At 40.9% G+C, this 114,372-nt stretch overlaps 2 protein-coding genes and 1 long non-coding RNA gene across 7 annotated transcripts; all 3 read right to left on the bottom strand.

Annotated features, from left to right (window-relative positions):
• Positions 1 to 36,202: 36,202 nt before the first annotated feature.
• Positions 36,203 to 89,574, bottom strand: plcg2 (phospholipase C, gamma 2). Of its 2 annotated transcripts, none has more exons than XM_030426119.1 (33): positions 89,386 to 89,574; positions 78,118 to 78,309; positions 75,761 to 75,910; positions 74,866 to 74,959; positions 74,711 to 74,758; positions 73,312 to 73,396; positions 73,027 to 73,107; positions 72,887 to 72,930; positions 72,703 to 72,775; positions 71,636 to 71,737; positions 71,227 to 71,345; positions 70,589 to 70,674; positions 70,333 to 70,450; positions 69,883 to 70,051; positions 69,683 to 69,778; positions 68,384 to 68,470; positions 67,521 to 67,690; positions 66,671 to 66,871; positions 65,097 to 65,219; positions 64,831 to 65,011; positions 64,135 to 64,203; positions 63,925 to 64,034; positions 63,645 to 63,741; positions 63,478 to 63,550; positions 44,254 to 44,426; positions 44,000 to 44,102; positions 40,245 to 40,448; positions 39,602 to 39,741; positions 39,028 to 39,136; positions 38,740 to 38,907; positions 38,029 to 38,117; positions 37,758 to 37,924; positions 36,203 to 37,662 (listed from the first exon to the last, which is right to left on the bottom strand). In XM_030426119.1, the coding sequence occupies exons 2-33, from the start codon at positions 78,299 to 78,301 to the stop codon at positions 37,620 to 37,622; spliced, it is 3,756 nt and encodes a 1,251-aa protein (XP_030281979.1). In that variant the 5' UTR covers positions 78,302 to 78,309; positions 89,386 to 89,574; the 3' UTR covers positions 36,203 to 37,619. The 2 variants fall into 2 exon arrangements, with proteins under 2 accessions (XP_030281979.1, XP_030281980.1); XM_030426120.1 differs by lacking the exon at positions 89,386 to 89,574 and adding an exon at positions 88,001 to 88,021.
• A 1,690-nt stretch (positions 89,575 to 91,264) lies between these two features.
• meak7 (MTOR associated protein, eak-7 homolog) lies at positions 91,265 to 107,093 on the bottom strand. Of its 4 annotated transcripts, none has more exons than XM_030426696.1 (9): positions 106,983 to 107,093; positions 105,704 to 105,910; positions 102,005 to 102,268; positions 101,685 to 101,829; positions 101,388 to 101,599; positions 97,512 to 97,698; positions 95,837 to 95,955; positions 93,805 to 93,984; positions 91,265 to 93,014 (listed from the first exon to the last, which is right to left on the bottom strand). In XM_030426696.1, exons 2-9 carry the CDS (start codon positions 105,872 to 105,874, stop codon positions 92,895 to 92,897), a joined length of 1,398 nt encoding a protein of 465 aa, XP_030282556.1. In that variant the 5' UTR covers positions 105,875 to 105,910; positions 106,983 to 107,093; the 3' UTR covers positions 91,265 to 92,894. The 4 variants fall into 4 exon arrangements, with proteins under 4 accessions (XP_030282556.1, XP_030282558.1, XP_030282557.1 ...); XM_030426698.1 differs by having other exon boundaries at positions 93,805 to 93,919; XM_030426697.1 differs by lacking the exon at positions 106,983 to 107,093 and adding an exon at positions 106,807 to 106,966.
• Positions 107,094 to 107,104: 11 nt separating this feature from the next.
• On the bottom strand, positions 107,105 to 111,002 carry LOC115587081 (uncharacterized). The gene is made up of 3 exons (XR_003984959.1): positions 110,893 to 111,002; positions 108,060 to 108,064; positions 107,105 to 107,198 (listed from the first exon to the last, which is right to left on the bottom strand). It is a non-coding gene; the product is annotated as an uncharacterized LOC115587081 (long non-coding RNA).
• Between the last annotated feature and the right edge of the window lie 3,370 nt (positions 111,003 to 114,372).

Below are 114,372 nucleotides of genomic sequence, written 5' to 3'. Positions count from 1 at the left end.
CAACCCACCCTGGCACGTCATGTCACACAACCACACGCTGGCATGTCACGTCACACAGCCACACCCTGGGATGTCACGTCACAACACCACACCCTGGCATGTCATGTCACACAACCACACTCTGGCATGTCATGTCACACCACTACACTCTGCCATGTCACGTAACACCATCACACTCTGGCATGAGACGTCACACCACCACATTCTGACATGTCACCTCACACAACCACACCCTGGGATGTCACGTGACACAACCACACCCTGGCACGTCACGTCACACAACCACACGCTGGCATGTCACGTCACACAACCACATCCTGGCATGTCACTTGACAAAACCACACCCTGGGATGTCACGTGACACAACCACACCCTGGCACGTCATGTCACACAACCACACCCTGGCATGTCACGTCACACAACCACACCCTGGGATGTCACGTCACACCACCACACTCTGGGTCACACCACCACACTCTGCCATGTCACGTAACACCAGCACACTCTGGCATGTGACGTCACACCACCACATTCTGACATGTCACCTCACACAACCACACCCTGGGATGTCACGTGACACAACCACACCCTGGCATGTCATGTGACACCAGCACACTCTGGCATGTGACGTCACACCACCACACTCTGGCATGTCACGTCATACCACCACATTCTGACATGTCACCTCACACTACCACACCCTGGGATGTCACGTGACACAACCACACCCTGGCATGTCACGTGACACCAGCACACTCTGGCATGTGACGTCACAACACCACACCCTGGCATGTCACGTCACACAACCACACCCTGGGATGTCATGTCACAACACCACACACTGGCATGTCATGTCACACAACCACACCCTGGCATGTCACGTCACACAGCCACACCCTGGCATGTCACGTCACACAACCACACCCTGGTATGTCACATCACACAACCACACCCTGGGATGTCACGTCACACCACCACACTCTGGATCACACCACCACACTCTGGCATGTCACGCCACACCACCACACTCTGCCATGTCACGGAACACCACCACACTGTGGGTCACACCACCACAGTCTGTCATGTCACGTTACACCACCACACTCTGGCATGTCATGTCACACAACCACACTCTTGCATGTCACGTCACACCACCACACTCTGGCATGTCACATCACACCACCACACTCTGGCATGTCATGTCACACAACCACATCCTGGCATATCACGTCACACAACCACACCTTGGCATGTCACGTCACACCACCACACTCTGCCATGTTACGGCACTCTGGCATTCCACGTTACACCAGCACACCCTGGCATGTCACACCACATTTCCACGCTCTGCCATGTCACTTTACACCAGCACACTCTGGCATGTCACGTCACACCACCACCCTGCCATGTTACGTCACACAACCACGTCCTGGCATGTCACGTCACACCACCACACTCAGGCATGTCACGTTACACCAGCACAATCTGGCGTTTCACGTCACCACACTCTGGGTCACACCACCAAACTCTGCAATGTCACGTCACAACTCCACACCCTGGCATGTCACGTCACACAACCACACCCTGGCATGTCACGTCACACCACCACACTCTGGGTCAGACCACCACACTCTGGCATGTCACGCCACACCAATACGCTATGCCATGTCACTTCACACCACCACACTCTGGCATGTCTTTTCACACCAGCACACTCTGGCATGTCATGCCACACCACCACACTCTGCCATGTCACGGAACACCACCACAATCTGTCATGTCACGTAACACCAGCACACTCTAGCATGTCACGTCACACCACCACACTCTGGCATGTCACATCACACCACCACACTCTGGCATGTCATGTCACACAACCACATCCTGGCATATCACGTCACACAACCACACCCTGGCATGTCACGTCACACCACCACACTCTGCCATGTTACGGCACTCTGGCATTCCACGTTACACCAGCACACCCTGGCATGTCACACCACATTTCCACGCTCTGCCATGTCACTTTACACCAGCACACTCTGGCATGTCACGTCACACCACCACCCTGCCATGTTACGTCACATAACCACGTCCTGGCATGTCACGTCACACCACCACACTCAGGCATGTCACGTTACACCAGCACAATCTGGCGTTTCACGTCACCACACTCTGGGTCACACCACCAAACTCTGCAATGTCACGTCACAACTCCACACCCTGGCATGTCACGTCACACAACCACACCCTGGCATGTCACGTCACACCACCACACTCTGGGTCAGACCACCACACTCTGGCATGTCACGCCACACCAATACGCTATGCCATGTCACTTCACACCACCACACTCTGGCATGTCTTTTCACACCAGCACACTCTGGCATGTCATGCCACACCACCACACTCTGCCATGTCACGGAACACCACCACAATCTGTCATGTCACGTAACACCAGCACACTCTGGCATGTCACATCACACCACCACACTCTGCCATGTCACGGAACCACACCACAATCTGCCATGTCACGTCACACCACCCCACTTTGCCATGTCACGTCACACCACCCCCACTCTGTTGTGTCACGCCACACCACCACACTCTGCCATGTCACATCACACCACCACACTCTGGCATGTCACGCCACACCACTACACTCTGCCATGTCACGTAACACCACCACTCTCTGCCATGTCATGTTACACCACCCCACTTTGCCATGTCATGTTACAACAGCAAACTCTGGCATGTCACACCACACCACCACACTCTGCGATGTCACGTCACACCAGTACACTCTGGCATTTAACGTCACACCACCACGCTCTGCCATGTCACACCACACCACCACGTTCTGCCAGGTCACGCCACACCACCACACTTTGCCATGTCACATCACACTAGCACACTCTGGCATGTCACGTTACACCACCACACGCTGGCATGTCACGTCACACCACCACACTCTGCCATGTCACGTTACCCTACCACACTCTGGCATGTCACACCACACCACCACACGCTGGCATGTCACGTCACACCACCACACTCTGCCATGTCACGTTACCCCACCACACTCTGGCATGTCACACCACAGCACCACACTCTGCCATGTCACGTCACACCACCACACTCAGGCATGTCACGTTATACCAGCACAATCTGGCGTTTCACGTCACCACACTCTGGGTCACACCACCAAACTCTGCAATGTCACGTCACAACTCCACACCCTGGCATGTCACGCCACACCACTACACTCTGCCATGTCACGTAACACCACCACTCTTTGCCATGTCACGTTACACCACCCCACTTTGCCATGTCATGTTACAACAGCAAACTCTGGCATGTCACACCACACCACCACACTCTGCGATGTCACGTCACACCAGTACACTCTGGCATTTAACGTCACACCACCACGCTCTGCCATGTCACACCACACCACCACGTTCTGCCAGGTCACGCCACACCACCACACTCTGCCATGTCACATCACACTAGCACACTCTGGCATGTCACGTTACACCACCACAATCTGGCATGTCACGTCACACCACCACACTCTGCCATGTCACGTCACACCACCACACTCTGCAATGTCACGTCACACCACCACACTCTGCCATGCTACGTCACACAACCACATCCTGGCATGTCACGTCACACCACCACACTCAGGCATGTCACGTTATACCAGCACAATCTGGCGTTTCACGTCACCACACTCTGGGTCACACCACCAAACTCTGCAATGTCACGTCACAACTCCACACCCTGGCATGTCACGTCACACAATCACACCCTGGCATGTCACGTCACACCACCACACTCTGGGTAACACCACCCCACTCTGTCATGTCACGCCACACCACCACACTCTGCCATATCACGTAACAGCAGCACACTCTGGCATGTCACGTCACACCACCACAATCTGACATGTCACCTCACACAACCACACTCAGGCTTGTCACATTGTGATGTGACATGCCACCCTCTGGCATGTCAGGTCACACAACCACACTCTGCAATGTCAAATCACACCAGCATACTCTGGCATGTCACATCACACCACCAAACTCTATAATGTCACGTCACACGGCCACACTCTGCCATGTCATATCACACCACCACACTCGGCAATGTCAAATCACACCACCACACTCTGGCATGTCACGTCACACCACCACACTCTGGCATGTCACGTCACAGCACCACACTCTGCCATGTCACTTCACACCACCACTTTCTGTCATGTTACATCACACCACCACACTCTGTCATGTCACGTCACACCACCCCACTCTGGCATGTCACGTCACACCACCAAACTCTGTAATGTCACGTCACACCACCATACTTTGGCCTCTCATTTTTGAGGATTTCAGAGTGACAGGAGCATCTTCTTGCCCCTGACAACACGCTAAGCTGCATTTCACTTAAAAGTGATTTTTCAAAGGAATTTCCATGCAGGGTGTGAACACGTTGAGTCACTATAGTGTTGCAAACGTGTTCCCAGTTGTTCCACCATTCATTTCATTCAGAAGCCTTTCCTCTTGATTTCCAGGCTTTCAGGGTAACGTGAGCCTGTTTTCGCCCTTTATTTAAGCAACGCTTCACTGAAAAATGCTTTCTCAAGTGAGATTCTGTCCAAAAAGCACCAACTTTACCTAATCATGATATTGCAAGCACGTTTTCAGCTGTTCTGATGTTTGTTTGAGTTACCAGTCTTTCCCCTCATTGTTGAGGCTTTCATAGTGACAGGAGCGTTTTTCGGCCCTTGACAACAAACTAAGCGGTACTTCACTCAAAAGTGATTTTTCAAAGGAATTTCCATGCAGGGCGTAAACATTTTGAGTCTCTATAGTGTTGCAAACGTGTTCCCATTTTTTCTGCTATTCGTTTCACTCAGAAGCCTTTCCTCTCAATTTCCAGGCTTTCAGGGTGACAAGAGCCTGGTCTCGCCGTTTAAGACGAATTAAGTAATATTTCACTGAAAAATGCTTTCAATTATAGTATTGAAACATGGTTTCAGCTGTTCTATCATTCGTTTTAGTCTGAAGTATTTTCTAGCCATATTGAGCTTTTCAGAGCGTAAGAAGCTTGTTTTTGCCCTCATAATAGACTAAGCTTTATTTTAGTCAGAAATGCTTTCTGAAGTGGAATTGTGCTCAAAGTGTGTGAACTTTACCTAATTATAGTATTGAAACATGGTTTCGGCTGTTTTATCATTAGTTTTAGTCTGAAGTATTTTCTAGCCATATTGAGCTTTTCAGAGCACTAGAAGCTTGTTTTTGCCCGTTATAGTTGACTAAGCTTTATTTCAGTCAGAAATGCCTTCTCAAGACATATTGAGCTTTTCAAAGCGCAAGAAGCTTCTTTTGCCCTCATGATGGACTAAGCTGTATTTCAGTCAGAAATGCTTTCTCAAGTGAAATTGTACTCAAAGTGTGTGAACTTTACCTAATTATAGTATTGAAACATGGTTTCAGCTGTTTTATCATTCGTTTTAGTCAGGAGAATTTTCTGGCCATATTGAGCTTTTCAACGCGCAAGAAGCTTCTTTTGCCCTCATGATGGACTAAGCTGTATTTCAGTCAGAAATGCTTTCTCAAGTGAAATTGTACTCAAAGTGTGTGAACTTTACCTAATTATAGTATTGAAACATGGTTTCAGCTGTTTTATCATTCGTTTTAGTCAGGAGAATTTTCTGGCCATATTGAGCTTTTCAACGCGCAAGAAGCTTCTTTTGCCCTCATAATAGACTAAGCTGTATTTCAGTCAGAAATGTTTTCTCAAGTGAAATTGTATTCAAAGTGTGTGAACTTTTTTTGTCATTAACTTTTTATTAAATTTCTTATATGTCAAAACGTCATATCAAAGACTTCAGCACAAACAGATCAACCATATTAAACAAAAATACACAGAATAAAAACAAAAAATGCATATACATTTAAATGTACATATAGACATAATTCCAGCCCACAATCAACACAGCACATAACCCAGCACTAAACACTGTGTCCACAAAAAGAGTATAATAATATACATATATGAATCGTCCTCCCCTCAGATGTTGTAGGCACCTATTCCCCTCTTATATGATTCAGAAAATGACCTCAGACCTGGTAAAATTTACCTTTGTTCTCATTCAACCTTGCTATCATCAATTCATAGGCAGCATTATCCGTCATCAACTTGACCCAGTCGGTATATTCTGGTCGGGTTTGACTCTTCCATTGGCGAAGAATGATTCTAGCTGCAGTGATGAAGCCTGTCAATGCCAAACCGAATTCTGCTTTTGATATTCCCGGTGGTGACCTTGACCTGTCTCCCAGTAGACAGAGTTGGGGGGATTCTGGTAGAGCTTTCCCAAGCCATTCACCCAGTTTTCCAATAACCTCCTTCCAGAAAGGAAAAACCAAAGAGCACTCCCACAGTGAGTGTAAGAGGGTATCTGCCTGTGCATTACACTTCCAACACAGGTTGTTCTGTATCAAGCCCATTTTGTGGAGCCTTACTGGCGTATAATAATACATGTGAATAATTATATAGTGTGAAATTGCCTCGGACGTCTCCAGGTCTCCAATTTTGTTCAGGTTCCCCTCAAGCCAGGACTTCCAAAGGAAAGGTTTCCTGTCTATTCTTATAGATGGATTATTCCAGATAGAGGCATATTCTTGTCTGTATTGGGATATCCTGAGCATCTTACGTAACTTTACCCATACTACTCTGGAATGGTACAGGATTGGATTACTCTCACTGCAGCATTTTGTGACAGGGTTTCAATTGGTTTGATTGGGGCTGTGATTTCCTTTTCCATTTGTTTCCATTCCAGGTGTGAGCCATAGCTGCCCCAATGTTTGGCTAACTTCACCATTTCAAATGCTATATTATAAAGTTTCACATTGGGTAAGGCTAGGCCTCCTTTTCTTCTCAATCCATAAAGTTTTTGCATGGCAATTCTAGGTTTCTTTCCATTCCATAGATAGCCTTAATTATCTGATTATACTGCTTAAAGATCCCAGCAGTAATTGTCACAGGTACCCACATTGATATGTAATTAAACTTAGGGGCAACTACCATTTTAATTGTATTGATTTTTCCCATAAGTGTAAGATTTATTGATTTCCATCTGTCTAGGTCATTCCTTATTTTCTGAAGTAGCGGAGTCATATTTAGATGCACAATATTACTCATGTCAGCTGTCAGTCTAATAACGAGATACTTCATCCCTGATGATATCCATTTAAATCGGAGTGCGCTAACCGCTGCTGGGTGACATCCCCTGGACACCGGCATAACCTCTGACTTGTGCCAATTGATTTTATAGCCAGATATTTGTGAAAACTTTTCAATTGTGTCTAAAAGAATAGGGGCTGATGAGTTCGGGTCCACAGAAAGCCAAAGGATCTCATCCGTGTACAGAAACAATTTATGTTCTTTTCCTCCTTCCTTCAGTCCTGTAATTCCTGCCTTTGCCCTCATTGCATTTGCCAGATGTTCGAGGAATAAAATAAACAATAAAGGTGATAACAGATCTCCTTGCTTCTTTCCCCGTGAGAGTTGAAAAAAGGGGGACATTTGTCCATTGGTAAGGACTGATGCTCTCGGTGTTGTAAAGCTCAGTTTAACCCAGTTGACAAATCCCGACCCAAAACCAAAAGCTTCAAAGACATGTATTCAAAAAAACCCACTCAAGGCTATCAAATGCCTTCTCCACATCAAGGGAGAAGGCTGCTACTGGGGTGTTTTCTTGACGGCTCTTCCACATAAGATGGAGCAGCCGTCTGTGATTGTCTGAGGATGACCTTCCCTTCACAAATCCTACCTGGTCTTCTTGAATAATGTCTGGTAAAATATTCACCAGTCTCATTGCCAGGACTTTAGTGAACACTTTACAATCCATATTGATTAAACTAACTGGTCGAAAGCTACCTGGATCCAATGGATCCTTGTCTTTTTTGAGGATCAGTGACATCAAAGCCTCATTAAATGTATTTGGGAGCTGCCCCTGTGACAACGACTCTGAGTAAACTGCAGTCAAAACAGGTGCCAGCATGTCTATATGTTTTTTTTGTAATACTCCACCGGCAAGCCGTCCAGTCCTGTTGACTTTCCAGGTTTCATGCATCTGATGGCTGCTTTAACCTCTGATTCTGAAATAGGGGTGTCCAGCTCTCCCACTTGATATGAGGTTATCTTGTTAAGTTTGATTTTAGAAAAAAATGTATTCAGTTTGTCTTTATCAAATCTATCTCTTAAGTATAGAGTTTTGAATAAAAGTTTTGAAACACTAGATTAATTTCCTTTATACTAGTGACCACTTCTTCCTAAACATTTTTAATACCAGGGATCACATAGCTGGTCTCTCTTTGATTAATTGTCTGGCCAATAGCTTGCCTGATTTTTAACCATTTTCATAAAAATGTGTCTTCAATCTGAACAGAGCGTATTCAGCCCTTTTATTATAAATCTCATTTAAATCAAATTTCAGACTGCACACTTGTTTAAGTAATGAATAACTGTAACTATTTGCGGACTGCTTTTCTTTCTCTTTTAGTTGGGATTCCGCTTTCTTCAATTTTTCAATGCTTTCCCTTTTCTTTTTACAAGAGTATGCTATTATCTTACCCCTTAAAAGCTTTTGATGCCTCCCAGACTCTGCCCAATTTCTGTATAGAATAGAATAGAATAGAATTACTTTAATGATCCCAGACTGGGAAATTATTTTGTTACAGCAGTAGTGGGTCAGCAAATAAAACACTTAAAACACATAAATAGAATCCAATATATACATAGTCTATATATACAGTGCACAGTGTGCTATAAACAATAAACAATAATAATATATACAACAAAACAAAATATGCAAAATATACTATAACAATAATAATATATACAACAAAACAGTAGAGAGACCAGAGTTCTCAGTCAGGCAGAGGTTAGAGAGTTATTATATAAAGTGATGGATTGTGACAGGAAAGATTTCCTGTATCTGTTGCTTCGACAGCGAAGCTGAAGCAGCCTTCCGGAGAAGGTGCTCCGCTGTCTGACCAGTGTGAGTTGGAGAGGGTGGAGAGGATTATCCATGATGGATAACAGTTTTTTCAGAGTCCTCCTCTCCACCACAGCCTCCAGAGTGTCCTGTTTGCAGCCAATCACAGAGCCAGCCTTCCTGATCAGTTTGTTGAGTCTGTTGGTGTCGCTGGCTCCGATGCTGCTCCCCCAACAAACCACAGCAAAGAAAAGTACGCTGGCCACCACAGACTGATAAAAGATCTCCAACATCTTGCTGCACACGTTGAAGGATCTCAGCTTCCTCAGGAAGTAAAGTCTGCTCATCCCATTCTTGTAAACAGCTTCAGTGTTAGATCTCCAGTCCAGTCTGTGGTTGATGGTAACACCCAGGTACTTGTAATCCTCCACCGCCTCCACATCCTTTCCCAGAATGCACAGAGGTTGGAAAGCCGTCTTCCTCTTCTTCCTGAAATCTATCACCATCTCTCTGGTCTTGCTGATGTTCAGCCGCAGGTGATTCTGTCCAGTCCACTCCACAAAGTTGTCTACCAGTGCCCTGTACTCCTCCTCCTGTCCCTCACTTATACACCCAACAACAGCCGAGTCGTCAGAATACGCTTGCAGGTGACACGACCCGGTGTTGTACTGAAAGTCAGTGGTGTATAAGGTGAACAGGAAAGGAGACAGTACAGTCCCCTGTGGAGCTCCTGTATCACTAACCACCGCATCAGACAGAACACTGCCCATACGGACAAACTGTGGCCTGCCTGTCAGGTAGTCAGTAATCCAGGAGATCATTGTGTCATCTACACCCATCACCCGCAGCTTCTCCCCCAGTAGCAGTGGCTGAATGGTGTTAAAAGCACTAGAGAAATCAAGAATGTGATTCTCACAGTACCTCCTCCACCATCCAGGTGCGAATGGGCTCGTTGCAGCAGGTAGATGACAGCGTCATCAACTCCCAAGTGGGGCTGGTAAGCAAATTGCAGAGGGTCTAGCAGGGCTCTCACCTGCGGCCTCAGGTTGGCCAAAACCAGTCTCTCCAGCACCTTCATGACATAAGATGTGAGGGCCACTGGTCGATAGTCATTGAGGTCTGATGGTGTCGACTTCTTTGGAACAGGAACCAGGCAGGAAGTCTTCCAAAGCACCGGTATTCTCTCCTGACCCAGGCTCAGGTTGTAGAGGTGTTGTAGGACAGGAGACAGCTGGCTGGCACATGTCTTCAGGATCCTGGGGCTGATACCGTCAGGGCCTGCAGCCTTCTGCTGGGGGAGTCTCTCCAGCTGTCTCCTAACCTGGCCTGCAGTCACAGTCATGCGGGGGAGGCTGCTGGTGTCTTCAGTGGAGGACAAGGAGGTGGAGGAGGAGGTGAAGGTGGAGGAGAAGGAGGTAGAGGAGGAGGAGGTGGAGGAGGAAGAGGTGGAGGAGGAGGAGAGGTGCTGCACAGGAGAGCTCACAGCAGGGGAGTGAGGGGGGAGGGGAGGAAGCATTTGGGGCAGTGAGGGTGTGTGGGGATCTGGAGGTGTCATGGAGACGACAGAAGGCTGTGAGCTGAACCTATTGAAGAATCTGTTCAGCTCGTTTGCCCTCTCCAGGCTGCCCGATGACTGTCTGCCGATCACCTTACACCCAGTGATCTGCTTCATACCAGTCCACACATCCCTCACATTGTTCTGCTGGAGTTTGGCCTACAGCTTCCTCCTGTAGGCGTCTTTACAGGTCCTCAGCATATCCCTGAGTTCATGCTGCACTCTCCTCAGTTCTTCCCTGTCTCCAGACCTGAACGCCCTCTTCTTCTTGTTAAGAAGGGCTTTCAGGTCATTGGTGATCCACGGCTTATTATTAGGGAAGCAGCGTACAGTCCGGGTTGGCATGGTGGTGTGTTCACAGAACCTGATGTATTCTGTGATGCAGTCGATCATGCTGTCCAGATCCTCTCCATGTTGCTCAACAAGTGCATCCCAGTCTGTCGACTCAAAGCAGTCCTGTAGTGCGTCAGCAGCCTCCTGAGTCCACCTCCTCACGCTCCTAGTGTGGACAGGCTGCCGCTGAACAAGGGGAATATACTTAGGGGTCAGCAGAACCAGGTTGTGGTCAGATCTTCCAAGAGGGGGGAGGGCTGTGGGACTGTATGCATCCTTAGCATTTGCATACAACAGATCCAGTGTGTTACAGTCTCTGGTGGGGCAGTCAACATACTGGTGAAATGTTGGAAGGGTTTTATCCAGTGAGACATGATTAAAATCCCCAGTGATGACAATAAATGCGTTAGGATGCTGCGTCTGTATCTGGGCAACAGCGGAGTGGATGACGTCACAGGCCAGCGCTGCATCAGCTGAAGGAGGAACGTACACACCGATAATGATGGCGGATGTGAGCTCCCGGGGCAAATAATAAGGCCTCATCCCCACAGTCAACAGTTCAATGTCCGGGGTACAGAGACGTTTCTTCACGTGAACATGTCCGGGATTACACCACCTCTCACTCACGTACAGTGCAATCCCTCCTCCTTTTTTCTTTCCGCTGCTTGCTACGTCCCTGTCTGCCCGAACAGTGCTGAAGCCGGGAATCGCCACGCTGTGGTCCGGGATGTTTGAGTGAAGCCATGTCTCCATGAAACACAACACACTGCATTCACGATATACCCTCTGAGCCTTTATCAGCGCGGCGAGCTCGTCCGTCTTGTTCCCCAGAGACCTCACGTTTCCCATGACGATCGCCGGTACAGCCGGTCTGTGTCTCCTCCTCTTCACCCTCCGTTTCACTCCGGCTCTGCAGCCACGGCGTCTCCTCCGCAGTTCCTTCAGGACCTCAGGCCTGGCTCCGGGCAGCAGTGCAGGTTCACACAGCGCAATCAGCTGGTCGCATGTGTAAACAATGCGCTCAGTGATGCGCTCCTGACCCTCCGTTGCTAGGGCTAGCAAAAACATCTCAAAAACATAACAAAAAGTGCCGTAAAAGTTCAAAAAGAAAAAAAAAGAAAGGTGTTCGTCCTCTCCCAGTCTCCGGAGAAGAGCCGCCAAAAGTTCAGCGAAAACCAGAACACAAACACAACACAAATACAACAAAAACTACGAAAAAAACGTAAAAACCCACGGGAGCTGCTGTTACAGACTGCCACCTAGTACGGCGCCATAGCAACCTCTATGGATCCAACATTAATTTCGAAGAAGCTTTTGAGGTCATGAGACAGTACCCCATCAAATGCTGGATCTTGATATAGAGATGTATTGAGTCTCCACCTATTTCTTTTAAGAGAATCCATTTCTGCTGCTAAACAGAGTTCCACTGTCGCATGGTCTGTGAAAGCAGTAACGCCAATCCTGCATCCCATAATAGATTCAACCATACTTTTAGGAATTAGAAAATAATCCCATTTTGAGTGGGATTTATGTTTATGAGAGTAAAAAGTGTACTCCTTTTCTCTCGGATTAGTTAATCTCCATATGTCCACTAACCCTTGTTCTTTCATAAGTAAATGTAGTGCCTGTCTGTTCTTCGGCATAGTCTTACTATAGATTGTTACATTGTCCTAGATTTGATTGAAGTCTCCTCCCATCACTGTATGCCCATCAACAATGCCCCCTAACAATTTATTCACTTTGTGGAAAAAAATTGCATCCTCCACATTGGGGGCATATATATTGCATAGATTTAACTTCATCCCATTAACTATGGCCTCCACCCATATGAGTCTACCATCCTCATCTTTATGTTGTTTTAATAATACAAAATTCCGTTTCTTATGCACCAAAATTGCTACCCCACGCTTCTTACTATTGAATAAGCTATGGAATATCTGCCCAACCCAACCTCTTTGAAGTTTAACCTCTGAGTCAACCAGTTGGGTCTCCTGGATATATGCCACATCAGTCTGTTGAGATCTTAGATAGCTTAAACATTTCCTCCTTTTTACCGGGTCTTTTATTCCGTTGATATTCCAAGAAAGTATTCTAACATACTTAGCCATTTACCTTATTTTGTGTTTTACCTATAGGTGCCCTAGCTGGTGGGAGACAGGTGAGACTACCAAAATCATAAGAGTGTTTTTGTGCTGTCAGACTCAAACCCATAATAATTACCCTTCCTGTCCGGTCGCTTGAACACATTCTTAACTGAGTATCACAACAAAATGGATGAATAATAAATAATAAAAATAAATAAATAAACCTGTGGTAAGCCTCCAAGTCAGAGCTATCAGTCTATAATCATTAGCCCTCAAGTAATTGTGTCCATATATAGTTCAAACAAAAGTCAACCACCTAAATCACTGGGTTGTATTTGGGATTGCATATTTTGCCCACCTTTTTACATTGCCGCTGCTAGATCACTCTGGCTCCGCTTCTCTCGTGATAAGCTCCATGGCTTTATGGTGGTCCTCGAAGCTCACCTTGCGACCTTTCCATGAAAAGTGTATCACTAGCCCTTTTTAGATAGAAAAGGCGGCTCATTTGCTCCAAGGTAAGGACGGCAATGTGCTGGCCTGTCTTTCTAAAACTGAAGCGTAATATTCCTCCTTTTACTGAAGTCGTCTCTGAGGTAGGCGTAAACATGTGATGTGACGTGAAGCTCGAAGTTGGGCTGTGAACAGTGACATAGAATTTGTCTTCAAAATAAGAGCTTTACATTGCACCCCATTGGAGTTTAGAACTGGGTTCTTAGCGGGGGGCTTTTAATTTGAAAGTAGCGACCGTCCTTAGCTTTCCGACACAACATCAAGCTAACACAACAAAACAGCTACTCAAAACAGTTGCTCATCTTAATGTCCACGGATGAAGTGATGGACTGACTGCTGTGATCAGCTGTTTCTTCGTTTCAAAACTCCCTGGCTGTGGGTCGCACAACAGTGCAGGTCATTGACACCTTCGCCCACCTCACACAGAGGCCAGCACATTTCCTCCTCATTTTTAGATAGCAGGCGAGGCGGAAATAAGTGTACCCTCCAAAGCGGAAAATTTGTGGACCACAACAGACCCCCAATTTGCCGCCCTCTGTCTAAAACCATGGACCGAGCCATCAAAAGGACGGGCAAAGTGGCGGCTTGGTGCTCTGTCTAAAAACGGCTACTGCTGGGTAGGCCAGTGTGAAGCGCACATCCTGCTCATGAAGCTTCTTCCTGACGTTGGATAACTTTCGTCTCTTTTCCATTACCTCTTTGGTCATGTCAGGGAAGAATGAAATGTTGTCGCCTTGCCACTTCATCTCTCTCTTCTCCCGGTGTCTCTCCCTCGCCGCGTTCAGCACTCAGTCCCGCTCTAGATAACTGTGGAAGTGCATAATGATGGGTCTTGGTGGTTGGCCCTCATTGGGTATCAGTGCTGGGGAGCGGTGCACTCGCTGGAGCTCGTTTTCAGCCAGGTGTATCCCCAGTACCTCGGAGATGATTCGTCTCAAATATTCCCACAGTGCCCCACTCTCCAGTTTCTCCTTGAGCCCGACCAGGCGCAGGTTGAGACGCCTGTCTCTATGAGCCGCATCTTGCACAGCTCTCTGCAGGTCTTCATGTTGTTTGGCTCGCTCTTTGATTTCTTTAGACAGCTGCGCGTTCTCGGTCTCCAAGTCCATGATTTGCGAGTCAGCCTGGTCAAGCCTCTCATAGATAGCAGCAGGGACGTGCACATGATTATAGAGGGGCAGGGGCTCAAAGTCAGAAAGGGGCAGTACGTGTTTTTTTCTGGCCTTAATAACACAATATGTAGATCAGCGATCCTCAATGGGCCTCCTGTTTGTGACCCCCGAACTTTTATTCCTTCACCATGTGTTTTGGTTGGGTCAGCACGTGTGCACCGGGACTTGTCTCCATACCAACGATACAGAGACAGCTGGGTCACTCACCGCTGCAAGCGCAACTTTTAACTTTCACTTTACCTTTCGGAGCAGTTCTCGTGTTCACATTTTGCCGGTGGTAAAAGATTGTAAATGGCGTGTTTCCAAGTAAACTGCCATTACAAAGTGGACAATAGTGTTGTGACGTTCACGAACAAACCGATTCTATTGAACGGCTCGTTAACATGAACGATGGGAACGGTGTCGCAGCTGGGAACCGTTCTTTTTTTTTTCTTTTTTTTATTTATCTATTTTTTTATATCACTGTGTGCTCCTCCTGTGCTCCTCCCCTGAGTGGGACAGAGAAGTTACATGGGGAGGAGCGCAGCCCAGCTGCACGGTGCTAATTAAATATGCAAATGTAGCATGATGCCGCCTGAGTTGTGCACGCTGCCTTTGCGTAAAAAACAAAACAAAAAAAAAACAGAAATACGTGACTGCCCCTGCCTCGGAGAGCAGAGCAGCTGCAGCGGTCTTAATTAGGAGGAGGACAGTCACTGTCGTGTGTCGTGACGTCGTCGTTTGGACAAAATGAGCCAAAGGAAACGGAGCAGCATTTTGATGCACTTTTCTCTTGTGGAAGACAGTAATGCAAAATGCAATATTTGTCATAAAAATATTTCTTTTAATTCCGGTTCAACAAATAATTTGCATAGACACTTCAAAACACAACACCCAACAGTAAAAGTGGCAGAGGTGAGAAGAGAGCCAACTGACTCAGGCAACAGTGACAATGAAGTCTCCAGTGACACTGAAAATGCGAGTGCTTCCACATCAGGTAGTGCTTTGTTTTTTAATGTTTATTTGTAAGTGTTAAGGTCACAGTGTTGCATGAATAACAAGTCATGGTAGCTTTACACACATACAAACACTTTGTACAAAGGGTAAATCCAAAATAGTGATGTCACTGTCAAAGCAGAGTGATATGGCGCAACCTTGTGGAATATTTACAGTGAATCCAGATCAGACTTAAAATTTGGTCCACGCATGGCAAATGAGGTTATAATCAATATTTCAGAATAATTCAAACTCAGATATTGGTGGGATATCTTATTTTGTATTATTTTGTTACAAATCTCACCCCATCATACCTCCCAGTGATTATTTCCAAGATAAAATGAGTTACCACTAGGCTGGCTTCTTAAAACTCAGTCAAATGAGCCAGTTTTTTGAACGGCTCTTTGAAAGGAACGGTTCAACAAGATCCGGCTCCCCTCAAAGAGCCATAAATCCCATCTCTAGTGGACAGTGAAAATCTGCGACTCAGAGAAACAGGGATTTAAAATTTGCATTCATTTTCCCTCTGACCAGGACAAGCCCTACGTATCTGACAGTGCAGCGGTAACAAAGGCCAGACGTAGTTTAACTAGTTCTACTCTGTCTCATCATGTATTTTCAAACACTCAAACATTGTAACGGACGGGGAGTTTCTCCCGGCAAACACCCTTTCACTCACAGTGCCAAAATGTTTATCATCCTTGTTAAAACTCAACACCATTTAATCAAAGAACAAATGACGTGAATTAACCTACAACCATCTTACATATCATCTTATTCACACAGAATACACACATTCACGAACCATAATTACACCAACACCAACAGAATACCCAAGAGTCATTGCGCCACAGTCAACAAGGGGCGTTACAATATGCCAGGAGAAGCGTGATGAAGATTTCCAATTTGAAACGGCATTATTGTTAGGGCTGAGGTTTGGACTAAAAATGCAGGAGACTGAAGGCGAGACCGAGTTCAAAGTTTTTAATTCTTTAGGCAAAAACACAAAATCCTACTCAAAAAACTAAGGGACCGAGGCAGGAGGAAGGCTGGCCACGGCGTCGAGGGAGCAGGTGAAAAAACAGGCGAGGCACACACAGGATGGGAATGGAATCATCTGGCAAGCTGGTGCAGTCATGACCTGGTTTAAGTGGAGGTAGGGTGATTGCTGTGATGCAAGACAGGTGTGTCTCATCTGGGTCTGGGAGACCAGCCACGCCTCCTGTCACAGCCTGAAACAGAAAACAAAGGGGAGGGGGAAAGCAGAGGAGCAACACAAACCTAGACCATCACAATTATGAGATGAAGCATAGGAATTTTGAAGAGACATTTCCTCAAAATTCAGCGATAAGCACAACACAAATAAATGCACTGAAATCGTCATATCAAGCTGCAGGCAGGATGCTTGTCACATCTATGTCACAATGAAATAAAATAATGTATGACTGAAGTGATGGACACAATGTTTGAAGGCAAACAAAAAGAGGAAATATTCAACTATGTATTTTAATTTATGTTAAAATGGAAATTACATTTTATTTTAGTTTGTATTTTGTTGTTTAGAATGAAAAGGACATTTTGTTTTGAATATTACAGTATTATTGCGGGTGGCCTGACCGATCTCAATACATGGACCTTTGAGTCATTGAAAAAAATCTTTGTGGCCCTTTAAGATTTGTATTTGAGTACCCCTGATGTAGATTAATTAATGTTAAATAAACAAAGTACTTATAGAAAGCTGACTACTTAGCTGTGTATCCTGTGTAGCCATGAGTGATATGCAATTGCCATTTCTCTTGTGTCAACAAATTATTTTCAACATGAGCTTATTCACATTATCATAATACTGAGGTTTGGAATACATGCAATTCAGCTGCAATTCTTAAAAAACAATAAAACACTGGTTTATTATTAGGCTATTTATTGGAGGCCAAGTGCAAACTAGAAATACAGGCTACACATCTAATAATGAGACAAAACCAAGAAATGACTACTGTGACTGTTAGTATGAAGAGCATGTTTACAACAGCAAAGTCACAATAAACTCAATATCTGGAAGAAGTTTAAGATTTGTGGCAGATAAACAGCTGACACAGACAGCTGTCAGATTATTCTAAAAGGGGCAGTGTGTAACGATTTAAGTAATTTATTAACTCAAATCAACACCTTTGTTCATAAGTAAGTCCTCATTGGTGTACAATTACCTCTGCCAACAATCTGACTTATCCTCCTGAGCGAAGAATTACCTATCTGAATATACATAGCACGGGCAAGTTCTATGGAGGCCGCCATGTCTTTCCGGTTTAAAAAAAACTATGGACTGCTGAGAGGGACACATTGCGCTACGTGGTACTACGTAGTAAGGCTAAGCACGTTTTCGCTCGGAGCCAGCTTGACTGCGGAACTGAGAGGGAGCTCAGCGAAAGCACTCGTCACTGCCCCAGAAAATTTGAAAGCCTGCGATTTTTGTTTTATAAATGGAAGACCACACTTATCTGCCTTCGTAAATCTTCAATTCTTGCGAGATCGTCTCTTGAAGCTGCTGGCCATCTTTGTAGTCGTGAACACGGTTGTGCCAGTTGTGACTCCTCTACTTCTCCTTCTCCTCTCCCTCGTCCTCGCCGATCCACTGCCTCTCTGTCCTCTCCCTCTCCCTCTCCCTGTCACTACCGTTGCATCTACTGATTATGATGATGATGCTCTCTGAAAATGCAGGGACATGGAAAAAAAACGAGTAACGAATGCATCACTACTAATTCACACATCATTTCATTTCATCATTTCATTGTGAGATCCTAATGTTGTTTTTGTTTGTTTGTTTTGTTTTGTTTTGGGTTTTTTTTTAGTTATAACCTCTAGTTTTATAGCCTTAATATCTAAATACATCTTTACCTCATTGAATCAGTAGAAATACTCGATGCTGTTGGGAAAGAGTCCATATTTTAAAAATGAGTTTGTTGTCCGTCAGGGCCACCGTAGCTTCCGGAACATCTCCAACCAAGGGAGTAGGTTTGATTTTGAGATTGGTGGGGACACAAAAGTGCTCCAAGGCAGCACTCCTGAAAGTTGACGTTTTTTTACATAAGTAATTGTAATTTCACGTCATGCAGATGTTATAGGTTAAAGCAACTAATGAAAGACAAGGAGACAACTTCGAAGAGTTTTAAAGCCACATGGGTGAAGCATTGCTATTTAGATCATCATCACACTAACATTTGTCACAGTGCTGAATCTCATGACTAATATATCCATCATAAATTTTCTCCAGCCTCTCTTCCTTATCTGCTCCAGCCTCTTCTTCTCTACCTCCTCCTGCCTCTTTTCCTCTACCTTCTCTGGCCTCTCCTCCATCTCCTCCTCTGCTGTCTGTCACCTTACAAAAATATGTTGATGCATGACTGTTACGTCCTCTTCCACCTCTGGGTGGTGTAGTTCTCCCTGTTTGTATTCTTTTGGCTGCTTGAGTTCTCTGCCTCTCCCTAATGTGTTTCAGGTGTGACTACTAATCATGGGGTGGAGCCTCTACCTATAAGAGCAGGTCTTCCTGCAGTGTTCGGGCTCTCTCATTCCAGCGGGGTCTCCATGCCAATTGTTGCGCGAGCTAAAACGGTAAATCCAGGTAGGGAACCCACCGAAGACTAGAGAGAGGGTGAGTTTTTTTTTGTTTTTGTTTTGGTAGGGGTTGGGTTGTAATTGCAAAACATCCAGTCATCCGGTGCTCACTAGATGTTGCTTTAGTTGTAGTTTTGTGCACTGCGAGTGCAGTGTTGTAACAGGTTGATCTGAATTAGATTAGGCTTTGGGCTGCTGTGATTTTGTGGGTTGTACCCATATTTGTTAGTCTAAATCGTAGATTCTCCTGTTAAGTGTTGTGGGGTGGTTAAAGGGCCTTTTTGAGAGAGCTGTGGTCATTTTGGGGGATTTAATGGCCACTCGTTAGTGTTTTGTATTGGTTGCAGCCAGTCTAGTTTGTTTGTTTGTTTGTTGATTGTCACCATGACATCGGTGGCAGAAGATTTCATTGAAAATCCATCTGTGGAGGCATTCCATAGCCTCACGAAGGATCAGCTGTTAGAGGTGGCAACTGCGTTTGACATTGAGCTTAGTAGCTCGGAAAAACGGTTGAAACATACAGTTAAGTCAATAATACTTCCTTTTCTTGTTGAAAAGGGTAAGTTGCCACCTGTAGATATGAAAGAAGCTATCCGGCTGAAAGAGCTTTCTATCCGAGAGAAGGAACTTGACAACGAAAGAGAGAGGTTGCGCTTAAAGGGTGATGAAAATCAGCTTGAGTTGAGACGTCTAGAGATTAAGGCAAGAGAAGATAATCTCGATTTGGCTCAATCTGGATCGTTTGATATAACAAAGAACATCTGACTCGTACCACCATTTGTTGAGAAGGATGTAGAAAAGTATTTTCCGCACTTTGAGAAGGTGGCATTGACTCTTAAGTGGCCTAGAGATGTATGGCCGCTGTTGCTTCAGTCTGTTTTAACTGGCCGTGCTCAGGAGGTGTATGCAGCACTGTCCGTAGAACAAAGTGCAGACTACAACAAAGTTAAGGCATCTATTCTCCGCTGCTATGAGCTTGTTCCAGAGGCGTACCGGCAGCGCTTTAGGCGCTATAGAAAAACTGAGCGTCAAACCTATATGGAGTTTGCACGTGAGAAAGAAGCGCTTTTTGATCGCTGGTGCTCTGCGAAGGAGGTGAATAGTCAGGCGAAGATGCGTGAATTAATGTTGATAGAAGAGTTCAAGAATTGTATACCTATGACTGTGTCGACCTATCTTAATGAACGTCAGGTTAACACCTTGCATGAAGCTGCAGTCTTGGCAGATGAGTTTGCCTTGACCCATCGTGTTTTTTTTAAAGATAGGCACAAGTCTGACTCTTACCAGTCTAGTTATATCGAGAAGTCAAGTAATTCTTCCAGTAATTCTGAGCCAATCTGTTATTACTGTAAAAAGCCCGGGCACATTGTGGCAGAATGTCCTGTGTTGAAGAAGAAACAGGCTGCTAAGGCCGTAGGTTTGATTAAAGCGACTCCACAGCCATCGTCCATTGTTGCATTTCCTAATGATTCCAAGTCTGGGTATGAGCCTTTCCTCAGTGACGGTTTCGTGGCTTTGCCTGGTGGTGAACATCTCGTCCCAGTGCGCATTTTGCGCGATACTGGTGCTGCGTTGTCATTGCTGTTGGAAGGGGTTCTACCAGTGTCTGAAGAGTCAAAGACTGGCACCAGTGTTCTTGTTCGTGGCTTTGAGATGGGCTCAACTGTGGTTCCTCTCCATCGAATTGAGTTGAAGTCCAATGTGGTTACTGGTAGCGTTGCTGTTGGTATTCGCAAATCTTTGCCAATTCCAGATGTAACTTTTATTCTTGGGAACGACATTGGTGGGGGAAATGTGTGGAAAAATGATGTTGAAGTGTTGCCTCATGTTGCTGTTCCAGACAAGCCTTTAGTCCATCAGTGCGCACAGCAACACCCTGATGTTTTCCCTGCCTGCGCGGTTACGCGTGCTATGGCAACGCGTTCCAGCTCCTCTGAGGGGAAAGAGCGCTCCTCTTCTCTTGTTGATTTGGATTCTTCTGATTCTTTCTGTGATTTGTCTGATTCATTTCTTGTTGCCCTTGATGATTTTAAGAAGACACCCAAGTGCTCTACCAGTGCTTCTTGTACTGGATCTGAGAGATCTAGTAAAGTGAGTAGCGAGACTGTGCGCCTGTCTCGTGAGAAGCTAATTAATGCTCAAAAAGTTGATGTGTCCCTTGTTTCATTGTTTCAGCTTGCCTCATCAGACGTTGATTTGGACAAGGAGCCGCAGTGCTTCTTTTTCCAAGATGGCATCTTGATGAGGAAGTGGAGACCTTATAATGTTCCAGACCAGTGTAACTCTTTAGAGCAGATTGTCATGCCATCTGGGTATAGAGATGAGATATTGAGTGTGGCTCATGATGGTTTGGCCGGTCACTTGGGTATTTCTAAAACACTCAATCGCATTAGTCAGCATTTTTTCTGGCCAGGCGTTAAGCAGGATGTGGTTCGTTTCTGTAAGACATGTCATGTTTGTCAGCTTACTGGCAAGCCCAACCAGACAATTCCTCCTGCTCCCCTATTCCCAATTCCAGTCATAGGCCAGCCCTTTGATCACGTCATTGCCGATATTGTTGGTCCGCTTGTGCGCTCAAAGGGGGGTTATCAATATCTGCTGAAGATGATGTGTGCTGCTACCCGTTTCCCAGAGGCTGTGCCTCTGAGGACAATTTCAGCCAGGGTGGTGCTGAGAGAGCTACTCAAATTCTTTTCCCTGTTTGGTCTGCCTAAGATTGTCCAGACTGACCGTGGGTCGAACTTCCTATCTCGTGTGTTCACCTGCGTGCTGAAAGAGCTTCGTATACAGCACAACGTGTCCAGCGCCTATCATCCTGAAAGCCAGGGTGCCCTGGAGCGTTATCACCAAACGCTGAAAAGCATGTTGCGTGCATATTGCTTGGAGTCTGGTAAAGCTTGGGTAGATGCTGTTCCCTGGTTACTGTTTGCTTGTCGAGAGGTGACACAGGAGTCACTTGGGTTTAGTCCCGCTGATCTTGTTTTTGCACACACTCTGCGAGGTCCTTTGGCCATCTTGAAGGATCAGTTTTTAAGTGACTCTCCTGCAAAGGACATTCTAAGTTATGTTTCGGATTTCCGCTCTCGTCTGCACCGGGCTCATGACCTGGCTCGAGAGAATCTTGAGCGAGCCCAAGGTAAAATGAAGGCGTGGTATGACCGTAAAGCTGTTGTTCGCCACTTTAAAGTGGGTGATCGAGTTCTTGTGCTTCTTCCCATTCTTGGATCTGCTTTGCAAGCTCGATATAGTGGTCCATACGAGATAAAGCACAAGGTTTCTGATCGCGACTACGTGATTGCCACTCCTGACCGGCGCCAGCAGAGGCGCCTGTGTCATGTTAACATGCTTAAGCCGTATTTTGAACGAGGCTCAACTTCTGACTGTTCAGATGCATCTCTGGCTGTGCCGGATCCGTCACTGTCCACCGATGGTGTGGTGCTGTTGTCCGCTCTAGTGGAGGAGAATGATGAGGTTGAGAGTAGCCCGTCTCGCGCTGTAATTGAGGGGCGTCTTAACAACACGGAGATGCTCTCCGTTTTAGTAGATCATCTTCCTCACCTTTCCATCTCTGAGAGGGCTGATGTCCTGAAAGTGGTTAACCAATTTCCCGAACTTTTTGGTGATGTGCCACGACAGACTCAGGTTATCGAGCATGACATTGATGTTGGTGATTCAGTCCCAATTAAACAACACCCATACCGTGTTAATCCAGCGAAGCGGGCCGTGTTAAAGAAAGAAGTTGAGTACATGCTATTGAACAACATTGCTGAGCCCAGCATGAGTGCATGGAGTTCACCATGTATCCTTGTTGGGAAGTCCGATGGTACCTTCCGTTTCTGCACTGATTACAGGCGTGTTAATGCAGTAACTAAACCTGACTGTTATCCATTGCCTAGGCTGGATGATTGCATTGACCGTGTGGGATCAGCTGTTTATGTGAGCAAGTTTGACTTGCTAAAAGGTTACTGGCAAATACCGCTTACGAGTAGGGCTAAGGAGATCTCTGCATTTGTTACACCAGATGACTTTCTTTCCTATCGTGTCATGGCCTTTGGAATGCGAAATGCTCCTGCGACATTTCAGCGGTTAATAAATACCGTACTGTCAGGTATGCCAGGTTGTGATGCCTACTTGGATGATGTGGTTCTTTGGAGTGCGTCATGGCCAATGCATATTGATCAAATTCGCCAGCTATTTCAACGTTTTGCCTCTGCCAACCTTACCATCAACTTGGCGAAATGCGAATTTGGTAAAGCGACAGTAACATATTTAGGCCGAGTCGTGGGAGGGGGTCAGGTGCGTCCACTGGATGCAAAAGTGTCTGCAATTTGCAACTTTCCTGCCCCTGCTGATCGCAAAGAGCTCCGGAGATTCTTGGGTATGGTGGGCTACTATCGGGGATTTTGTGAAAACTTTTCCTCTGTAGTGGCACCACTGACAGACTTGCTAAGCCCAAAAGTAATGTATCAGTGGACTGAGCAGTGCCAAAAGGCTTTTGAAAACATCAAGACACTGTTGATTTCTGCCCCTGTGTTGGCTGCACCAGAATTCACAAAACCTTTCTCCCTGGCGGTTGACGCTAGCGATCAGGGTGCAGGCGCCGTCCTTATGCAAGATGGTGCTGAAAATGTCCATCACCCCGTCTGCTACTTCTCTAAGAAGTTTAACCATCACCAGCGGCGGTATTCCACCATTGAAAAGGAGACGCTTGCACTTGTCCTGGCAGTCCAACATTTCGAGGTTTATTTGGGGGCTTTAGATAAAACCGTTGTGTACAGTGATCATGACCCTCTGAAATTTCTGTGCCGCATGAGAAACGCTAACCAGCGTCTGATGCGGTGGAGCTTGATCTTGCAGCCCTTTAACATCGAGATCAAGCATGTGCGCGGTACTGATAACGTCATTGCAGACGCTCTGTCAAGGGTACCTTAGTCCCTGTTCTCATTTCTACGGTTAGAATTAAACGTATGTCGTGGTGGGTTTTTTTGTTTTTCATTTGTTCTTTTTGTGAGTGTTTGCTTGACTGTGGAAGTTTTGATGTCTATGTTTTGAGTATGAATGCATGTATTTGGTCTGTGTATGGTGTGTGTGTGTGTGTGTTGAAATTGCTACAGCACTGCTGTATTATTTTGCTTTGTGAAATGGTGCTCTGCTCATCCCAGCAATGGATGTGTGGGCTAAATGTACTGTCTTGTTGTATGTAATTATGGAGACTATAGTCACCATTTTGGTGTAGAGGTGTTACGTCCTCTTCCACCTCTGGGTGGTGTAGTTCTCCCTGTTTGTATTCTTTTGGCTGCTTGAGTTCTCTGCCTCTCCCTAATGTGTTTCAGGTGTGACTACTAATCATGGGGTGGAGCCTCTACCTATAAGAGCAGGTCTTCCTGCAGTGTTCGGGCTCTCTCATTCCAGCGGGGCCTCCATGCCAATTGTTGCGCCTGCCATTTTCCTGCTTTTGTTATGTTTTTCACATTCTTGATTTCCTTTAAATTCCCTGTTTAATATCATCTTTTTGTAAATAAATTCCCTAGATACGTTCTCCTGTTGACTTTGGTCATTGTTGTGTTGCAGTCAGGGTACCTGGTTGTAACAATGACATATGAACAGATACATTAGGGACACAATGATCATAGAGCTTGATGGTACAGTTATTGCCTGAGCAAAAAGGATTTTATTAAATATTAATATAACTTAATATTAACTAATTATATCTTATAATTATAAAATCACATGATCATCTAGAATGTGAGGTTTTATTTTATTTCCACCACAAAGTTTCTTCATTTGTGTTTTCAAACCGTTGCTCACTTCTACACAAATACATGAAAATAAGAATTAAAAATAACTTTAAAAAATCTCTTTGGCATTAAATATTCTCTTTTATTCAATATCTGTATTGTTGAGCCTCTACCTATACACCCTTGAAGTAACTTACACTTTGACTCCTAAAGAAGTCTCTTATATCCAGTTTTCTTTTCTTTGACATTCTTCAAATCCTATACAGCACACACGCACACGTAAACGCACGCAAACAGACACAAACACAAATGTAAATGACACCACTGATATTAAAATCCAGGAAGAACAAATGCCAAACATGGTGACAACTTACATGGTTAGATATGTTTCTTCAATGTATCCATATACTATCCCTTCCTCATGATGCCACCCATCTTGTGAAGTGCTCCAGTCCTCCTGTAGCAAGTTACCCCCACAACATAATGCTGCCACACCCTGCTTCATGGTTGGAATGGTGTTCTTCAGCTTGATCTCTGTGGTAAGACACAATTTTATTTGCAATATCTACCCCATTCTCTATTTGCTGTCTGCGCTAAGTTGACTTACTCATGCCTTTACCTTGCAGGTCTCAATGCTCCAGATGTCTCATTGCTGCTAAATGAGCTGATGCCAATAAATTCATTGTTTAAAAATGTCTTGCCTTACACTGCTTGAAGAGTTCACCCAATGTGACATTTACAGATGGTTTGGATTAGTTTTGGTTTTTCATATACCAAGTGTCTTAGTATTGTGAATTATCATTTGGTAAATTGCATGTGTTACTGAAAACAAAGGGGCTCAGTTTGTGTTCATTGGTCAGTTCACAGTAGTTAGCCCCATGCTTCATATCCGAAGCTAAACCAGTATCACCTTGACGGCAACGGTGCATTTCAGTCTAGTGATAATGGTCATATCAACACTCTAAAATATCAGAACTAGATGGAATTGAATGAGCATTAGCTGAAGATAAACCAATATTGTCTTAGTCTGCCTGTCAATGGTGCGTTCTTGTAGGCTTGGGCGATAAACCGAAAATTTACCTATACCGAAATTTACGACGATAACCGACGTCATTTTGGCCATGTCGGTATATTCGGTGTCATAGGCATAACATCCACTAGGGACAGGGGACATGTTAGGTCCACTTGATTAATCTACCCCAGTGTATACCGATGTGCTTATTTTACATTAATTTGATGGCAAACTCCGTCCACTGATGCAACACCAGCTATGCCAGGTTAGTAGTCAAGTGAACCCACCCTGCTGTGAGTAGGGGACAGTTTGTGTAATGATGCTGCGTACAAAGGCTGCAACAGGCCACTGTCTTCGGCCGGCCGGTCCATTGATCAAACATTTGTGTTTTGTTTTTTATTCACTCAAAATAATGACTGTATTTCCAGCTAGAAAACGCGCATCTCTCTCCTCCCTCCATTGTTGTTTGCATTTGTGTGTCTGCGTGGTCTGGCACGTGAGTGTCCTCATGCTGGAAAACGTGACTTCTTGCGTACGTGACGTCACTCCCCGAGACGCAAGAAGAAAGCAAAAACATATATTTTTTACTAAGGAAAATGACAAAACTAGTAACGCGTTACCGGCATCACTGATTGTGTAGCTTAAGTGCAACATGGAGCATGAAGATGTAAAGAAAACAATAAAAACAGTAGAATTAACTTAAGTTTGGAGGAAAGTCGGAGGTGTGGACCCATTTTAAACAAGTCGTGGGCCGTGATAATAACATTTGTCGGCTTTGTCGAGTGCATTAAGTGCGGCACTTGTTGCATTATTCATTAAGATTTCTGTAGTTCAAACAACTCGCAATTGTAGTCGAGAACGTCAGTTATAACAGCCCACGTATTAAACAGTTGTCGGGTTTAAATCGGTCTTGGGCTCATAATTACATTCAATGTGTCAGGCCGGGCTCGGACACAACGTGCACGGGCTCGGGTCGGGCTTGATTATAAGCTCTACTCGGGTCCAGCCGCGAAGGAAGACGGTTAGCTCACCTCCCAGAACATGGCACTGAATCGCTGGAAACTGATTTAGTGACTGTCATCAAATTACTTAGCACAAATATATTAATACAAAATAATTGCAGTTCTTTCAATATCTTCCATGACATGTGACTAAGTGACTCCAGCAGCAGATTGTATTAGTAAACTGGATGAATGAGACACAGCTATGCTTATTGTACTTTAGTGCTTCCTCTATTTTATATGAATATTAATATGCAGAAATCTTGATTTTTTTTCTCAATAGCTTCCATGTCATGTGACCCTCTGACTTCTGAAACAGATTCTGTGTCTATCAAAAATATATAATGATAAAGAAAATAGTGGTAAAAAAAGTTCTCTAATGCTCAAGAGGTTAACATATTATTAAGCAGCAATGTCAACTTCTCTACTATTTTGTCTCATGTCTTAGATTCTGATTCTGAAGTCCTCAAAATGTTTATTTATTTACATCCAACCTCTTCCACCACCTGCAGTACAACCACATGATTCAATTCGAAGAAATAAAAAAAGCGAGAAGCGAGAAGCTTAGAATTTGTTTATAAGGGACTGTATATTTTATACTTTTAAACTTGTTAAAAGTAATCTGTGCTTTTCAGCTGTTCAATCGTGTGCCTATCAGTTGTTCTTAACTACTAAATAAAAAATATAAATCTTAACGACAATGTAGTTTTACAGTCCTTTAAAGTGGCATTTCTGTAAATACACAGGATTTTTTTTTCCTTTTTTTTAGGTGTGGGGGGGAGTGTTACTTATCGTTCATTTATCGTTATCGAGGTGAGTTGCTCAATATATCGTGATATTGATTTGAGGCCATATCGCCCAGCCCTACGTTCTTGTTCGTTTATGGACCTGCTGGCCTCAGTGTCTGTATTCTGCTGGGTAACCCAGTTTACAAAGGTCTACTGATATATGCTACGTTGATATGTAACACATTTTCTGGAAAATTCCACGTCATCACAAACAGATGTTGCTTCAGAGGAAAGGAAGTTTCCTTTCTCAATACATATTTACTCATTCCTCTCTCTTCTCAATGAAGAAACAAACCACCATTTATATGCTAAACATGCAAAACACCAGGGTCATAAATCCACTATCAAGATCCTGCTTACACATATTGAGAACACACAAAAAACTATTTTTCCACATTGCACGCATTATTCAATTCAAAATTGAGTAAATAATGAAACTCAATATATGGAGAAATGGTAAATCCATGTGAAATACATAAATAAATTTACACTATCTATATTGACATGTAGGCAACAGGGGGTGTATAAATATGGTGCTGTATTTGCGGCCAGATGGGGCACCACTCCAAAGTCTAACTGATCAGAAAAGGGGTGAATCAAAAAGGATTACACCCCACACAGAAATTGTTTCACCACATTTAAATAAATTTTCTCTGTTCTTTTTAGACCTACAGGTTGGCCTGTGGGGCCATTATACAGCAGGATGGGAAGCAAACGCTCATTTGAGGTGTAAGGAGGACCCCTGGTGGATAAAGCATTTTTTTTTGTAGTGAAAAAAATGTATAGAATTGCATGCATACACTTTTGTTACATAAACATTTTATTGCATAATTTAGTAAGCAATCATAATCATGTAATTAACAATATATATCAGAGATTGTGGGATTGACATATTAAGCAGTAAACTTTTTGTAGATTTTTGCTAAAAGGGTGAATTTGGTTGTAATTACAGCCCCTACACTCGGTGTGGATTAAAAAGAATCTTCCTTGATGTAAAGGCCCAATCACTGATTGGCTCCCATCCAGCCACCTGTCTATTAAACAACACTTAAACAAGTGCATTTAGTACGTTTTTGTTTTCCATATGTTGAAATTACTCAATCAGTATTCAACCAGCTGTGGTGATTGGTCAAGTGAGTTTTAAAGGTATTTTGTAACTCTGTGTCTAATTGCACATATTGTTTGCATAGCTTTTTACTAGTCTCTCCATTTCCCTTGAGGTTCTGCTGCTCTGCAACTTCTTGGTCCCTTTACAGGTAAGTATTTGTGTGGGTCGGATTGTTCTGTTTTTGTCAAAACCATAAAGGGTGTTATTTTCCAGGTTTAGGAATAGGGTCCATGGTAAGGACTGGTTTTTAGGCATCAAGTGGGTTCAGATTATGTCTCAGGCAGGTTGAGAAAAAAATTGTGGCAGAGTAGGGAGATGGGTCATGTCGTGATCTGAATTACTTTTGGGTAGTGAAGTGACCTCAAGTTGTCTTTGAGGCTGTGATGGAGCTATTTTGGATAGTTGACTGTGGATAGGTTTAGGCTAAGGCGTCCAGGTTAGATGTAGATATTCCGATTCAGTTCAGGCATCATTCAGGTTAGGCGTCAAAGGAAGAGGGTTAAATAACCAGACGAGGCTCAGACATCTAGGTCAGGTTTGGGGATCTCTCAGTTTAGTTGCAGACATCAACGGCTAGGCTCAGGCATCCAAGAGGTTAGGGTTAGTGTTGAGTAACCAGGTTAGGTGTAGACAACCAAATTAGGTGTAGACTTAAATGCTTTTGTAGAGGTTGCAGTAGGGTTAAGCATCAGGGTTAGGTTTATATATTCAGAGTGGGTTTTGGCATCATCCATATTGGGTGTGGATGTAGAGCTCAAGGGTTAGATGGATGTTGGGGTTAGGGTGGGAGAGGTGGCTGGGCCAACTGGAGGCCTTTGTGTAATAAGAGTGGTTTTTTTTATTAGCAATGTTCACGTGTCACAAACCACCAAATTCTGTAATGCAAGTTCTTTTTTATATAAGGGTGAGCAGTACTCAATAACCCCAACACAATATTGCACAGAAAAGTTTTTAAAGTTTTTTAATTGGTTAGGGCAACTTTCTTTCTTTAAAATAGGGGTATCTTCTTTTAAAATCAGAATTAAGAACAATGTTAAAATTCAACGGTCCAAGAGCTCATGACCATGCTCCAGTCTTTGTCCTCCTGCAGTGTTGGTGCCACTTCTTCTGCCATGCCGGTTAGCCACTGCGAGCCATCCTTCACTCTGTTAAGCCTGAAGATCTCACTGCTGCTTGTGCTGCTCCCATCCTTCGTCTGACCTCCACCTCAGCTGCATCACTCCCAGCGACATCCATGCACCTGGGATACAGGGGATGGCCAGCAGTCTCACCACAAACACAAACATAGTTTTTTAGGGTTGTTTTGCAAGTCACCTTCAGCATGATTACAGGAACCCAGGCAGGACATGGGCCTCCAGATCTCGGACCTCCCGGGCCACCTTGCACACAAGGGCAGTGTAGGGTACCAGGGGCGAAAACATTTTGGAAATTGGCTCCTTAAATCAGTTATGATTACTTTGATTGCTCTACTGTTAAATGGATAATTGTGTCCGATCGGGCGGGAGTATGTCCCTTAATTTTGGCAGCTCTCATTACCCATCTAGTTTACATAGTTCATAAATTTAATTATCACTTTGCTGGTTCTTGGCACTGATTGCAGACTGGAGGTTTCATTTTTCAGTGACTCTGCCTATTTGTATGCTCTCTCAATCATCAGCAATCTGGGAAAGTTATCTGCACCAAGTACCTCTTGCTGCGACTTCTCAGTTCTTCACTTCTGTGCAGCTTTTATAGTAAAGAACAGGGCCCCTCCTCAAGTAGTGCAGCAGAACTTCCTCATTCCTTCACCAACATTCACCCTGCCTTCTTTGTAAAGAAGATGCCATTTCCTCCACATGGTGGTGTGATTGATCCAGAAGCCACTCTGTTGAGCTAACAACTGGGACATGAATACGAATGGCTGCAGAAGGTCACAGCGATTGAGGGCATGGGAGGAGAACGTCACTTGGTCAGCCCACCATGCATCAATGAAGAGAAGCCCACCATTTGAAGTGAGCATTACATCTCTGTTACCTCTCCTTTGAGATCAGGCTCACTCAGTTGCCACAGTTAGGCATGTGATGGGCAAGATCAAGGGTATGGTGACTTTCCTGAATCCAGGTCAGGTACCTATCATTGCTGCTGATCAGCTAATTTATGCAGTAATAAAACAGATTCAGTGGCATTGGCCGGAAAAGTATGGTGAAGACAAGTTTGTTATTTTTGTAATTCTATCTTCTATCTATTCTATTTATCATGTTTGGAGGCCTACATTGAAATGGCTGCACTTCAGTCCATTGGCAGTCTTCTCCGGGAGTCTTCTCTAGTGGCTTCAAGCATCACTGGGACAAGTCAGGCGCATCAGATAACAGCATGCAGTCTATATAAGCTTCTTCAGACAGCTTACACTGATTACTGCAGTGAAACAGCTGGAAGCTCCCAGGAAATGTCCAGCTTCGAAACTAGTTGTGATATTCGCAAACGGCAGAGTCCCCAGTTTCAGTTCTGGCATCTGGTATTGTCAATGGAACGAGTGATCCTGCTACTGATCCGATCCTTCAGGGAAGCCAACTTCATCCTGTACTGTCATTCATTGGCTGAGCTGATACCATACTTCTTTGCAAACAACAATGTGAACTACGAACCATGGCTTCCAATCCACCTTAGAGATATGCTGACCCTGGAAGAGAAACATCCTCAGGTGGCCCAGGAGTTCTGTAGTGGGAAATTTGTTGTTCATAAATCGTGTTGTGAGTTCTCAGCAATGGCCATCGACCAGGCTCATGACAGGGGAGCAACTGGCACATCACTGATGATCCATCAACACTGAGAAGATGGATGTAGCTGGCCCTGAAGTCAGCCACTTAGTAGCACAGTATAAGGCAGCATCCGAAGCCAAAGAGACATGTTAACATGCCAGCCACCATGAACAGACTCAGCAAGCTCAAAGAGTGTTCCTTGGGAAAGTCAAAAAAATCTCCAATGTCATGACAGATATAGGAAATCCCTTCCAGGAAGACAGTCGGGACTGTTGTCACTGGACATGAAAGACAATGCTCACACCAGAGCAGCCGAAGAGTTCTTGAAGAAAATTGAAGTAGATGATGTATCCACCTTCTACGCACTGATCAAGAAAAAGCGAATAGATTTTTCTCCGCCAGAAACTAGTCTTTACTGACTCTTCGAAGGAAAAGGTCATGAAGAACGACTTCCAACTCTTCCCTAAATTGTTCATCTCATGTCAGAACAGAGAATATGATCTCAACAATTTTTTTCGCCATGAGAACCATCCATTCCCTGCTGCCTTGAATGAAGGTGGAAAGCTCCATACCTGTCAGAAAAAGCGGGCCCCATGGTTTATCTAATCTAGTGTTGTCACGATACCAAAATTATGACTTTGGTACGATACCTGCCTAAAATATCTCGATACCGATACTGAAACGATACCACGGCAGCAGGGCCGTTTCTGTCTTTTTGGGGGCCCTATGCAAGATGCTGTTTGGGGGCCCCTATTTTGTCAAACTACGATGGATAGATTCCTAACCCTTTTGGGTGATCCAAAAAGATGCAATAATCTAATACATTTTAAGAGGAAAACAGGCTAGAGTCGTGAAAACCTCTCTCAAATTAAAATCAAACAACTTAAGTTGACCCACACTAGTAAGTTGAACTGATAGAAAATGATAATACAAGGTAAACAATAGGGATCCTTGATAGGTCAATAAATGAAACTGATGGAGTGTTCCTCAATTTTATTTTATTTTAAGATGACATTAAACATATAACATACATACACCCAAAACTAAAGTTAAAGTTGTATAGAAAATAAAATAGGCCATTACTTAGAAAAGAAAATTACAATGAGCCAGCATCCATATAGATAGATATGCAAACAATAAAAACAAAAAAACTAACAAGAATAATGCTGGTAGTAAGGAACCTTTCAAATGTAACACAAGCCCTTCAGGACCAACACAATAAACAAGCATACAATAAAAATGCAACAAATGAAAACAAACCAACAATAAAAACAATACTTTAAAGGAACAATACAGAACTATATAACACAATCACACCACTTTGTGATGATTATCAGTATCATCTGAGTCTTGTGTTTTAAGCAGATCTACCCTAAGCCCCACCTCAAAATTTCTGCTTCCTTGCCAGCATATGAGAGCTGCTTGCCAATCTCTGGTGCTGAAGGTGGCAGTGCTGCTTCCTGTTCTGCGGCTCCAAAATACTTGCTCCTGCAAAGACGAAACTCCTCAGGTTACCAAGCAAAACAGATCCTAAGCAAATATTCATACTATATAATTGAGTTATGTTACACTAATGGAGAAATTCATAAACTGTTTTTATTTTAAACCTTGCAATATACAGCACAGTGTCCCTTTAAAGCATGCAAAGCAGTTTCAAAGAGTTATAAAACAAAGATAAATGACTGATGAGCTTTATGTGATATTGAAGGAATATCTTAGTTTATATTTCACAGAGTATTACAAAGTGAACTACTTGCTTAACTGATGATTTGGTCTTAACTTATATTCTGTGGGCAGAACTAACGGTCCTTATAGTATAGTTCACTTTAAATGAACTTTAATTTGTGTTATTATGATTATTTTGAATAAAACAAAGTAATACATCAAAAACATAACTAAACTGTAGGAATGTAGGCAAATGTGTTAAATTATATTGTCACAATAAATATTTTAATAAATGTGGAAAAGAAAGACGCAACTAGCTCAGTAGAGTAACAATGATCCCCTCAGAGCAATAATTTACTGCCACAATAGTCCATAATAATCTACAGTAGGCCTCATATGCATTGGGGTTGTTTAGCACACTTCACATTAGAGAACTACAAACTGAGGAAACACTAAAATTGATAAATTAATCATAAAAACAATCCTAAAGTAATGTTATGTGACAAATATTGAAGAGCAGAGGAGGTCTATGACCGACCAGCAGCTCCACTGGATGAGGATACAGCAGACATGACAGATATCTGCCTAACACACACACCCTCCCTCACAAATGTAATGCCAACGAACTGGACCTGCTGTGATTCACCAAAACGGGTTTCACCGCAGTCAATCAGTGTTATGGCCTTCACATGTGAGATACATTTTATTTTAGGCCTCTCCTTAAGCAAACACTTAAGCGAGCAAAAAAAATCGGCATTTTAGCTAGCCCCTCCAACCCACATAATGAAAAAAAAAACCTTACCTTTATCCAGCGAGCGTTTTTCTTCATCTAGTTTCTTTTTTCTCCGCCAGATGAATACGCTAGTTTGGACGCCATGCCGTGAATGACCTGAACTTACGGCTCGGTGCAATTCCCCGCCCCTCCTAGTTTAGTAGTACTGGTCGTCATAGCAACACGGCGTGGTAGACACGAGATCTGACCAATCAGCAGGCCAGGTGTCAGGTCCTTTTCACATCTTTTCCTTCGGGTCATTCCTCAGGTATTGCAGCTGACCTTGCAACTTGACGGGGCCCCCTAGTGGCGCGGCCCCGGGCCCTATGCACCCCCATAGTCCGCTTATAGCAAAAAACAGCTCTGCACGGCAGAAAACTAGAACATCATCAAAAGTAATGGAATAAAATATCAGATGACAGAATGTGGAAATTAAAATGATTTATTTCTTTTTATTAATTAAAACACTTCAAAAGTCAAAATAAAAAATATATTTTTGTAAAAGCTGCTGAGCTTTATAGCTTCTGTATCCAGGAAGACAAGTGTCTCCTTGTTTTGGTCATTTGTCTTGTTTGCTCTCAGAGATGATTAAATAACCTGATTGTCCACTAAAAGCTCAGTGGTTGTAGTAGAAAAGATTTTACAGCACATTAACTACAATTTTAGTCAAAATATTCAAATAATGAACATAAATGACATTAACTGTAAGTCTGGCAATTCATAAAATAAGATAATACTTTATTCGTCACACAAAGGGGAAATTTGCAATTTTGATTAAGTTCAAACCCTGGATTATTAGCCTGCAAACTCCATAGTGCACTAAAGTACAAGACAAATTAGCCAGACCTGGTGGAGGTCTGTGCTCTAATCAGACCATTTTCTAATAATATAAATTACAATATATATTTTAAATTATTGACAAAAATGTACATGCTATGATTATATTACTAGTACTGGTTGAGTTAATATAGATAATTTATAAGTGGTGTTGTGGATCAGCATACTTGTGAACACCAGCGCATGTTCTGGTAAAGTTCATGTTACCAGTGTGAACGTTGCGTTTGCATACAGAGATGTGTGGAACCACATCGGACTGTTAAACAGTTAGCTTTACCCCTGATGGTGAAAAAAGTTCGTTGACTTACATCCAGGGGACATTTACGTTATGTTATCTATCGCTAACCTGCAACTCTTTTAACTCTTTGAACAAGTCCGCATGTCTGTTAGCTGAAAGTGGCATGAGTGCTCCTGCCGACCGTCCTAGGCTTGTTGAAAAAGCAGACGCACGGAGCGAAATCAGGAAATATTTCGCTTACATTGCCGACAGTAAGGGCAAGCCCACGGACATCACAACGCCCTTCTGTAAACGATGATTTAAATCCATAATGACCAAGGGAGCCAAGACGTCTGTCACCGTGAAACCACGCCCACTCTGTCTGCAGGCAGTGAGGAAGCAGAGAGAAGCTGCACGCTGTCGCAGAGTTCATAAAGTACCGATACTAATAAAACGTGAAAAAGTATTGTTTTTAACAGCTGGGTACCGCGGTACCTTTCTAGTATCGGTTTACCGTGCAACACTAATCTAATCCTTGCTCCTGCTTTTGTTTTATGTATCAAATTCTGTTGACTCGGGAATTTCCCGCCACAAGGCTAAACATGTGCCCACCCACGCCAACATCCCTCTGAGCCCCCTCCTCACAAGGGATACCTTTAAACTCCCTTTGCAGGTGTTTGGCCTTGAAACTAGCTGTACTCCCTTATCTACTGTACTACAGCTGGGCAGCCTTGGACTCCTGTTGCAGTGCTGCAGCTTGATCTCTCTGTCTCCCCTTTGACACACTCCACTGCCCTACTGACTGCAATTCTCTGAAAACAATAAAGGTGCTTTAAAAGTAACACAAGTGTGGTATACAGCATTTGATTACCTGATCCTTCTCTTGTATCTTTGGTAACATTTTTACACTTTTTAAGTGAATCAACTGATGAGTACACATTCAATCAGCTGGTGCAGAATAATACATATTTCAACCATTCATTATAATTTCTTCACTTTCTTCAATTTCTTTTTAACAACAAAGCAATTATTATTAAGCCATAACTACTTACTATGGTTACATTATCCCACACTATACAGTTCACCAAGCATACTTTATTGACTCAAATTATCAGAAGGTCACAGAGGAATTACAGGAAAGCTACATCACTGGCTTCAAATTAATTACATGAAATGCTCTCATTACATTCTATTCAGTCGCTTGTTCTCATTTATTTGACTTCCTTTTTTAAATGTACGCTATGTAGTTTGGAGAAGACATTTTAATCAGAAGAAAATAATCAGCATTGACTGATTTTTGTATGTTTGTTGCATAAACAGACTAAATCAAATAACAGACCTTAACAAACCACACAATTTCGTCATGGTTCACTTTGTTTATATTGGTGGACCCTGCCAATTTTCTAGCTGGGGACCCTAAATTCCTCTGAGAGCAGATTGTTTAGTTATGAGTTCATACTAGTACCTAGCAGAGTTTGAATTTCTCCCCCAAAACTGCATAGTGCCCCTTTAAGATATAACACATTACCAAAAAGAGAAAACATTGTCAAAATACACAACAAAAAACTTTTATTTCATCAGACTCAAATATCCACCTGTATGCCACGGTCCATATCAGCCCTATATCAGCTGTTTTACATTTTTCAGTATTAAAATTAGAAGAAGAAAAAAAAGCGTTCCTTAGAAGAAAAACAGTATTAAACTGCAGTGAACGGATTACTTCAGTTAGTCAACACAAATAAATATCCTGTTTAGTTTGATTACAGACTAAATGCAGAATTGTTGAGCACTTCATCACTGGCTGTCTGTGAGAAGAAAATGTTACAACCTCACATTCAATCTGTCATAAAGAGCTTACACAATTAACCCCCCCTCCTGCCTTAACCAGTTCGGTTTAAATTAATGGCTTCCTACATTTTCCAGAAGACTTTTAGAGAAAAAAGCTCTAAATATCATCAACATATCTCAATAATCTTATATCTGAGAACACAAGTTTCTTACGTTAATAAATATACAATTATTTTGAAAAACTCTTGAAAGGGCTCAATGGAACTTATGTTTTGTGCTTGGAGCTTGTCTTTAGTTTATGTAAGTGGACTACATTTCTAAACTAATGTTAACTACTGTTGCTCCCTGTTAGCGAGAAAGACAGAGGCATTGCGACAAGGTACTCAAAAGCATGCATCAAGTCACAGCCTTTGGACTGTTGAAAAATCCCACACAAGTCCTTCAAAAAGAAAATCCACAGTCCAGCAGCATTAAACAACTTCAGCAAATTGTCCATGCGCTTGTATTGGCAACTGAGAGGGATGGGAAAGGTCTCTTTTTTCACGTCACAATACAGTCCACTCATACATGGGCAATAAAAAGTAATTAGTACATGTAAATTGCAACAAATCATTACATAGAGCCCCTTTGACTGGAAAGATTGGAAATCCTTGAGTAAGCAAGTAGGCAGGAAGAACGTGGACAGGCAAGGTTCTGCTGAGTCCTCAGGAGTAGAACTTACTGTTGTTTATCTTCTTTTCTTTTGTCCTGGGGTACACAAAAAAGACAGAAGGGAATAATTAGAGACCTTACATATTGCATGTTATCTAACCACACGCTGTTGCTGTGAGTTGGAGGCTAACCTGTGTTTCTCACTGGTGCTGAACTCTCTCTCGAGGTGGTTGTGTTGGCGAGGGAGGGTGGAGCGCTGAATGTTGGTGTGTGTGTCGTACAGGAAAGGTTCACTGCTGAGCTCAGACTGCTTTTTCTTCAGCTGGCTGGAGGATGAGTACAGCTCCTCCTCTGCTTTCTAAATGACAAGAGTCATGTGATTACTACCACAGACTATCTACATACTGATGTCAAACTGCAGATAGACGTAAATCAACAGTGATGTGTGCCGTGTTTTCTCACCCCTGCTTGCAGTATACTGATGTGGACCAGCAGAGAGGCTAACTCTAAGTTTTCACTGTAGCCGTTCTTTAGGGGAACTGAGCGGTAACCTGTTAATGATAAAAGAAACATTCAACTGTGAACAAAAACAATAAATTCTCTGACAAACCAGCACCAGTGCCTCAAGGTTTGCCATTGCAGTAATTCAGTGGGTTAATGTCACAACAATGCTAATTAAACAAGCCACAGTAGTTGTATTTCTCTTTCAAGCAGACATATTACTTAATTTTGTAACAGAACTTCTATAACATTAAAAGTCAGCCTGATGTTCACTGTGATGGATCTGCTAGTTCAAGCAAGGTTTTTCAAGCTGATTGTTGTGAAACTAGTAAGAGAAATTAAAAACAAATTCATAACACTATTTCTATCTTGGGACAACGATACTATGTATACATAATGCAGTGTATTCATAGTAATTCACATTTCCTGAATAAAAGTATTCACACCCTGTATCAAATGAAGTAAGGGACCTTTGACATTTCTGCGAACTCTTTACTACAAAGAATCTGAACCACCTCATGATAAAGAAAAGGTAAGGTTAAACTGAAAAGTAATAAAGTCAGTATAGCATACACAAATGCTATACTTATGAGTAAAGTAAAACTCTTGCTTAATAATGATTTTGACAAGAGCTTCATATGAGCTGTGCAGTAGAGATGTGTGCGTTCACACCTGAGCGGATGCCTTTAACAGGAAATGTGGCTTGGGCCAGGAAGTTGGGGTCTGAGAACATGTCCTCCTCATTGACCACAAATCGCAAGAAGGTGAGTTCAGGCTCGTACACACTGAAGACTATAGGCTCTGCTGGGGCTTTCCACAGCGGGTTCAGACCATTATCTCCTGCAGCAGGTACATGATCACAAACAATGTCTTACTTCTCAATCATTTCTCCGTCACCCCTCTTTCCATCACATATATTTAACTTTCATCCTCCCCACCTCCCACATCCCCTTTCCTTACGGTAGACGACAGTTTTGAACTTCTCTTCTGTGTGTCCACACAATTCGATCTCCACGAATGGACTGGCAATGCTGCGGCCAGGCTTAGGAAGGTGTCGTGCAGCAATGACCTGCAGACGACAAATACAATTGCTGTTATAAACTTTTTTCCTGAACAACATGCTAATTTGATTGCCATAGCTCTATATCTTATGGCTAGTGTATGGTCAAGAAATCTGGCTGTAAAGCCACTTAGCACAATCAACCCCTCTGCGAAACCTGCTCGAGCAACAAAAGGTGACAATTTGCTGAGGATGAACACACCATTTAACAACCACCATTGCTAATGAAAATCTATCTGAAGAGACTCTTCTAAAGGTTATAGCAACTGGTGACCAACTGAAACGCACTGTTACCTTGAGTAACAGAGATTTCTGTGGGTTTGAACACTGTTGGAAACATTTGTACTAATCTACTTACACAACTCAACAAATATATAACACAGGTCTGGTCGATTTTGGACATTTTAGTGCAGAAATCATATTAAATCTTATATACTATCTTTAAATGTGTGTAAGTTGTATGTGCATACATACCCGAATCTTAATGTTGTACTTGACCTTCTTCTTCTCCTGCTGAGGGTCAAAGCTATCATATCGCATTAGCTCCGGTTGCAGCACATAACCTGTACATCCATTCAGACTGAAGAGGGCGCTGTTCAACTGGGTGTATTTATCTGGGTAAACACACACACATTGTAGAAATTTAAGTGAAACTTATTTCGTAAGACGGAATGATAGGCATAAAGACTGTTTTCGATAACTGCTCTCTCTCCTCTCTGTCTCGCCCTACATCAATTAGTGACAAGCAGCCTGAAGATAGTCCTGACTTAAAACATGTACGTGGCACCTAAGCAAGACATTTAGACATTGGTGAAGGAATGTGAAATGCATGCTCTCATCCAGGACAGACAGTTAACACACATGAGATCAAGAAAATACAAGTTGCGGTCTCACAACAGGTAATGAAATAACGTCTGCATTTTCCTAGTAAGGTTAGCGCAGGGAAGCCAGTGTGACCAAGTCAAAGAACGCAGTGTAGAGGTTACATATGGGGATAATGTGACCGATTCCCAATAAACGGAAATGGATGGACAGACATAAGTATACTGAGTGGGCCACCAAAATGTTTCACTACAGTTGTACTTTCTGAGAGCTCAGCCCAGATAAACTACTGTACCTGCAGTCTGGTAGTTGAGAGCCACCATGTGACAGCCAACCGCCCATAATGGGTAAGGGTCGTAGTTGGAGGACTCCACACGCTGGCCTTTTGGGTAAATTCGACTCAGGGCTTTGCGGTTGTACTGCAGGAAGTCTTTAGTGCGGCTCTTCCCTGGAATCTTGTTCTCCACAAAGGAGCGGACCTCTTTGTAGCTGTAGCTGTCTGGAGAGAAAGAGCAGAACAGCTGATCAGCTGATAACGTTTTCAGGCCTATCAGTTACCAAAAGATGAATAAATTGAACTGAAGCTGTGGTTACTTTGTGGTTACATTGAATATCTGTAGCTTAACACATGGTCAACTGATGACTAGCTGGTGATGTTATACTTCACTTTCCTTGCTTGCTAATGTGATGTAGCTTAGGGAGATGCTTGGTCAGTGGGTCAAGCATGCTGTCAGTGATAACAATGTGCCAGGTAGTTGTTAGCTGATGTAATCCTGCATGCTGATATCTGATAATGTTATGAACAAAAGCAGCTACAGATGGTAGTTTGGGGAAACTGAAACACTATTGAGCCTTCCCTGTCATGGGTGCACCTCAACAAAACAACAGGTATTGTGAGGGTTCCAGCTAATGATCCTCTAGACTTGCCAGCAAGTTCACACTCGCGCACAAATTAATATTGGAACCATGTTCTTTCCTTTGGTAACAATTGTTCCAGAGAAACGATTCATGCATTGCTAATTAGTGGGTATTTGGAAGGCTATCGTATTAGGGGTGGTAGTGGCTTGACTACTGACCAGTCTATGCTATTCAGGTAAAGTTGTTGATCAAGCTAGTGGTGTCAGTAGTTTAGCCTAAGTAAATACAATGTACATATAGATAGAAGGGATGGAAGAGCCAGTAATTGGTAAGCATAGACAATTGTTTTTTTGGAAAAAAGACAATAGTTCAGTTGTTCAGCTGTTCTAATGATATGGTAGAAAAAACTTGTGTATATATTATAATATTGCAATTCATTGCAAATTAGAAGTTGATATTTCAGAGTTGGTACTCTTGACTTCTAATATGAATGCATCAGAGTTCATTTGTTCAGGAAAACTTGGAAGCCCACAGCAAATGGTTCACAAGCAACTTCTGCAATTGATTAAACAAATTATCACAATAAAAAAGTAGGCTCATACCACAAGACCTTTGTCAAGCACATATCAAATGTATAGAAAAATGTATAGAAATAAAATGTTAACTACAAAGTCGTTGCAGGATGTTTCATAACACAAAAGCTACATTATGTGAAAGTGATGACAATGTTTAATATGTGTGTGCCATACTGCTGTGATGTTGTGTGTTTAAATCAGTGAAGTCAGGCCTGTTGAATCTCAGTTTCTGCTTACACTTCTGAGTTGAATGACCCTTTCCGCACTACTTCTCACTGTTGGGGGTCAGGTATTTTTGCAAGTTCCGAGTACAATAGAATGCAGCTCTTAACAACAACACTAAAAATCAGAATCACCCCCCCCAAAAATGTTGTGGTGTGAATGACAGTATGTGAAACAGTATGTGCATTTCCAAATCTAGACTGGTGTAACACAGGAAGCTGTCTAGTTTATAGGTCTTTCCCTTTGATCACATCCTGTTTGTTGAGTTGTGGTTTAAGAACAGTGAAGGCAGAGTCAAGGGGCGTCAGTTAAAAAATTTAATTGTAGGAGGTGCAGCTCTACAATGCATGACAGAGGCATTTATATGAAGTAATTAATACAAAAATGCAAACAGCAGTTTGTATACATTTTCATATGTTATTACGAATCTTTTATCCCTTCTCTTAAATAACGTATTGAACCCTTGCACTGAACCAACAAATTAAATACATTTGTGGTTTATTTCTTGTCAAACCCCTGTACCCTGTGCTCATATTTTCTTCAGATTTCCCAACATAATGCAAACAGGTATACATATGTGTGCACATTAGTTTGAGACCCCCACATTTGTTAGTGCTATGCAGCTCTCAATTTCAATTAAAACTTGAAACAAAAGACTAGAACATTTCATTTGTGTTAAACAAACTTCATCGGGCTTGTTTAAGTCATATTTGTCAGATCGATCTCAGTTTGTACAAGTTAAGAATTACTCCTCATTGCATTCCAAAGTTAGTCAAAGCATTCCACAAGGTTCTGTATATGGACAAATACTATTTACTTTATATATGCTTCCTTTGTGAATATCACTAGAAAACACTCCATGGAGGACATAAAGACCTGAAAGACCTGTAATAATGATGCAGCTACTCTCAACGTGATTACTCTAGCCCCCTTAACATATCTTAACATAACATGAAGCTAATTTTCTTCTTCGTCTGTAACATTGCAAAAATTCAGGAGTATCCTGTTTGGACAAGGTGCAGAAAAATGAATACACCCTTTTATTACTTCAAGGCTGGATTATTGTCATTCCCTTTTATCAGGCTGCCCCAATAAATCTCTAGGGACTCTCCAACCCATCTAGAATGCTGCTGTGCATGTACTGACAGGAACTAATATAAGAGTACATATTTTTCCCATAGTGGCCTCTCTGTACTGGCTTCCTGTAAAATCCAGAATAGAATTTAAAATCATTCTCTGCACATACAAAACTCTTCATGGCCAGGTACCACCATATCTTAAAGAGCTCATAGTACCCTATTACCTCACTAGAACACTGCACTTCCAGGATGCAGGGTTATTTGTGCTTCCTCCAAAGTCTCCAAATGTAGAATGTGAGACAGAGCCTTCAGCTATCAAGCGCCCCTCCTTTAGAACCATCTTCCAGTCTAGGTTGGGGAGGCAGACAATCTATCTACTTAAGAGTAGACTTAAAACTTTCTGTGATAAAGCCTATAGTTAGGGCATGTACAGACCCTTAGCAATGCTGCTACAGGCTTTGAGACTGCCTGTGAAGTCTACTCCATATTACAGACATTATTACAAATATTAATCAAGATGCTGCAACTGCATTTCCAAATTTTGTACAGCTTAAAAGCCTTTTTAACATATTTCAATGGGCTGTTTAGGTAAAAAGATAACTAACAGCGCACCCAGTGTGGTTTGGCATGGGAGGGCACACCAATCCCCCTCCGTCTTGTTGTTCAGCACACTACAAGGATCATGAAAATTTCAGTCAGTGTCGCTAACACGTTATTATATCCTAACTTTATATTTAGTGGTTGTCCAGTGTTAATGGGTTCACAATGTGTTTTTCTTACGGTTGATTTGTAAAAACAGCCAGCTGCAGAGCTGTCTTGGAGTTCTAAGGGCTGTCTTGTGGATTTACGCTTTTCCAGGTGCTGTATTTTGCTTGATTGTTAGATATTCATACATTATTTGTACTAATTCCAATGTAACTATTCTAATTGTACTAAATCTAAATATTCTTTCATAACAGGTGGTTAGAGGATCTGTGGTTGAACAACAAATCTTAAATTCAGATTATGAACTGAGATATATGTTCAAAGATAAAACCAAGTTAAGCAATGATTTATAATCTAATTTAACAAATTAAAGCATTATCATTAATCGTACTGAAAGAATACTACACTGAATGGAACATATATGATTCTAGAGAAAGGCTAAGCCAGACTGCTTTAAAACATATTAAGAGTACAGACTGCTGTGTGTGATGTTCAAGCATATTTCTACTTTGAAGCGCTGGTAAAGTTTGTCCCTTAAGCCCTTGTCATACTATTGTGCTGCTTGTGTTCAAAGGTCAGTGTGTTCATAATCTGCATTTGCATTTGTTTACCAAAGCGGTCCTTCTCCTTGCTGCGGGGCTGACAGTAGACGACCAGGTCAGACATCTCCATGGCAACCTCTGCTTTCTTCTCTACTTCCTCCTGCTGTCTGATCTGAGATTGTACAGAAAAACAGCCACTTCTTGTTTGCAAAATGATGCTGACAGACCACCGGTAAAACACTCCTTTGTGATGATACAGTTTTGACTGCTGTGGTTAGCTCTTACACCAATACATCTGTTATGATATGCATTTAGATACTAACCTCTTGTTCCCTGTTATACTGCTTGCTCATCTCTCTCTGAGTAATGTCCCATCCCACCTGGTACCATTCAAATAACTCCACCAGAGAGTCTGCTGCCAGATCAAACTGCAGACTGTCCTGCTCCATGTCCTGCAGGGTCAATACATGGGGCTTCCCATTTTTTCCATTCTTCACTAGAGACAGGGAGGATGGAAAAGAGACACAGTCAGGGAAAAGGGTGCACAATTTCAGTATTTTTTAGGCAAGGCATTTAAATTCCATTCGATATTCAAATTCCATTCTAAAGGTCTGATTTAGTTGCTTGACCTTGACAGATTGAACCATTTGAATCCATATTTAGGATATCAGCATGTGCAGTGCACTTAAGGCAAATACCCAATTCTTCAGTGTGGGAATACTATTGCATTTAAACCAAAAATAATAGAATTAAGGAAAGTTGAGACGCAAATATATGTTTTTGTGTGTGAGTCTCTATTTCCCCAAATCTCAGAAAAGAAGATACTGTTGCCCACTCGTCAGTAAGGAAAATCACTATTGGCTGTCCTAAAAGTCGCTAAATGACATCATCACCTAATTTGAATAATTGGCCATGTGCATGTAATTGTAATGGCCATCTGGCTTTGCCGATTTGCAGTCTGGACAGGAAGGGGTGAACATCTCCTGCTCTGACAGCAGCTGTGAGGGACCTCTGTGAGGACTGGGCAGCCCGTGAGTGCTTTGGGGTGGGGAGGGGCACACGGCAGCACCCGCTGCTCCTTGAGAAGAGTAAGAATGATGCATGCTTTAAAGTCAGAGTCTCCAAAAGTTTCCAATAACACCAGAGAAAGTCGCTAGATATGTCCCTAGTAGCTTTTTTGAAAACGAGTTGCTAGACTTCCGGTTGAGCGGCCATGCAGGTAGCAGCCTAACTTAACAGCTCCCCCCGGCTAATTTCTAAAGCCCCGGTAACTTGGCCAAAATTTCTTTCAAGTCTAATAAAGTTATAGTAGGGGCCCATATTATGCCTAAGATATAACAAAAGAAGTCAACCCTCGGCAAAGAGTCCAGAGAGAGCCCCTCGACCGACAAATCTCCGGTGGATGGGAGCAGAGCTAGCTTGTGCCAGCTAGCTACAGAGAGCCGGTCAGCGGAGGAGGACATGGCGAACTTGGATGTGATTCTTCAAGAATTGAGAGATTTCCGCCGAGAAAACGGTGAGAAACTGAGAGAAATTAAGGAAGACATAAAAAAGACAAATATCAGGATTGACGAGGCCAAGGAAAGAATTGCGGAGGCGAAGGAGAGAGTGCAAGACGTGGAGGTCGCGGTGTTGGAGCTACTAAATGTGCAGACCCGCCTGGAAATGAAGCTAACGGACCAGGAGGGTCGATCCAGATGGAACAACATCAGGATCCACGGTGTTTGTGAAGGTGCTGAGGAAAACTCACCCTCTGTGATCTCTTTTGTTGAGAAGTTACTGATCGAAAACCTGGATCTTCAGCCCTCCTCGGACCTGCAAATAGAAAGAGCCCACCGGGCACTGGGTCCCCGACCACCGAAAGACGAGCCGCCAAGATCGTTCGTGGTCAAAGTTTCGAGTCACCGGATTAAAGAGGACATCGTGAAGACAGCCTGGCAGAAACAAGGTTTTGTTTTTCAGGAAAGAGGAGTGAACTTAGACCATGACCATGCCCCAGAAATTCTTAAAAAACGCAAGGAGTATGCAGAGGCCAAAACGGTGCTGAGGGAGAAAAAAATACGATTCCAGGCGCCTTTCCCAGCGAAGCTGAGGGTCTTCTTTCAAGACGAAACCCGAATCTACAACTCGGCGGAGGAGGCAACCAAAGATCTGGCAGCAAGGGGCTTACCCATAAAGGTGTTCAAGCCTCCGGAGACTTGGGCAGAGAGGATTAAGCGGCTGACCTGGCGCACATCTTCCCGGGGGAACGAGACGGGGACACCTGCACAGCGCACAGGTTACAAGGAGAAGCTGGACGCTTTTAGGAGAAATTAAACGGATTTGACTGAGAAACAGGAGCAGAAACAGGCATTTCTGTGTTCAACTTAGGGACAAGTTTGTGTTGCTGAAAGGCAAGGGGACTGAATAACCTGTTGGTGAGATCAAACGTTAGATATAACATTATACTCTGTAAAACAACCGGACCTCTGTTCATCAATAAGGTGTTTATTGACATGTCTTGTGCTCATATCACCTCCTGTCCAGTCTATATTACCTAGACAGGCTTACTAGTAGTTCTGACAGACATGTAACGGGGGGCTATAACTACCATGTACCACCGCTTACTACTCATAGAGGGCCTTCTACCCATAGTGGGAGAGAAAGTCTATCCCTCTGAGCCGTCAAGTCACCACGGCTCCAACAGGGTCGCAAACAGGACCCCAGTTCAGGGAGTCATTTCTGTGTTATTTTTTTCAACACTGTGTTCCACGTTCCAGTGTTTTCATTTAGTTTTTGGTTTCTTTACATGTCTGTGTAGCAACAGGGGCAAGGTTACCTTGGTGACAGGACGAGAGATAACATATGAAAGTACAATGGCAACAGGCTTGGTTAAGGTATTATCACATAATGTGAATGGCATTCTCAATCCCATTAAGAGGAGTAAAATGTTGAGCAAAAGGAAAAGGGAATGGGTGGGAATTGTTTTCCTTCAAGAAACACACCTCTTTGAGCCAGACCACGCTAAACTCAAGAAAAGGGGGTTCAATCAAATCTTTTCAGCCTCATATAAGCTTCAGCCGAGAAGAGGGGTGTCAGTTTTGATAGCAGAGGGTCTTAATTTTGAAGCCCAGTTTGAAATTAAAGACAAGGAGGGAAGGTATATTATGGTGGGGGGAAGATTTGAGGGGAATTAAGTCACCTTTTTGAATGTCTATGCACCACCTGGAGCAAACTGGTCATTTTTCAGGACCATTTTTGATTTAATGTTAACTAAAGCCCAGGGCCTAACGATTTGTAGAGGAGATCTAAATGTCAGACTGAACCCCAAAATGGACTCATCTGGGGGGTCCAGTCCCCAGAGCAGCTCACTTAGCAGGAAAATCAACAGTGTGTTGCAGGACTCAGGTATAGTTGATGTGTGGAGGGAGCTCCACCCCTCATTAAAAGATTTCACTTATTTTTCCTCACCCCATTCCACATATTCTCGAATTGATTATTTTCTAATGTTCCATAAGGATTTACATATGGTCAAATCATGCAGTATAGGAATTATGGACATATCAGATCATTGCCCATTTCAGATGGAAATTGAATTAAATTTTAAAAGGAGGATTTCATTATGGAGGCTAAACACCTCTATATTGAATGGGAAGATGAAGGATGAGATAAAGGAGGAAATAGGAAAGTATCTGAATGAAAACGATAATGGTGAGGTCACTCCTCTTTTCCTGTGGGATGTTTGCAAAGCAGTGCTACGAGGGAAAATTATTGCTAAAACAGCCGCATTGAAAAAAGAAAAAAACAAGGATCTAATTAATCTAGAAGTAAAATTAAAAAGGTTACAAAGGGAACACAAGACAAGTCTGGACCCAAATCTTGCCAAAGAAATGTAACAGGTTAAAACTCAATTAAACAATATCCAATCAAAAGACTTACTCAAAAACTTGCTGTTTGTGAAACAGAGACATTATGAGGTGGGTAGTAAATCATCAAAATTATTGGCCTATAGTCTAAAGAAGCAGCAAGCTGAGGGGACCATTTATAAGATTAGAGACCCCCAGGACAATGGAATAAAATATGATTTGGACGACATTAGCAGGAGTTTTGAGATGTTTTACAAAAATGTGTACACTCAGCCAAAATTAGACAATGATGATCAAGCAACATCTATGCTTGGCGGGCTGAACCTCCCAAAAGTGTCTGATACCCAAAATGATGCCCTAAATGCAGCCATTACTAGTGAAGAATTGAATAAGGCAATCTCTGGGCTTAAGACCAACAAAAGCCCGGGACCAGATGGGTACACAGCTGAGTGGCATAAGGTACTCAGAGAACCTTTAACACCTCTGCTGCTGAGGACATTTAATTGGGTGCTGCAGGGGGGGGGGAGACGCCCCCCTCCTGGCGGGAAGCGGTTGTAACAGTTATCCCCAAGCAGGGAGGAGATGGGCAGGAATGTTCCAATTACAGACCTGTGAGTCTACTAAACCAGGATTATAAGCTAAAAGACTGGAGCTGATTCTGCCTGAGATAATACACCAAAACCAAACTGGCTTCATAAGGTAATGACAAACGCAAGATAATATCAGACGGAGTTTACACATAATTCATAAGATAAATCAGGAGCAAATTGAAGCAGTTATAATGGGGTTAGATGCAGAAAAAGCTTTTGACTCTATAAATTGGTCATTTCTGTATAAAACCCTGCATAAGTTTCAATTCCATGACAATTTCCTACGGACAATCCAGGTGCTTTATAACAAACCGACAGTGAGAATAAAAATAAATGGCTCCCTTTCAGGGTCCTTCGAATTGGAGCGCGGTTGCCGCCAGGGGTGCCCCATCAGTCCCATCCTGTTTGCACTCTTTATAGAGCCTCTGGGTCAACTGATTAGGCAAAATGATCAAATACATGGAGTTCCACTGGCGGGTGACCACAGGATAGCATTGTTTGCGGACGACGTCCTGATCTACCTGACGCGTCCGGCCCATTCTCTTCCTGCTCTGATGAAAACGCTCACAGATTTTGGATCAGTATCAGGGTACAAATTGAACCCTCATAAATCTCAGCTCTTAACTTTGAATTATACAACCAGTTAGCAATTTAGAGACAATTATGCTATTAGGGAGGTTGATAGTATGAAATATCTGGGAGTGTGGCTACCAAAGGACCTAACGAGATTAGCCTCAGAAAACTATGATCCACTGCTTTCCAACATTAGACAAGACCTGGACAGGTGGAATCTGTTGCCCTTCCTGGGACTGATCCAGCGTGTTGAAATAGTTAAAATTAATGTTCTCCCAAGGGTTCTGTATTTATTTCAGTCACTGCCAGTGGAGATCTCGGATAAGAAATTTGCAGAATGGGACAAGTGGATTTCGAGATTCCTGTGGCATGGCAAGAAACCAAGAGTCAGATATAAAACCCTCCAGGTGCCGAGGGACAAAGGGGGCTTGGCCCTCCCTTGCTTAAAAACATATTACCAAGCAACTCAGATTAAACCCTTAATAAATATATGCAACCCAGATTACTCAGCAATATGGAAGTCGATTGAATGCAAATATCCAACTACGGTTCCCCTGCAGGCTATTATTGGAGATAGCAACTTGAAACACCACCTGGGGGACAAACCCAACCCATGGTTAAATCTCTCACTCGCAACCTGGTTTAAAGTAGCTAAATCCTTTGGGTCCAAGGAGCCTTACTCGCTTATCTGCTGGGTAGCCCATGACACAGATTTTACTCCAAATAGGCTGGATGCAAACTTTAGGTCATGGCAGGAGAGGGGCCTTAACATTTATATGGATTTCTTTGTGAAATCCTCGCTTAAAAGCTTCCAAATGCTGAGGGAACAACATGACTTTGTTAAAAAGGAGATTTCTTTAGATTCTTACAGCTGCGACATCATATTGATAGCATATTTAGTAAAGATGACCTGGGAAAATTAGGATCTGGGAAGGGCATAGTAGGAGTTTTTATTTCAGCATACAGAACCGAGTCGGGTCTCAAAACTATCTCTTAGTTTTACAAGGGCCTTCAAGAACTAAGTGGGGTAAACACATCCTACATTAAGAAAAAATGGGAAAGTGAGGGAAACTTCGTATTAACAGAGGAATGGGAAAACTTGCATCAAAAGCAATGGAAATGAACTAACTCACTGTCTTGGAGAGAGTTTAATTGGAAAAATATGATCAGATATTTTATAACACCGGTTCAACAGTCCAGGCTGAGGCTGACAGCATGCTGGAGAGGTTGTGGGGTTCAGAAAGCAAATCATTATCATGTGTTTTGGGACTGCATTGGGATTGCCCACTACTGGGAGACAGTCAGAGATAGTATGGAAAAGGTTCTGAAAGTTAAGATTGACTCCTGCTTCCAGGTCTTGTACTTAGGCATGATGCCACAACAGATTCTCGGCTTCTCCAATGCTTACTTGTTCAGAGTAATGTTGGTCGTTAGTAAAAAAGCCATCACCAAAAAATGGCTAAGCCAAGGTTCACCCACTTTAACTGACTGTGATGCATGATATTTTTGTAATGGAAAAATTAACATTTTTTTGGGACTCAAGACAGACATATTTGATAAACGCTGGAAAGGATGGATTGATTTTATTAACCCATATAGAGCAAACATCACATAAAAGAGTCATTAGTACTGTAACTCCACCTGGCTCTCCACTACACAGACTCTTTGTTTTTTGGATTTGTTCTGTGTTGTGTTCTGTTAGTTTTTTGTCTTTGTCTCTAATGTCTTCTATGATTTAAAAACAAAAGTGTACTGCACAAGCATGTCCTGCTGACATTTATTTCTTCAATAAAAATGAAATATTAAAAAAAAGGAAACGAGTCGTTAGAGGGGGCTGCAATGCTGCGCCGTGCCGGACTCAAAACGCAGCCTTTAGTGGTTGCCGGATGTTGGATGATGGAGCAAAACTGTACCAGAGCCAGAGCGCAATAGACATGCATCCAGTGGAATCTCAGAGTTGGACATGCTGACTCTCATGGTGGCCACCTGACACTTGACTGCAAACAAGCCAGCTTCCTTTCCAACCCTTGAATAAACTTTTCCTTTCCATTTCAATATGCTCCATTTCCCAGCAAATGGAGCTTACCATGAGGTATCTATATTTGAAAATGGGAACCACTAAACTTGCCTGCCTCCTCCAGAGAGTTTGTGTTGGTTGGGTTCAGTAGCTCCTCAAGCACAGGCTTATTCAAAACACAGGCCTGCCAATGGTTTGATGCTATTCAACTGACCAAATGCAGTAGCAGTGTCAAGAAATACAGCAACGTGACAGCAAAAGGCAGTAAAGAAGTACATATTTTTTCAGACAAGGCAATTCCGCTTTAAAGAAGAAGCAAGCTTTAAAGGAGCTAGCAGAGATTTTCAGGAGAAAAAAGGAGCAGCAACATAAGACAACTTTGGATCTTCTGGAACGGCAAACAAGGCCAAAAGTCATTCAAACCTCTATACCTTCTCAAGGCAATAATCAAACATCAAAGATCTGTACAGTTTGCTGCTATGACAAAATTAGATATCAACGTTCCTTGTACAAATCCAAACTTTTCAGTTACTGCCACAAAGAGAAATTTCAAACCATTTATAAAACCTTTGAGCATTGAGTGGAAGCAAAAACAGTAAAGGGGACTGTTTGTATAATCTTGAGCGGTTAATTAGGGGGACAGCCAAGGAATCTTGTACGCAGCCTTCATTTGACTCCGGAGAGAGGTTATGATGTTGCCAAGCATCTGCCTGAGGAGCATTTTGGAAATGAATTAAAGGTAACAGTGGTCTACATGGAAAAGATCACTGGATGCCTGGATGGCCAAGTGTTAGGTCTGAGAACTTTGAAGGACTCAAAGCCTCACTTATGTGAAAGTTCCAATGCATTGGAGGAACTAAAATACTTGGAAAAACTAAACACGTCAGCAAATATTAAAAGCTGTCTGTTTCATATAAAACCAGAGATAAAATTTAGTAAACGTATGTGATTTATTGGACAGAGACAATCAATGAGCTTGTTTCACTGACATTATCAAGTTAAACGGGCAAAAGTTCAGAATTGCTTCGGATCCCTGGGTCATAATAAAGCAATAAGAAGCTGCATTATTAATGGCCTGGAAATCCCTGGATTTTCATGCAAGCACTTCTATGAGCATCCCAATCTGTTTCCCCAGAAAGAGATGCCTGTGTCAACAACATTATCAGCGGATGAGCTGGCTAAGTGGCCGTACTTCAGAGGTATTCAGATTCCTTGTATAAGAGCTGGGTTAGGGCTGTTAATTGGCACCAATGCCTCCAAGTTGATGGAATCTTGGGAGGTGATTAACAGTCATGGAGGCATGGACTATATACTGTCAAAACCTTGCTGAGCTGGGTGATTAATGGCCCATTACAAGGAAACAATGACAAGCAGAGTAGGAATGGCTATCCTCCAGTGACTGTCAACGAGACTATGGTCGACAGGATGGAGGAATTGCTAACCAACCAATACAACCATGACTTCAATGAGAGAGCCTTTAAAGACCAAGAAGAGATGTCAGGAGATGAAAGTAACGCTCTGTTCAGCTTCAAGAAGGGCACTATAAAATTAAACTGCATTTCAGAAAAGAAAAACGTCCTCATTCAAAATGATCTTTGCGTTGCAAAGCAATGTATTCATGGTCTGAGAAAGAAACTTCACAAGGATGTAACTTTATGTTGGTCAACACACAAACTTTTCCAAGGAAAGGAACGTAACGAGTTGTGTTTGACTGTGGAGCAGATTTCAAAGGAGTCTTACCTAACAGTCAACTTCTGCAAGGCCCAAACCTGACCAGCTCATTGGTAGGAATCCTTATGCTGTTCAGACAAAACTCTGTGGTAATAAAGGCTGGTGTACAAGCTATTTACCACTAAGTCAAGGTGACAGAGGAACATGTGGACTTCTTAAGATTCTTGTGATGGCCTGAAGGTAACTTGGAGCAGGATTTTTTAGAGCACCGCATGAATAAATGTCTATTTATTTGGGTCAGTACTTCACCCAGCTTTGCTCTTAGGAAGACTGCTATTTCAACATGCATGACCTCCTGAAGAGGACGCCGTTATCATACTTAAGAATCTCATAGCTGTTTACAACAGAGGAGGTTTAAATTTTCCAAAATGGATTAGTAATAGTCAGAAAGTTCTGTAAAGCATTGCAGAAGAACACAAATAAAAAAACCAAGCTGAAAAGTTAAGCAAGCAGACCCACACCAAACGCAGCATATTGTCAGTAATCAATTCTGTCTATGACCAGTGGAGATTTATAGCACCTCTCATACTCCCTGCTAAATTGTTGTTGCATGAGTTATGCAGGAGGAGGTGTGGTTGGGATGACCTGATACCTCAGACTTTCCAGCAGAAGTGGAACAAGTGGCTGACAGATCTTGAAAAAGTTGCAGAATTGAAGGTGTGTCCAATTAAAGGGGTTTGGAAGAATCACAAATGCCAAATTGCATCACTTCTCCGATGTTAGCGAGAATGGATATGTTATGGTTACCTATCTCAGAATGCAGAACATAAACTAAATGATTCATGTTGCTTTTTTATTTTGAAAAGCCAGAGTGGCTCCACTGAAGCCTGTTGCCATACCTCGTCTAGATCTCTCAGCTGCTGTTACTGTTAGATTTGACAACATTTTTCAATCAGAGCTATAGCTTCCACTGAAGTTATCAAACTTTTGGACTGATGGCACATCAGTTCTGGAGTACATTAAAAATGAGGACAAAAGGTTACACACCTTTGTTTCAAACAGAGTAACTACTGTAAGTGATAACTCAGATATTTCAGAATGAACCCCTGACCAGTCTTCTGCTGCTCCTGTCAGGGTCACTCTTCCTCCATTGATTATACTACACTATGGTGACGCAAGTGTTAGGAATTAAGAATTCAAGAGTAACTGACAGTTAGCTGGCCACACCCAGTTGATTTCAGTCACCCAGTGGGTGATAGGGGTCACACATAAAATAACTGCTTGTTTATCAAATCATATAGGTGTGGCCACGACCCCCCATCCTGGGAAAAACAAAAGTTGACTCTGCAGCATATCACTGTAAACAAAACTAGCAGTGTTAGCAGGAACAATGTTGCTTCAGGAATTTGTGTAATTGTGTCCTCCAAAGTTGATATTCTATTTTCACCCTAGCAGGCTTGAATCTTTAGATGAGTTCAAAAGACTGGCTCATCACTAGTGTTGTTTTTGGCAGCCATTTTAGATTTAGTCTTAGTCTTTTGGACTAAAATTCTTTTTAATTTTAGTCAAATTTTAGTAATTTCTATATACGTTAGTTTTAGTCCAGTTCTAGACGACGAAAACTCAAACAGGTTTTAGTCTAGTTTTAGTTAAAAAAAAAAACAAAAGAAGAAGTATAGTCTCAAATTGATTTAGGTCAATAAGTATATAAGATCTACAAGCTCACAATGTGTTGCAATGTGTTGAACTTGTAGATCTGCTATTTTCACTACTTATGTGTGACACTCCCCAGCAAACGTTTTGACGTCTATTTCATGCCTAATCAACGTCGGTCAGGCAGGTTGATTCGACGTCTACCATAGGTGCTGAAATGAAAGTTTTTCTGATGTCATTTTCGTGACCAACGTCATTTTGACCGCTCTTAGACGGCATCAATTTATGTTGTTTCAACGTTGTTTAGACGACATATCAACGGCTCACAGAGCAGGCTACTTCAATCTATGTCATTATTAAGTTGTATAGACGACTTTTCAACTTCTCTACATGACATCTATTCACGCATAATTGACGTCGATCAGGCAGGTTGATTCGACGTCTACCAGAGGTGCTGAAATGAAAGTTTTTCTGACGCCGTTCTCATGACCGAGGTCATTTCAACAGGTAATAGACGGCATCATTTTATGTTGTTTCAACGTTGTTTAGACGACATATCAACTTCTGTCGTTTCAAAGTCAAATAGACGACATTTCAACCTTTGTCAAAACACACATGTAATGTATTGCATTTAAAAAGATAGTAAATAAACTCACCTGTGATTAAGTTTAAAATACCCGAGTGATGTTCACCCATACTGTAAAATGCAAGTAGTACATGGACTAATCTTAAAAAAGACAGCATTCAGGACCAGATATATGTAACGAGTAATCTATATATTGAATACTTTAATAAAAAATGAACATGTTTAATGTAACAGATGTTTTATTGAATTAAAGTCCAGTGGGGGTACGGTGTACATTTTAGGACATCCTCAAGATCAGGCTTCAGCGTCAGACCTCAGATGAAAAGGTATAAGTTCTCAGGAAAAGCTCTGTCACACTTGCACCAAACAGCCACATGAAAAATAGTCATCAGACCAAAAGGCCTAAGAAAAAAAACTTGTCACACTGAACTGCCTCAGGATAAAAAATGTCACACTGAATGCATCAGTAACTGAGCTGTTACACTGAATGGCATTAGGAAAAAAACTATCACATTGAACGGCATCAGGAAAAAAAATTGTCAGACTGAACAGCATCAGAAACTAAGTTGTCACACTTCACGGCATCAGGAATAAATTGTCAGACTGATAATGGAAAAAAAAAATGTCACACTGAACGGCATCAGCACAAAAGTTCTCACACTGAATGGCATCACACTGAACGGCATCACACCGAACGGCATCACACTGAACGGTATCAGGACAAAAGTTCTCACACTGAACGGCATCACACTTGAACGGTATCAGGACAAAAGTTCTCACACTGAACAGCATCACACTGAACGGCATCAGGACAAAAGTCGTCACACTGAACGGTATCAGGAAAATCTGTTTCATACAGAGGTCGCATAAGTACGATGGCCGACAAGGGCAAACGTGCAGTAACGGCAAAACGTTGCAAATACATAAACGATGCAGAACCAAAGACACACAAAACACATGCAATACAAAATGCTGCAAACAACAAAATGCTGCAAACAAAGAAACGATGCAGAACCAAAACGACACAAACCCCAAAACACATGCAATAGAGAAGTGCTGCATATTGAGTTAACAAAACGGAAGTGTCAACACAACAGAAGTATTAATCTTTTTGAACTGTTATTGTTATATTATTTTAAAAGAATACAACCAAATATTTAAACCACGTAGCTTTTTATGTTGCCTCTCTAAAAGTTTTACTCCACTCTCGTCAGGTACAATGTACAGACTGTAACGCCTGCCAATGTAATAATGTCCACAAATGTAATACATTTTCCACAGACGTAATAGCCGCTCCCTACTACAAATGTAACACGCTATTTCCCACAAATGTAATAACTATTACGTTCGCAGGGATTTTTTACGTTTGTTGGGAAGTGAAAATCTTTATTGTAATAACTACCCACAAATGTAATAATACAATGACTGTGGTTGTTGTTTGTTTGTTACACCTACTAATACTGACCGTGGGTGCAAAATTCCAGCTGCTGACTCTCCGCTCCACTATCAAACAACGGACCCCCCCACTCTTTTTTGTTTTTAAATTTATATGTGCAAAGAACTTTTTAATTTTGAATAGTTACTTATATATATATAAATTACACAAAAGACAAAGAAAATATATATTTGACCTATTTTGGCCATAAGCGGTCGTATTGACCGCTTATTACATTATATGTATTATATGGCCTGGTTGGCACCATGCGCAAACATAAACGGGAGCTCCCCCTCCGTGAAACAGCAAGCGGAGCTGTTCGGTGCTGAAGTGATGTGACTCTGTGTACCAGGGAAAGCCGAGGAAGAATGTCTGCATCTTGAGCACCGTGCACACAGGTGTGGGCACCTTTAGTGGGGCGAAGGCAAAACCAGAGTCTGTGATGTACTATAACAACACCAATACTGTGTGGACGTCCCGGACCAGATGCAAGGGCGTACTCCGTCAAAGGCGGTACGGAAGATGGCCAGTGGCGATCTTCTATAACATCCTCGACCTGGCTGGGATCAATGCCCGCATCTTATTCAAGGAGCACCAGCAGCAGGAGAGCCCGGAGGAAAGTCCTGCAGCAGCTGGCAGAGGAGCTGAGGTCAGAATATATGGAGGGGAAAGTGGCAGTCGGCACAAGGTGGGCAGCAGCAGAAGCAACCACCGCAGCAGCAGACGCGGACACGGAGGCAGTGCCGGTCTGAAAGAGCTGCAAACGGAACCAAACGTCGGACACTTGAAATGCCACAAGCCCGTGTGTGGTGACTGTGAGGAGAGCGGAGGTAATCTGCAGACTGTGACCAGTGATCACAATGGCTCTTTTTTGTTTAAGATCAGCTCCCTTCAAGCTTTTTCTATTATTATTATTATTATTTTAAGTGTTAAAATAAAATGTTTCATAATCAAATAAGTTATTTTTAATTGTTAATTTTCTTGTTCTGAGTTTTCTCTATTAAAATCTTGTGTAAATATATGCAATAATTAAGGTTTACTATGTGCATGATATGAATATTGATAAATGTATAATTAAGCATGTTAAAATGTACATATTGGTGTTATTTTCGTTTTTTTAAAAAATATCATGACACAATGAATGCATTCGTCACTCAGTTGGGTATTTACATGAGAGATTATAGAGTTTAATATCTGGCGGTCACAATGACCGCTTATGGCCGTTCTAGTAATGTTGGAATTCAGGCCCTTCTAGTGTTAACAAGAAGCATTTTGCTTATGCAAAAAAAAAAATAATAATAATCTGTTTACACTAGATATATTATATTGGGTTTTGTGTCGTTTTTGTTCTGCATCGCTTCTTTGTTTGCAGCATTTTGTTGTTGCGGCATTTTGTTGTTTGCAGCATTTTGTTGTTGCATGTGTTTTGTGTGTCTTTGGTTCTGCATCGTTTATGTATTTGCAACGTTTGGCCGTTACTGCGCGTTTGCCCTTGTTGGCCACCGTACTTATGCAACCTCTGTATGAAACTGATTTTCCAGATACCGTTCAGTGTGAGGACTTTTGTCCTGATACCGTTCAGTGTGATGCCGTTCAGTGTGATGCCTTCAGTGTGAGAACTTTTGTGCTGATGCCATTCAGTGTGACATTTTTTTTTTCCATGATCAGTCTGACAATTTATTCCTGATGCCGTTCAGTCTGACAATTTTTATCCTGAGGCAGTTCAGTGTGATAAGTTTTTTTTCTTAGGCCTTTTGGTCCGATGACTATTTTTTATGTGGCTGTTTGGTGCAAGTGTGACAGAGCTTTTCCTGAGACCTTATACCTTTTCATCTGAGGTCTGACGCTGAAGCCTGAACCTGAGGATGTCCTAAAATGTACACCATATGGGGGTCTGCCCCTTGCCCCCGCTCCTTGCTGGGGCATGTTTCAGTTGGGTCTGGATAATACTTTCTATTTCTGTGTCCGTGGCCTTCACGTTCCATCTCTTCACAGCAGCTGGAGAGAGAGCATAAGAAAAAATTAAACATTTTTACAGAGCGCCTATTCAGATGTTAAATTCACTTTATAGATGGCAGGAACACTTTTTTTGGGAATTGAAAGTGTAATGAAAGAACCACTTCTTAGAGCCACACAGTAGCCTGAATCTGATGGCTCCTAATAAAGCCAGTGGGCATTAACAGTCTGTGCTATTGTGGCCCATGCTGAGCCCAGGATAGCCACATGCAAATGAACCCCATTCAGTAATTTGAGTTATATCAATCTTGACAAAAATTCTGCACCTTATGAAATATCAAGTGTTGTCAATCTTTCAGTATTTGTAGTTTGACATTTTTAAATTGGTAAATTCCTTTGATTTACCTGTGTTTCAAATGACACATCAAATTAAATTATATTAACAGTTGTATTGGTGCGTGTGTGTGTGTGTTATAGCTAATCCTGATGGTGGTGCTGTTTAGGGTGTAAAGTCTTTGGGTTTTCGCAGGGCTTGGTCATTTGACCTGAAATTATTTTTGTCTTCAGTGTGTAGGGCTCTGCGTGCTCTGTGGTGATGTTTTCCACCTGTCAGAAGTTCCTGGTGCTTGTGACTGATGCAGTGCTAAACCAGGAGAGACGAGACTGGGCACAGAACACAACAGAAGGGGACATAAAGACACAGAGGGGTGTACTGCGAAGTTAGTTAGCGAGCTATGTTGAGTCTAAAGCCAGGCTTCCCTGTACTACAAAGGTTGCTCTCTTTTAACTCCGCTACATCACCATGGTAACTGATGTTTAGCTCAGTTGTTCAGATGTTCAGAGTTTCATCCTAAAATCATGTATAAACGCGACGCTGTTTCACAATTTAAGTCATTTACAGCTGGTGTCACCTTTACTTTGAAAGTTCAGTGGAGCTGGATCACAACCAGCATTTGTACGGAGGAAGAGATCGCCGGATTCACTGGTGTTTACTTTCAGAGCGTCTCCGCCTACAAATGTTCAGCTGTTGAGCCGAGCGTCAGGTCGTTATACATTAGGCTATATATATTCTTTACTTTTATATACAGTCTCTGGAGACCACTTAAAGAAGTTGTGCGGTCATAGCAGGACAGATCTCTCTATAAAAGCAAGAAATCTGTGTGTGTGTCTGTCTGTGTGTGTGTGCCTCAAATATCTCTGCAGATCATGATCAGACTGACCTGAGATTTTCAACATGGCTGCTGCGTGGTTCAAGGGTGTGCAACGTCGGATTTGTTTGGACTACAATGATACCGTTAATAAATTATTTTATAAATGATTTATCAATTCCGCTAGCATTGTCAACCATAGCCACCATAGTCATGTGTGCACCAGAGCCAATCACTGCACACCATAGCCACGTGCACACCAGACCCGATCACTGCAGAGCCAGAAACAAGCGGATTTATACCTGCAGGGGCGCGAGCTGGACCGGGATTTTGCCGGCGGTTCGGTCCCATTCTGTGCATCTAAACTGACTGTTGTAGATTAATGAGACTAAACGAGTCCTTTTGGGTCTGAGGAAATCCGGATATGCAAGGACAACAAACTGGAATCGGAATCTGTGGATGTTCGTGTGTAGCTAGCTGCTAGCCCACCCCCAATCCCCACCTCCTGAGTCAACGGAAGCGCCGGCGCATTCAAAACCGGATTTACGGTAAATAATGTCCGCCACACTTTTTCGTGAACATTGCCGTCACGTTTGCTTTGTGTCTGGTACAGGAAGAAACGGTAAAAATGGGCTTTTGTCACGAAAGTGTCCTCAAGCAGGAAGCGTTTGCAAGCAAAAAAACACGTTTCTATTGGTGGAAACAAGCACTACACCAACCAATCACAAAATTATATGGCAAACCAAGTGATTTGGTTGCTGAGGGACAGGGGAAGGTGTGGTGATGGCGGTGAAAAGAGTGACAGCAGCAGCGACGGTGAGAGAGACAGCAAGTTTTGAGAGTTGAGAGATATGTGACATTTAGTGTGTTTGAAGCGTATAGTTAGTGTGTTACATAGTTTTTGGTGTAGTGTGTTTAGTGTGTAGTGTAGTCGTGTTGTGAGTCAAAACAATGAGGAGATGGCTCAATGTAGAGGAGGCAGTGCCTGAGCCTAAGGCATTGCCTGCATTTAAATGTAAATAGTTACATATAACTTTGTAAATTTCAAACACTTATACACAAATTTAGCAGACAACAATTTATATTTGCATTATAAGTAATAAAAATGGTTCGTTAAACATATTCGTGGTTTTCACAGTAAAAAATCTAACTTTTTCCTACTCGGATTTGATGTTTTTTTTGTGATTTTAGGTCCATTGTGTTAAGACAGTACGTTAAAATGAAACAATAACTGTACAGTCACACATGTGAGGTTGTGCTGAAAGTAATGACACCATGCAAGGCAAGGTAAATAGTTTTAAAGGTGAAATATAATGGCAATATCAAAAACAGTCAAAAACGGCCAACGGAATTTCGCAACAAACCTAAATATCCCTGACGTCCCACTTTGAAACACAGCCTCATTTGGCCATCCATGAAAAAGCTACTTAACCTCCCACTTTTCTATAGGAATACATACTTCCTACGGGCAATGCACTAGTAGTTAATGATTTAACTTTGATGTGGCCAAGAATAAACTATTTTCAGTGTTGCGCTTGTTATATGACCGTGTTGCTCAAATGCAAATATTTTAAATGTCTATGCTATTTTTAACAGTTAAAAGGTCTTTGTTGTCTTTGTACAGAGACATACCTGTTCATGCACTTTGTAGTGCAATCCCTGAGGTTTTTGCCACCGACTCTGGACAACAAGGTTATAACTTATCTGTAATGACAGAACACGAATGCTTTACCTGAGACAATACTAGTGTGGTCCAAAAAACATAACAAAAATCTAATAAAATTAAACTGATATTTAAAATGATAGAGTAATGGGCCTCTGAAGTCAATACAAATGTAAAAATTGTAGTACGCCTAAAATAAAAAATGTGTTTCAGGATGAATAATTGCTTGCGACTTCATCTGAGCATGTCAATGACATTATGGGGATGTAGCCCCACTATCAGTGAACACTTGTTTCAAATTTGAAGAAGATGGCACAAAGTATGACCATTCTACAGTCTTTAGTCCATGTAAAGATCTAGCCGAGCTCCATTTGGAGACACTTGGAGGTACTTCTCTGTCATTGACAGGTGGCTGTGTGTGTGTAGATAGAGCTACACTGACATACAAAGATCCTCTATGGTCAGGATGGTTGTAAAGTATCATAATCCATATGTCATTTGAAAGCTTGAAGCCTCCTCTAGAACATGGAGTTGACCAATCTAAGCTATTCATTACAGTCTAGAAAGAGGTAAGAAATGAATGAAAAACTATGTTTTAATCACAAAGAGCAGAACCTCCCGCTTGCAGCGATGCCCTACATGCTAATGTTGTGAGCTTGCACGGAACGTTAGAGGACATTTAAAGTGTTTTGGCATATGTAGACACCAATTGGGGTATGCTCGGGCTGTACAGGTTAACTATGACATTATCAGGCTCAGTAGTGTTTAATGATCTTAAAGTTTGTCATACTGGTGAAAGAGGTCATAGCCATGTATGTTGCTTATGAGAAAAGTAATGCAGTGATAGGCTTTTTTCATGGCAGCCATTTTGATGTTTCTAAGGAGGGTATCCTGCTGTATCGATGCTAAACCGAGCGTTGCATCGATGCTAGGCTCGGTTTAGCATCAATGCAACGCTCGGTTTGGCGTCTGTTCCCGTACAAGTTACGTGATTACACAGACCCTATACTTATCGTAAGCAGTTCAATGAATTTAATGTTTTGTAAAACACGTTTTAGAGGGTTAAGGGACTGAAAACAGTATGAGGCCTAGTCGGTTTCATTTTAAATTAGAGTACTTTTCGTAACTCACCTTTCACACAATTCTGTCTCTCAGCCTCTCCTCCTCGTCAACTGCCACTGCAAAGTTCTTCTTGCGCATGCGTTGGAAACCGCTAGGTGCGCTAACTACGCGAGGAAAAATAGTTCCTAGATGGATGCTAGAATCATGCTAGAAAACATTTCAGCCCACATTGCCAATATACATGATAATACATTGTTTTCTTTAATTCACAAACATATTTCCATCATTTCAAATAGTCTTTAACATTCGCGTGCGTTGATATGTCATCTAAACAACGTAGAAACAACGTAAATTGATGCCGTCTAAGAGCTGTGGAAATGATATTGGTCATTTCAGCCTCTCAGATAGATGTCAAATCAACCTGCCTGCCCGACGTCAATCAGACATGAAATAAACATCCTGACATGACTGGACAATGACTGAATATCTTCATCTCGACACAGCAGTATAGAGGAAATAATTCTTGACAGTGTTTTTTCAGTTAAATATGTTTTCTTTGAGATCATATTCCCCTAATGTTATCATGTCGAAAAAAAGTCTAATTAAAGTCACAACGTGATGCAACGTTGATTAAATGTCTTCAACTAGACGCAGGTCAAGAAAATGTTTTCTGGCAGTATTTATTCAGTTAAACCGCTCTAAAATGCATATTTTTTTAGGTCATATTAGCCCTGATATTATTTTATCATGTTGAAAAACAGTCTAATTAAAGTCATGACGTGACGCAACGTCGATTGGACGTCATCATCTATACGCAGGTTGAGAAAATGTTTTCTGGGTCTTGTATGATGAAGTAGGGCATCAATTCATGAAAAAAACAGTTGAAATATGTTGGAAAAAAAGTTGAAAAGTTGAAATATGGAGATCAAAGTTTTCTGTCCAACAGCACTCTCCAATACTTATGGATTATATTTAAAATACGTCCATATATCTGGGGGTAGGCGTAACCATGTGACGTGACGTTGGGCAGTGAACAGTGACAACAAATTTGTCTTCAAAATAAGAGCTTTACATTGCACCCCATTGGAGTTTAGAACTGGGTTCTTAGCGGGGGGCTTTTAATTTGAAAGTAGTGACCGTTCCTAGCTTACGGCTACAACAACAAGAGGACAATGAAGACAGCAGAGATGTCATGCATTTTGAACGTCTGACAGACCACCCACTAACATTTACGTCCATTCTCGTCTTGTCAACGAAAACTCACACACGTCTCGTCATGTTTTAGTCATCAAAGAGCCATGTTTATCTCGTCACCGTCTCATTATCGTCATGAAAAAAGTAAACTCACAGTTTTGGATGTTGCACTTGGAGATGTCCACAACACCTTTACAAAGTTCACCCAATGGGTTGTCTTCCATTTCCTGTTTTAAAACATATACACACAGGGATTACTTCCAGTCAATCTCTATGCTGATAAACCTGCAGATAAACTGTGACCTCAACTATAATCTTCACCTGGTCTTTAGTCTCGGGTTTTGTGTTGTTTGACACTTCCTCTACATAGTTAGATGGGAAGAACAGCTGTACTTTCCCACCATGGTCACCTTTCCACCTGTCGTAAGAAGGCAGAACAATGAACTGTCCTGTTTGTTCTTTGATGAGCATACATGAGGCAGTGTCATAAAGTGAATAATCCCTAAGATTTTGCAAAGACTCATTACCCATCCTCAATATAGTCTGTTGTTTCCTGTGTGTGTGTGTGTGTGTGTGTGTGTGTGTGTGTGTGTGGACTAACCACCCATCGTTCTCCTTTGATACATTGTGTATCCAAGCTCCTTTACTGAAGCTGAGCTCATCTGGCCTTTTAGCTTGGTAGCTATATATAGCCCTAACTGTACTTTGAGGCTGAAGGAGACAGAAACAATCATGAATGCACTTCATCATAGAAAGCTTGAATGAAACAACAGTCAAACAAAGCTGAAACAGTATTGTTGTGCATACACACCAGTGAGGGTTCAATCTCATTGGGTTCCACATATGTCTTCACCTCATACAGAGAGGCACAGCCCTTCCCCTGTGAACACAATCCACTGTTTGGTACCAGTCAGAGCAAACAACGTTATTGTTATTCAGTTTAAAAAACATGTAATACTGATATTTGCCTTTAATGTCCAAGTGCAGGACTAAAACACTCAGCAAAATAAAAGATTAGATTAAAATAAAATGTATAAAATAAAAATTCAGTTTCTTTCAATTGGAAACTATTTAAAATCTGGTGATTGACTAACTTTTAATCTAGTGGCCCTTAGAAGTTGACAGCTTTCGCCGAGAGAGAAATGTTTATTAATTGGATTATGGTGTTCAGCCATTCAAACCTCCCTTCGTTACTTTTCCTTTAGAGCCATCACAAGACCAAAATTTCTGCTTGTGCAATACTGATTTATGAACAAATACCTAAACAATGTCTGACATTCCCATAATTTCTTGTCTCCACAAGACTGCTTAGGATATCTTAGATAAATGGTGAAATGTATTCAGCTTTACAATTTGTCGATTACTTTCATTTGTTCTGACTATTGGTTAATAAAACATGTACATTCAAATGTTTTAGGTCTCATTTTCTCATTTACTTAAAATTACTATATGCTGCTACTTTGACAGAACTTTTTCTGGCTTTTGTATATATCCTACAGTAACTCACCATGCTGAAGCGGTCCACCAGCTCCGGGGTGACTGGGTAACGGAGCTTGATCTTGCGATATAGCGGCTTCTTCCTGAAGTAGTTGACCAGCTCCACCAGGCTCTCAAACTCTGTTGTGGTGCCCAGCAGGTACATGTTGCCTTCCTTCTGGATCCGGCAGTGTTTCACCTTACCATCACCTCTGGAAGACAGCCGAACTTGATAAATACAAAAAATTATAAACATGAAACAGGAGAAGAGAAATAAAGCTGTAGTTGTGAGTGAACCTGAATGTGATGGCGAAGGAGTCTGGTTCTCCTTCTCTCTGTCGGATGAGGAAGGCTCCATCTCTGGGAATCCTCAGCAGGTAATCCTCTGCCTGACCTCTGCTCAGGTTACTGTAGAACCACCTGCACAACACACACAAGGACAGCTACATTATTAGTTTGCATGTATATGTGTTTGAAGATTGTTTTTCATGTGTATCCAGTTCCCTAGGATGTATCAGACTAATGATGCTTCATATTTAAAGCCCCTGTACAGACTTTTCATTTAGTGTTGATTTTGGCGGCCCCGCTGGACGAAAGCGGTGGTGTTTTGCCGGAATGAAGACTGCATTTCCCATGAGCCCTAGCGCCTACTGTCGTGAAGACGTTTGTCTGGCCGGCGCATGTAGATTTGTTTTGGAAACGTCGGAGAGAAGACTGGACTTGCTTTGAAAACTTTTTTTTTTAGCAGCTATCTGCAGCGTGCATATGGATGAGGTAATGTGTCTATTTGTATTTCTATGTAATATAATATGCCGCCGGTGAAACAAAGTAATGTTAAAACTTGTATCTAAGTTCTGTCTATGTAATTGGATCATGCCTTTGACCTGGACAAATGAGAATTTACACAGACATACATCTAAGTTCGTAACAGTAAGCCTACAAAAACTGCAGTAGCATTGCCAACATAATACGTTATGTTGTAAGCTAACTGTATTACCGTGATGTCTGTGACATAGGCTAAACATGCAAAGACACAGACACTATTGTCACTGTGTGTAATGCTGCTGTTGCACTGCAATTTCCCCGCTATATATATTACCCACAGTGCTACAGAGCTAGCGTTACAGCAAAGTCACAGTGATTGTGATGGATGTTTTGTTCTAAGTAAGAAACTGAATCATTTATAATGACAGAGGATATTACCGATGCATCGTTGCAGGTCGGCTGGGCTGATACACACAGCTGAAATGGATGCGTGATCTAAGACGTTTGTTGTCGTTTTTACGAGTGTAGTATCAAGAGCTAATCTAGTGGTAACGTTAGCCAGCTTTGTTGTGACAACATAAATTCATGTATTGCTGTAAACTACGTCCCGCAATACATTTCTTAAATGAAATACTATTTACATACCTGTCTAGGAGGAATCGGGCAAATTCTGGATGTGACTTGAATCCCTTCAAGCCCCGCAACTCTCTCCATCTCTGGAAGGAATCGCCAATGTTTATCCGTGTTTAGCCCTAGCTCGACCGGATTCCCTCTCGGCCTTTCGTTGGTCTTCGGTTCGAATTATTTTTATTTTAATTGTCTCATTATCAGCCATGACAAAAGTTTTAACTCAGTTAGCACTGGCTAGCGTAGCAACAAAACAGATATGCTGAATGTCGTCAGTTCCGGTCTGACTGCCGTAAATCGTTTCGTCAGTGGTCCGACCCGACCAAGGCCTTTCAGAGGTATAGAATTAGACTACTTAGAAAAAGCGTATCTTCACACTGATGGGCTCATTTGCTGTTGTAGGTAACAGAGACACATCAGCAGAAACCAGAGACTTTTATATATCCAGTTAAAAACTCCGTACAGGGGCTTTAACAAACCCTTCATGTATATGTGGGTTGGGCTGTGGTACAGCATCGGTGAGGCGCAGCTCAAAGTCTTGGCAGCGCAGCGGGGTTTCTCTGTAGTGCTGGATCAGGGAGTACACGCTGGGAAAGTGCAGGTTTGGTGTCAGGTAGTAGTAAGTGTGTGGCCCCTCTGAACCCGAGCGAATACGACAGTGCTGGACCCTCCCACTGCGCCTGAAATACAGATGTGTTTAAAGATGCAAACAGTTGCTTCAGATTTATCACATAATGCGTTAGACCTAAAAGCAAAAAAAAAAAAAACTTTCTACAGTTCGGACTTTCTACATCCTGGCCAAGGTCGTGTTTTTTCACTTCACTGGCTAGGTGTTGGATATGGTTTGGGAATTAAAATATTTCAAATTGTCACTTTATATGTCAAATTGGAATAGTAAAGTGAGTTAACACATGACAACAGGATGGTGTATTGGGTACAAAGGTTGTTCTCCAGACTGGAATAGGTTGCATCCAAAATGGTCATCTTATCTTTCACATCCCACTAGCTTATCATTATACAGTACATGAACCAGGAGGATAGAAGGAAATACTTGTGAAGGAATAACTGTGTCACATTCTATATCCACATTGATTATGCCAGGTCAACATGGCTCCTCCAAATATGGCTGGGAAATGTAATAATCTTCTGACCAAAGCAGTCTTTTTTTCAAAAAACAAAAAACATTCTCTTTGGATCTTATTTGAAGAAGATGCATGTTTTTTAGCCACAGCCTTTGGAAGAACCTGCCCCCTATGATGATACTGTTAATCACACATTCCCCAAGGTTTGGTTGGGATGGGCATGATATCAAGACATTCGATGTAGTACCAGAAAGAGAGGGTGAAGTCTGTGACAAAGGTGTCACTTTCTCTGACCAAGAAGGTGCCATCTCTTCCTCCGGTCTCTGCACAGTAATCATGGATGAGTCGCTCAGCCATCACCCTGCCCTCCTTCATACGACCGTGAAACCATGGCTCTGAAGTGTGCAGGTCCTGGTACTGATAATGACAAAAACAACAATGGTTTTCACATATTAAGACATTTTTGTAGGACAAACTAATTATCTTTTACCTACCCAACTTACATACTGTAATTAATGTTAGCACTTTTCATATGTACATGTGTGTTCTCCTGCATACTTCCCCCACATATTTCTGTATCAGCAGTAGCCATAAAAATGCAGGATCAGCATTTAATAATAACAAATCAATCATAATCATAGTGACCTCGGTCAAATGGTAGTAAATATATCCTATGGAGTTTTCATGTAAACCAAAAGAGTTATGTTAACATTCAGTGTTTCTCATCAAAATGCATTGTGAGTATCCAGATTAAGACCTAACAGAGGCTGAATGCATGAAATCAGATTTGTTTGAATACTATGACACCAGCACTGTTTACATCCATGTTTGCTGGCTTGCACTGTTCTTCTTCCATTCCTTTTATTGATGCTTTGCTGTGTTTTTTGGGGCGTTATCAGCACCAGCGATAAGTGGAATGGCTCGCACCTCTAACCTTTGATCCAATAAAAAATCTTAACTTCTTCACTTTTTGCAGTTGTGTTGCAATTATTTCCATGATTTGATTGTAACAATTCTGGATATTTTACAGTAAACCACATATAGCAGATTGATTTTAAATTGAAAACAATGCAATAAAATTCAGCAGCAAATTTCCTCTCTCTCTTTTACCTTCCTGGGATCTTCTTCCTCCTGCTCATACTCTTCTGCATAGTACAACTTGTCATCAGAGATCACACAGTAGTGCTTGTTCCATCGCTGAGAAAGGGAAATGAACATTCACATGTTAAGTTCACATGCAAACAAGCTGCTCACACATGGAACTTTTCAGAGCAACATGCAAATGTTTTAATACTCAAAATTCCTCACTGAAATTTAAATATAGATTTTCTCTATAGCCACAAGGGAATTCCCACAATTACTCAATATTCATATGAAGAATAAGTTAATTATTTCACATTGATAATGAGTTAATTTCTACAAGCAGGTATCTGTATATGAATGCAAAATATTTAGGCACGGCACAAGTTTTAGGTATGGTAAGCATTTTGGTTTCTGTTTTTAGTTGGAATAATATTGAACAATCACGTCTGAGCAGGCTTCGTTGGCATGCAGGTAAACAGTCTGTTCCTAGACTTAGCTTTTAATGAGGTTTTTAAAAATTGGATCTGTGGGATGCCCATTAGCTCAGTTGGTAAAGCAGGCATCCCATGTGCAGAGGCACTGTCCTTGCTGCAGCAGCCTAGGGTTTGAGTCTGACCTATGGCCCTTTGCTACATGTCACCCCTCCTCTCTCTCATCCTGTTTCTTGTCATTTCTGAGCTGTCCTATCAATAAAGCCATAAAAAGCCCCCCCCAAAATACTTTACAAAATGAATCTGCATTCATATGCATATAAATTAACAGTTGTTAATGTCTCTCAACTCCAACTCCATCCTCACGTCTGAAGTTGCTACCCAGGCTGTAAACAATGGTTTGCACATGTTCAGTGATGACTTTTTCTCTGCAGGAGGTATGAGACTCCATCAGATGATCAGAACCTTCCTATTCTCTGGCAGCAGAACCTTACTGTACTGCACAAACACTAAAATGTAACAAAGCTGGTGTACTTGGATAATCCATGTACTTTCCATATGGTCTGTAGACTGCTACACATGTTCAAAATGCTACACGTCATATTGACAGATGGCCAATATGACCTCATTTTTATATCATTCCTAATGTTTCTACAGCCACTATTCCAGTTGTATTAATTAACTGCATTTATTTTATCTTGGTGTAAATTACTTTTTGCCACCATAATAATCAAGTTTCCCTGGACAGTTTCAGCACATGTAATATTAAATGCTCCACTAATCATTTTGGTAATGTTGCTTTTGACCAGTCAACATTAAATTAGTAAATACATATTCTTGGTGTTATATAAGTCTTTGGTGTCTTGCCATACCAATCTGACCCCTCTACCAGTACCTGGTCCACAGGGTCCCATATCTCCAGGTCCCCCTGTTTTTGCCCCTTCCTGAAGTCTTTACTGGTTCCTGCTCCCTCGACACTGAGCTTCTTGTGCTGCACATGGATATCAAGGAAGGCACAGTCATAGGCATTAATAATGACAACACACACACACATACACACACATGCACACACACACACACACACACACTCTGTACCTTGAGTATGATCTTGCCTTTCAGCTGTGTAGGTGAAGGAAGCTGCTCAGCCATGTGCTCCACAGGTTCAGATAGCAGTTTGTCTCCAAACACCTCTCTGAAGATGCGTGCCATCTGACGCTGCTGCTCTAAAGGACAATGCTCCTCTATGGATAGGATCACTGGGAATCTGAGGCAGATAAACATATTCATCAAGATTTGCCAAGAGAAAGGGGCCAAAAAACACAGAAACTATTACATTTTGAATAGTTAACATCAAATTGAGACAAAAACAATACCATGATGTAGTCCGGTCACATAAAATAATTATGCTAAAAGAACACAAGATTCATCGCCAAGAGTAGATTCAGTAGCATGGGAGAATAATTTACAAAATCCCAAATAAATGTGAATGTGTGTGTGTGTGTGTGTGTCAAAGACATGGTGAAAGTGTTTTTTTTTTATTCTTACTCTGATGTGACAAATGCGTGTTCATTAATAGCTTTGACCACATCCTCAAACTTGATCTTGGTTGTCCTGGTCCAGCCATGGTAGATGATTGGCTCCCCGGGCCCCTCCCAGCAATCCACTAGAAAGATGCAGAATCGCACAAAACACATACACAAATTGCTAAAATTGAGACCAATTAAGTTAATATCATAGCTAAATGTGAAGGAAAACACATCCATGATATAAATGTAGCGCAGTGGAGCTGTTATATACTGACATTCAACACAGCGGCACCCCAGACGCAGACAGCGTACATAAGCCTCTGTGGACGACTCACTACGAAGCTGATCACCTGTCAGGTAGCTATTGAGGAACACACAAAACAGGAGACATGCTAAATCATATTTATTTGACAAAGTGGAAATTTGGGTCTTTTTTATTTCCTCTGCTGCACACACCTACTCCTGACACACCTGACTACATAAATGGTCTCATTTTAGTACAATAGTATGAATATTGAAATGTCTCCAGAAAAACAATGTTTTTGTCAAACCTTGTGAAAACTAAATTAAAACTTGGTCGTGAAAAAAAAAATTGTAAGTTACTACACACCAGATTCCATATTAAATAGTGACCTGTCAGCATCATCCACTTCTTCAAAGTCCCATATTTTAAAAACTGTCTATGTCATATTGCAGCTCTAGGTGCTCTATAAATATAGTGACAGTAACTAACGCTTAATCCACAGTGAAATGCACACAGCCTGTATTCAAAAACTGTGCATTCAGCCTCACCCACCCCTGAAAATGGAGCTGAAAATGAACATAATGTTTATATGATTTGCTTTGATTTACTCCATATAAAACATGTGTAGTTCTATTATTACTTGTATAGTGTGTTTGGAGTCATACTGACGTGTTGTGAGAGGAGCTGATCCAGTAATGGGACAAAGGGTTGTTCATGTCCAGGTTGCTGATCTCTGAGAATTTCTCGTCCCACACAGAGTTCTCTTTGGAAAACAGGAAACTGAGGAACTACAAGTGGAGAAAGGGTTCACATTTAACAACACAGTCCCACATTACTTATGTGACTTCTTCAAGTAATGATAATACTTTATATAACAAACAACAAAGCTTTTAGTAATATTTTTAATTCTGGCCTAACACATTGAACTACATCCCTATGATTTACACTATTTAGTCTTCTGTTTCCCATCCAACTCAGTGAAAACAGAAAACACTTTCTACATACTGTGACCTGTGTCTTAGTCTTTTACATCTTTTTCTGTCACAAAAACAATACATGCAGGCACAGAGCAGAATACCTCGCTGACAGTGAACTCAGGATCATTGGTTTTCCTCATGGTGTCATCGATGAAGGTAGTCATCACTTCTCTGACCTGGTTCAGATCACTGGCCCAGGATTCCTGAGGTTGAAGGGACACAGAATGAGGGAGAATGATATTGAAGCCAATGTTAACACTGTGGGACTAATACATAGTCAATACTCAAACTGATTTGCTTATGATTTCTAGGTGTCTGTTGTCTTATTATTATACGAATGCGTCATTCAATCTGGAAACTTGTGATTTAATGCTTATTTAAAACTTAAAGTTTGAAGTAAGAATCTCATCACATCTTGCCTTTGGCCAAACTGATGTTAACACTGGATGTCAAAAACATTTCCTCGAATTAACTGTCATTCATCATTAAACTTGTTGCTTGAAAAAAAGAACATTTGATCCCGTCTTTAAGTATTGCAGGTAACTCTAGAACCATAGGGGGCAGCATAACTGCTAACTGCTGCTGACTTCCTATTCCTTGCTGTAGCTCTCTCTGGCTAAAGCGACTAGCTTGCCATTATCTAGTAGCTCAGTTAGTCATGGAGCTAAGTGGGCTTATTAGCTGACTGCAGTCTTCCTGCAAAGGGTCTATCAGACTCCTGCTGTACATTGTGGTAATGAAAGAAAGGGGACAAATGTCTTTAGTACAATACTGTGCAACACAGTGAATAGTTGTGTTTTGAACATAAAGTCAGTATTGTTGTTTCATTCTGTTGATAATGTTAGTTCATTTTTTGAATGTTAGAAACAAAAAGAATGGCCATATCTTACGAATTGCCCCTTTAAATCTTATAAATTAGTGTATTGTTTTTATTAACTTAAACATTACTAGGATTCCAGCTAGACACCTAATTTTAAAGCGAAATTACAAAAATAATGAACACTGATTAATTAATGATGAATATAAATAATTACAGCGCTTATATGTTACGATACAAATAATTCGGAAAGGACAGAGAGAAAGGTTGTTTGACAGATACAAAAGAGCAGAAAAAAATGAGTCAGACATGCAAAGCTACAACAATATCAATCAATGTAGATTATTTTACCTTTTGCTCATAGATAAGGAACCGCTGGAAGTCATGGAGCAGAACTGCTGAGGCATCTGGTTTGTCTGTGTTACTGTACAATGGAAGAATGGAAACATGATGAAAAGCTATAAATTATTGTTATAATTTCGGTTTCATTCACATCAGGGTCTGTTAAGATCAATTTAAGCAAATGTGAGCTCACCCCAGAATGAAAGCACACGATTCTTTTTTGAACTCATCCAGGATCTGAGTTAAAAAACAAAGGGGGATGAAAATGGGATAACATATGTATAATAATACATGCAGTGCATATTTACTTTTATATAACAGATTCAGACTCACCTCTTTCTGCTCAAACATTATATGGTTGTACAATTTATGAAACTGCTCAAAATCCAGACGGTCTTTCTTTGCTCCCACTTCCTGTGAAAGCACAACATGAAAACTTGAATGAGACAACAAGAGCACCTACTCAAAGTTTTTTATTTCAAATCACACAATGTTTAACCAATCATTTTTAATATCGAATATGTCATAAGAGACGCAATTTTTGGAAATTGTAGAATTTAATAATTGTTACAGGTTACAATAATTACACAACGAAGATATGACATGAACGGAGAGTACCTGGAATTTGTCTTTGAGAGCGCGAGAGCCGGGGGTTTTGTAATTGAGCAGAGGAAGCAGTGCCTTCAGTTCTTTCATGGAGATGCTGGTTAAAGAAACAAAATGACAGTATGCATCCAGTGGCTTGAGTAATCATATATGGTTGTTTATCATGATGATCTTTAATCTGTAATTTTTAAAATACAGTTTTTGACTGTAAGAATTGAAGTAAGCAAAGAGAAAGTACAAATGTTATCAACTTACAGGATTCCATTTATAAAACACAATACTGATTTAATTTACAGAGCTACACTCTGATAATTTGTATTTTAATTAATGTACTGTAAAGGGTCATATCAAATGCAATGTTTAACCTTGAGTCAATGTAAATATATTGATGAGTCAGATCAAATTAATGCAGACTTAAAGACAAACCTTATGATTTATTCAGTTGTTACACATTAAGTTAAGGGAAACTTAAACATAAACATAATGTGTTTTTCAAGTGTTTATTATGGCCACACATGCAAAACAGGACCCAAATGCAGACACAGGACCAGGCAGATTCAGGACAAAAAGCAAGCTTTAATGAAAGCTGTTAATTAGTCCAAAAACACCAAGCAGAGACAAGCAGACAGATAGGGAACAAAAAGCTGGCAAACACAGGAAATGAAGAAAACAGTCAAACAAGAACAGAGAGCAAACCATAAATCCAAGGTGAACACAGGGAGCACATAAGGAAAGACAAAGGAATGCAGGATAACAGAGTAACGTGATGATGAGAACTGAACAGACGGACCAGCAAAGAGTGAGGGGAAAACACAGGCTTAAATACAAACAAACCTAATGAGGGGATGAGGTGCAGGTGGAGTGAGGCAGAGAAACACAGGTAAGGGAAATTAACGGAAATATACTAGAAACGGAAGGGGCGGCTGGAAAACACTGGAAAGATGAGAGTGGAGGTGTGGAGGGAAAGCAGACTGGGGAAAAACTCAGGTAACAGGGCGTGACTAATTAATCAGATTGAACACAGGTGTGGAAGCAAAAATCAGGTTGGTGAGGAATACAAGAAAACAGGAGGGAAGACAGAACACTGGAAAAGGGAAAAAAACAAAACTCACAACCAGAAAACACGTGTAAAACACACATACAATGAACAAAAATGAAGTATAACACATAAAAGTAATGCATTTCAAATTGCTTATTCAGGCTCATGTAATAAATCACACATCTGGTTATCTAATCTACACACATCGATTCAACATGATATAAAAAAAATAACTTTGCATTTAATGTGATCCTTTACATTGAACTTACGTAACAGAATTAGAATACTTGGAATACTGTCTTTAGGGAAATCATTTTCATTGTTTCTTCTAGTTAAGCAGGACTGAGTAAACAGATCATATATGTATAGTACCTGTTTGTTTTGGTCTGGTTGACAGAATACATCTGCTTCCTCAGCCAACTGCAGGGGAAATAACAAAGAGAGATCACTGACCAGACAAGCTGTCCTCATTAATAACTGTGTGTGTGTATGTGTGTGTGTGTGTGTGTGTGTGTGTTTGTGTGTACCTCTCTATAAGAACTGGAGTTGGAGCAGCCAATGTCTCCTGCCTCAGCAAATCAAGTCCTATCAGCCATTTATGTGCTTCTTCAACAGAATCAGCTGGAAATTGAGCAATACATAATATTTTAATACTGTACTAAACAAACTTTGTGGGGTGATGAGCATTGGATCTTTCTTACACAAGGAGAGCTGGTCGATATTCCAACATATTGCATCAAAGCAGTAGATGTGACCTTAAAGTTAAAATGAAACTAATAATTACAATAAGTACATTCATATCATCTGTTACAGTAGTATGATTTTTTGTTTGTTCGGTGCTCCACTGTGTTTCTGAGAGTTTTTTACTGTAACAAGTATACAATGCTCTACTGGACATGGAGTATTTTTCACTTCATGTAAATCTATAAAGACAACATGTCTACATTTTTTGTAAAAGTGCATCATTAGAGAGTTGGAGTAAGGACTTAGCCTAGCTTAGCATAAAGACCAGAGCCATTCCTGCTTTGTTCAGAGGGGAAAACATGTAAACCAACAGCTCCAAAGCTAACTGATTATCACTTTGGGTCGTGTTAATTTAACCTGTGCACAAAAAGAAAAGTACAAACTGACATATGTGGTTGCCTAAGCTAGGCTAACCACATCTTGATCTCACTCTGTAACAGAACAATTAGAATAGTTTCCAAAATACTAAATGATTCCATTCAATTTGAAAATCAGCATACTGGAAGTTTTCATTCGAAATTCTTTGACTGGCCTAAAATTATTAAAATCAAACATATCCAAGACAAATTCATTTATTAAAGGTTTAAACAGAGTACTACAGAAATACACTTTCATAAGAAGTAATTAGCAAATGTTACTTGTCTGAAGTCCAGAAACACACATATATAAGGAGCTCACCTCCTAGACTGAGGGTATTGAGAACAAACTGTGAGCCATAGAAAATAGTGAAGCAGGTATCTTCATCGTGTTTGTCCTTGCCATCTTTGAAACGCTCAAAGTCCTTGGAGTTTCTCCCCGGACGAACCTCTCTGATCTCAAACAGGTCCACTGAAACACGGCACACATATTTCTGGTAGTTATTATTGTGAAGTAGATGGTTTGCTTTTGTACATCGTCACTGCTGAGGAAGACATTCATCTATAGTCAGGATCACAAGACACAAGTAAGAGTTGTAAAATGGTTCTTTTTTTTTTTTTTATTTCACACATTTGCAGCTCCCTGCCATAGTTAGCATTCTTTAGGGGGTGCTGATTTTCACACTATAACAGAGATGCTGTCAAGTTCAATACATTGAAACATGGACAAACATGCACGCTAGCATCTAAACAGTTGGTTAGAGGCTCTACTGCTACTTTCATACTGCTTGTCAAGAGACTAACAGCATAATAAGTAATGATAATAATAAAAAGTATCATTTTTGTTTATGTTTACTGTTACTTCTCAAAACACATTGTGTGTATTCTTGAAGCCCGACAAACCCGTTGATTGCATTTCCTCCCTTAGAAACATCAGAATATTTTGAATCCTGTGTCATTTACGTTCATGTTTGCCAGCTCAGACTCTTCTCCTTCCAGCCTTTGTGTACACAATGCTATGCTTTATCATGCCTAACCATCACTGATCAGTGGAAAGAGAGTGAAACTACTGGTAGGGTCACCTGGACCCTACCAGGTGACCCTACCAGTAGTTATGCACACACAGACACATGTGCTTGCATGTGTCTGTGTGTGCATGATACAAACAGAACTGTAGCCCACTTGTAAACAATTGTTTTATAGCATTACCAGAAGCAAAGAAAAACTCTACATGGTACATTTAAAGGACTATAATTCAGTGAGGCAGATAATTTGTTTAGAAGTGATGACAGATCTTACGATCACTATGCATATAATGTAAAATGTACAGTAACGTGTTTATTGGTCCTTGTTATAAGCACTAAGCACACAGTTTATAGACTCCTTATGAAAATTAATAACTGCTTAATGAATTTCCTTTGTTTATAATAGGGCCGGGACTTTAACGCGTTAATTACGATTACACAAAAATTAACGCGTTAAAAAAATTAACGCATTTTAATCGCACTTATTTTTGCACCGCGGAAACGTTTCTCACTGGAAGAGTTTCAGGGGTACCGATTATACTGGAGCACCAACTAACGTTCATGACTTCAGACAACAACAATGAACGAAGAAGCAGATGAGACTGCTTTGGTTGGTCCCGTGGATGGGAAATTTTGTTTTCAAAAGCGGACGGATGGCAGCGTAGATAAGAGCATGCTATTGCTGCACTTTATGGCAAAAATTGCACTGGTCGGGGCAGCGTTTAGCTCAGTGGGTAGAGAGGGCGTCCCATGTGCCGAGGCTCTGCAGCGGACCCAGGTTTGACTCGCGGCTTGGGTCCGTTTGCTGCGTGTTACTCCCCCTCTCTCTCTCTCTCCCTGTTTCCTGTCATATCTTCAGCTGTTCTGTCAATAAAGCCATAAAAGGCCAAAAAAATATTTAAAAATTGCACTGGTCTGTTGGTCTTGAAAAAACAAAAACAATGCTTTGTTGCTTAAGCTTCTGTATTCAGTCATCATTCAATGGTATACTAAAATCCATGTGAAAAAATTGCTTCTCACTGTTCTCAGGTCAAATATTCATGTGCGATTAAAATGCGATTAATTTCGATTAATTAATTACAAAGCCTCTGATTAATTCGATAAATTTTTTTAATTGAGTCCCGGCCCTAGTTTATAATCATATTACAAACAAAAATTGAGTTTAACTAACTTACCTATTATGTCATTATTAATCTTGTAATTTTTTTGTCGCATATTCATTTCAGACATGACAAGCTGTTAATTATGCACTTATTGTCCACACTCATAGATACCAGCCAGCTAAACACGCTTGTTTTTTCTTCATGCATTATTCCCTGAGAAATTAACAAAAAATGTCAATCGGTCAAACGGCCAATGTCATAATGTCACAAGTGCAAAAAAGAAAAAAAAAAGATCCGTCCCATTATCTGGAGCCACACAAAATATGACAGGGTGTATTTTGTGCATTTTGAGACTCGTCCTCCATCTAAGTATCATGGAAATCTGTGAAGTAGTTTTTGTGTAATCCTGATGGCAAACCAACCAACAGACCAACAAGAACCCAACCAACCAATGAGTGAAAATATAGAGGTAGTTATGCAAAAACTTTTCAGTCCAATGGTTTTACTGGGGAGGAGATTTTGCCAGTGTTTTAAAAATACTTCATACTCACAGACACCATCAGTCTTGTCTGCAGTGCGTGTCCAGGCCACCTGCCGGGTTTCCATGATGACCTGCACAGTGAGCCGCTCCGCCTTCTGCCGGAACACTGTCATGACCACACCCATCTCCATGTCCCGTTTGATCACGATCTTCTTGTACTCTGTCATCTCGCCCTGCTGCCCCCAACAAGCCATCCCTGCAGCTGAGAAAGGACGGAAGAGACACAGAAACATTCATTCATTGGCAGTTGAAACCTCTGTAAAGGGATTCTTGATCTTGATTATTATCATTATTACTTTTAATATTATCAATACTCATATGTCAATTAGTAATCTTGTTATTACTGCTGTGGCTGCTGTACCCCCTGCTGTTTTACCAGACAGTTGTGCACAAATTTCTGCTTTTTTGCTGTTTTGCTTCCAATGCTAATGTAGACTACAGCATACAGATGTATTTTTTTTTCAACAGATTAGGCTTTTGGCACCTTACAGTAACATAGCCAGCAGCCTAAGTGTAAAATAATCTTCCTGTGACACATCTATGGGTCCTGCAAAGGCTTTAAAACTTGAAGTTCAACTGCAGCAAGCTTCCCCTTGCAGCACCATGAATCTAACTGAACTCCAAGCCTTAAGGAGTCACAAAATCAAAAATCACTTTGGAATGATCACAGCATAAATTATGAGTTGTGTTTATTTGAGCTTCATGCCTCATATTCCATCATTGTTAAATTATGTGACATTTAATGTTATGTTCCTTAATATGTTTTACTTAACATGGCAGACTGACAAATATGTATCTCTAACATCTCTTTGTCCTGTTTCTCATCATACACTTAGTGGTTGCACAGTCATTATATAGTAATATCATTTTTAAAATTGATTAGACTTTATTTACATCTTGAAACCTAAATTCCCTTTTCTCTTCCAACATGTTGAAGACATTATTTTCACAATATTCAAAATAAGTCCAGCCAAACATAGGCAATTTATTTAGTTTTATTAAGCTCCTCTTTTTAATAACAAACTCTGAAGACATTCTTTAGAAGACAATGCAACAGTTCTATAATTTGAGATGACTGTGAATATGGGTGAAAATTTCCAAAGGAAAACACATAGACCAAGAAGGCAATATACACTGATCAGCCACAACATTAAAACCACCAGCTTAATATTCTGTGGGTTCCCCTTGTTAAGCTAAAACAGCTCTGACCCATCGAGGCATGGCCATAAGACTTCTAGGGGTGTCCTGTGGTCTTCTGCATTGGGGCATTTGTCGCGGATCCTTTGGGTCCTGTTTGCTGGGTAGTGGGGCCTCCACAGATCAGACTTGATCAGACGCTCGATCAGATTGGGTTTCTGGGAATTTGGAGGCTGGGTCAACGCCTTGAGCTCTTGAGCGCCATTGAGGAGTCCCCTTGCAATGAGTGGGTATACTTGGCCCACAGTGGTGTTTGGATGGGCAGTATGTATCAAGTGGCATCCACATAGTTGCCAGGACCCAAGGATTCTTAGCCAAACATTACATTGTAACAAAATTATGAGTGTTATTCATATCACCTGTTAAGGGATTTAATGTTGTGGCTGATTGGTGTAAATGTGTTAGAAGCGACTTGGACCACTATTTCAGTGTTCATGATAGTCTTTCATTTCACCTGCAGTTTCTCTACTGCAAGCTTGACCAATGAATCCCAACTCTGCATTATGTAATACTTAGCTGAGAGTACTTGAACTAGGACTAAAAAAAGGAATTTGGTCAGTTCAGTCAAGATGACAGAACTACCTTGTTTTCACACATGAAATCCAAGACAAGACGTGGAAATCCTAATTTCATATATTACGTGAGAATTAATGGTCCTCCTAGAATCCTTAGTTCTGACAAAAGACAGTCTTCTTATGGTAACCAAGAATTAGGATCTTTTTTGCCAGGATTGCCATTTTGGGCTCAGTCAGGGTCTCATGAAGTCATATTCTGTACATTCACATTACCTGTGTTCTTACCTTCTTTTTTAATCTGCCTTTGATTATTTTTAAGATTATTATTATAAAAGGTCCAAAGGCAGGTAAATATTACCATTGTAATTTACCAGATCTGAAATAGGCATCTTCCAATTCCTTGTTTTAAAAAACAATGGTCCAAAATGTAAATATTTTCATTACTATCATATATGACTAAGAAAAACAGTAAATATGAATAGATAAAAAGCTGAGACCAACAATTACATAAAAAAAATGAACAGATTGTCAAGATATTCACATAGTTTTCTGCCAATCAAATAACAGATTTTTAAATTAACCGTTTCTACTCTTCCAGACACATTCTGGCTTTGACAGAGCCAAGAAACAATCGAAACCTAAAAGCAACATCCTTATTGCAGGTCTTCGTCACTATTTCCACAACAGTTCTACACCTCAGATTGAAGTCCTATGGAATTGCTCTCAGTAGTGCTGCTTTCAGACACAAACTGAGCTGTGTGATGACTAATTAATCTTGTTTCACTGTGTCTGGATTCAGGAAACTGACGTCACTACAAATGTTCTGATGAGTGGGTGGAAGAACATAAAATCCACAGAATCTATTTTTGTCTGACACAGCCTCTTATAGCTCAAGCACATTTTTAGACTATTGACTTAAATGGATCTAAATATATCTGCTTTAGTAATCCTTTATTGATACTGACATTATAGATACATACAAACACACACACATTGTAAATATTGTTGTTTTTGGTATGACTGTTGAAGGACTATGACCATTTGACATGCCTCTGAATTTCCATGGGTTTTGGACACTGCACAAAGGAGGCCATTATGTGGCACTAGAGAAAACTGCGTAATTACATGTTATGTTTAAGAATGACAAGACTGCACTATGTACATTTCAAGTCAATGAAATAATGATTGTTAGACAAGGCTAACTTCCTGCTGCCATTTGGTGTTGGAATAAAATATACCTCCTAACTGGCATGTAGAAAGTGCTCTGTGCAGGACTCCAATTTTGGAAAACTGTACCATTTACACAAATGTCCTGTTTCATGGTGAATAATTCCTTGCTACTACAACAGTGTCCAATTAGAACTCACTGTTTGCCATCATGACAGCCTTAAGGATTTTCTGACTAAATTTGAGGCTAGCAGGAGTACTTGGAAGGGAAAAAAAAAAACATGTTATTTCCCATTGCCACTGGGTGGTGCTACAACTGTAAGCAAAATCTGGCATGTTAATGTTCAGGCCAGTACCCTTATCAAACCTGTAAAGTTGATGCAGATTTAACCATGTGAAGTAGAGTTACATCAACTTCCTGTTTCAAGGTGATACATTGACCTTTGCCGCACCACCACAGCCATGCTCTTCAATGCAATTCTCACAATTCTGACAATACAGCATCCTGAAGGTCTTAAAGCTGCAGTCTGGAGTTTTGAGAAAAAGTGGACTTATTCCCTGCCTTCAAAGCCCGTCTCCACAGAGGAGCCTGCTGAGCACGAGCAGACTTGTAACCACGGTAACAGAGGACACCAGATTACCAAGACGGCGCATTCAAAATAACAACAACAAAATAAGCCCCGATTATTTCTTTCTGACCAATACAACTAAAGTACAATGATGAGGGCCTCAAGCAGATCACTGTAGAAATCCTGAGTAACAAACAATATTCCTCACATCGCGGTAGACGGAGTTACCAGCTAATTATTACTGGGCGCAACATTTTTGCCATGCTGCCTTTCTGAAGCATGAGTAACATTATTTCTCTAAACCAATTCAACCACTTCAGAGTGTACTGAACACAAACTAACGTCATTATAACTGCCTGGTCACTTGAAAGACACTTTTGCTAACCAGTAGCCATAAAGACAAAGCTAAACACTGGAGTTAGCATACAAGCTAACAAGCTACAAGCGACAAGCTACGCAGCTCGACTGCAACATCGTACGGCCATATGTGCTATTGCGAGTATTACTGTAACCACTGCCACCATAGCCTTGTGGTTAAACATTTTTCAGCTCTGTTATTGTTGTCTGTTCTCCGCCATTGTTTACAGTTTGAGTTTGAGCTTGAAGCTATCTGACCAGGTGAGAGCAGACGCTGTGCCTGTGTAGAGGGACTGCCAAGTAAGCGCTGCGTGAGGGAAGGGGGCTGCCAGCAGAGTATGCATGAGAGTGATTGACACTTCTCAGACACTCTCCTTGGCTCTGATTGGTTGTACTGAGCTGGGAGTGGTGGATTCTTGCAAATCAAATTAAGGCCACTGGGTGGAGCAACAGACAGTGGATTTTTACACAGCTGACCTGTATCTTATCCTACTGTCAGATCATGATGAAAATTTAAGCAAATATAACCAAAAAAAATGTTACAGACTACAGCTTTAAGTATGTTCTCAACATGTTTGAGGTGGCTGTGGTCATAGAAATGATAAATAATCGCTGTCACTGTTCAATGTGTTCAATCCTGCGCCGCCATGGTGAAAACCCAAGCTTTTAATAACTACTCATCACAAAGATGTTAGTTGTAGGTGGATCTTGTCAAAAGAGACAGACTTGCAAATGCAAAAATGAGCAGTAGAATTCAAAATGGCCGACTAGTAGCAAGTAGTAGCACCAAGAAAGTTTCTGTATATGTAAGTGCAGATAGATATGTGCACCGAATGTCATGCATGTACATCAAATTAGCCACAGGGGCTGTTTTAAGAACATTTTAATTTCTGTTGCCACTAGGTGGCGTTATGACTGTTACAGACTATTGTCATGTCAGTGACACTCAAGAAAACCGAATTACTGGGTTAGTCTGACTATGATCGGATTTTTAAGATGCATGTATATACCTTAGTCTGACTAAAATCGGACCGGATCGGATTTCTCATTGTTGAATTAAAGCACCCAGATTATTCGATTGATAGTCACATTACTCCTGCATGTATATGTTCCATCAGATCGGATTGGATTTTGCGTTCTGCGCAGGCGCAAGATTTTTTCCCGGGCGCCGTGAGCCAGAAGTAGACGGATGGCGGTGTCTTTCCTACGAAATCACCGTAAGAAAGAGCGCCATTGTGCATCTAGTTTGTGCAATTATCATGTACACCATATACGAAATGTACAAAGATGTAGCTTTGTCTCGCTCTTCGTACGCCATCTTTCTTGAATGCCGAGGCAGCTGGTGACGTAAAGAGGTCAGCCGGAGGTGTCTCTGTTTCCACTAGTTGAAATGGGTACAGCGCCACCTAGTGTACCAGGATATGACATGCTTTGGCCCAATAATCCGATTTTCTCACCGGCATGTATATTCGGATAATTGCAGTTGTCTGGTTGAGTAGCATAGTCGAAGTATGGCTGTAATCTGACTAAGCTGTGCATGTAAACTGCACTGACTGTCTTCAGACTGAGACTCTTAGCCTAAATGTGAAGTTTGGGGCAGATTTAACTATGTTCAGTTAAGTTCTAGCAATCGCCTGTCTTATGGCGCCACATCATCAATATAAATGATGTTATTCTCATTTTGAAGAATACAGACCATGTAATGCTTGTGATGTAATGATAATATGATAGTATAATGAAGTAAGTGCAGCCTTTCAAAGAAATATCTTAACAATAACTAATAATATCTTCAATATTTTAGAAAAAAATAAATGGACTATTGAGTTTTGTTAACAAAACATAAACACAACATGTTATATCGAGGTCAGCACAAATAATTGCATTCATACACATACTGTTGTTCAAAAGTGCATGGTAAGAAAAAATATATACAATGAAATTGAGAATATAACTGTCATGACAGTTCTACTGAAAATCCTGCTGAATACCAATAGCATCTTTAAACCAAAAGCATCTAAAACACAAGTAAACAAAGGTAAATATTCATTCATATCATGTCAGTAAGCCAATGATGAACTTTATCATTTCTAATTTGTACCTTCAGTATCTAGATACAAAATAATCTGAAATAATGCGCGCCAACGTACAGAACTGCAGAGTGAAAGTAAGTTTTTTAGGGAACTAATCTATTCTATAGCCATACTGTGCCATCAAGGCCACAGAATACTGTATACAGGGTCAACCACTGGTAAAACGAATTCCCCTATAAAATAAAAATGACATATATGATAAATGACATATTATGTGATACCCCCTACTTGTATGAATCCAGAGCCCCTTGCTCTCTTGTTTCTGTGTGTCTTCTCCAGCTGTGAATGGTCACCCGCTTTTCCTCATATACAAAAGCAGTATTAATATCAGATGCAAATATAAGAGTTCATATCCTGTTGTGACCATACTCTCTCTGTGCCTGAGTTCATTTTATTATTATCAGTCCACTGCCATTGCTTTAATATATCTCACTTCTCTTTAGTTAATCATTAATTCTACATACGGTATTTTCCCAAGGACATTGTCTTTAAATTCGCACAAAACTGGATAATAAAAGAGTAATTGCTGAAAGTTTCCCACCCTCTTGTCTGCAAATGGGTCATTCTACGAAAACGTGCCATTTTCCATTCTGAAAATCAGATTTTCAAAGTATTATTTCTATTGTGTTTAAGGACTTATTTGGTTTAAGTAGACCCTTACCTGTCAGAAAAATATGTGGTGCCATCTCAGGCTATATTATATATTTATTTATTTTCCTAAAATAATCACCATGCACATGTGAGTTTTGTCAATCATGTTACCATCACCTAATTATATTAAATAAGTAAATACGTTTTTAAAATGAAGATGGTTTGTTTACCATATAATACCAACTACATTTTTACATATTTTCATGTTAATACAGCTTAATGGGGTAGATTTTGTGTCAGGGACACAAAATGGCACGTTTTCGGAGAATGACCCAAATGTTTCTCAGTAAGTTTGGGATACTTTGGCACAGTGCAATGTTATGGCTCAAAGAGACTAGAAATATTTAGTGCAGTAACGGAAAAATGGGTGCCCATGACTTGTGGAGTTAAGAGTAGTGTTAAAAGAGTTTTCAACCTGATTCACCACAATACCTAATATTTAACTTGCAAATGAACAAAACAAAACAAAAACAAAAAGGTGGCGCAGGAGGAGCTCTGGCTAATTAAACTAAAGTATGATTCAGATGTGTTATGAAATATCAATAAAAAGGAATGGAGAATAGAACAGAAATCATTCTTAATGAAAGTCAAGATGGAGTTGGCACAGGGGCCACATTCTTTTAATCTAATGTGATTGAAAGAAATGCTTGTGGATGAAATTGGATTGAAGTCCACCTTACTGTCAATGTACAGAGCAAAAGCATGAAAACAAGGAAATGCAGTTACAATAATAATATACATATACTGTTGGTTATATTAATAAATGTGAAACCAAATGTTTATTGTGTCAATAACAATACATAACATAAATTATCTACACCTATGCTTATATGAAGACACATAATGCAAAAACTAAGAAGCATTCTTCTGTGTTCTGAAGACAAATTAATCATTAACTGACATTATTACACAACTATTCCCCCGTTTTTTCCAGCTGAAACCGTAAGAGGAGACTGTCCCAGCCTTAATCAGACTACCACATTTCTTCATACCAACACAGCAGCCATACCGAACACAAATACTTTTCCATTACAGCCATATGTGTTCATGTCACACATGGACCAACATATGTGAAAAACAGTGTTTATTTCAAATGAGGATGTGATAATAACGGTGTTGAATTTATACAGAGCAACACTTATATAAACTCATAAATTCACCATCAAACTCATTCATTAATTTCTTAAAGGTGCCACATGAACTAAAAGTATCTACAGAATGTGAAGGAATAACAGTTTTGACATACGTCTGTGCGTTGTGGATATATCCACTGAAGTCAACATGCTAACCAGCTAGCCCTAATCCATCCTATCCAAAGCTCCTGTGCTAGCTATGTACAGACCAACATTTCCCTGGTTCTCTGAGCTCCCAGTCTGGACTGCTAGCTGCACAGCTAACTGAGCTTACTAGCTTACAGAAGCTGCTGTTAGCAGCAGTAGGTGTTACTCTGGTGATATCTTTTTTTTGTATGAATTTCGAAAGGTGGCCAATTCTTGCAAATTGAACCTTTAAAATAAAACAACAAAAGCATAGAAAAAAATTCTCTCTGGTTAGAAAAAAAAAAATTAAGAAAATGCAGCGAAAAACAGGAAAGTGCCAGAAGATAAGATGACAGTGACAAAAGAGTGACCTAGCTGATGACTTTTTATATTTTTCAAAGTTAAACTTTCACCACAGTTCACTCACTTTAAATCCACTAGATCTCAGTGTTTTTATCGCTGCAGTTTTAGATTAAAGTAAGCCTGAATGTAAGCTATGTGTATATATATTCATAGGCTATGCATTAACAATAAATACAAATAAAAACAGCTTTCCAGCTTACACTACAACATGATTTAATCAAACTTTGCATACATATATATATATATAAATATATATATACCACATATAGTACATATATAGATATATAGATATATATATATATTAAGAATATAGATATAATAATGATATAATATATAATATATATACACACATACATATAGATACACACAAACATATAACAAATATGATAACTGTATATATACACATACATGGAGAATATATATATATACACATATATACCATATATAAATACACACATAATACAGAATAGAGACAGAGACAGGACATAGAGAGATAGATAATAGAGAAGAGACACAAAGACACAAAGATAGAGAGAGAGACACAAAAAAAAGGAGACACACACATAAATATAGTAGACACAGACGAATAGATAGAGAGAGAGATAGATAATAAGATAGACATATACATAGAGATATCAATACAGATATAAATATAATAGAGAGATAGATAGATAATATATATAGAGATATATACATATAGATAACAACATATAATATATAGACAATACAATATATATAATATATATATATATATATATACATATATAACATACATACATAAATATCATATACACACATACAACACACACACACACCACTATATACATATATATATATATATATATAATCTCTAATAAAAGCATTGGATATAAAAGTAAAGAAAAGAAAGATTTTCCCTAAAACAAAGTGTTAAGAGTGCATGTAACTACATGAGTTTGCCCACCTTAATGTAAGAAAAGCAGAAAAAACATGTTAATGGCTTGGTTGTGCTTAATCTTTCTGTATTAGCACTGAATAAAAAGATAACTGTATCAATGGCATGGAAAGGATTGCTTTAAACCTGCAGCAATAACTCCCAACTCTACTTCTCTACATAGCTATTTTGTCTCTTTTCGCAATGTATTTTTCCTTTAGCAAGAAGGTTGGTCAAGACATAGCAGAGCTAAAAGGAGTGAATATCAGACTTAATCAGGTGGACAGAAACATGACTCCAAATGAATACTATAGTATTGCTCCTTGTTGTGAAAATGTTAAAAGAGATGTCATATCTCACCAAAGAGCTCACCACAGGCAAACGCTAGACGAGCTAATTTCAGTGGCACAACCAAAAAAGAATACAAGTGGACAAAAGTAGCAAACATACTTGACCCATGGCTAGGCTTTTATAGTCCCAGTTTGGTGTATGAAGCAAGGAAAATTCAATGATCAGGAAATTAACTGTGTTATACATTGTTACACTCTGGTGACTTTATGATGTTATACAGTAAACGGTATACAGTTAAGGACACCATTTTTTCAAAAACTACTCCCAATTCAAAGATGATACTGACTTTTTATATTTATACTCCCAAACAACTAGCAGAAATGAAAAATGCAAACCAAACAAGAGCTCATGAGGTGAAAGTTTTCATTTGGAAGAAATGGTGACAATTTAAATGTAGGGAGCAGCAAAACCACTAGCTGCTGCTCTGTAGACTTGCTACTACTTGATGTGGCTATATTTACCTGTTGCTGTGAGCAAGCAGCTTAGTTAGCTGAGGAACTATGTGGTTCTAATAGCTGACTGGGGTGTACGGCAATCTCGGATAAAGAGGGAGTCACTGTGGGAAACAGGGAAACATATCTTAGGATAAGTTAATCCTAACCAGTACTGTATTTTTGGGGGCCAATGCAATGAGACCTCAAATGTGGTTATTAAAGGCTTCTGATGGAGATATATAATGGAGTCAGAATATCTTATAGTTTTATTACATTTATTAAGTTGTACAAAATGGAAGTACTTGTGTAAGGTAGAGATAGCTAAAATTAATCACTTGATTAAATTTACTCTGTAGCAGTCCACCACTAGTTGTTAGTTCATCAGGTTACCTCCTCAACGCATGGTCCAGCTTATGTACCGACTTCAGATGGGGTGCCTGAAAACACTTTTTGCTTAGCAGCAAACACATGGTATCGTAAAAAACAGTTTAAAAACACATTTTCAAATCAAATTGGGATCTCAGGGCTTGGATTACATTGGATGAGAAAGTCCCCATGTAGGCGGTGCGAGGCTCCAGAGATGTTTTGTGTCCTCCAGAAATGATTTGTGCTGGTCACCCAACATTACATCACATGGCGATGCATAGTTACTGACTAAAATTTCTCCTTTTGGGTAAGATGCTCTTTTCACTAGCATTTATATGACAGTGGCTCTCAGGCAATGTTGCTGTGTAATGCAAAAGTAATGTGACAAGTACAGTAACAAATGACTTCCTACAGGGAGTGAATAAGTAAACCATGACTTTTTAAATTAGTAACAACTAATGTGTAATATATAACTTTTTTGGGAAACTTTGTGTGTTAGGTTGTATATTAGATTAGTGGATGTAAATGGAAAATTGTTGTTTTTTATTTCAATAAATCATCAGATCTGTAGGCTATATGGACTTTTTATCAAGCCTTGTTGGTCAAACCATGACATGTAAGTAACAATACAAAAAGGTTTAGTAGCACTTATGGTGACACAATGATGTGGGGAAAACAAGCCTACATCCAAGTGTCAGCATACTGCACTCGGTTTTGTTTCGACCGTTGATACATAATTGTTTTTTCCTTCTAACAAAGCTTTCATAGAGTTCCTCCAGCACCTACCGCTCAGCTATGACCGGTGAGAGCAGGTGGAGCTGTGATAGCACATGTGCCTGTGTGCGATCATTACAAGCTGTATGACCGGGCTCAGGACTGACTCCATGCTGCGAAGCCGCCTGGTCAAACACAAACACTTTATCTGCAGCCCAGCAGATATGAAGTCAGTAAAAAGCGGATTTCCCCTCGTCTCGCTTTACTCTGTCACACCACGGCCACTTCAACACAAACTGAACAAAAGGATTTTAAGAAAGGCAAAGACTTACCTTTACAAGTGGTCGAATCTCTTCAGCTCAAGTAACCGTTTGTTTTGTTTTTTTTATAGGATCATGATTTGAAAGTTATGAAATGAAGTTAGAGAGGATGTAGAATGTTGACAAAAAAGGACAGCCGCAAAACGGTCAGTTCCTCTATCTGCGTGTACAAGGAAGTAAAAGTTAACTTGCATTATAGGCATAGCCTGCAACTTATAAAAAAAAAGGCCGGAAGCAGGGACGGTATCTATGCAAAGTACACCGTGCCAGTGACATCGGGTTTATATGAGCGGACGCAGTTTTCTGGATGAAGACTTACATTCTGTTCATAATGAATGTTTTGGACCGAGTTTGACTTTTTCTCTGAGTGTGAGTGAAACCGTCCACACAACCGCTCCCACAGCGGGCAGCAGTCTGAGCACAGCCCGCCGAAAAGTTGGACAGTCAGGTAAGCTGTTCCTCTGAAGTGGCCAAGAGGACTTACTTGTCCATCACCGCGGAGGACCCGGTCCGGAGAATGACTTCACTCACTGTAAACAGTCCCAGTTATTTCACATGAGAGAAGGATGGGAGAGACATAAATCTGCTGTGTGAAGTGCAGTGGTGAGAGGCGTATTTAAAGTAGCTCTGTACAGCCACACTTAAAATAAGGCTGCTCTGTCACAATGAAACGTCTGCTCTCAAAACTTCACTTCAGAATGACAAAGTGCTATCAGCATAATACTTATTATGCTGCAAAATGATCCCTTATGGAGTTCCATTAGTATGATCCTGACTCATACTGGAATATACTGACATATTCAATAGCAATTAGGGCTGTTGGGCAGAAAATAATAATTCATTTAATTTATATAGCGCCTTTCAGGGTACCCAAGGACACTCAACAAAGGGGAACAGACAACACAAAGAAAAAATGGATAAACAAAAAATATATATGAGATAAATAAATATAAGTTGATTGATTTGATGGGGCTGGATCTAGAGCTGATAGGCCGTATAAAAAGATGGGTCCTTGCTTTTGTCTTGTAAATGACTGGGTAAAGGAAAATATTCCAAAATGGTTGTAAACCACTGATTTAGAATTTAGAATGCAACTGTTTGGGCTCTCTGACAATGTGAGAGGCTTGAGAACGGTTCTGAAAAACATCTGAATAGCAAATACAATACAATTAAATCAACTTACGTTCAAGTAATGGTTAAGCTAATGTGACCTTTAGAAACAACGTGCAATTGACATCAGTTTGTTTCTCTAAAGTATGACTCCAAAGCCAAAACATTTTTGTATTAGTGGTCCTTGGTCTGAAAACACTGGCCTATAAGTGCACTGAACTGCCCTGACCTGTATGACAGGTGCTTACTGTACATGTAAAGTTTCATCAGTTGGTTTCTTTTGACGTATAAAGAGATAAAGGGTGACTGTCCATACAATATATATGCACAGTGGATACAAAGAGCATTTTATTTGGCTCTAATTATGGGTTTATAATAAGGTGACCATGGGGCTCAAATACAGGCACATTTCTGGGAATAAAACAATAAAATAATTTCCATACACAAATATAAAGACAAGTCTAGACATTCATTATGGAACCATGTCTTTCATGCCACTGTGTGAACTGCTGTGGGGTTATATGACAGATTTGCATGTGTATCGTGCCTCAATAATTTGCATGATAGCAGAACAGAGTAGGTGTGGGGATGTATACAGAGCAGCCTTTTAGAGTTTGAGTAGATGTTTGTATTAGCCCAAATAGAGATGTCAGGAGTGGAGATCTTGTCGTTTATGTTTATGGCAATGTTTTACAGCCTTTTTTGATAAAATCAGATACGATCACATGAAGACACAGTAAGTAAGCTGATAGCCACTGTTCACTCAACTGAGAAACACAAGTGAAAGTACAATGGTACACCCTCAAGGAGTGCTCTTTAATACAAGCAACAAGTATTCACTACACAAAAATTCTCTCTCTCTCTCTCTCTCTCTTACACACACAGACACAGACACACACCCACCATCAACTTTTTTCGATGACAACTGAAAATATTGCGAGAGGTAATAATCATGTTCCCAACTGCATAATTCAAGGTTCTCTCATCATTTCCATGGTCAAGAATTTTTGAATAATTATCAAGGTACATTTTCAGCCATTTCCAGCAATCATATCTGTGGTTTACATGTATATACTCAGAGAGGTTATTTCACTTCAGCAGATTAAATCAGATGTTGTGCTATAAACAACCAAATTCATATTTTGTGTTGGCATTCTTCAGACAGCAAACACAAAAAAGCTTCATATTTACCATCCTATATAACCTTCCAAGCCTGAGTCAATTTATAATGAACGTAAAGCAGTTATAATCTCAAGTCGTTTGAAGCATTTTTCAAACCTTAAAAAAACACCAAATTAAAATACTTTTTCAAGGATTTACAGCAACGAAAGAACCCTAACATTGATGACCACATTACTGTATGATGTCGATTCATTCGAGTTGTCGGTACAACAACTTCATGTGGTGAACAAGTCATAGACCTCGATAAAAAAAAAAGAAAAGAAAAAAAAATCCAGTGGTGCCTCTAGACATGTGTTCATGAAGCTCCTCCACAACTGTCAGTCTGAGGTGGGATGAAGTATTTACAGTAGAATACCTGGTGTTTGAACTAACAGTTCTGGTATTTGGTAAATTCCCTGAAGAACTCCTTAGCTTCTCAGATGGATACACCATTTATGAAGGATCTTGTCAAGCCACATGTCCACACACATAAATATAGTAGGCTAAGTAACAGGTTTGTGTCAGATTATGTCTCCTAAACCTGAAGGTTTTTTTTAACACCGTAGTAATAAATTCATGTGTTGCAAAAAACATTTACACTTAGATGTTACCAGATAATTAGTAATTCCCTGTATTATTTTACTCTGATCTCATATTTCCTTTCCTCAAAGTAATACTTAAGTTAGTGATAACAATAGATGTGGATGTACTGTATTCTGGTCAAGAGATTCGTTCCTCCATCTCTCGAATAGATTTTTCTGTGATAATTCTTGAATATTTAATCAAAAAAGTTTTCTTCTGTTGAGTGCCAGTGTAGCTTGGTGGAAAAAATTGTGAACACACTCATGATACATTAGTCTCATTCACACTGAATATGAAATGTGGCTTTGGGTTGAGTGAAAAAGGGACCGTTTATAGGCGGCTTTTTGACCTTATTAAGGCTCTGTCAGCCCTGTTTATGTTGTGATGACATCTAGCCAACACCATTTTTAACATTTGATGGCTGTAAACAGGAGGATGACTGTAGTGTCATGTGTCATTAGAAGAAAGAGCAGTGGGCATGCCAAAGGGTCCAAGCAGAAACAAAGGCAAGGGAAAATAAATCTAATATCACAGCTTATATTGGAGACATGTCTCTAAGTCTGATGTAAATGTTATCCAGTTATGTCAGATGATAAACTCCAAACTTGTAACGAGGTGGGTTTGGAGCGTCAAGAAGATGTTTTGGTCTATCACCATGTGGCCCCTCACTACTCCTGGTCTTCCTCAGGCTCCCTGAGGCCTTGACTGTGTAGAGTCTTCCCAGCCATCTCCATTATCGCCTGGACCTCTGGATCAACATCCAGGATACTCTTCTTACCCTCTCCCTCCTTATCCAGAAACACAAAAAACACAGAAATACCATGGGTTTTAAAGGACAGTTCACTCCAAAATAAAAATTCAGTCCAGAAAAAAATCTGGACATTCACAGCTAAACAGTGTTGCAGCACATTCTCTTAAATTGAAGTAGATGGGGACTTGTTTTAATGTAAAAAAAAAAAAAAAAATCAAAGCAAAAAAAATAGAAATAAATATAAAATAAATAAAGCTCGTACAGCATGATCTACACTTGTACACTCCATTTGTTCAGAATGCTGTAATACTGTTTTACTGTGACTTTCCATTAGCAGGATTCTTCAAGGAGCACTTGAATGCCTTATTTAACATTACAAAAATAAAATCAGTTCAAGACCTGATAGATATACTGGTACAATTGGTCACAATTTTCATCTGTCTGTTTCCCTGTCCCTAAGCTCCTGTGAGTTTCTGACCACCCAGCAGATGATCCTGCTTTTTTCTCCATGGTTCTCCCCCCACAGCAACAGTATTAGCCCCTTCATATTACTGTTACATCTATACAACACTGTGGTGAGACTGCAGTGTAGTACAATTTAGGACTGTGCTAGTACTGAGGTTCCTCTTGTGTAAATGTGTGGAATTATATCAAGCAAGATATTGTTGGGAAAACAGTGTGGATCTTTATTTAAAGAATATGAATTTTAAAGAATAATTAAACAATCTGTTAATGATTACTTCATTTCCTGTCAGCCACTGTGGTCTGCTTTCTAATAAATAAATAATAAAGGAAAACAGAAAATATAAAAGAGCATATACTCTGACCTCCTCTGCTTCTAGGGGTTTTCCGACTGCCCACACTTCCATTGAGTCCAGGGTGAAGTCCTCCTCTCCAGAGAGCTGAGGGCTGCCAAAGGTGGTGCACTTGGGTCTTGCGCGACTATGACCACAGCCAAAATTACTGTCCAACCACAGACCAAAGTAGCCATGCTGACCACCCATACCCTATTAATATTAAAAGTCAATTTATCATTAAACATAATACATTACATTGTTTATTACCATTTAAAAAGGGTCAGTTTGTCGCAGCATAGCTGTACCAACCTGTCAGCATCTGTGACTAAAGTGCAGCTCATCTGTCAACATATAGCAGCTGTTTGAACATTGTTTCAGTTGAATTCACCATTTACACCAATTTATGAAAGAAGACAACCATTTATTTACAGTCAACACGTCAAAATTCAAAGATCAATTTGGTGATGTTTTTCAGTTCGGAGAAATTTTGTTAAAGTTGTGGAACACTGTCCATGCTAAATCATTAATCTGTAGAGCGGGGAATTGAGATGCGACTACAAGTGGTCACCTGAGACGCATGTTAATGCGTCTGCCTGTGATCTGATCACTCAAGACTAGAGCTGGGCGATATATCGATATAAAACATATATCGATATATTTTTTAAATGTGATATGGAATTAGACCCTATCGCGTATATCGATATAGTTAAAATTTGCGCTGTGATCCTTGCTCGGGCAAGCCGCTGACCCGGAGCTCTCTGCACTGCTCCCCCCGCCCCTCCTCCTTCATGCACAGAGAGGGGAGGGGCTGGAACAGACACTCCGGCACTCTTGAACAAACTATTGTTGCCCCGCACTTCGGCCTTGATGCCCCATGAAAAAAAATCATCGTACGGCCACAGTGGCCTCTGTGCCCCTGGCCCAGTCAGCGTAGCAAGCTTGCCTTTAATTACAGCCACCTGAGTGCACAGTAGTCACTCACAGTAACTTCAGTGACTCCGCAGTTCGCGCAGGTGGAGTCTCATCATCACGATGATCTCACGTGAAAGCCTCTCACACAGCAGCAGCGTCTCAAAACAGAAGAACGAAACTTAAAGCGCAGCGAGCGAGCTCAGCCGGTTTGATATGATTCGTAACTGACTTATGTGGTAGGATTTAGTCCGGTATAGTTGGAAATATATTCACAGATTCGAACTTCCCGGATCAATAACTCATAAGTGAAATCTTGTTAAAACACAACTGACGGCTCTTTCCTACGGTAGTAAGGAAGACAACGAGCTACAACCATATTTTCATCAAAACGAGCGTCTGGACATTAACTTTGGTCTGTATGGTCAGCCGGCTGTGAGACGAGGGCGCAGGGACCGTCTACAAAGTGCGACACCGAAAAGAGAAACTACAAAAAATATTCAATGACTTCACTATTATTCAGAGTGTAGTGCCACCAAAATCACTCCACACATCAGTGGTCTCCTGCTGGTTATTCTACATTTTTTTTTGTTTGGGAAAAAATGTGCTTTGCCATAATTTTGGGGAATTTCTATTGGGAGAAATATTCAATAACATTAATATTCAGTATAGTGTCACAAAACTCACCTCACCCTAACCCTACTTAAAAAACAAACTGTTTTCTAATGTAACAGCAACTTGATATTGGTATTTAAAAAACGTTTTAATACATAATCCATGTGTTATTATAAATTAGGATGTTATGGTATCAGTCTGAAAGGTAAATCAACAAATTTTACTTAGTGGTCTTTGTGCCCTGTCATGTGGCCTTGGTGCCCCTGAAAAAAAAAAGTGAAGGCCAAATGGACTTGCCCCTAAAATGATGAAATTCCCACCCACATGTCATATTTGGCTTTGACTTTGACTGAACATTTGCTCTCAATTTGCAATAAAAATATTGGGATATATATCGTATATCGCTATTCAGCCAAAATATATCGGGATATGACTATTGGTCCATATCGCCCAGCCCTACTCAAGACCGAGGGGAACATTAGGGGAATTACTGAACTCTGTGATATTTACAGGCCATGAATAACTAGTGTGCTCTCACCAGTCCGTTGGGCATGGTCTGCTGATTCTGGTTGAGGTACATAAAGTGTTGGTTGTATCCTGTCGCTGTATAAACTCTCAGTCTGGGGAATACAGTGAACAGGAAGCATCTGGAGTCACCTACACATGCGCGCACACGCACACACACACACACACACACACACACAAATATACAAATTATAAAGAACTGAGTGAAAAATCAAGTGACTGCCTACAGTATTCAAACAAGTGGTATTACTTCCTTAATGTCACTCATTGTCTAATACCAGTGCTTTCATGTTAGCCTTGGGTGTAAGTTACCTGTACAAATCACTTCTGTTCTTTAATCAGCAGGACAGAATCAACAGTTTGATGAGCAAGTCCACTAAGTATTAAAATTTAATTTGAAAGCTATGCCTTCAGGACAAACCAAGGGCTGCACCATTAATTGTGAAATCACAATATGACTAAGTACAATATGCAAATTGCAAGAAGTGCAATTATTTTATAAAAATAAAATGTGTCACCACAGTGTTTTTTAATGAATGTTTGTACTGCTGCAGAGATGCTCTGACCTACAGAGCTTGTTCTCCAGATGTAACAACATGTTTGTTTGGCAGAGACCGGGAGAAATCCTACATTATCATGATTTTATTAGTTTTTCAATTAAAAAGGAATATTGTGATGTAAAATTCATCCAATTCATCCATATTATTATTATTATTATCATTATTAATGTTACACATGTTTACAACGTTTGGTAAGTGTTTGATTACTTTGTCTTAGTTAGGAAAGTAATGTTTAGTTAGGAAAGTCTGGTGCCTTTAGTCTCTTCCACATGGTTGAAGGAAGGTATAAGGTGGAAGGAGACTTTCAAAAGAGACTTAAAAACCCATCTTTTTTAATAAGGCCTATCAGCTCTAGATCTAGCCACATCAATTAACTTTTCTATTTCTTTATCTTATATGTATTTTTGGTTGTTGTTGTTGTTCTTCTTCTTCTTTTTTGTTTTTGTTTATCCATTTATCCATTTAAGACGCTATAAAAATTAAATGTATTATTATTATTATTATTATTATTATCATTATTATTATTATTATTATCATTATTATTATTATCATCATCATTATTATTATTATTATTACTACAAGGATAATGTAATATATCTGCAGCTAAAGACATGAGAGAACACACTTTTTGATTCTGCATTTAAACCAAACATACAGGTCAAAGACATGCCAACCTCATCCCATTACACAGCTGTTGACTGAATATATATATTTTTTTGTAATCACTGAGGAGTGGTGCCGAGGTTTAAAATAGTTTGGGAACGACTATTTCTTTATGAAGATGACTTTCAGTGATGTCACAAAATAGGAGAACTATAAAAATGTTGAAAATACCTGGAATAAATGTTTTCTTTATAGAAACGTTTGACATTTCAAATATCTGGGCAGGAGTTTTCTCAACCCTGAAGCAAATTGACATTTTGTCATGTCAACATGGTGACCAAGATAGTGGGTGCCAGACTCTATTAGCATTTGTATGATCATTAAAATACATTTAAGTGTTCTCTACAGCTTTGTATGACCTACATTTACCAAAATACTGATCAAATAGCAAATTAAGTCCAAGGTCTGCAAGTCATGCAAAATGAATGTGTTGTGGGATAAGACAGAGCCAGTCCCTTCTCTCACCCTGGAACTGAGGTTTGACTTTCCAGGTATAGGATGCAAAGCCCCCAAAAACATGTCTCTTTGTGTCTTTGATAAGCAGCAGAGTGGGACCGTGTTTTGTCAGACCGGTCACCATCCTGGTGAAACTCTCCCCATGCAGCCGTGTGGAAAACACAAGTTTCCAGGGGGCGCTGTAGCCGTCTGGCAACTGGAGAGATAAAAAAGATGGTACATGACAACAGTGACAATGTGTGTAATTATAGTCATACTGTGCGTTTGAAGCATTGGCCTTTAACGTCCTGCATGCGGTTTAAGGTATTCCAGCTGATTAAGACTCTATGCAGATTAAAGTTAGGCAGAGCGATGCTCATTATCAGTTGAGGTCACCAAAAGGCCCAAAAAAATATACAAAATAGATATGTGACAGTTTTCCCGTACCAACAGGAGCAAGTAAACTGTACAAACACACACACACACACACACACACACACACACACACCATCCTGAAGAGAGGTCTAATTAGCCAGCAGAAGTGAAAACACTTGTGTGAGCAGCCGCCCCGGTTCTGTAAAGTGGGTGTATGAATTAAATATTTGCAATATTTTCATGTGCTCATTTACATGACCCACTCTTTGACAGAATCTAATAGTAAATAGTAAACAGTAAAAGTTCAGTTGATCTTGGAACCTGTAACTGCTTCGAAATGGCTCCAAGTGACTTTCCTGACTTGTTCACATGTGCTGTTTCTGAGTCTAATGCATGAATCAAACAAGCCCTGTAATAAATGGGCCCAGAAAAGTCACCAGCTGTTCAATCAGAATCACTCAGAAGCAGTTTCCATGTTACAAAGAACATTTAATTTACACAACGTTTTGGCACTGTGAGCAGGTGCCAAGTCCTGCTGGAAAAGGAAATCAGCATCTCCTTTTTCAGAGGGAATAGAGACTGGTTTGCTGACCACTGTATTATTGTGCTTGAGTGGCCAGCAAACTTGCCAACAGCACAAATACTGGACTTAATAATTATTTCTGTCATTTGTCTTTAACAACCTAAAAATGAACTATACACTGTTTTCTTTTCCTCAAACAATTAAAGACAGCCTTCAGTTTATTTCCTGATCATCTCTAACCTTTTGTTTTTATATTTAATATACATATAAAGAGTACAATAGACACACAGTTTTGCATAAATACTAACAAATATATATATAATACAAAAATCTTGAGTGAAATTTGAAACATGGCTCGATCACTGTGTCCATTTGATGTCTACCCTGGTCTGCTTAACATGAAGATCTATTACATCATGGCAACTTCACCCCGTGGACCGGTGACTCTAAACATTTTTCCTCTGCCTTCTTAAGGTCACAGATGAAGGCTTATAGTAACTCAAAAATGACACAAATGCACACCCCAGCCTCTTGAATAATACAGGACTTCCTGGAGAATCGACTTTAGACAGAGCCATGAACTGAAAAAAGGTACATAAAAAAATAAATCTATGCTTTTTCTGTGGCATTATTAGCGTCAAGTGGTTCCTTTTATAAGTGTAACCAAAAAGAAAAAGGAAAACATTTGGCATGCACTTTAGTTTGAGTTTTAAAAAATTACCAACGCTAGATTAACCAAAGTAAATGAGAAAACCATGAAGGCTGATTTGTTTGCCAAGGAAGTTCCAGAGTACTGTAATACTTCAGTGAATTTGTAAAGTCACAACTTCGAATAACAGTAAAACTTATTTACAACCTGATAATAATGGTATGAGTGGCACAGATGGCATGCTTAGGTCATGGCAGAAACTTCTATATTATGACTTAATAAATTATGTGCAGAGGAAAATATTTATGGTTTATGATGTGACTGAGATCGGGGTAGCAATGTCTGATGTATTGTCTGAAGCTTTGTTGAAACCACACAACAATAATGCAGCTAAAATTGATGTGAAATATGATGTTCTTCCTCTTTCCACTTGATTTACTGGGTTTCTAGATAATGCCATTCTACTATACAATGCTCTCAGGGCTGAGAGTTCCTGTAATAAAAACAACGATAGGTCAACTGTTTCAGATCTGCTCATTCTGTTCCAAAGTTTTTTGAAAGAATTCTGATTGAAAGGTTCACAATTACATTAGGCTGAAGAGAAACCAACCATTCACATCACTGTTCCTATAGCCAGTCAGAGTACAGTAGCATAGAGAGGCAAAGTCACCGTCCTTCTGGTCTCGCTCAAGAAACCTTGCTTAGGCAAAGATATGTATGGTAGTGAATGGCAAGAGACAAATAATTTTTTGATCTTGTTTGAATTATACCATGAACTACACGTGATGTTTAAAGATCAAAAAGATTATAACCTGTCCCTTAAACACTGTAGAACTGACAAACTATCCTTTCACACAACTGCAGATGGCAATATGGCCAGTTTTAATGAAATTTGTGCAGAGGCAGCGGCCATGTTGGTGCACTGACATATGTTGAGCAATACGATGTAGTTCAGTGAGCCGTTTAACACAAAACTAAATGATATGTTACTATCTTTATGACAAAAAATGACTTTATTGACTTGAAAAAATATCTTTTTAATTGACAAACATAATTTCTGTAACCTTTTGGCACAATTCAAACAGGATCAAAAATATATTTGCCCCTCCCCGTTGACTACTGTACAGATATTTTCCAAAATAAGATCCCATGAGGTCCACCTAAAGGGGCATGACTTTGGCACTGTATTCAACCTTTCAGCATTTAATGTTAATAACCCCAGATGATGCCTAGACAGCTTCTGTGACTCTATTCCCAATTTATGGGTGAGTTGTTTTGTAAAAAATTTAACATTTTTATGGGTTGCGGGATGAAGATTTATAAGTAATTGATTTCTGCTCAATTTATCTTTTTATTTAAAAAGCTTGTCAGCTGCAACTGCATAAGGAGACTTAGCAGGCAGTTACTTAATGGTTGATTTAATCTTGATGCCCTCCATATTCAACAATCCATAGTCTTTTCAAAACTTGAAACATTTTTGACTTGGATCAGCAGTCAAGACACTTATAATTATATTAGCAGGGACTGCAAGTAGGAATTAAAATGAAAACAGCCCTGCCTTTAAACAACACAGAGTCAGTCAATCTGAAACTATCAAACTTCCCTTCCAGTGTAACGTTATGGTTTAAGATACCAGTTTAACGTGGTGTCTGCTAATGCACTGAGACCACAACATGATGATGAGCCTTCTGTTGACAGCACTGTTGCTGATTGGAGTGTTTTGTTCTTTGTCAGCAAATCTTTACCTCTATCTGTGATGAAGTTGCTTTTCTATTTCTCAGGGACCTACGTTTAATGCATGGATCCTCTGGTGGTGTGGTCGTTGGGTCTGCCTGATGAGTGCTTTGGACACAACTTTTCTAGACTGGTGCTTATATACAGTGTTAAAGGGTCAGTCACATTTTCAGGTCATCACTTTTGAAGGTATTGTTACACAAATTATGTTTGTCAATTAAAAAGATATTTTTTCAAGTCAATAAAGTCATTTTTTGTCATAAAGATAGTGACATATCATTTAGTTTTGTGTTAAATGGCTCACTGAACTACATCGTATTGCTCAACATACGTCAGCGACACCAACATGGCCGCTGCCTCTGCACAAATTTCATTAAAACTGGCCATATTGCCATCTGCAGTTATGTGAAAGGATAGTTCGTCAGTCCTACAATGTTTAAGGGACAGGTTATAATCTTTTTGATCTTTTAAACATCACATGTATCATGGTATAATTCAAACAAGATCAAAAAATGACTAGTTTTTAGAAGGACCAGAGATAAATAATATTAAGTTTAACAGAGTTATCTAAGTTGTTTGACATAAAGAACACAGGGCCACTTCTACATACTACCTGCATTCTTACCTGTGGTGCCAGAAACATGAGGGTGAGAAGGTCCAGCAGACAGCTAAGCTCTTTCCAAGATGTCTCCCGGCAGGGAGGCAGCAGGGGTGAGGCCAGTCGGCTACTCAGGGATAAATGTAGGCCCTCAGCTACCAGCATCTCCAGGTACAAAGATACCTGGGGGGCCCTGAAGATCCAGTCCTCCAGACAGGAAACATCACAACCTCCCTGGTCTGAGGAGAGGAGAGGAGAGGAGAGGTCATCAGTTACATTTTTTTACTATCAAAATGTAAAAAAATCTTCAAATCACCACTTTACCTGAGGGTTTGAGTTCAGAACACATCTGCTCTGCCAGTAGTTTGACACCTAGGGCGCTATCACCCATCCTGTCTGGCTTCCAGCCCTGTAGACGCCCTCTGTGGACCAGAATCTGAACTACAGCTGAAATCAGGTCCTGTAGGAACTATGGAGAAAGGGAAAATGGCCAGATTAAGGCATGATTAGGGAAGGAGGGAGTAAGAGGAGTGAAAAGATGGGGCTGTGACAAAAGGCAAAGAAGTGGAAGAGAAATACTGCATACATTTCCTATTTTAATTTTAATCTGCTTATCAAAATTAAAGTTTACCCTTTCTACTCACCTCTGCTACCTGGTCACATGTGACAACCATTGCTGCCCCTGCTCTACTCTGGGACATGACCATGACAAGGGGAGCCCGTTCTTCTGCAGTGCCTCGCAGAATGTCTGCTAGAAAGATGACCAGTTGCTCTTTCCCTACTCCAGAGGCAGCAGAGTTGCTGGACTTCCTGGACGCTTCAGGTGCTGCAAGTTCAGGGTCGATACTACACATGCACTGGTAGACTCTCCTCACCATGGGATGTGGTGCCAGGCTGCCCATTGAGGACTGGGGGAGAGAATATGGAGAAGTTTAATACACTAAAAGAAACTACCCTTCCTTGGCAGATGTACTGATAGAGCAGACTGAACTGCGATGAAAGCATGAACCGGACCTATTCAACTGGCAGTCCATGGGCTGAATGCGGCCCTTTAATGTTTCAGGCATGTCATGTCAGCTAAATTGCCTATTAGGTTTTCACACACAAGGAATTTGCTTTTGTGTTTGGGTGTATATGGAATATTTTAAGGTGGATTGAAAATGCGCATGACGGCCTTAAAGTCTTTGAATAATGGCAAGAATATATGAAAATATGGAATATTTCAAAGTTTGCGAAAAAAGCTGACACCCAACTGAATTGGTGGCTTTAATTAATTTGAACGGTGGGGTGACAATGAAAGATTCAAAATATACTAGAAGCTGTGAGCCAAACTGCAATGCTGGCTGGAATCTGTGCCGAGAAGCAGGTGATGTGAAGTGGAGGAGTATGCAGAGATGTTACAGGTTGTTTTTTTGTTTGATCCTGTGAGAAGCTTTCTAGGGGCATTTGTTGGCATACTGTCTCAACTCAACTCAACTCAACTTTATTTATAAAGCACTTTAAGCAGCCATAGCTGGGACAAAGTGCTGTACATAAATAGGGAATAGAACATAAAACATAAAAACATAAAAGACAATATAAATAATAATAAAACACTAAAACAAGAGCAGAGTCTCATGCTGGGCTGAAAGCCGAGGAATAAAGATGGGTTTTAAGATGAGTTTTAAAAATGGACCGTGAGGGGGCTTGTCTGATGTGTAACAGGAGGACGTTCCATAGTTTGGGACCGGCAATAGAAAAAGCTCTTTCCCCTCTGAGCTTCCACTTAGACCTCGGTACCTCCAGGAGAAGCTGGTCAGCTGACCGGAGGCACCGGGCAGGAGCGTAGGGATGGAGCAGCTCAGAGAGGTAAGGCGGGGCGAGACCATTTAAAGATTTAAAAACAAATAAAATAATCTTAAAATTAACTCTAAAGTGCACAGGCAGCCAGTGGAGGGAGGCCAGAATGGGAGTAATGTGCTCCCTCTTACGTGCTCCAGTTAAGCAGCAGCGTTTTGGACTAACTGGAGACGTGTGAGGGAGGACTGGCTGACTCCAAAGTAAAGTGCATTGCAGTAATCCAGCCGAGATGTATGATTAAGGCGTGGATTACTGTTTAAAATACTGTCAAATGCAAATACTGCATACTGTCATACTCAAAATGTATAAATAAAGTACCACATCATCAATGATGTATGAGTGCGATGTTGATGAAGTGTTGAGCGGCTGCGGTGTGTGGAAGGCATCGTTAGGGATTAGTGGCAACTCCCAGGCTGGTAGATCCCCAAAAGCTTCCTCAAAGACAGTGATAAGACTGGGCATTGTGTAGATCTTGGAAACAGGAGCAGATGTAGAATTGGTAAGCTTCAATCATATTTTCTGGGACCCTTTGCTCCAATACAGAAAGAGTGGCCAAGAATAAGCAGGTGGAAAGCCTGAATAAGGCTAGAACCTGCATAACTTGGGAAAGAAACCTGGGATCGAGTTACTACTTTACCCGATTATATGATGACCGTGGGGTTGGTAGGAGAAGCATTTTGAGATTTTCTGAATTGCATATGGTGTGCAAGCAACTTGTATGGGTGAGAATGGTGTTTGTCTAGTTTGGAGTACATTACAGGAATTGGATTGCCAGTTTTGATTGTTTTGCTTCATTTGAGTGTGAAGACCGGGCAGTCTTCTGAGATGCACTGAAGGTCAGTCACAGAGGGATGGAGATGAGAGCTGAATTAAACAGACGGTGTGACGTACTCGACTGTGTAGAAAGTGATGGTATGGCAGATCCAGTGGCAGCACGTGAGGAAAGTATGACTGATCTTAAGGATTTATGTGCATGGCAAAGTTCAGCTGACCTACAAGGAGGGGCAGTTGTCGTTTGTGTAGCAGATAGGTAAGGAGAAAGTTGCAAATGGAACGATTTATGTGATCGAATTTGTCAGTGCTGGAAATTTGATGAGCAATGAAGTGGACAAGGTTAATCATTGGCTGGTTGGGTTGTGGACACGTCAAAAGGTAGACAGAGGAGGAACTGGCAGAAATTAGAAAATCCCTGTGTTCCAATACCCATGCTACTATACTATTTGGTATGCCAGAAAATACTTAGTATGTCCCACGACTAAATATGTGAAATGCAGCAAGGCAAAAATACCTTGGCTCAAGTAAAGTAAAAGTATGCAATTATGAACACAACCATGAAGGTTATTGCGAAAAAGAAACGGTAGTTGAAAGAGGAACATGTGACCCAATGCCAATACTGAGAGATAGAGGTTGATGCAAAGAGGACATAGTGGGGAGAAGAACTGGAACTGGATGACATCATGCATAAGCACATGCCTGCAGCATCTTCATAAGTGAGGGTTGTTATTATTTACGACTTTTTGTTGTGTGGAAGTGGTTTTAAGTAGTTGGAAAAGTTGTAGTTTGTTATTGGAGTAGTGAAGGATGATCCCTATTTCTTCTAACACTCTCTGAAGGCTCGACACCGTTTGGTCGGCAGAAATTAATTGTCAGGAGATGTGACTAGATCGTGTGAGTGTGACCGGCGCTCCTTTCTGGGCTGGAGGACATGCTGAGCAGGGTTTCTGGAGCGACCATGGTACTGTTGTCTTCTGGGCCTTGCTGCAGGATGAGATTAAAGGAGATTGGAGCTGAGCTGAAAAGGTCCTTGTCGAAGGGGCTGAGGGACAGGTAGTCCATGTTGGAGCAATCCATGGGTGAGTCCAAAATTTTGAATGACCTGAGACTGCAATGTTATTTTCTTAAGAGCGATAGGTGTTCGATTTTCCGTGCATTAGCAATGATAACAGGCAGGCATGAAGTACGGTAAGGCTCATATAGGCACATGATGAAGAAGAAGGGGAGTGATTGAGGTGTGGTCCTGCTCCAGAACCTCAGCTAATTCTTCATCACCATGAAAGAAATATAAAAAGCTAGAACTGCAATTCAAACAAAATGATTACTGCAAAACTTTTTTCAACATAACTATTATTTTGTACCTTCTTCTGGGTGTGTATACCTACTGTTGTTACAGGATTCTGTATTACACTAAACTGGAATAAAGAATAACTGTAAAATAAATGTAAAGGGGAACATTTACTTTGTTTGTGTGGCTCCGAGCAAACATGCAGTGCATAGACACCAAGGAACTAATTTATTAAAGACTAAATAAGAAATTGTGTGGGGAAAAAAATAAAGGTGCAAAGAATGGAAAACTCTTATTATTTTGTAATCCTTTATATTATCTTTTTAAACCTTTATCTGGTCCTGCATTGAGTTTTAATTTGAACTGTTTTTGCTGAACCACTGGAATTACAACTGTAGGTACAAATAATTATACCATATATTTACTACTTCAACAGACATACCTGCAGCATCTCAAGCGTTAGAGTCTTCACAGCTGGTGTTTTCCCAGGAGCTCCTGAAGGGCCCCCAGCACCGGCCTGCAGCCTGTCGAAGACCCCTTCAACCATAGGCCGCTCCTCAGGGCGGAAACGGGCCAGCCGCTTCTGCACCACCACACTCTCTGTGTTCCCCATGGTGCTCTACAGTACAGTTAAATTGAAAAATCCACCCTGCAACAAAATAAATATTATGCTATATTGATTTCAGACAGTATACTCATATATCATATCTGTCTATATCTAAATAATATAGAGCCGACCTCTAATGGACTTAAAATTATGATATGGACTGACTTTGTTTGCTAATAGTGCTGCAACTTATAATCATTTTCATTACTGATACATATATGGATTATGTTTACGATAAATTGAATAGCTGTTTCATCTATTAAATGACACAAAATTGTGGGAAATGCTCAACGCAACTTCCCAGCACTCAAAGGTTGAACCTACTTTAGATTAATTAGGAGGATAAATTAATCTCAGTTTATCCCACCAAAAATAAAAAACCCAATGATTCTTCATTTACTGACAGAAATGACAAAGCAACAGATCTTCACTTTGAAGAAACTGATTGACTGATAAATATGGATTATCAGAATAGCTGGCAACCAGTTTTCTTTGGATGGACCTACTATTCAACTAATTGTGCAGCTTGACAAAGAAACTTTATTTATTTCAACGTGCAAGTTCCGGCTGAATTTTTTGTCAAATCTCCTGTTATCCTTATTGATGATTAATTGATGATTATCCACCATCACAGACAGTAGTTGTAGCCCCTCTTAAGTACCATATGACCCCTGGAAGAGTCCCAAACTCCAGATTGGGAATCAAACATCCTGGAAGCATAATTTGACAGATGCGCTAACTGTTAATATTGTAATAGTGATTAATCTCAATTTAGGGCTAACCGTCCATAACCACACTACTGAACGAATAATTTACAAATAATTATGTGTCGTCATGTAAGTTATTTAGGCTATCATAAAGAGTCACGTTGTACGCGGTGCAAGCTGGTGCTAATAATCATGAATCATTTAGAATCTGTGTTTTAAAATACCGCTAACCTGCAGATGTCTTCATGGTTAGCTAAATAACGTTAGCTACATGACGTATTTTACTGTAGACCTTGGATGATTGGCTCATGCTAGTTTAGCAAAACACAGCATCAAGTCTTTGCTTTGATGTTCTCAAAGCAAAACAACTTTACCGATAACACTGAATGTGTCTATGTGCCGCTAACCTTTTAAAGAAGGGCAGCTAAGTTGTCCATCCTGCATCTATTGACAGCAAAATGTAAACTTCCTGTTGTGTTAGCCATGACACTTATAGTAACCAATAAAAGTACACGAAACGTCACCTCTTTGTCGTTATGATTGGCCCATGGGGTCCGGAGGCGGGGACAAATGTCCGCTGGGCTATGTTCACTACCACTGGGTCAGTGTTCAGTTCTTTGAAGCTAAAAGAAACAACAGTTTGTAAAATCGACTGTAAAAGATTAATGGCGTCTGTATTTTCATTTCTACGTGGTCACAGAAATTAAATGCATGTGGCAAAATATATAAGTCGTGTAGTTGTTAGAGTTAGAAATCACAGAAACTGTAGGCTAACTCCTTTGTGTTAAAACAAATATCTGACACTGTTACTTAGAAATACTTGAAAAAAATCGCTTTTTTCGTAAATAATAAGAACAAAATAAAGACATGTTACGTTGTGATATGAAATGAAAATGAATGATACTGATTTTTTTCCATGGCTGTCTAAACCATTGAATGTCAAGCAAGACTTCCTGGATTCTGTGTTTTCTGCAAGGACACTTTTGCTGGTAACTCCACTCCACTCCATACTGATGACATCACTGACGTTCCCTTACCTACTCTTTTGTTTTTTAGTAATTTGCATTAACCTGGGGAGAAACTGTAATATCACAGTCCTATCCCATCCTCCACCAGTAGAGTCTGCAATCGGGCAACTGGGGAGAGACGGCCGTCTGCAGAAAGAGTAAGCTGTTGAAAACTGCCTTTTAAGGGCATGAAACTGACAATGTGAGCGCACTAAGCTGGGTGTGTTGCATTGTAATCAGGCCTTGTAGGACAGAGGAGGCACCCACATCGGCACCGCTGAATGTGTAGGTGACACGAAGCCATCTGGCCACATCAAGTAAACAAACTGGTGCAACAGGATACAGATGCTGAATCAGTGTGTGCAGCATGATATGAACCTCAGTGCAAAAGAATAATTTCTGAACCCAAGTCTTCTGGACTCTATTTACTGTAAAAACATTTAGTTTATGTATATAATTCTGAATAAATGTACTCACCTGATCTGGTACCAAAGCATTCAATTCCCATCCGGTCATCATATAAACACACAGGATAGAGGTAAATGATGAAAATGTATGTGGTGATGCTACTTAGTTAAACAAGAACTTTAAGAGTGGAAAGAGTTAAATATTATGCAATATGTGTACAGTACAGTGTGTGAAGTCTAACAATTCATGTTATTTTAGAACTTGAGAGCCAAAAGTGAATAAAACACTCTTAGGCCTGTTGGCAGCATTATGAATGGACTTAACTTGAGCTCTTGCACAATGATTGTGCTCTTGCACAAGTAAAATGTTTGCTCTTTGCTTCAATTAATTAATTTCAACATAATCCGCTCATGGAGAGAGATTTAAAATAAGACAACCGGAGCTGTTTGTGCTCCGTCACAACGTGTTGAAACTGAGAAGGTGTATCCAAGTGTATCTGCAAGTCACAGAGTAGAGTCATTGTAAATGTGACAGAATTATAGCTTCAAGTTCTTGGTTTACTCTCTCCCAAATTAATCAAAAAGTAGGTGCACTTTTAAATGCATAAATGGTTTATACCATAAAGTGTAATAATAGCAAACCAGGTTACTCATGAGAAACTACCTTTGTTGAATAGTGGCTATAAACTTGGTCAACAAGGTTCACTGCTTATCTGACGGCCAAACCCTGCACAGAAGTGCATTATACTGTGAGAGGGATAAGGATTTTACGACCTTGAAGAGGTGTCACACTGGCAATCATTTCTTCTTTTTACTGAGTTAAGACAATTGGGAGGAAAGCAGCTCAGTGAGGACAGATGATAGGAAGTGTATACATTATTTACAGACATTTGAAAGTGATGAGGATGGTTAATTTGTCATCAATCAAACTAAGATTGTATAAAATTCCATTTGCAATTCCCTAAACTACTAATTTATAAATAATAATCAGATCAGGATAATAAACCAGTGATGGTGATGCATTGAGGTTTTGTTCAGGAGTCTCACAGCCTGAGTACAGAGCAGCTCTGTCCTCTGGTTGTATGGCCGCAGATACTGTACAAATTCAAACATTAAGGGGAGAAGGTGGAATGTGTCAGAAAAATAAATCATGTATGTTGAAATTTTGACTATACCATTAACATTACAATGTTATCTACCAAAAATGTGTAGTTAAAATTTGCAAAACTTATATGTGAATCAAACCAGTTTACAATTTAGAAATATCTTTCTCTATGCTCTTTTCATTCATTCCTACTCTGTTTCTTCTGGCTCATTAGTTTCAGATAGGTACAGGCAGAAACAGGTGGTACGCATGGTTCACTGCTACAGTATGAGACCGTGAGACAATGAAAAAAGAGAAACTTGGCTTGATCACTATGAACTGTGAACTGAGCTGTGTTCACTACTCTATACTGATTCAGCTGTCAACAAGTTGAGACTTGAGAAGTGAGTCATGCTAGTTCTTCTTTTCTCTTCCCTTTACCAACTTACCGTCCTCTCAGTTTCAACCCTATATGGTAAAAGTCTCACTGCTGACTGACTTCACAGGAAATCTACTGCTGAATACCAGGTTGTAAAAAGAAGAAAAGCCACTCACCACACATACACATTGATTGACTGAAACTGCCACCCAACTTCAAAGTGTTCTAGCATATCCATTTTAAGAGAAGTGATGCTGTAAGTGCCTGCCACATGTAAATTGTAGCCTTGTACTTCCTGTATAGTGTGTATTCTCAGTTCAGAGGCAAGATAATGAACACTATCCTATCAATTTTCATAATTTTTTTAAAAGAGCTCCTGCAAAGAAAGACACAATAATCTCCATTGAAAACCAAAATGTTTTTTTGTTGAGGCTTTGACATGAATGGCACATGAGGCCTGTCACATGGAGAATTGTGTGTTACCCAGGTCTCACAGTAAAAAAAACACAAATTAGTTCCTATACACATTCTTATGTGCCTGAGTGCTTTGCATGTGTGTACTTTCAATAAGGAGGGCACTCAGTAAAAAACACTTTCAGAAAACCTGACTACTTCCTTTGCATGTGTGCATGCTTCACAATAAATCCCCACAGGCTCAGCATTGAAATGCTGCAATAGGTATGTCACTTGTTGTCATATGGTTTTTTGTTGATGACAATCAAATAAAATTAATATTCTCTGTGGGTATACGTTTCTTCATGCTCTGATGATACTTGGCGGGAAAGCTATTGGAACCATTGCAGCATTCTCCAAATACAATTGGTAGATGGGGACTTGTTTTAAAATATAAAAAAAAAAACATGTATTGGCTCCATAAGCTCATCCAGCAGAATCTATGTCCCTGAAAGCCCTGAGAATCCAAATTGATTTAAAAAAAAAGTTATTTAGAACCTTTTTTTAAGTGGAAATGTTAGCTTTACCTGCAAAGCTAACGGCATTAGCTTTTAGTGCCCCGTCTGCTGGCGTGTGTGCATCAGCTCTACCTCACATTAAAGTACAACAGACAACTTTTCCCCATAGCATTTCTGAGTGGCAATACTGTTTGCGCCACTTTTGGAGGGACAACTGGATCTTTTCTGTTTTCCTCAGTCACAAATAACATCAACACAGGATAAAATGTGAGTGGCAATGGCTGTAAGAACATTGATGTGGTTGGTAGTGGTTGCTGGGAGACTGTCTTGGGTGTACGGCGGGGATGACTGCAAACTCTGTGTGTGTGAGTGGTGTTGGCGGTGTTTGGCTGGAGATGCTGGATGGGGTAATAGACGACGAAGTGCTGAAGGACGTGGATAGCGGAGCACAGGTGTGATGACTGGCTGGCTGGGTGTGTTTGTGTGGAGATGATCATCGACAAAGGAGATTTGTAGATGGTGGATCTACCGTCAAAAAGGTTTTCGTCCGATGGGTTGAGAATCAGCTTGTGATCCATGAGGTAGGCTGTAAGGCTTTTAATTAACTTGAGATAATGTTGGTCTAAGTGCGAACGATTGTCAGAGCTTGAGACAAACAGGAGAGAAATGGTTGGAGTCACCTATATAGGTCTACACGGGAGATTGAATTGGAAAGGCACAGGTGTTTGCGTTAATGGGACACAGGTGGTTTGATATGATTAGGCTCAGGTGGCAAATTAGCAAAGGGAGAGTGGCATGGACTAGTTCCTGAACCTAAGTTATAAAAACTTCATTTGTTGCGAAGCTCCCGAAATGTTTTGTGGACAACAAAACTTCACCTGACTTTGCATCATCACGGGAATGAGTAGATAATAAATTTAATTTAATTTTTGGGTGAAGTGTTACTTTAATCTTTAGTGGAAATATTCCTTGTAAAACTGAGATTTTGTGAATCTTTCCAACCGCACAATGCTAATGTAACAGACTGTACTGGGTTTATTGTGTATAGCTTTTTGGAGTAGTGTGTCCCCTGGGAGCTGCTACAAAGCAGTTGTTGTTGGCAAAGTTCCACTGTGGTTGACATGTGCGAAGAGAAATAAAAACAGAAGCTGTTGCTGGTCACTACACTAAGTCTCTGTGTCCAGTTTACTATTTTATTAATTATTTTCTGCTTTTCTGGCTACCCGTGAAGGTAATCTCAGCTGACTACAGTGATCTCAATCTTCCTGACTGTTACCGAGTCACCTACACCAGGATTAAAAAAACACCAAAAAGAAGGTTACCAGGAGGGGAAGGAAAAAGGGTGGAATTAGGGCCAGCCTTAAGAGGGAGAAATGTGAACATCGAGCGCTCAATTCAGTCATCCAGGCTAATATGAGATCATTGCATCACAAAACAGACAAGCTGCAAGCCAACATTAAACACATGCATGAATATAGGACTGCCTCCATTCTTGCATTTACGAAGACATGGTTAAAAAAGACTGACAGTGATGACATGTTGCACATTGATGGCTTCAACCCCCACATAAGGCTTGACTGAGACACTGAGCTCACTGGGAAACAACATGGCAGTGGTGTCTGTCTCTATGTAAACACACGCTGGTGCTCAACAGTCATCATCAGAGAGGAGCTGTACAACATTGACACTAAGCTTCTGGCCATCTCCCTCCACCCTTTCTACCTTCCCAGAGAGTTACCAGAGCTGTTTTCATTCTGGTTTACATTCACCCCAGAGCAAACACTTCCACTGCCACAGACCACATAAAGACTACTGTAAATAAACTGGAACTCATATCCCCTGACTCTCCTAAATGTCATTCCATGATTTTGTGTTGTGTTATGTTTTCATTTTCCATGCCCTCATATGTGTCCTTTAAGTTCTCCTGAGTATTTTCCTACGTTTCCTCTGTCTCCCTCTGTCTGTTAGTATTGTTCCCTCCTTGTTTTGTCCTCTATGCTCCTCCCCCTCATTACCTCACCCGGCCTCCTCCCTCCTCTCTCTCCTCACCTCTTCCTCGTCTTGTCATTAGTGTCTGTGTATTTAGTCTGTGTCTTCCCTGCAGTCCATGTCCGTTCACTGTCTCTAGCCCTTTTTAGATAGAAAAGGCGGCACATTTGCTCCAAGGTAAGGACGGCAATGTGCCGGCCTGTCTTTCTAAAACGGAGGCGTAATATTCCTCCTTTTCCAAAAGCCGCCTCTGAGGTAGGCGTAAACATGTGACGTGACGTGAACTTCGAAGTTGGGCTGTGAACAATGACAACACATTTGTCTTAAAAATAAGAGCTTTACATTGCACCCCATTGGAGTTTAGAACTGAGTTCTTGGCGGAGGGCTTTTAATTTGAAAGTAGCGACCGTCCTTAGCCTGCCAACACAATAACAAGCTAACGCAACCAAACAGCTACAGAGACCAAGGAGATGCTAGCTTCTCCTGGATCTCAGCGGCTGTCCAGTTGCTCATCTTAAAGGGATAGTTCGTTTTTTTTTAAGTGGGGTCATATAAAGTACATATCTATAGTCGATCTGTTTCCTACCGTAATCACCCATTTGCGCAGCCTTAGTTTGGAATAGTAGAGAGCTGCTCCAGCCCAGAGGCTCAGCTTTGTACTGCAGTCAACGGGGTCCAGCAAAAAAGCGAAATTAACCACCAAAAACAAGGCTCACCTAAATTTTTTTACATCAGTTCAAGTGTACGTTGTATAGGTAAAATTCACACCGCTTTACATCGCCATCAGACTGCGCTTTCTTTTGGCACTACATTTTCTCAACCGCAGAACCTCCGTATCCCTACGCACTAGCGTAACTGGGCAACAGCTGATTGGCGAGCGGTGGAATACAGCGCGAGGCCCAGCTGCTGGACGATAGGTTTACTTTCGATAAAAACGAAACATAACTCTCCGTATCCTTCCGCATTAGCGCTCATGCGTAGAGATACGGGGGTTCTGCGGTTGAGAAAATGTAGTGCCAAAAGAAAGCGCGGCCTGACGGCGATGTAAAGCACTGTGAATTTTACCTATACAACGTACACTTGACCTGATGTAAATTTTTTTAGGTGAGCCTTGTTTTAGGTGGTTAATTTCGCTTTTTTGCTGGACCCCGTTCACTGCAGTACAAAGCTGAGCGTCTGGGCTGGAGCAGCTCTCTACTTCTCCAAACTGAGGCTGTGCTGATCGGTGATTACGGTAAGAAACAGATCGACTATAGATATGTACTATATGACCCCACTTCAAAAAAAAACGAACTGTCCCTTTAATGTCCGTGGATGAAGTGATGGACTGACTGCTGTGATCAGCTGTTTCTTGGTTTTAAAACTCCCCAGCTGTGGGTCGCACAACAGTGCAGGTCATTGACACCTCCGCCCACCTAACGCAGAGGCCGGCACATTTCCGACTCGTTTTTAGATAGCAGGCGAGGCGGAAATAAGTGTACCCTCCGAGGCGGAAAATCAGCGGACCAAAACAGACCCCCAATTTGCCAGCCTCTGTCTAAAACCGCGGACTGAGCCGCCAAAAGGACGTGCAAATTAGCAGCTTGGTGCCCTGTCTAAAAACGTCTTCTGTCTGCGTCAGTTCATGCCTCTGTCTGCGTTTGCCTCTGATCCTGCTCCTGTTCATGCTCCTGTCTGTTTCCATTCCCCTTATGGTATGTTTTGGTTTTGAGTTTTGCATTTTTGAATTGAACTTTGCCTTTTTCAGTTGTACTTTGTCTTGCCTTTTTTTTTGTTGCTACTTTGCCTTTTGTCCCTTTTTGTCTTTTGTACCTGGCTCCCTTTGGTTTTTGTATTCAGCTTTAAATTAGAGCTCGCTTTTTGTTCCCCTTTAATCCTGCCTCTTGTCCTTGAGTAACTGCATTTAGGTCCACCTCCCATTTCCATAGCTTTCCCTTTTAACCCCGACCTGACACCAAATTCATCCTGGGAGACTTCAACCACTGCTCAGGTGACAAGTCACTGAAAGAATTTCACCAAT

This window comes from Sparus aurata, chromosome 8 (genome assembly GCF_900880675.1).
Source record: "Sparus aurata chromosome 8, fSpaAur1.1, whole genome shotgun sequence".
NCBI lineage: Eukaryota > Metazoa > Chordata > Actinopteri > Spariformes > Sparidae > Sparus > Sparus aurata.
Note: the sequence above shows the minus strand (reverse complement) of the source record. Positions and strands in the feature narration are given on the sequence as shown.

What these genes read in the sequence shown, in the direction of transcription:
- plcg2 (XM_030426119.1), bottom strand. Translation starts at nt 78,301, where the DNA reads ATGGCTTGTTGGGGGCAGCAGGGCGAGATGACAGAGTACAAGAAGATC. An exon ending in AAGGCAAGATCATACTCAAG is followed by an intron (nt 69,779 to 69,882) that starts GTACAGAGTGTG and finishes ATCCATGTGCAG; the next exon opens with CACAAGAAGCTCAGTGTCGA. An exon ending in TCAAAGGAGAACGATGGGTG is followed by an intron (nt 63,742 to 63,924) that starts GTTAGTCCACAC and finishes TTCTTACGACAG; the next exon opens with GTGGAAAGGTGACCATGGTG.
- meak7 (XM_030426696.1), bottom strand. Translation starts at nt 105,874, where the DNA reads ATGGGGAACACAGAGAGTGTGGTGGTGCAGAAGCGGCTGGCCCGTTTC. An exon ending in TCATGTTTCTGGCACCACAG is followed by an intron (nt 97,699 to 101,387) that starts GTAAGAATGCAG and finishes TTATCTCTCCAG; the next exon opens with TTGCCAGACGGCTACAGCGC. An exon ending in AACCCCTAGAAGCAGAGGAG is followed by an intron (nt 93,015 to 93,804) that starts GTCAGAGTATAT and finishes TTTCTGGATAAG; the next exon opens with GAGGGAGAGGGTAAGAAGAG.